Source organism: Lissotriton helveticus, chromosome 9 (genome assembly GCF_964261635.1).
Source record: "Lissotriton helveticus chromosome 9, aLisHel1.1, whole genome shotgun sequence".
NCBI lineage: Eukaryota > Metazoa > Chordata > Amphibia > Caudata > Salamandridae > Lissotriton > Lissotriton helveticus.
Genome location: NC_136070.1, coordinates 1,090,196,174 through 1,090,340,352, shown reverse-complemented (window position 1 = coordinate 1,090,340,352; position 144,179 = coordinate 1,090,196,174).

The following is a 144,179-nucleotide window of genomic DNA, read 5'->3' as shown; positions in this document are numbered from 1 at the left end:
CTCGTATTGATTGAGAAGCATAGATCCGCCATGAGAAAGTGGAGGGCCTCCCGCGACCAGGCAGGCCGCTAAATGTTTCATAGAAAGGTTGCCCAAAGTGGAGAGGCCACACCCGAGGAGGTCAAAGCACAAATGCTGCCGGTGGTTGAATGCAAGCCTGACACACCCCTTTCTGCTGGCTTGCCAAACGCGTTTCAGGCGTCATCCCGCCCTTGGGCAATCTTTCTTTGATATATATATATATATATATATATATTCACTGAAAAAACCATAGGTTAGAGACCATATATAGTTAGCTGGACATTTTATTGACATAAAACCAATGAAATTCCATATATAGTTAGTTGCACTAACTATATATCGCGCACCCGCAATCCACTGCTGATGATGTCACATATTACATCATTCATGACATGGTCAGTGATATCACTGATGACATCACTGATGACATCTCAAATGACATCACTGATGACATCACTGATGACATCTCAAATGACATCACTGATGACATCATCTAGTGTCTGTGTGTTTTTGTAAAGTTTAAATATGTTTTACATATTGAAGAATGAGTGGATGTATGGAAGACTGAGTGTGTGTGTGGCTGGCTGGGAGGTGTGTGACTCTGTGCATATCAATGTGTACTTGTATCAGTGATTGTATAATAGAGTAAGTATGTGTTAGTATATGTGTGAAAAGTATGGTGTTCTGTGTTTAACTGTATAGATGAGGAAATCGAAGTGTGATTGATTCTTCACAGGACTGACTAGGTGTATGAGTGCATATGATAGTGTTGTAATAATGAGTGACTGTATGTATGAGTGATTGTATGGGTGAATGAGTGAATGTGTGTGTAGACGTAGGAATCAGTGAGTGCGTATGTAGTAACTGGTATTGGTGTGTCATGATGTCATCAGTGATGTCATTTGAGATGTCATCAGTGATGTCATTTGAGATGTCATCAGTGATGTCATCAGTGATGTCACTGAAGTATGGTGTTCTGTGTTTAACTGTATAGATGAGGAAATGGAAGTGTGATTGATTCTTTACAGGACTGACTAGGTGTGTGAGTAACTTCATGGATGAGTGGCAGTGTGTGAGTGTCTGCATAGGTGTATGAGTGCATATGATAGTGTTGTAATAATGAGTGACTGTATGTATGAGAGATTGTATGGGTGAATGAGTGAATGTGTGTGTAGACGTAGGAATCAGTGAGTACGTATGTAGTAACTGGTATTGGTGTGTCATGATGTCATCAGTGATGTCATTTGAGATGTCATCAGTGATGTCATCAGTGATGTCATTTGAGATGTCATCAGTGATGTCATCAGTGATGTCACTGACCATGTCATGAATGATGTAATATGTGACATCATCAGCAGTGGATTGCGGGTGCGCGATATATAGTTAGTGCAACTAACTATATATGGAATTTCATTGGTTTTATGTCAATAAAATGTCCAGCTAACTATATATGGTCTCTAACCTATGGTTTTTTCAGTGAATTTTCAAGGTTTTGTAAATGCAAATTCCTAACTATATATGGTCTATAACCTATGGTTTTTTCAGTGAATTTCATTGGTTTTTTAAAAGCTAATATCTATAGCTGTAAAATATATTCTTTATTACGTGACGTATCACGTAGCCACGTGAGACGCCTCATGACGCGTCGCATAACGTGACGTATCGGCTCTGCAGCGCAAACAAAAGCCGTAACGTAAGCGTGCCGGAGCACGCTTACAGATATATATATTTTTTTTAACCTTAATTAGACAAAATCCACACGTGCACATATCTTGAGGCCTTGCAAAGGCACATCAAACAAACAGTCCCTACAATTTTGCCAAGTTTGCTGGAAATCTATTCCCTTAATTTTTTTTTTACTGTTTCTCTTGGTTTTCCCCTTGTTACGCTTACCGGGACGCTACCCGGTACGCGAACCGGACGCTCCAAAAACACAAGATGGCGGACTCCCGTTACGCTGCCGGTTAGCTGCCCGGTTCGCGTACCGGGAAGCGCCTCTACCTCGAAAAATCGCGGGGGACTTTAATATCCCCTTTAATATCCCCCTCATCAATCCTAGGGGGTCAGGAGGGGTTTACCTTGCCCCCTTTCCTTCATTTCCCCCTTCTTTTTTCACCACATCTTGTCTCTCGAACCTACCGAGAGACAAGATGGCGGCCGCTCCGGACTGTTTACAATGTTGACAGCTACGCTGCCGGTTAGCTGCCCGGTTAGCTGCCCGGTGAGCTGCCCGGTGAGCTGCCCGGTTCGCGTACCAAGACGCGCCTCTACGGCGTAAAATCGTAAAAAAACTTTTTTTTTTTTTTTGCCCCGCGGGGCACTTTAATATCCCCCTCGTTTTTCACCACATCTTGTCTCTCGATCGTACCGAGAGACAAGATGGCGGCCGCTCCGGACTGTTTAGAATGTTGACAGACACCGGAGAGCCAATCAGCTTCGCTTCGCGAAGTTCCGTTACGCGTCAGGTACGCGAACCGGGGCGCTAACCGGAGCGCTGTCACAGATATATATATTTTTTTAAACGTTAATTTCTCAAAATCCACTGGAGCACATATATTGAGACATAGCAAAGGCACGTCGGGCAAACCATATCTACAATTTTGCCAAGTTTCATGTAAATCTATTCAGCCGTTCGAGCTAAAAGTGAGTCCAACCGCCCTATGGAAAAATGAATGGGAAAAACGCGTTTTGGGACCCCCCTTTTTTCTCGGCCCCCCCTTGACGAAACCCCCCCAAATTTTCAGGGGCTGCTCAGAAACAAAATGTGCCATTTTCTTGAAAATTTCAGCCAATTCCGTCTACAAACGCCAAAGTTATTAGACATAGAATTTTCAGAAATCCCATAGAGAAAAAATCCTAACTATATATACCCACTGGCTATCGCCAGTAGGTAATATACATATATAAACATATATAATCTGCATATCTATATAAATATAAATGCATGCATACATATACATATATGCATACATATGTATGTTATTTACATGAAAGTTTTAAAAACACTAATAAAAGCAAAGCTAAAAAGCCACCTCATTACAAACAGAATGGCTTTAACTTAAACGAGGGCGAGATCTATTGCATTTTCAATGCTTGTTTACTTTGGTTCTATCAAGAAGGCATTCAGATGTGTCACACATTTGCCATAAATTCTGAATGTTAGCACTCTAGTTGCTCATTAGATCACTGTAGTAAAGCTAGTGCTCACCAGGGAAGTCTGCTGCTAATCATGGTTTGCAGCCATTTTCCCGCATTTTTTATCCCGCAGACTTTCAGTCCGCATACCATTATCCCGCAAGGTCATTGACCTCGCATACCATTATCCCGCATTTTTTCAAAACGCATGTGCATTTATCGCGCATGCCTTTACAAAGAATTACGTTTTAAAGGCATGTATGGTAAATGCATTTGCGTTGTGAAAACCACGATGACGAGAGAGGTAAGTGGGTTTGTGTTAATTTTTTCGTGGGTTAGTGATTGTGTAGTGTAGTGTAGTGTTGTGTAGTGTAGTGTTGTGTTAGTGTAGTGTAGAGTTGTGGTGGTTGTTTAGTGTAGGGTCATGCTGGGGGTAGTGTTTTAGGGTTTAGGGTTGTGTTGTAGTGTTTGCGTAGTGTAGGGTCATGCTGGGGGTAGTGTTTTAGGGTTTAGGGTAGTGTTGTAGTGTTTGCGTAGTGTAGGGTCATGCTGGGGGTAGTGTTTTAGGGTTTAGGGTTGTGTTGTAGTGTTTGCGTAGTGTAGGGTCATGCTGGGGCTAGTGTTTTAGGGTTTAGGGTAGTGTTGTAGTGTTTGCGTAGTGTAGGGTCATGCTGGGCGTAGTGTTTTAGGGTTTAGGATAGTGTTGTAGTGTTTGCGTAGTGTAGGGTCATGCTGGAGGTAGTGTTTTAGGGTTTTGGGTAGTGTTGTAGTGTTTGCGTAGTGTAGGGTCATGCTGGGGTGTAGTATTTTAGGGTTTAGGGTAGTGTTGTAGTGTTTGCGTAGTGTAGGGTCATGCTGGGGGTAGTGTTTTAGGGTTTTGGGTAGTGTTGTAGTGTTTGCGTAGTGTAGGGTCATGCTGGGGGTAGTGTTTTAGGGTTTCGGGTAGTGTTGTAGTGTTTGCGTAGTGTAGGGTCATGCTGGGGTGTAGTGTTTTAGGGTTTTGGGTAGTGTTGTAGTGTTTGCGTAGTGTAGGGTCATGCTGGGGGTAGTGTTTTAGGGTTTTGGGTAGTGTTGTAGTGTTTGCGTAGTGTAGGGTCATGCTGGGGGTAGTGTTTTAGGGTTTTGGGTAGTGTTGTAGTGTTTGCGTAGTGTAGGGTCATGCTGGGGGTAGTGTTTTAGGGTTTTGGGTAGTGTTGTAGTGTTTGCGTAGTGTAGGGTCATGCTGGGGGTAGTGTTTTAGGGTTTTGGGTAGTGTTGTAGTGTTTGCGTAGTGTAGGGTCATGCTGGGGGTAGTGTTTTAGGGTTTTGGGTAGTGTTGTAGTGTTTGCGTAGTGTAGGGTCATGCTGGGGGGTAGTGTTTTAGGGTTTTGGGTAGTGTTGTAGTGTTTGCGTAGTGTAGAGTCATGCTGGGGGATAGTGTTTTAGGGTTTAGGGTAGTGGTGTAGTGTTTGCGTAGTGTAGGGTCATGCTGGGGGTAGTGTTTTAGGGTTTAGGGTAGTGTTGTAGTGTTTGCGTAGTGTAGGGTCATGCTGGGGGTAGTGTTTTAGGGTTTAGGGTAGTGTTGTAGTGTTTGCGTAGTGTAGGGTCATGCTGGGGGTAGTGTTTTAGGGTTTAGGGTAGTGTTGTAGTGTTTGCGTAGTGTAGGGTCATGCTGGGGTGTAGTGTTTTAGGGTTTTGGGTAGTGTTGTAGTGTTTGCGTAGTGTAGGGTCATGCTGGGGGTAGTGTTTTAGGGTTTAGGGTAGTGTTGTAGTGTTTGCGTAGTGTAGGGTCATGCTGGGGTGTAGTGTTTTAGGGTTTTGGGTAGTGTTGTAGTGTTTGCGTAGTGTAGGGTCATGCTGGGGGTAGTGTTTTAGGGTTTAGGGTCGTGTTTGCGTAGTGTAGGGTCATGCTGGGGGTAGTGTTTTAGGGTTTAGGGTTGTGTTGTAGTGTTTGCGTAGTGTAGGGTCATGCTGGGGGTAGTGTTTAGGGTTTAGGGTTGTGTTGTAGTGTTTGTGTAGTGTAGGGTCATGCTGGGGGTAGTGTTTTAGGGTTTAGGGTAGTGTTGTAGTGTTTGCGTAGTGTAGGGTCATGCTGGGGTGTAGTGTTTTAGGGTTTTGGGTAGTGTTGTAGTGTTTGCGTAGTGTAGGGTCATGCTGGGGGTAGTGTTTTAGGGTTTAGGGTAGTGTTGTAGTGTTTGTGTAGTGTAGGGTCATGCTGGGGGTAGTGTTTTAGGGTTTAGGGTAGTGTTGTACTGTTTGTGTAGTGTAGGGTCATGCTGGGGGTAGTGTATTAGGGTTTAGGGTAGTGTTGTAGTGTTTGTGTAGTGTAGGGTCATGCTGGGGGTAGTGTTTTAGGGTTTAGGGTAGTGTTGTACTGTTTGTGTAGTGTAGGGTCATGCTGGGGGTAGTGTATTAGGGTTTAGGGTAGTTTAGTTGTTTAGTGTATGCTAAAGGCATATTCGTTCTAAAAGTTTTCGTTATTTTAATTTGCGGCCTAATAGTACATGCGGGATTTTTTTTGCGGACTGATGGTATGCGGGATTTCGTCATATATTCGCTAATCATACTTTCTATGGCAAAATGAACCCCCTCATTTTGTTCCTTTTTAAATTAAATGTTTTAAGAGTTACCACTTTATTCCAATCAAGATGGCTTCAGGTGTGCCATACCTTTGTAATAAGTAGGACTGTTAGCACTCTAGTTGTTCTTTAGAACACTCTGGGACATTCTGTCATTGGGCTATAGTTGGGCTACATCTGGCTGATATTTGGGCTACATTTGTTTTTTTTTGTCTCTGGTGGCCATCTTTGGGCTACATTGGGCTACATTGGGCTACATTGGGCTACATTTGGGCTCCAACATATATATAGCCCAATGTAGCCCAATATATATTTTTCTTTTTTTTTTTTTTTTTTTTTAAAGTATTTTTATTGAAATTTTTTCGAGCACACACATAACACAAAATACAGATAACTTAATGCATGTCATAAATCAAATACTAAATCAAAAAATACTATCAAGAAAAAACACATATAATACAAACAGAAACCCATTAAAGATAGAACTAATACATCAGACTACAATCGCAGTTGATCTTTCTTTCCAGCGATGTATCGGTTCCCAAATTTTCCTCCCCCACCTTTTTTTCCTTTTACCTTTTTTCTCGAATATACCCTTTTCAAGGTTAAACGTCCCCAATAATAAGGCAATCCACTGTTGCAAGCCCGGGGGGAGGGGATCAAGCCAAACTCTAGCAATCAACAACCTGTAAACTGCCATCGCTACAAATAAAAATTCGCTATGTGCGCCTGCACAGTCCCTGACTCCTAACATAATTACAGTTGGAGTCAGGGTTACATTTACAACCAATGTACGGGCCATAAAATCCTCAATATCCTTTAATAAGGATTTTAATTTGGGGCAGAGCGCAAATATATGAATACTATCTGCAGCCATGGCATTGCATCGCCAACAGCTAATTCCTGAAGTTGCACCCCACTGTGCTATCCGGTCAGGCGTATGATATAGTTGGTATAACGTTTTAAAATGTTGTGATTGTAGTGGGGCAGAATAGAAAACTGAACAACCTAGCTCCAAGGACGACTGAAAGGCCTCCCCTGATATCCCTAATTTCCCCGCCCACTTAATCCCAAATCTCTCAATATCGTCCTTCTTTGAACCAGCCAGCTGGGCGTAGAAATAACGAATGGAGCACACCCCACTTTGCTCAATTGTCTCCATGATATTGCTTATGCCAAATCCACCTGGCCCTCCTTTCTTCTTAAGAAAAAAACTCCTGATCTGCAAATACTTAAAAAAACTATATCTTGCTATACTAAATCTATCTAGCAGATCTGAAAATAAAAGAATGTTTCCATCAGAATCTAGGATATCTCCAAATTTCTTAATACCTTTTCTATCCCAGTCCGCCATAATAGCATCCGAAAAGACTTCAGGGGGTAAGGACTTATTTCTATACAATCTGATATACCTGTTAAATCTCCCTAGACCGCAGTTTTTTGCAACAGCAGACCATACATTATGAGCAGCAGCGACCGTCTTGAAGCGAGTTCGTTTAAAGTAAGATGAATCAATACATTTTAAAAAAGCATTTGCTGTATCCTCGCCCAATACAATTGCATAAATCATGGTTGAAACAGCTCTTACTTTCGGGTTCCCTTCATTAGCGCCAATTAAGCCTTGAATGTATTGCAAGACTGATGCCCAATAATAAAACCTAAAATCAGGAACCCCCCAGCCTCCCCTCTCCCTTGGTAAGGTCATGAACTTATATGCCCGTCTCGTCTTCCCATAAGACCAAATGAATTTATTTAAAATCGACTCCAGTTTATTAAACCACGTTGATTCAAACAATAACGGAATTGTACGAAAAAAATAAAGAAATTTAGGAAGTATAATCATTTTTATGATATTAGTGCGGCCCACTAACGACAATCGGAGGTTATTTATCCTTAGCAAATCCAAGGTGACTTTTGACAGTAAAGGCGAGATGTTACGCTCAACTACTGTCCCTAAATCAGATGAAATTTCAACACCTAGGTATACTGCAGAGGAAATCACCCGAGGATCATTACATTGAGTTGCTTGGTTTTTGATAATCTGTGTTTTAGCTCTATTGAGCTTATAACCGGAAATGTTACCAAAATCTCGGGCCTCGTGTTCTATTACTCCTATTGCCATACAAGGATCGGAGGTAATTATCGCCACATCGTCTGCGTAGGCCAGAACCTTCACTACTAAATCATTTACACACAATGGGGAGATGCTGGGATTAAGTTCGAGCCTACGCAGATATGGATCCATATATAGTGCAAATAAAAGAGGGGAGCTAGGGCAGCCTTGCCTAGTTCCTCTCCTAATCCGCACCGCCGCTGATAGCTCCCGATTAATTTTAATTCTAGCCGTAGGATCTCTATACAGAACCTGGATTGCTTTTATAAAGTTATCCCCAAACCCAAAAATTCTCAATAGCTCCCATAAATATTCCCAAGCTACCCTGTCGAAAGCTTTTTCGGCATCTAGAAATAGAGCCGCGACAGGGCCGCCTGTAACCTCCATAACATCAAAGCAGGTAATCACAGTCCTAATATGTTCAGTAGTCCCTTTCCCCGGGATAAAACCATGTTGGGCAGGGGTAACCAACTTTTCTATTACAGTGGACATCCTTGTAGCCAAAATTTTTGAATATAGCTTTACGTCGGCATTCATTAAAGCAATGGGTCTATATGACCCAGGAGCTGTAGCGGGCTTCCCTTTTTTCAAAATAACAATAACCTCCGTCTCACCCCAAGAATTAGGGATTGAGATACCCCTCTGGGCTTGAATAAGTGTATCCAGAAGTTCTACTCTAAAGTCTGAAATAAAGGTTTTATAAAATTCAATTGGTATCAAGTCTGGTCCTGCAGCCTTCGATGAAGGGAGATCTGCTAAAGCTAACATCATTTCTTCTGGTGTTATGTTGGCATCAAGTAAAGTTTTTTCCTCTGTCTCTAATTTTTTGAGTTGGATATCTCCTAAAAAATTCCTGATATTCTCAACTTCTGGCTCTATCTCCCTATCATATAATTCCGAATAGAATTTCCAAAATTCTTTTCTTATTCCCACAGGGTCCGAGATTAAATTGCCTGAACTGTCAACTATATTTTTAATGTCCCCTGCATTAGCTTTCTGCCTAGCTCTAACAGCAAGAATGTGACCAATCCGTTCACTAAACTCACACGCCTGCTCTTTCTTCATTAAGTAACTAGCTACGGTCTTCTTAGTAATACAGTCCGCTATTTCTGCCTTTAAAATCATGATCTCCAATAACTGATGTTCCAAAGGGAGCCCCCCCAATATTAACCTGCTTAGTTCGGACTCAGCATTCAGAAGGGTGTTAACTTGTTGATCGAACAACTCTCTTTCCTTTTTTCGTTTATAAGTAGAGAAACTTATTGTCTCTCCTCTAACGCCTGCTTTGAACGCATCCCAAATAAAACCACTGCTAGTGCTACCCCTATTGTTTAACCAAAACTCCCTAATCCATTTTTCCATATGCTTACGATAACCCTCGTCTTGTAACAGAGCTCGTTCGAAAGTCCATTTAAATATTTTCCTGCCTACTCCAGATAAGCTCAGTGACAATAATAATGGATTATGATCTGAGACTAATCGAGGGAGTTTTTTGATCTGTGTATTACCTAGCAAAACATTAGATATTAAAAAGTAGTCCAGTCTTACTGTTATATTGTGGGGAGCTGAAAAATATGTATCGCCATTTAGATGCGGGTGCAGGTTGGCCCAGACGTCAGATAAAGCATTGTTCGAGGCCAAATTCGCGATCGCTCTGTGTACCCTTTTCTTCCTCCCTGTATAAGAATGACCTAATTGTAGCTCAATATTCGCCGGTCGACTAATGTTGAAATCACCACAACAGACAATCGGTTCTGCCCACGTTGGGAGTTCATCATCTAGAAATTGAAAAATATCTGGGTCATCGCATGTTGAACCATACACAGAAACCAAAGTGAACCTAACCCCTCTGAAACTGATCTCTATAATCACCCATCTACCCCAAGTGTCTTCTTTACTCCTATGTACAGTACAATCTGCGCTTTTCCCCAGAATCGCCACCCCACGAGTTTTGGAGGCTTGTTTCGTATAAGCTAGAACTTTAAATCCAATTTGATCTAAAAGAAAACCCTTGCCACCCTCCACATGAGTTTCCTGTAAACAGATCAGATCAGGAGATACTGATTTACAAAAAGCTGAGACCCGCAGCCGTTTTTGGAGATCATTAAGACCACAAACATTAAGTGACAAAATTCGACAAGACATCAAAAAACATCAAAAGTTAGCACCAACTTCGAATTCCATCTCTTAATCAAGCCCAGGGCTTCCTTTGTCCTCCATTTAAACCAAACCTGAATCTGCTGCAACCTGTATTTCGTTGTGTATAGTGTGTGCTTTTTCCTCCCACCCCTTAACCCTCCCACCTCCCTGAACCCTCCCATCGTGCCCCTCCCCCCTCCCCCCCTACAGGCAAATAGGTCACGCATGACCTATATGTGGACGCCGGGGACGCAGCAGCCGCCACACCTCCCCACTGCCAGCCGATATTACAAACATATCAAACTGAATCCACTACATTTTCTCCTTATGACCCAAAACTTCTAGCATATAAGCTTTTGCCTTAATCTCTGAAAAGAAAATTTTAAACTGGCCCTTGGTCACAATTTTCAACTTAGCAGGGTAAAGCAAATAGGCTTCAGAACCCAAAGCCTGGATATGCGGAATCAATTGCCTCAGCCTCCATCTGCGTTCCACTGTGGCGTGGCAAAAGTCTGGTCTTGCAAAAAACGTAATGTTGTTATAGGTACGTCTTGACTCTGGCTTTGCTTTGTCCAGTATCAGCTGTCTGAGAAGAAAATTCCCTACATATATTAGCAAAGCCCTTGGTTGCCCCTTCTGACCTCCAGCCTGGCCCCTTTTAACAAAAAAAGGGAAACGGTGGGCTCTTTGAATTTCTATTTCCCACTGCCAACTAGCTAACTCCGGGAAAGCCCCCTTTAGCAAATTCACAACAAACAGCCTGGGGTCCTCCCCTTCCAGTCCTTCCTCCACGCCCAGCAGTCTTATGTTATTCCGACGCTGCCTATTCTCGAAGTCTTCAAGCTTCCAGTTGACGTCCTCTGCCACTTTTTGATGCTCTTCCTTATATGCTTTCAGACCTCTCAGATCATCCTCCACCTTACTAGTCCTTTCCTCCACATGTACCACTCTCTCAACCATCTCATCTTGTCTTTTACTAATACTTCTGAGTTTATTTTGAATCTTCCTAGATTCTTGTCTAGCCCTCCTGCTCTCTCCTCTAGCCTCAGTCTGCATTAATTTCAGGGTGTTAAACAGCAGATCCAGCGTAACAGGAGGCTGGGAGGATTGAGCAGAGCCATGATCCCCAGTCAAAGTTGCTGGACTGTCCTGCTCCATGAAAGAAAAGGTGGTGGTTGAATAGTCCCATGCCAATTTTTTAGTGGGATCCGTGGTACTACTTGCAGTGGAAGGTTTCCTTTTGAACAGACGTTTCTTTTGAGAGGTTTTCCTTGCAGGAGAGCTGCTAAATGAATCAATATCTGTGGACTCATCGGAGCCCACATCTTCAGAGGGCAGAGATTGCGACTGAGTGTCTTCCTCCGCAGAGTAGAACCTTTCTGCCAAGACGGAGCCACTTGCAATACCAATTTCTGCTGAGGTGGAGGAATCCCCACCTGATCTAAACCCCCCACTCTCTGCGTTTAGATCCATAGTCTCTGCCCATGTTAGGGGTTTATCGTGCGGTAGACTAGCTGCATTAATGCCACCTGTAGCAGCGATTTCCTTACCCTCAACTAGCTTTGACTCATGTAGCACCCCCCCCTGCTCTGCACGCTCTAATATCCCAGCAGAAGAAATTGCATCTGTAATATCCCCCGGAAGCTGAGTGTGGAGAGCACGGCAGTCACTCAACGTCGACAGAATTATGCCTTTGCCTAAGCATATACTTGTTTTTTTCCGGCTCCGTTCCTGCGCCTCTGGCCCCTGGTACAGACCGGTCACAGTACCATCCCTTGTCTTGACCTCGATAGTCCTCTCTCCTGCAGCGCTTTTCTCTCCCAAGGAGGACACAGGCATTGCAGTGGCCAGCTTACCTGCTGCTGCTGCTGCTGCCGGTCTTCCTGGTTGCCTAGCAGCACCAATACTGAGCAAGGCGTCTGCATCCACGTTGAGAACGCCAGCCCCACCGGCCCCACCGGCTCTCTCAGCGCTGAAACCAATAGACTCTAGAGCCGCATCTGAAGCCGTGCCTGCTCCGTCTGTTCCGCCCGCGACAAGAGCGCCAGCGAGAGCGCCAGCGTCAGCTCCACCGGCTCTGCCGATTCCACCGGCTCCCCCAGCGCCGATCCCATTGATCGCTGAAGCCGCGTTTGCTCCGCTGCTACTTCCCACGCTGGAGTCCAGGATAATGCCAGGTTTAAGTTGTGAGGGTCCGCTGCTTACAGACGCACTTGCAGGTATGTTTGCAAAACTTTCCGTGACGGTAGGCTGGCGGAATGCAGTCTCTTTAGTCTTTGAACTGACAACTTGACTTACATCTTTTCCAGGCGCTGCGCCTTCTGCTTCGTTTCTTTTCACCGTTTTCTTAACACTTGCCACCCTTTTCTGCGCCGTGGCTAAAACCGGAGCTGGACCAATGTTTTTATGCTCTGTCTTTGTTTTCTCTCTATCCTTTACTGTGGCTTTCAGTCCTTTAGCAGGCGGCATCCTGTAACGGAGTTCTGCTAACAGATGTACAGCCCTCAAAATAACTTTTTTAAGGTAACAGGCTGTGTGTAGGAAGGTGTTCCCTCGTTGTAGCCAGAGAGGGAATAACGCCGAGTTGTCAGACAGAGGCATGCATAAACCCTGCAGTTCTTAGTTTATTCGGCCATTGATAGTAGTCTGGCAGTGGAGAGGGAGAGAGTGCGACTCACTCACTGCACCCCACGACGGCCATCTTGCCCTTACTTGATGATACCCAATATATATTTTTCAAAGTTAATTTTCGTAAAAACCACTGGAGCCTATATCTTGAGACATAGCAAAGGCACATCGGGCTACCAGTCCCTACAATTTTGCCAAGTTTGGTGTAAATCCATTCAGCCGTTCAGGCTAAAAGTGAGGCCAACCGCCCTATGGAAAATTGCATGGGAAAAACACGTTTTGGGACCCCCCTTTTTTCTCGGCCCCCCCTTGACGAAACCCCCCCAAATTTTCAGGGGCTGCTCAGAAACAGAATGTTCCATTTTCCTGAAAATTTCAGCCAATTCTGTCCTCAAACGCCAAAGTTATTCGACATAGAATTTTCAAAAATCCCATAGGAAAAAAATCCTAACTATATATACCTACTGGCTATCGCCAGTAGGTAATATATATATATATATATATATATATATATATATATATATATATAGATAGATATATATATTACCTACTGGCGGTCGCCAGTAGGTATATATAGTTAGGATTTTTTCTCTATGGGTTTTTTGAAAATTCTATGTCTAATAACTTTGGCGTTTGTGGACGGAATCGGCTGAAATTTTCAGGAAAATGGCACATTTTGTTTCTGAGCAGCCCTTGAAAATTTGGGGGGGGTTCGTCCAGTGGGGGCCGAGAAAAAAGGGGGGTCCCAAAACGTGTTTTTAACATTGAGTTTTCCATAGGGCGGTTGGCCTCACTTTTAGCCCGAACGGCTGAATGGATTTGCACGAAACTTGGCAAAATTGTAGGGACTGGTAGCCCGATGTGCCTTTTGTAGGTCTCAATATATGTGCTCCAGTGGATTTTGAGAAATTAACGTTTAAAAAAAGATATATATCTGTAACAGTGGACCGGTTAGCGCTCTGGTTCGCGGACTTTTCGCGCAACGGAGCTTTGTGAAGCGAAGCTGATTGGTTCTCCGGCGTCTGTCAACATTCCAAACAGTCCGTAGCGGCCGCCATCTTGTCTCTCGGTAGGATCGAGAGACAAGAGGAGGTCAAAACAAAGGGGGAAATAACTATAAGGGGGCATAGTAGATCCTCGCTGACCCCCTAGGTTTGATGTGGAGGTTTTAAAAGGGCCCCGCGGGGCAAAAAAAAAACAAAATAATAATAATCGAACGGCTGAATGGATTTGCACGAAACTTGGCAAAATATTAGGGACTGGTAGCCCGATGTGCCTTTGCTAGGTCTCAATATATGTGCTCCAGTGGATTTTGAGAAATTAACGTTGAAAAAAAGATATATATCTGTAACAGCGCTCCGCTTCGCGTACTTTTCGCGTTACGGAGCTTTGCGAAGCTGATTGGTTCTCCGGCGTCTGTCAACATTCCAAACAGTCCGTAGCGGCCGCCATCTTGTCCCTCGGTAGGATTGAGAGACAAGAGGAGGCCAAAGCGAAGGGGGAAATGACCATAAGGGGGCATAGTAGATCCTTCCTGACCTCTTAGGTTTGATGTACCATTTTTCCAAGTTTGGTGTAATTCCGTTCAGCCATTCAGGCTGTAGACGTATGTAAATGTCCTATGGAAAATTGCATGGGGAAAACACATTTGAAAGTGTTGAAATTTAGAACCAATTAAAATGTTACTTTGGTTTTGTATTTGTGTGTGATGAAAGTTAATTGGTTATGTATATATGTCAAATGAGAGGAAACCACAGCCATTTTGTGATACTACTGTCTGAGGTACATTTGTGAGGAATTTTTGGTGGTGAATTTCTGGTGTTTGATTTACACAGTACTAACACTTCTGCTACTTTTAAAAAGGTGAGTTGTTAATTTGTATGGGGAACTATGTTGTACACTTGAAGATAATTTGAAAAATGTTTTCTGTTATTTATTTGCAGTCCTTCTGTTATACTAAATACTTGATAAAGTTAGTTTTATATTATGTATTACTAAAGACGATAAATGAAAGTGATTATTTTTTTCTGCAATTTACAGCAAGCAATTTCAAAATAAAATGGCTCACAATGAAGAGACCGTGGCAATTTCTTTTGAATTGTCCAACACATTGATTGAAATTGAGAGCACCAATAATGAAATATTGTCACAAGGAGGACATGACTTGTATGATTCCATTAGATTGATTGAAATGGACAGCACCAAGAATGAAATATTGTCACAAGGAGATGACTTGAATGATTCCACTACATTGATTGAAATTGAGAGCACCAATAATGAAATATTGTCACAAGGAGGAGATGGCTTGTATGATTCCATTAGATTGATTGAAATGGACAGCACCAATAATGAAATATTGTCACAAGGAGGAGATGACTTGAATGATTCCACTACATTGATTGAAATTGAGAGCACCAATAATGAAATATTGTCACGAGGAGATGACTTGAATGATTCCACTACATTGATTGAAATTGACAGCACCAATAATGAAATATTGTCAGAAGGAGGAGATGACTTGAATGATTTTTTTGATCAATCTCTTGATGGCGAATTTATCGAGTGTTTGGAGACCATAGAGTTACAAGAATCATCATTGCAGACTTTTAATGAGGAGATTCCAGATGAGATGATTGAAGAGGAAATTACTGATGAGGACATGTTACTAGTTCTTTCAAATTTAGAAAATTCTGAAGAATAAATTTATATTTAGAAATCAAAAATTGTTTGAGACATTATTCATTTTTATTTTTAATTTATGAGGTTGTAGCGAAGTGATTGTAGTATAAAATGAGACTTATAGTATAGAGTGCAACATTTTTATGTTACATGGTAAGTTTACTCATATTTACTTCCCTTCTGCCACTATATTATCTCCAATGTGTATTTGACATGTCTTCTTCATCTCCGGCCTCCTTTCTCTCACTGTGTGTCTCCGATGCATCTTATCGCTGGTATTTTGTGTAATTACAGAAGAGAGTAAAATAAAATAGTTTGGAACGTGAAAAGGGGGCAAAGTAGAGTACTCCTCACCCCCTAGGCCTTTTTAGGCGGTCCCAAAAGGATCAGTTTCTGCTTTCCTGAGAGATTATGGTATGAGTTCCATATACCACAATAACTTGCATTACAACATGCAAGATATCTATCTCCTATTACCAACTTTTGGAGATATTCGCGGTAAGCGCGAATATCTCCAAAAAGTAACACCTGCCCTGAGCAGTTCTTAGCCATGTTATCCAATGGGAGGTGGATAACATGGCTAAGAGTATTAGCTCGGTAATGCATGAATATCGCTGAGTTTTTAGCGATATTCATGCATTGCGGCCGTTTATTATCGCATTTGCGATAAACCTTGATAATAGTAAGGTTTATCTTCGATAATTTCTGACGATGCTTAGTGGTAAAAAATTGGTTGGTAAGCATCGTTAGCGATAAATATCGCTTAACTTTGGTAATATGCCCCAACGTCTGTTAACGTTCGATTCGAAGGAAATGAGGAAGTGTTGAAAAACATTGTCTGCGCCATCTTGCCTTTTTTGAAATGCCACACTTTTGTCGTGCACGGCAGCCATTTTAGATGTCTTGACCAGACCCACTCTCTGCACGCTGTCGATTCGTAGCATGGCTCCTCACCCTCGTAAGCATCTCCCCCAGGCACTGGTCACCACCGCTCTCTGTCTTATGCATGGGCAATAAACCTTCCCCCATCTGCGCTGCTCTTCCCTGAGAATCACACTCTGTGCCCGCCCGACACCTCCCTTTCGCCCTATTCACTACCGCACCCTCTGACACTCCTCTTCCTCTGTGTCCGAATGTCCAGGCCGGTCCTAGGCTATCAGCTAGCCCTGCAGATGTAGTTTATGGCCCCAGCTGTAAAGAATCACCCCTCTTCAAAGGAGTTATAGTAGATCAAGGCCCACACCCGATGTGATCCGTCACAGCACACGCGTTCCTACTATCTGAAAACCATCCTGTATTGTGATTGGGGAGGGGACCGAGCCTGAAGCGGAAGATTCCAGGAATGACTCTTTGTACATCAAAGTTTTTACAATTATGTGTCACATTAAAAATATATAGCACTCCAACAAAGTAGTAGGAATATAAAACTTTAATAACATATAAATATATACAACAAAACAAAAACAGTAAAAACATTTAAACAACGAAGAGACCGTGGCAATTTCTTTTTAATTATCCAATAGATTTATTGAAATTGACAGCACCAATAATGAAATATTCTTGTCAGTAGCGGTCTGTTGTGCGAATAGTTCCAAGGCAGCAGAACGCGCTGAAATCTAGATGGCACGAAAGTGATGTCTAGTAAGTTGCCGCCCAGCAAAAAACGGCGTGGGGCGCCGCGGGGGTGAGTGAGTCCAGTAGGCACCACAGCTATTCTTACCGGCATTGCAGAATTACTGCTGGGGACAATGCCTGTGCTGTAGCAGGGTCACAGCAGAAACAAAAAGGATTCTGTTGAAGATGTTGTTGGTTTTCAATTTGAAAACAGTTCTGGTGTCAACTGCTATGCTAATGTAGTGGTTAATGTTTTGTTTTCTCTAGAAAATGTAAAAGAGGGGGAGGCAGTCCAAAGTTCCGTTAAAAGGGCAAAGGAAAGGATCGGTGGTTTGAACTATCAGTCAAAAAGGGGAGGGGGTGCAATAATTTTTCCTACCGGGTCACACTGTGCTTTCACCGGAAGTAAGGTCTGCAGGATTGTAGTAATTCAAAGTGAGGCTGGCGCCAGCATGGGAGCGCCGACGTCCCGCGGATACAGTTTCGTCACTCCACGGGCGATCATGGCAGTCATTCCCCATCGGGGGTCGGAGACTCCCGCGGCTCCTCTAGAATCTTCAAGGTCGTGGAGGACTACGGTGGTGGAGTCAACCAGTGACCGGGCCATTTCTTTATGTTGGGCCCGCTCTTGCCAGGTCGACCGCCATTTTGAGAGTTCGGCAGCTACCGGCGATCGCGGGGTCACATGAGCGGACGGGCTCCACCCTGCCGGGCGAGACGTTGCAGCATGGCCACAGTGGAAGAACCGTTATCTAGGTCGTTCCGAAACTGTGCAGCACTGTAGTTGTTAGGATGCCACCGCCTGGAGCGCTGAGGGTGCAGCTGGGAAGCCTCCACCTGGGGAGGCGGGAGAGGCCTGTTCGCACCGTCTCTCCCTCCCAGTGCACCCCACGGCGTCTCGCTTGAGATTTGTTATGGCCGGACCAGGCGATGAGGACGAGGGGGGGGTCGGAGGCATGTGCAAGACATCCCCCTCCAGTGTTGTCGCAGCCATTATAAAAGAAAGAAGTGTCCCGTCCGTCTTCGGGCCGGGCTTCCGGTGGATGTCGGCCGGACGCCCCTGGCTCTGGCCCCATGAACGGGTTTCTTGGTTTATCGGCTGCAGCCGGATCCCGTCGGCCTCGGCCCCCCGACCGTTGGTGGTCGGACCGGAAGAGCATGTGGCGGGACTACCTGCAACTCTCAAGGGCCACCGCGGCCGGACTGGGAGAGAGAGGGGAGGGTCGAGGAGACATTCCCCCCCCCTGCAACTGTTCAGCGTTGTAAAGGCAATCCCCTGGCCGGGTCCCGCTGGTCTCGGCCTCTCCTCCGGCTACACCCTACGTTAGGATCTCCTGGCCGAGGCGTGGCAGCAGGACCTGCCTTATATGGGCTGCTCCCGGCTGGGCGTAGCCGGAACCCTGCCCCACCTTGGAAGTTTCCAGAGTGGGGGTGGATGTTCTACTGACTTGCATTTTCCCTAGTCTATCGATTTTTTTGGCGTGGCAGGCGGTGGGACAGCGAGGGGTGATTTGGTTTCTCTTACTGTTTTTCTGGTCTCTCACCACTGGCATATTTTAACGTTTTCTTGTTTCTAGGACATTAATAGGTTTTATCATTACGTTATGTTATCGTTTCTTTGTTCGTTGTTTAATAAAAGTTCATGTTCATCAGTGGCCTACTGATTTTCGTTTTCCTATTTTTTTCTTTCCAGGTTGTTTCATGGTAAAGTTTCTGTTAACAGGATACAGTGATCACTTCGTTATTATTGCATATGTCCTTTTCACTAGGGGTGCTCTCTGGTCGGGCCAGATGACGTATCTCTAGTAAATGGTCCGGGTGAAAAAGGTGCATCAATCAGTGGGGAGTAGATAGGCATGACAGATTACAACGGGGGAGAACGGTCCGCATTACGTACCCTTTCACTACTTGCAAAGATTTTCCTACGTTTATTTGCAAACAGGGAATACCTCCAAAAAGAACTAATTCCCAAACAGTCAATGTTCGGACAATCAATCAATCAATGAGGAATGAAATAGGTACGACGTGTTAAAGGCTTGCGTTACCTACCCTTCACTATCTGCAAAGGGAGATAGAATATTCCTATTCTTCCTCGTTTGCAGGTAGAGAAGATCGTTAAGAGAATTAACTTCGAACAATTCAATGCTCGATTGAAACAATCAACAAGGGGTACTGTGAACACAAATGAACGCCGCTTATATACATACGCATTGCTATTTTCAACAGGTTGTTCCTAATGTTTCTATTTTAGCGAGGTCAAAAGAGATCCCATTAGTGGCCTACTGATTTTGCTCGATTCCTTTTGTTTTTTTACACGATTTTTCGCTATCTGCAAAGACTAAACAGAGTATTGCGACTCTGTGCTTGTTTGTAAATAGAGAATGAACCAAAGAGAACAATCAATCAAATGGAGAGAGAAGCAGGCACGACGGATTACAAAGGGGGAAAGGGCTGCGTTAACTACCCTTCACTATCTGCAAAGAGAGAGTACTCCTAATAGAAATGAGGGGTGGGGGGCAGCAATCAAAGCAGATCAGTGTGCATAAACACGAAAAAAAAAATTCTTACCACGTACTTGACATTCGACAGCTTATGATATTTGCTATTAAAAAACCATTGAAATTCACTGAAAAAACCATAGGTTATAGACCATATATAGTTAGGAATTAGCATTTACAAAACCTTGAAAATTCACTGAAAAAACCATAGGTTATAGACCATATATAGTTAGGAATTAGCATTTAAAAAACCTTATTTTATTCACACAAAACCATTGAAATTCCATATATAGTTAGTTGCACTAACTATATATTGCGCACCCGCAATCCACTGCTGATGATGTCACATATTACATCATTCATGACATGGTCAGTGACATCACTGATGACATCACTGATGACATCTCAAATGACATCACTGATAACATCTCAAATGACATCACTGATGACATCTCAAATGACATCACTGATGACATCACTGATGACATCTCATTTGACATCAATGACCACATCACTGATGATATCATTCATGTGACAATACAATGCATCTCCTCACACTTTAATATAACCTCTGTTACACCCAGTGTTAAATACAGAGTATAATTTTTGAAACCATTGACACACCAATACTAGTTACTACATACGCACTCACTGATTCCTACGTCTACACACACATTCACTCATTCACCCATACAATCATTCATACATACAATCACTCATGTTTACAACACAATCATATGCACTCATACACCTATACAGACACTCACACTCTGCCACTCATCCATGGAGTTACTCACACACCTAGTCAGTCCTGTAAAGAATCAATCACACTTCCATTTTCTACTCTATACAGTTAAACATAGAGCACCTTACGTTTTCAACCATATACTAACACATACTTACTCTCTTATACAATCATTGATACAAGTACACATTGATCTGTACAGAGTCACACACCTCCCATCCAGCCACACACACACTCAGTCTCCCATGCAAATACTTGGGCAATCAATCAATAACCCATATAGTTACTCATATAGCTACTGATCAACACATGCAGCAGTTTACAGAACAACAGACATAATGATGCACAAATTAAGACAGTTTAGTCACTAACCCATGCACTCAGTGAGACACATTTAATCACTCACTCATACATTCAGTCATGCACCTACTAAATCCTTCGTCCAGACACTTATACATCCACTCATTCTTCAATATGTAAGACATATTTTAACTTTACAGAAACATAGTCACTGGATGTTGTCATCAGTGATGTCATCAGTGATGTCATTTGAGATGTCATCAGTGATGTCATCAGTGATGTCACTGACCATGTCATGAATGATGTAATATGTGACATCATCAGCAGTGGATTGCGGGTGCGCAATATATAGTTAGTGCAACTAACTATATATGGAATTTCAATGGTTTTGTGTGAGTAAAATAAGGTTTTTTAAATGCTAATTCCTAACTATATATGGTCTATAACCTATGGTTTTTTCAGTGAATATATATATACACACATCCATTCCAAAACCTCCAGGTATGGCGAGAAGGTACAAAGTGAACTCCTCTTTGTGGCAAAGAAAATATTTTATTTCATCTCTCAGCTGCCTGCCATGACGCGTTTCGGCCGGAACGCCAGCCTTGATCACATGTAGTAGGCTTTGCGGAAAGACACATTTTTAAATTGCTGACCCCATGTCACATGATTAATGAATATGGAAAGCAGACCTAAAGTTGTAGTAGTCCAAAAAGATTAGAATACATACCGGTGAACAGGGCACAATGGTAAAGAAGTATACTTCAGTGTTAAAAGAATGATTCATTTAAACCAACTAAAAAACCATAGGCAAGACACACAAATATATACTGGATAAATGAATATTGAAAAAATTAACATATAAATATATCAATAAATAAGTAAATATCTGTATAAATACCACAATAAATACTGGACCATTTATAAAAGCATGAATGCAATATGTCCACTTCGGTATAATTAGTGTCCTGTAATAGTACTTCTATTTTTTATATAATGCAGCACATCTGATCACCATAAAGGACAGTTTAAAAAGTCTGTAACTAATATTTCCATAAAAACATCACTTGACCCCCCTCCTAAATGTGCAAAACATCACAAATGTATAATTCAATTAGAATATACATATCAGTGCAACCATGTAGTAGAATAATACAAATGTGCAAATACGCCAAAATGTAAACATAAATGTATTACAGTACTCAGAACCAGAATGTTCACAAATTGCGAAAATCAGTGGAGGTATCCGTGGATGATATCACCTGACTAAATTCAATTCATGCACAGGAAATATAGGAAAAATGATTAAATAAGTGAGGTTTGAATAAAAATAACGAATGTGTGTGTTGTAAAAACAAGTCCAAACCTTTATACAACCAGAGAAAAGTATTATTCAGATCAGAAGATTCAGTATGATATGCGTTTAGGGGAACAGAAAATACAGAAAAGAAACACTACAAGTAAGTATGCATTTCTTCAGTAGTGTTCAAGCCGAAAGGGACCTTAGTCTCAAGTTCTAATATAAAACGAGTCTCCAATTGTCTTAAAATCCTTTCTCTATTGCCCCCCGATTTGAGCTAGGGGACGGCATCAATCACAAAGTAGGTATGGCATTGGAGATCATTTTTGTGCTTCTCCTTAAAATGACGAGCGACCGGGTAGGCTGCATCATTATTTACAATTGCTCTCAAATGTTGAAGAATGCGGGCATGCGCTTGAAGTTTTGTGCTGCCCACATAGTTGAGGCCACAGGGAAACAACCTTTACGACGCAACTTTTACCACGCAGTGCTTTTACAACGCAGATTTTCAACGCAAGTCATTACAACGAATTGCGCTGGGGGGCGCTCTAGGATAGGTAATAGATTAATTTACTATTCAACACCTTTGCTACTATCCACGGGGACTGGAGTTGGAGTAGTAAATTAAACTATTCACTATCCAGCACCCCCAACGCAAGTCGTTGTAATGACTTGCGTTGAAAAACCTGCGTTGTAAAAGCATGCGTGGTAAAAGCATGCGTTGTAACAACGTACATCCGAGGCCACAGGTACAGGTAAGGATGTAGACGGCAAATTCCGTCCGGCAAGTATACTGCCCTTTAAGTTGTATTTCCTTAGAGATGAAAGGAGTCGTGCAGGACATACGATTAGCGCCAAATTTACAAGCCCTACAGGAAGTGCATTTGTAGAAGCCATTTTTAGGTTGTAGCCATGTGTTGATAGTTGTTATCTCAGGGCTATTTTTCACTAGTTGGCTTCTCATAGAGACAGCACGCCTGTAAGTAATGGAAGGCTTCTCAGGTAGACAGGGAGCTAACACGCCATCTGTTTTCAAGATAGGCCAGTTGTTGTTAATAATGGCCTTCAACTGTTTATGTTGTCTGTTAAATGTGGTGATAAGACATGAAGCATTATCCTCATCTCCATCATGTCCTATCTTAGATGACTTGCTAACTGCACCTAATAGGGATTCTCTCATCCTAAGTGCTACCTTGTCACTGGCTTCCTTAAGGACTGACTCACTGTAACCTCTAGCTTTAAATTTGGGTAATGCAATGTGGGTGCATTTAGCAAGCTCCTCATCCGTGCTACAAATGTGTTTGAGTATTAGAGGTTCCCCATATGGGATGGTTCTAATAAGGTGGCTTGGATGTCTGCTGCTTCTTCCCACTGCCAAACCTGTGCTCAAGGGCGCGTGAGCACCAGAAACATGCTGGGACTTTATGGCGAGAAATCAGCGGCGTCCACCAACTTGCATATTTGTACTGCCTGGCGGATTGAAAATAAACATATGCTCCGTGAGTTCCTCCAATTGTGTGCTTCTTACATTTGGAATATGGTGCGGCTGGGCCAGGTCGCGGAGGAACCCCCCTGCAGATGAGCAGGTCCAGCAACGATACTTTATCAGCGCGAAGGGAACAGCGTGTGAGTTCGTCAGGGCAAGAACAGTAAGGATGCACATTGTGTGTAACAAAGCAACCCACTGTGGTTTTTTAACTTTAGGAGGAGACCAAGCAGAAGCCTCTACGTTATTTTTTACAACGGTCTACAGACACCAGAAGGCAAAGCGCCATCAAGGGGCGGGACTATCTTCCTTAATAAGCCCCATGTCTGCTGCTTCTCCCCACTGCCAAACACATGATCATGGGCGCGTGATCGCCAGAAACATGTTGGGACTTTATGGCGAGGAGGCAGCGGAGTTCACCAACTTGCATAACTGTACTGCCTGGCAGATTGAAAATAAACACACGCTCCGCGAGGTCCTCCAATTGTATGCTTCCTACATTTGGAATATGGTGCGGCCGGGCCAGGTCGTGGAGGAACCCCCCTGCGGATGAGCAGGTCCAGCAATGATACTTTATCAGCGCGAAGGGAGCAGCGTGTGAGTTCCTCAGGGTAAGAACAGTACGGATGCACATTGTGTGTGAAAAAGCAACCCACTGTGTTTTTTTAACTTTAGGAGGAGACCAAGCAGAGCCTCTACGTTCTTTTTTACAATGGACTTCAGACATCAGAAGGCAAAGCGCCATCAAGGGGCGGGACTGTCTTCCTTAATAAGCCCCATGTCTGCTGCTTCTCCCCACTGCCAAACCCGTGATCAAGGGCGCGTGAGTGCCAGAAACATGTTGGGACTTTATAGCGAGAAATCAGCAGCGTTCACCAACTTGCATAACTGTACTGCCTGGCGGATTGAAAATAAACACACGCTCCATTAGATCCTCCAATTGTGTGCTTCTTACATTTGGAATTTAGTGCGGCCGGGCCAGGTCGCGGAGGAACCCCCCTGCAGAGGAGCAGGTCCAGCAACTATACTTTATCAGCGCGAAGGGAGCACTGTGTGAGTTCGTCAGGGCAAGAACAGTACAGATGCACATTGTGTGTGACAAAGCAACCCATTGTGGTTTTTTATCTTGAATTGAAGACCAAGCAGAAGCCTCTATGTTAGTTTTTACAATGGACTACAGACACCAGAAGGCAAAGCGCCATCAAGGGGCGGGACTATCTTCCTGAATAAGCCCCATGTCTGCTGCTTCTCCCCACTGCCAAACTCGTGATCAAGGGCGCCAGAGCCAGAAACATGTTGGGACTTTATGGCGAGAAATCAGCGGCGCTCACCAACTTGCATAACTGTACTGCCTGGCGGATTGAAAATAAACACACGCTCCGTGAAGCCCTCCAATTGTGTGCTTCTTACATTTGGAATATGGTGCGGCTGGGTCAGGTCGCGGAGGAACCCCCCTGCGGATGAGCAGGTCCAGCTGTGGAAAAGTAAATTTTGCCATTTTGTATGTGCCTACGTGTTCCCCATATTTTGTTATATGTGCATGATCGATATGCATGTATTCCTCTCTGATCGATTAAAGACGCAATTACAGTTGTGTCCATCTCTAGTATGCCAGTTTCCAGTCTTCGTGAAAGCAACGAATATTAGGCCTATGTAAACCTACGTTGCTACATTTTACAGTGTGCACGTTAACTCATTGAATTGTCCCCGTTTCTAGGCCTCAAAAGGGCCCGGACTCAGATTCAGCTCCTGTCTCCTGAACACTCTCCGAGGAGCGATACAGCCCCCACCTGTATCCCTGACCCTTAGCTTACTTCTTGCCACGCAGTGCCCGGCCCGGCCTGGCTCTGCCTCCCAGTCTGCCAAGAATATGTTATGTTTCTAGTTATCAGTTCAGCCCTTCCTTCTCTGCATTCCTAAGCTACTGAATCGCATCAATAGTTTCCGTCATGGTCTAGCCTTTATGTCTCCATGAAGAGAAATACTGTATTAATATTCATAGAATATTCCTAGCACACGCACTACATGTAGAATTATGCATGCACCAGTCTTAATGTCTGTTAGCCTTTGCCCTGATAACTTTTGGATTCTATCAACATGTACTCTAAACACCAGATACTAGATATGCCTGGGTACATGTCGCTCTGACACTCCAGACTTTAGTCTCCTCTTCTAGCGCAGAAGTCATAGCCCCCCAGTTCTCCCTGGTAACACGTCATTGCCAGTTTGCGCGCACCACTAGGTTAGAGGTCCCAGCTGCTCAGGTAGCCCCCTCCATGTTTCCGCCCCGTTTATGACATATTCTGTTACGTTTACATCACATGTCTATGTACACGCCTTCTTGTTACATCATTTTGCCCTTATCTTTCGCGACTGCTACGAACCACGCCTACTGCTACGCCTACTGTATTGAATGTAATGTATTTTGTTTAACTATATATATATTGTGCACTGTTATTAAAAAGTTATCCCTTCCTCCCTTATGCTCCCAGATCCTGCCCCCGGCAGCTGCCATCCTATTCCCGTACAGGCTGTCCTGTTCCTGTCCTTTATGCCTGATTAAAGCCTGTAAACTCCAGCTACCTCGAATCTTGGCTCTTATTTATTGAGCTATCTGTTTATTGATTATTCCGAAAAATAGATCCGGTATTAAATTATTTATATACCACACAGCAACGATGCTTTATCAGCGCGAAGGGACCAGCGTGTGAGTTCGTCAGGGCAAGAACAGTACGGATGCACATTGTGTGTGACAAAGCAACCCACTGTGGTTTTTTATCTTTAGGAGGAGACCAAGCAGCAGCCTCTATGTTAGTTTTTACAACGGACTACAGACAACAGAAGGCAAAGTGCCATCAAGGGGCGGGACTATCTTCCTTAATAAGCACCATGTCTGCTGCTTCTTCCCACTGCCAAACCCGTGATCAAGGGCGCGTGAGCGCCAGAAACATGTTGGGACTTTATGGCGAGAAATCAGCGGAGTTCACCAACTTGCATAACTGTACTGCCTGGCGGATTGAAAATAAACACACACCATGAGGTCCTCCAATTGTGTGCTTCTTACATTCGGAATATGGTGCGGCCGGGCCAGGTCGCGGAGGAACCCCCCTGCGGATGAGCAGGTCCAGCAATGATACTTTATCAGCGCGAAGGGAGCAGCGTGTGAGTTCCTCAGGGTAAGAACAGTACGGATGCACATTGTGTGTGAAAAAGCAACCCACTGTGTTTTTTTAACTTTAGGAGGAGACCAAGCAGAGCCTCTACGTTCGTTTTTACAATGGACTTCAGACATCAGAAGGCAAAGCGCCATCAAGGGGCGGGACTATCTTCCTTAATAAGCCCCATGTCTGCTGCTTCTCCCCACTGCCAAACCCATGATCAAGGGCGCGTGAGTGCCAGAAACATGTTGGGACTTTATGGCGAGAAATCAGCAGCGTTCTCCAACTTGCATAACTGTACTGCCTGGCGGATTGAAAATAAACACACGCTCCATTAGGTCCTCCAATTGTGTGCTTCTTACATTTGAAATATAGTGCGGCCGGGCCAGGTCGCGGAGGAACCCCCCTGCAGAGGAGCAGGTCCAGCAACGATACTTTATCAGCGCGAAGGGAGCACTGTGTGAGTTCATCAGGGCAAGAACATTACAGATGCACATTGTGTGTGACAAAGCAACCCATTGTGGTTGTTTATCTTGAATTGGAGACCAAGCAGAAGCCTCTACATTTGGAATATGGTGCGGCTGGGTCAGGTCGCGGAGGAACCCCCCTGCAGATGAGCAGGTCCAGCAACGATACTTTATCAGCGCGAAGGGAGCAGCGTGTGAGTTTGTCAGGGCAAGAACAGTACGGATGCACATTGTGCGTGACAAAGCAACCCACTGTGGTTTTTTAACTTTAGTTGGAGACCAAGCAGCAGCCTCTACGTTAGTTTTTACAACGGACTACAGACACCAGAGGGCAATGCGCCATCAAGGGGCGGGACTATCTTCCTTAATAAGCCCCATGTCTGCTGCTTCTACCCACTGCCAAACCCCTGATCAAGGGCGCGTGAGCGCCAGAAACATGTTGGGACTTTATGGCGAGAAATCAGCGGCGTTCACCAACTTGCATAACTGTACTGCCTGGCGGATTCAAAATAAACACATGCTCCGTCAGTGGAATATATATATATGCTTAAAGACTTTGCTGTATAAATTGCAAAAAACTTTGTCATGTTCTATCTCGGCGTGGATAGCACTGTGCTAATCCTATGCTTAAAAACTTTTGATAGAAAAACAGACATTTGAGGTGAGCAGATCTAGAGTGTCGCTGGTGTTGAGAGTGCTCTTACAGGGGGTGCTTTCCACCTAAACTTGAGAACTACCCAGAGTTCTCCCCTTCTTTTGTGCATATATATATATATATATTCACTGAAAAAACCATAGGTTATAGACCATATATAGTTAGGAATTAGCATTTACAAAACCTTGAAAATTCACTGAAAAAACCATAGGTTATAGACCATATATAGTTAGGAATTAGCATTTAAAAAACCTTATTTTACTCACACAAAACCATTGAAATTCCATATATAGTTAGTTGCACTAACTATATATTGCGCACCCGCAATCCACTGCTGATCATGTCACATATTACATCATTCATGACATGGTCAGTGACATCACTGATGACATCACTGATGACATCTCAAATGACATCACTGATGACATCACTGATGACAACATCCAGTGACTGTATGTTTCTGTAAAGTTAAAATATGTCTTACATATTGAAGAATGAGTGGATGTATAAGTGTCTGGATGAAGGATTTAGTAGGTGCGTGACTGACTGTATGAGTGAGTGATTAAATGTGTCTCACTGAATGCATGGGTTAGTGACTAAACTGTCTTAATTTGTGCATCATTATGTCTGTTGTTCTGTAAACTGCTGCATGTGTTGATCATTAGCTATACGAGAGGCTATATGTGTTATTAATTGGTTGCCCAAGTATTGCTATGGGAGATTGAGTTTGTGTGGGGGTGGCTGGAAGGTGTGTGACTCTATGCATAGATGTGTGAGCAGTTTATTCACTAGGTGTATGAGTTCAAGAGTGCATGTGGAAACAGCTACATAGGCAGTTGACTGTGTGCATGAGTGTATTGATGAGTGAATGGATATCTCAATGCTACATGTCATAGTAAGTACATATGTAAAACACAGTACATGTGAGAGTTGGCATATATAAATAACTGTGCATGAGAGCCACTGAATGAGTGAGTGGTTGTATCGATCATTGTGAACTTGTATCAGGGATTGTATAAGAGAGTAAATATGTGTTAGTATATGTTTCAATAAGTAAGGTGTGTTTAACTGTATAGTTGAAGAAATGGAGGTGAGATTGTTTCTTTGCATGACTGACTGGGTGTGTGAGTAACTCCATGGATGAGTGGCAGTGTGTGAGTGTCTGTATACACTGAGTGTATCTAAGGTTATATTAGAGTCTGAAGAGGTTTATCGTATTAGCACAAGAATGATGTCAAATGAGATGTCATCAGTGATGTCATCAGTGATGTCATTTGAGATGTCATCAGTGATGTCATCAGTGATGTCACTGACCATGTCATGAATGATGTAATATGTGACATGATCAGCAGTGGATTGCGGGTGCGCAATATATAGTTAGTGCAACTAACTATATATGGAATTTCAATGGTTTTGTGTGAGTAAAATAAGGTTTTTTAAATGCTAATTCCTAACTATATATGGTCTATAACCTATGGTTTTTTCAGTGAATTTTCAAGGTTTTGTAAATGCTAATTCCTAACTATATATGGTCTATAACCTATGGTTTTTTCAGTGAATTTCAATGGTTTTTTAATAGCAAATATCATAAGCTGTCGAATGTCAAGTACGTGGTAAGTGAAAACATTTTCGTGTTTATGCACACTGATCTGCTTTGAATGGTGCCCCCCCCTCATTTCTATTAGGAGTACTCTCTCTTTGCAGATAGTGAAAGGTAGTTAACGCAGGCCTTTGCCCCCGTTGTAATCCGTCGTGCCTGCTTCTCTCTCCATTTGATTGATTGTTATCCAAGTATTTACTGTTTTAGAATTAGTTCTCTTTGGTTAATTCTCTATTTACAAACAAACACAGAGTCGCAATACTCTGTTTAGTCTTTGCAGATAACGAAAAATCGTGTAAAAAAAAAGAAAAGGAATCGAGCAAAATCAGTAGGCCACTAATGGGATCTCTTTTTGACCTCGCTAAAATAGAAACATTAGGAACAACCCCTCATGACAAATACAAAACTAGTGAGATGAACTGAACTCCACACAATGATGGCTGCAAAACAGCTCGGCTCCGCCACCCACCCCGCCCAAAATAACGATAAAGAACGGCTGCCATGATTGGTTGCGGAATGACCACGACGGAGCTACGAAATGGTGCTGCTCTCATGCTAACCCCAGCTTCAGTCTGAAACATCCAGAAACACTGTAGACTACCAATTCGATCAGTTCCGGTAGCGCCCCAATGTAACCCGGTAGAGAAGAACTAGCCCTCCCCTCTTTGACTGATGGTTCTTGTTGCCTGTCCCTTCTGTTGTCATTTAACAGAACTATTTAGCCTGGTGAAAGGGGTTGTGTTCCGACCGCTGGTTGGTGGAGACATTTTGACTATATTCTGGACCTGCGTTGTCGCGTAATGCGTCATATGACGCGCCGCGTTAGCGCATCCGAAAGTCATCCGGGGCGCGCAGCGCGTAACGTAAGCATAACAAGTCATGTGACTTGTTAATAAAACTTTTCATTGGTTCATTTTACTTTTCTTATTGTAATGATGAAAGGCTTGGTCATATGACCTAAAAATTACGCTTTTCATTACTTCCGAACATTATTTTTTCTTAAATATATGTTATAATGTTCCAGGCTAATGTACTTTCCCGGAAATTTTACAACTGTCCTGCAAGTAAAATATATTCTTTTTTCGAGAAAAAGAGCGTTTCTTCGTCCCATGACGGAGCCGTTGAGCAAAAGAGGGTCGACCTGCTGTCTTAGTCGCCGATACGCCTGAATATGAGATTCTTATCGATCACTTTATGTTGCAGGAATAGAAAACACAACAGCCCTTGACCATTTATCTTTACTGCGTTCCTTCGTATTATACCTTTTACCCTTCATGTAATTGGTCTGCTTTATTTCACTTGCCTTTTAATGATTCTAAAACAGTCACTATTATTAAAAACTTTACCAATGTATATACTACTACCATGTTTTCTTTTAAAAACCTTTATTGTGAAAATTTCATTATACAAATACGAGCCTATAACCACGTTGGCCTGCCACAGAGCAAACTGTAATCGTATATGATGAATAGACATTTACACTGTAGAGGAACGTAACGGGCGGGCCATTAGGTTGCAAGAACTAAGGTGTCTAACAGTTACGGAATCGGTGGACGTACATTTTATAATTAAAATACGACAGGGCCAGTTACAATAAAATTATCTAGATATACATTTGCGGGCAAGTACCATGGGTGACGTTAATTCGAACTTTCAACAGTACAGTAATCAATAACACATCAGAACTTAATATCAATAGGGATGTCGAAATAGTCAATCAATTCTCGTCCCCGCCCGCCATGTGCTTCAAAACTGCATACGTATCTCGTGATTTCAAGGTTCTGCAACCAGTACACAACAAGGAGTTACGAGTCCCATTTATTCCGGCGCCATTTTGGGCGAGGACGGGCAGGTCCAGGATATAGTCAAAATGTCTCTACCAACCATCGACTATGATGATGTTTATATGCTGTATTTATTAGAGTAACACTCATCTGTCCACATGAAATTAATTTGCCACAATCTAAACATGTCATTTTAATCTTTCCAAAGTTCTTCTAAATATTTGGGACCGTTTCCCTTGCCTCTGAAGCTCTCAGTGCCACTTCTTTGATGAATGTACTAGCAGGTCAGGGGTTCTCCTCCAAATCTCTCTTTTATGCAGCACTATAATTAATTGGTGCCACCTCTCCATATGACGATGCATGGTATAGTTACCACAACTATATTTTTTTTCGGTTCCTCTGGAGAGTTCATCGTGGCAGATGAAGTGTGTAACGTACGGGGCATTTACCTTTTTTTGCATGTACAGGAAAGGAAAAAAAAATCGAGCGTCCGAGTTCTAAGGTGTCCCAGGGCCATTTTAGTGGACCAGGCCCAAATCCAAAGAACAGGCCGCCATTTTGAGAGTCCTCTTGCAGCCGCCTGTCGCTGTAGCATCAAGAGCAGCCGAAACTCAGCTGAATGGCAACTGAAACGGTAAAGGGGCCCCCTACTACAGCAGACGAGCCTCCACCTAGGAAGGCCCATTCACGCCGGCTCCCCCCCCCCTTCGGGCACCCCACGCCGTTATTCGGAGCAGTATTGTAGGATGGCCACACCAGTGCGGCAACTTGCTAGACATCACCTCGGTGGTAACCGAATCTCAACGCCTTGTGGTGTCTTCTATTCAAAAAACATTGTTATGCTGCCTTCGACCTATTCGCCGCAAGTGCGCACACAACTCAACTGCATAGCTTGCTAGACACCACCTCGGTGCCATCCGGATCTTGGAATCTCAGCACCTTTTGGTGTCTTCTCTTCAGAAAATATTGTTGCGCTGCCTTTGGCCCCATTCGCACATCAGTCCGCTACTGACGCCATCTCACAGGCTAATGGGGCGCCCCACGCCGACTTTCAGCATTGTAGAATGACCACACCAGTACAGCAACTTGCTAGACATCACCTCGGTGCCATCCGGATCTCGGCGCCCCACTGCAGATGAAGTGCCTCTCAACTATGAAACCACCACGGTGACATCCGGATCTTGGCGCGTTGTGCTGCCTTCAGCCTATTCGCACATCGGTCCGCTACTGACGCCATCTCACAGGCTAATGGGGCGACCCACGCCGAGTTTCAGCATTGTAGGATGACCACACCAGTACAGCAACTTGCTAGACATCACCTCGGTGCCATCCGAATCTTGGCATCTCAACGCCTAGTGGTATCTTCCATACAAAAAATATTGTTACGCTGCCTTTGGCCCCATTCGCACATCAGTCCGCAACTTAGACATCACCTCGGTGCCATCCGGATCTTGGCATCTCAGCGCCTTGTGGTGTCAGTCAGAAAATATTGTTGCGCTGCCTTTGGCCCCATTCGCACATCGGTCCGCTACTGACGCCATCTCACAGGACAACGGGGCGCCCCACGCCGACTTTCAACATTGTAGGATGGCCACAGAAGTGCGACAACTTACTAGACACCACCTCGGTGCCATCCGGATCTTGGCGCGTTGTGCTGCCTTCGGCCTATTCGCACATCGGTCCGCTACTGACGCCATCTCACAGGCCAACGGGGCGCCCCACGCCGACTTTCAGCATTGTTGGATGGCCACACCAGTGCGGCAACTTACTAGACACCACCTCGGTGCCATCCGGATCTTGGCGCGTTGTGCTGCCTTCGGCCTATTCGCACATCGGTCCGCTACTGACGCAAACTCACAGGCCAACGGGGCGCCCCACGCCGACTTTCAGCATTGTAGGATGGCCACACCAGTGCTGCAACTTGCTGGACACCACCTCGGTGCCATCCGGATCTTGGCGCGTTGTATTGCCTTCGGCCTATTCGCATATCGGTCCGCTACTGACGCCGCCTCACGTGCCAACGTATTTTCTCCGCATTTTATACCCTATGCCGCATAACATGTCATGTGACTTGTTTATAAAACTTTTCATTGGTTCATTTTACTTTTGGTTTCCTAATGATGGAAGGCTTGATCATATGACCTAAAAACAACACTTTTCATTGGATGAAAACTTTTTTTTTTTCCCAAACGATGAAAGCCCCACCTTGTTTCTGGATGTTTCAGACTAAACTGGCGTCAGCATGAGAGCACCACCATCTCGTAGCTCCGTCGTGGTCATTCCGCGAGCAATCATGGCAGCCGCTCCCCACCAGAAGCCTGCAGGAGTCGGGGCCCCCAAAACTTTTGATGAATTCTCAAGGCGGAGGGGACGCTTTCGAGAATGGGGTCCAAGACCTAGCAGACAAGCGTCCGATTTCCAAGGTGTCCCAGGGCCATTTCAGTGGACCAGGCCCAAAAAGGAAAGAGCCTGCCGCCATTTTGAGAGTCCTGTGACAGCCGCCTATCGCTGCACCGCAAGAGTGGGCGCAACTCAGCTGAATTGCGGCTTTTGACACAGTGGACCAAAAACAGACGGAATGGCAACTGAAACGGTAAAGGGGCGCCCCACTACAACAGATGACACTCCACCTGGAGAGGCCCGTTCACGCCGCCTCCCCCGGGGCGCCCCACGCCGTTATTCGGAGCAGCATTGTAGGATACCAAAACCAGTGCGGCAACTTACTGGACATCACCTTGGTGCCATCGTTCTGCTGCCTTGGAACTATTCGCACAACAGTTTGCTACTGATGACCCACCCCCCGCGACGCCCCACGCCGTTATTTGCTGGGTGGCAACTTACTAGACATCACTTTCGTGTCATCTAGATTTCGGCGCGTTCTGCTGCCTTGGAACTATTCGCACAACAGTTTGCTACTGATGACCCACCCCCCGCGACGCCCCACGCCGGAAATCTGGACGTTGTGCTGCATTGGGACTATTCGCACAGCCGACCGCTACTTCGTTGTTTTTCCCTAAAAATGTTTATATGTTATTACTATTTTTGTTTTCTTGTATATATTTATAAATTATTAAAGTTTTATAATCTTACTACTTTGTCGGAGTGCTATATATTTTTAATGTGACACATAATTGTAAAAACTTTGATGTACAAAGAGTCATCCCTGGAATCTTCCGCTTCACGCTCGGTCCCCTCCCCAATCACAATACAGGATGGTTTTCAGATAATAGCAACGCTTCTGCTGTGACGGATCTCATCGAGAGTGGGCCTTGATCTACTATAACTCCTTTGAAGAGGGGTGATTCTTTACAGCTGTGGCCATAAACTACATCTGCAGGGCTAGCTGATAGCCTAGGACCGGCCTGGACAATCGGACACAGAGGAAAAGGAGTGTCAGAGGGTGCGGTAGTGAATAGGGCGAAAGGGAGGTGTCGGGCGGGCACAGGGTGTGATTCTCAGGGAAGAGCAGCGCAGATGGGGGGAGGTTTATTACCCATGCATAAGACAGAGAGCGGGGGTGACCACTGCCTGGGTGAGATGCTTGCGAGGGTGGGGAGCCATGCTAAGGATCGACAGCGTGCACAGAGTGGGTCTGGTCAAGGCATCTAAAATGGCTGCCGTGCACGACAAAAGTGTGGCATTTGAAAAAAGACAAGATGGCGCAGACAATGTTTTTCAACACTTCCTGATTTCCTTCGAATCGAACGTTAACAGACGTTGGGGCATATTACCAAAGTTAAGCGATATTTATCCCTAACGATGCATTGCAAAGATTTTTTTACCGTCAGAAATTATCGCAGATAAACCTTGCTATTATCAAGGTTTATCGCAAATACGATAAAAAACGACCGCAATGCATTAATATCGCTGAAAACTCAGCGATATTCATGCATTACCGAGCTAATGCTCTTAGCCATGTTATCCACCTCCCATTGCATAACATGGCTAAGAACTGCTCAGGGCAGCTGTTACTTTTTGGAGATATTCGCGCTTATCTCGAATATTTCCAAAAGTTGATAATAGGAGATAGCGATGTTAGCGACTGTTTCCAGTCGCTAACATCTTGGCATGCCCACTTTGCATGTCATTAGTGATAAATATCACTCACATGCAAAGTGGGGCCCAAGATGGTCGCTATCTCCTACTAGCCGTCGCTAACTGGTGTTAGCAACAGCTAGGTAATACAGATATAATTTTATCTCCGCGAAGCGGAGCGCTGTTACAGATATATATCTTGTTTTTGAACGTTAATTTCTCAAAATGCACTGAAGCACATATATTGAGACCTAGCAAAGGCACATCGGGCTACCAGTCCCTAATATTTTACCAAGTTTCGTGCAAATCCATTCAGCCGTTCGATTATTATTATTATTTTTTTTTTTGCCCCGCGGGGCCCTTTTTAAACCTCCACATCAAACCTAGGGGGTCAGCGAGGATCTACTATGCCCCCTTATGGTCATTTGCCCCTTCGCTTTGGCCTCCTCTTGTCTCTCGATCCTACCGAGAGACAAGATGGCGGCCGCTACGTACTGTTTGGAATGTTTACAGACACCGGAGAGCCAATCAGCTTCGCTTCGCAAAGCTCCGTAACGCGAAAAGTACGCGAAGCGGTGCGCTGTTACAGATATATATCTTTTTTTGAACGTTAATTTCTCAAAATCCACTGAAGCACATATATTGAGACCTAGCAAAGGCACATCGGGCTACCAGTCCCTACAATTTTGCCAAGTTTCGTGCAAATCCATTCAGCCGTTCGATTATTATTATTATTTTATTTTTTTGCCCCGCGGGGCCCTTTTAAAACCTCCACATCAAACCTAGGGGGTCAGCGAGGATCTACTATTCCCCCTTATGGTCATTTGCCCCTTCGCTTTGGCCTCCTCTTGTCTCTCGATCCTACCGAGAGACAAGATGGCGGCCGCTACGGACTGTTTGGAATGTTGACAGACGCCGGAGAACCAATCAGCTTCGCTTCACAAAGCTCCGTTGCGCGAAAAGTACGCGTCCTGGAGCGCTGCCCGGTCCGCTGTTACAGATATATATCTTTTTTTAAACGTTAATTTCTCAAAATCCACTGTAGCACATATATTGAGACCTACAAAAGGCACATCGGGCTACCAGTCCCTACAATTTTGCCAAGTTTCGTGCAAATCCATTCAGCCGTTCGGGCTAAAAGTGAGGCCAACCGCCCTATGGAAAACTCAATGTTAAAAACACGTTTTGGGACCCCCCTTTTTTCTCGACCCCCCCTGGATGAACCCCCCCCCAATTTTCAGGGGCTGCTCAGAAACAAAATGTGCCATTTTCCTGAAAATTTCAGCCAATTCCGTCCACAAACGCCAAAGTTATTAGACATAGAATTTTCAAAAAACCCATAGAGAAAAAATCCTAACTATATATACCTACTGGCGACCGCCAGTAGGTAATATATGTATATATATATATATCGCCAGTAGGTAGTTACAGTTAGGACCATGTTTCCTTGGAAAAGTGTTTTTGGACTTCCAATATCTTTTGCGCCGTTTGATAAATCTTCACAACATTTTACAAAAAGTGTGCCAGTAATTCTTGTGGTGCACGAAACGTTTTGGGGTGATCCTTCAAGTGGGGGCTGAGAAAAATAGGGGGAGTCAAAATAAGTGTTTTTCCAATGTTAAGTTCCATAAGGAATTTTGAACACGATTACAACCCGAACTGCTTGATGGAATTATTCCAACCTTAGCAGATAGCTAGCTCTTTTTCCAGAAAGAGTGCATTTTTGTTATTTAGTGTACTGTTCAGTGGTTTTGGAAATATTAAGGAGATTTCAACTTTGTATATGTTGAGGCGCTGAGGCTCCATGAACCCTCCCGATCCTGTGCTGAGATCTGATTGGCTGCCAACACTTCAACCAGGCAGTGTTGGCAGCCATCTTGGAACTCGGCTTGAGCCAAGCCCGCCCCAAAATTGTTTTAAAATAAGAAAAGGGGGCAGGGTATTACATTTAGCGGGACACACATACCCCCCCCCTTCAGCCTGGAGACTACTACCTCCATGGGGCTTTCAGTTTTTTTAAAGAAGGAAGGGGGCTGCACGCCCCCCCCTCCTAGGCCATTCAAGAACACCACCTTCCCAGGATGGCCTATCTGTGGAAAGGAGGGGGACCATGTGGCTCCCCCTCCTGGAGCTATAGATGGCCTTGAGGACTGCCTCCCTGCAGATCTCCTTCTATGTCTAGGGTGCCCACCCCCGGGATATAAATGTTTGCTTTGGCTTGGGGGAGCTTTGACAGCTCCTGCCAAGTCACAGCACACACTCCACTTCCAGCAGGCAAGAGCGGAGAAATGCTCTTGCTTGCTGGAAACTGAGCTTTCGTCTGTTTCCCTGCCCGCTGTCAAGCAAGCAGGGAAACAGACGAAGGATTGCCCTGACAGAGATGGAGCAATAAAGCTATAAAAAGAGGTTTAAAAACTCCTTCAGTTCATCTAGCAACCACAACAATCCAATAAAATATGTGGTGTGCTGCATTTTACTTTTAGCCCACATGTAAACAAGCCCTGTTCATTTGTCACTTGCGCTTTTATCTTCCGGTCTGCATTGCATGGATTAAGTCCAAACCTAAATTTCAATACAACATTCCTAAGCTTAGGACTGGGCAGGACGTCAATATAAGGGAACATATAAGCATTGCTCCAGCCTTTTACCAAGAACTGGGTGGACTGTTTACTCCCCAGATAGAGCAAATCCTCCTCTCTAGCATTTGTACTTACAAGAGCGTTTAGCTCCTGCTTGAGGATGCCCAATTCAGTTCACTTTCCTCTATTTCCCTTTTACAAAGTTGTGATATTTTAAGGATCCTTTCTCTACTCAATCTCTGTCAGAAATTCAGTATATCTTGCAGCCCCTGATAACTCCAGGCTGTAAGTGTTCATTCTGCCCTCACAACTAGGATCACAGTCGATGGTGTAAGTGCAAGGAGCTGTTTCACACATTTACCCTCCTCAAAGTTCCAATCCAATTTACCGTCAAAGGATAATACCTCCACCCGGTACTGAAATTGTGGCCAGACAATTCCGTTAAAGGCTCACAAATTGGGGCATAAAGATGGACCTTCATATTTCTGCTTGAACTCTTTTAGACCCCATACTGAGGATAGTGCTGTTGCTTTTAATGATTCTATGTGGTCCCTCTAATGTAATTTGGTATCCAATCACATACCCAATTATTTATATTTGTTCACCACCTGAACTTTGACCTCCCCCAGTTGCCAATCAAAAACTCCCTTTCCTTTCCCCAGCTCATTTATTTTTGTCTTGTTCAAATTGACTGCAAGGCATAATCATGGAAAACGTCCAATTTCTTTTGAATGACCCGATTCCGTCATGTCCCCTATCACCAGATCACCTGAGTATCAGAGACATGGAATATGGGTCCCACCCATCTAAGAGCTTAAAACACCAGCATTATGCAACGTATTTGGTAAGTCTGACAGGAACAATGGGAACGATGGGGGGGCCAGGACACAGCACTGGTGTAGAGCTTTTTATCTGTACTTTCGTTGATAGGGTCCCATGAGTATTTAAGATTACCCAGGCCCAATTCTGCGAATGCAATTCCTGAAATATTGAAAATAACGCCTTGTTCTTACCGAGCTGTCCCAGCATACCCCACAGTAGCTTACAATCAACCTAATCAAAGGCGGCCCGGAAATCAACAAAACAGCAGAACAATGTGCCTCATAATTAACTTGCCATTTTGCCATTGCCTATAGACTCAAGCAATTATCTATTGTTGAGTGGCCCTCTTTACCACAACCATGCTCTATCGGAATCAGGTTGTTTTGCTCTACTCAGGCCTACATTACGCCTAACAGTATTTTTTTAAATACTTTCTCCACCCACATCCAACACACTAATTAGGTGATAATTCTTGGACTGTGTGGCCTCCTCCTTTTTTATATATTGGTCTGACTATTGCCCCAGTGCTAGTATAAAGTATAGTCTCAGAGTGAATCAGTCAGACATGGCCATGGCAAGCCTGCCACAGCACAGTGCGTATACTTCAAAAGTTAGTGGTGTGCTATCATCACTTGAAGTCCAAATTATACCAAGCCAAGTGGGTCAGGACGCTCCCTACCCAGAGTCTTCCTCGTCTCGCATCAAGTGACATGCTGAGAGACGAGGGAGACTCAAATGACGGCAGCACAATTCACCAAATTTTGTGTTATGCTTCTTATACAAAATACTCAAAAATAAGTTATTAGCCATGTTGTACGTAGGTTCCATTCATGTCAACGTTTACCATATGCTTTCGTGAAAAATGCGTACTTCCAGAACATTAGGAGCTGTTGCTTGCAACATTTATGTGTTTTAGCGCAATGTTTTGCAGTGAAATACATACTTATGTTTAAAATTGACAAGGATGCAATTCACGCCAAAATACAGCACTAACGGGCACATGCATCAAAGGAAATTGCATTCGCAAACGTTGCGAATCGCAAAATTCGGCCGTTTGCAAATGCAATTTCCATTTTTGGGATGCATTATGCATTTTGTTGTTCTCGCAATTCAAGAAATCGCAAAATTGCGATTTCTTAAATTGCGATTGGATTTAAGCGGGCACATGCATCAAAGGAAATTGCATTCGCAAACGGTGCGAAACGCAAAATTCGGCCGTTTGCGAATGCAATTTCCATTTTTGGGATGCATTATGCATTTTGTTCTCGCAATTTAAGAAATCGCAAAATTGCGATTTCTTAAATTGCGATTGCATTTAAGCGGCCACATGCATCAAAGGAAATTGCATTTGCAAACGGTGCGAAATGCAAAATTCGGCCATTTGCGAATGCAATTTCCATTTTTGGGATGCATTATGCATTTTGTTGTTCTCGCAATTTAAGAAATCGCAAAATTGCGATTTCTTAAATTGTGATTGCATTTACGGAATCTCAAATTGAGATTCCTTAAATGCAATGCATCAAACTTTTCAAATTTGCGAATTCGCAAATAAGGGGTGCAAATTACCATGAAGTTGACCTTCATGGTAATTTGCGAAAACTTTGAAAAATGCACAAAAGTGCATTTTTCAAAGTGCCATTTTACACACACACATGCCCTTGGGGCATGTGTGTGTGAAAAATGTACTTAATGCCAAATTTTAAGGGTGCAACAGGGTGTCCTTTGGACCCCCCTGCACCCTTGAAATTACATTCTCATTTTGCGATGCCTTAATTGCGATTCGCAAAATGAGAATGTCTTCCCATTCATTCCTATGGGTCTCTAGGCCCATAGGAATGAATGGGAAGGGATTCCTTAACCCCTTCCATGCTCATGACGGAACGGTTCCGTCATGAGCGTCGGTTGAGCTGTGCTCATGACGGAACCGTTCCATCATAAGCCCATAAGAATTTTAAGAAATCGCAATTTATTTAGAGATTTCATGATGCATTGCAGTTTGCGATTCCTTAATTGCGATTCCTTATTTTTCGCAATTAAGGAATCGCAAACTCCAATGTTGATGCATGTTCCAGAAGGAATCTCAATCTCAAATGGAGATTCCTTAAATGCAATGCATCAAACTTTTAACATTTGCGAATTCGCAAACAAGGGGTGCAGATTACCATGAAGTTGACCTTCATGGTAATTTGTGAAAACTTTGAAAAATGCACAAAAGTGCATTTTTCAAAGTGCCATTTTACACACACACCTGCCCTTGGGGCATGTGTGTGTGAACAATTTACTTAATGGCACATTTCAGGGGTGCAACAGGGTGTCCTTTGGACCACCCCTGCACCCTTGAAATTGCATTCTCATTTTGCAATTCCTTAATTGCGATTCGCAAAATGAGAATGTCTTCCCATTCATTCCCGTGGGCCTCTAGGCCCATAGGAATGAATGGGAAGGGATTCCTTAATTGCGATTCTTAAATTGAGAATCGCAATTAAGGAATTTTAAGAAATCGCAATTTATTTAGCGATTTCTTGATGCATTGCAGTTTGCGATTCCTTAATTGCAATTCCTTATTTTTCACAATTAAGGAATCGCAAACTCCAATGTTGATGCATGTGCCAGTAAATGGCAGATTTCCATTTTGCGAAATTATGTGTAATTTTCCAGAAATGTCATGTAACCACAATAAAGCAAATTACGTGAATTTCGAGCACCCATAGTTAATATCTCTTGTGCTCGCAGATATTATGATGCATCCCCTGTAAATATAATTTCACTCCTCATATCTGCCAGGTGCTTCCATTTTAGAAACTGGTAGCAAGAGCGGCAGCTGTTACAGCAGACTTTTATTTTCCTCCCAAGCTGGCAATGGAAGTGTATGCCAGAATAAATTAAAAAGCGGTAACAATCAGCCTTTGCTATTAAATATGATTACATCTAATCTGGAATGATCTTAACTTTAAAACGTCGTTCTGGACTTTCTATTCATCGAATAATTTAAAAAACGACCCTGCTTCTTACAACCACTTAATGGCACCAGGTAGGTACCCAGAGCTTATAAATGCATTATTCACACCATATGATGCCCGACAAAGTATTTTAATATGGTATCGGTTTTTGACAAGCTCTGCTATAAAATAGTAGCGGCTACCTGCCACTTAACTCTTTCCTAAATCATCAACATTATATAGACATGCCCTTGAGAACAAGGGGACAGTGTTTGTGAAAGACGATGTACTCTAAGCTGATTTAAAGAAGAGTTTTAATGTGGTGTTCAGCTGTTGTAGAAGTTCAATAAGCTAACTTATTTTATTTGAGCACAAACTAGGGCAAATCCCTAATAATTGGTTAATATTTCCTGTCAGCTTTATAAAAAAGAAAGGTGAACAGACATTACCGAAATACCCCCTCAGCTTGTTCGCGGCACAGATGTTCATGTACCAGGACAAGGGTGGATGTGGGCAGAAATGAGAAGGCATGGCAGATTCATTGACACAGCTGTTGAAGCAGCATGGAGGCCATAGGTGAACGAATAAGGAGGTTTCATGGGAGTCGATTCACCAAAATTCTATGGAAGTTCTTTGAACTCCAGATTAAATTACAAGATGTGACATCCGATGAACTCTGACCTGGAGGCATAACATAGAGTGCATAATGTTAATGTTAATGTTACTGTGATTTTTAAAGCGCACCTATACCCAGAGGTGTCTTGGCGCGGAGGACAACAGTGGACCTGCTTGGGTGTCTAGTTCTGGAACCGACAGATTTTCAGTCCCGTCCTGTAGGAGGAGAGGGAGCTCGCACTTCTGGGCACACTCGGAAGAGAGATCCAGAGTTTAAATGTGCCTAAGCAAAAGCTGCGGCCCCCCCAAAGTGATGTTCAGATTCTGGGCACTGTCAGGAGTTTAGCTCCTGAAGAGCGAAGATATCTGGTTGGTTCATACCAGATATAAAGGTCCTGCAGAAAGACCGGACCTGTGTGGTGCAGTGCTTCGTATGCCAGGCACAGCACCTTGAATTTAATCTGTTGTACAACAGGAAGCCAATGCAGTCTGCGAAACTCTTTGGAAACAGATTTGTACCTGGGGGTATTAGACAGTAGCCGCGCAGCTGAGTTTTGTACACTCTGAAGCTCTTTTAGGCACTGCTTCTGAATGTTTAAAAACAGCCCGTTAAAGTAATCCAGCTTAGACTGAATCAATGATATAACTACAGTTTTTCTGGTGTCCAAAAGAATTCAAGGAAGACTCTTCCTGACTTTCCTAATGAGAAAGTGGGCAGAGGAAACGGTGGCATTTGTGTGCTGGATGAAAGAAAGTTTGTTGTCAAACCACACACCCAGGTTCTTAGCTTTAACCACAGGTTTTGGTGAATCTCACATCTCTGCCGGCCACCACAGATTACCCCAGTTTGGTTGCATGTTGCCAAAGATCAGAATCTCTGTTTTATCAGAGTTAAGTTTAAGACAGTGTGTGCTCATCCATCGATTGATGGCACACATACAATTCTGAAATTGCTGAGTAGGGGGGACTTCATTTTTGTATGCCGCCACCACAATCTGGGTGATGCCCGCGTAAGATGTAAGATTGAACCCAAAGTCCCGGATCAAAGAGGCCAGTTCGGATACATATATGTTAAACAGAGACGGGCTCAGAGAGGAGCCCTGTGGCACTCTGCATGGAAGGGTATAAGGCTTAGGGTGGTACCCATCAACCAAAACTGTTAACTTCCTATTGTTGAGAAAGGAGAACAGTAGGGCCAGTGCAGTGCCCCTGATCCCCAGACTCTCCAGCCGCTGTTGCAAGAGATAATGATCAACGGTATCGAAAGCGGCTGACGGGTCGAGGAGTACCGTTTTGATCTCCTCTGTGGCTTTAATGAGTGCAGTTTCCATGCTATGTTCTTGGCGAAAACCAAACTGATCCAGTACATTACTTGCATCAATGAATTGAGTAAGTTGGATATTCATACGTTTATCAATAATTTTAGCAGGAAGTGGCAGTCGGGCTATAGGACGGTAGTTATTTGGATCGGTTGCGTCTAGGGTGGGTTTTTTTAACAGCGGAAGTATAGAGGTGTCCTTCCACATGGATGGAAAATTACCAGAAACAAACATTGAATTGAAAATTTCTGTTAAACTAGGACTCAACAGATCTGCAATTTCTTTCAGAAAAGCTGGCGGGCTGGGATCAGCAGGAGATCCTGACTTTGCTTTGCAAATATATTTTGCCACTGTGAAAAAAAGAAAAAAAAAACTTACCTCCTGGTGGCCACCTCTGCACCGTCCTCGTCCTCTTCGGTCGACGAAACAGGAAGCACCTGGGCTCCAACTCCCCTGACCAATCACAGCACTGCCTTACAGCAGCATGGTGATTGGTCTGAACGCCATGGTTTGGCACTCAGAGAGGGACTGGGAGGCTGGGTATGTTCTCCACGAGGCTGTACAACACAGCCCGGTAGAGAACATGCCAAGTGCGCATGATGGTTTAACCGCCCAAGACGGCTGGCAAAACCATCATGCACACTTAGAAGAGTGCAACCACTCCTCTACTGCACTGCAGGATGCACAGCTCCGCCCCACCCGCACCTTTACATAGGCAATTATGAATAACTAAAATGATAATGACTTTGTATTTATCATTTTATTTTTCCTGTCTGGCGATACTCCTCCGCATTTGCAGAGGAGCCGCCCCTGTATGTCACAGAAAGTGATATCACATGAACTTTGACTTGGTAACATTACAGGTAGTGGCTTAATGTGGCAACATAGACTGGAGCCCCAGTAGCTACTGTATTCCAACTTGCTTTTTAAACCAAACTCTGACCACCTAGAGCGAGGCTGACAGCAGAGAGGCCAGACTACAGAAGCTGCAAGATAGTGAGAGCGCAGGCTTGGCTGATGAAGACTCCTTCTCGGGATTGCATCGCACAGGCCTGGCTGAAGACGACCATCAACTACGTTCTCTTCCCATCTGCTTATCCCTCTCCTCTCTACTGCTTCTCCGTCGCCATGTAATCTTCACTCTTCTCCCTTGGGCTGCTCTCTGTTACACTGTGTCCATTTCTGTAGTTCTTCTGCTGCTTTTACTGTGTTCTCTGCTTCTTATATGTTCTGTCACCATGCACCCTCCTCTCTAACAACACTATCCTTGTGTATTGCATCAGCAAAAGCCATGGTGCTTGCTTTTTATGCAGATACTGTGCCCTCACAACATAGAGTACTGTGCACTTCAATTGCCAACCAGTGTTTTACTTTTAAATAGAAAATTACTTTATCACACACCAAACTAAATACTACACAAGTAAGAATGAGAAGTCACACTTTAGTGAACTGGGTTCTGTCTAACTTCCCTCGATCCACCAGCCTATTCCTCTCCGAGTGCTTAATTTGAGCCAGTGGTTTCCAGTACTCGGCACCAGCACTTAATTGTGAATACCGGCACTATGACAGTCTGCCACATGATGGCGATGTCTGTGTAATTTAGAGATGAGCAGAACAACAGCTGTTTATTAATTCAATATACATTAAAAATGACTAATTCCTGACACCCAAGCCATTCAATTAGCTGGGTGCCTTGAATAGCCTGAATAATCACATTTGTAGCAGTTTTATGGTTGGAAATTGATAGGTATTGTCGTTGGCAGTGCTGGCAGGGTAATGGGTGGTTAAAGCCTCAGTGTCCTACTGGCGAGGGCTCTGGCACATATTTTATTACAGATTAAGCACTGTCCTCTCCCCTAGGCCCCTCCTTCTCTAGCTTTAGTTGTTCTCTGCTAATGTAGCAATTGCTAGGGTATGATGAATAAAGGCTCAGATTAACATCCTCTAGTAGGCTTAATGTGCTCAGCTTATCACTGTGTGTGCCAAACATGTGTATTGCTTAGACCAGCAGCCAACTGGCTGCATGCTTTGATTCAGACGGGCTCTCCTCCTGTTGCAGCAAGGTCATGGTCCATTGCCGTGGTGAAAGCCATTACCAGAGGCGGAGTGAGCTAAAGAACGGTGATGGATTAAACCCAGATCAGTTGACTGGGGGTGAGTGTTTGTATTGTCAATGCTCCGTCCATCACCACCTTTGGTTTTTCTTTGTTCGCCCTAAGTTGGCAGGGTATGCTCAGACGTGAGTCCCTTGCTCACTTTGCCACTGGAGTCAAGCAAGCCCGGCTGAAGACGGCTGTAATGCCAGAAACCGGTCCTGGGAAGCTTGATTCCGGTCCAGGGAAGACATGGCTTGGCAGTTCGGGCTGGACTGTTCCCATGAGGCACAGGGTCAGACTGATTTGCATATGGCCATGTCTGAACTGGGGTGGCGGAGTGAGCTAAAGAACGGTGATGGATTAAACCCAGATCAGTTGACTGGGGGTGAGTGTTTGTATTGTCAACGCTCCGTCCATCACCAACTTTGGTTTTTCTTTGTTCGCCCTACGTTGGCAGGGTATGCTCAGACGTGAGTCCCTTGCTCACTTTGCCACTGGAGTCAAGCAAGCCCGGCTGAAGACGGCTGTAATGCCAGAAACCGGTCCTGGGAAGCTTGATTCCGGTCCAGGGAAGACATGGCTTGGCAGTTCGGGCTGGACTGTTCCCATGAGGCACAGGGTCAGACTGATTTGCATATGGCCATGTCTGAACTGGGGTGGCGGAGTGAGCTAAAGAACGGTGATGGATTAAACCCAGATCAGTTGACTGGGGGTGAGTGTTTGTATTGTCAACGCTCCGTCCATCACACCTTTGTTTTTTTTTTGTTCGCCCTAAGTTGGCAGGGTATGCTCAGACGTGAGTCCCTTGCTCACTTTGCCACTGGAGTCAAGCAAGCCTGGCTGAAGACGGCTGTAATGCCAGAAACCGGTCCTGGGAAGCTTGATTCCGGTCCAGGGAAGACATGGCTTGGCAGTTCGGGCTGGACTGTTCCCATGATGCACAGGGTCAGACTGATTTGCATATGGCCATGTCTGAACTGGGGTGGCGGAGTGAGCTAAAGAACGGTGATGGATTAAACCCAGATCAGTTGACTGGGGGTGAGTGTTTGTATTGTCAACGCTCCGTCCATCACCACCTTTGGTTTTTCTTCATTCTCCATACACAGCCTTTAAGCAAAGTGATGCTACTCACAACATGGTATCCTCAAGTCTGGTGCACCCACAACAGGTTAAAAAGAGACTAAGTCCCTATATTAATATCAAGAGGGTGACCCCTCACTGTAGACCAAGTGTCTATGACAATCTTATATTTCACAGTTAGCTTGTGTGAAAGCACATAACCTAACTCAACGTAATGTAAACAACACTGATTTCGTAAAAATATCTCACTAGCAATGTATTAATAATAAACAGTAATAGTTTAAAAACATACAGATGTAGCAAATAATAGCTTAGATATGTTTAATAATCCTTCGGCTAGAGGTTACAATCTAAAAAGACATATTTTAAAAACGTATTCAATGAGACAGTCGACGCAGCGTTTCGGTGATATCTTGATGCCTTCACCTTCTTCAGGACTAACACAGTTTAAAAATCTAAATGGTAAAAAAATACTACATTTAGACAATATACTTATTTACAGACTGGAGTCTTACACAAAACCAGTTGCTGTTGTTACTCATTAAATTTTTCAAAAAATTAAAACATATTAATCTAAACAGTTATGCTGACATAGTCAATGTCCTATTATATAATTATATATTAACAGTCAAATAATGACACCTGGTCCCTACTATTGCATAAATATCCATTGTTGTTTATCATATGTGTACTGCTTAATCATAGTACCACGTCTACCGCAAATTGTAGTGTAACTAAAACATTTCTTTATATACCCTCATAAACAAGTTCATAATCTGTTATTTGCTGAGGATACTCTGCTTAGGCTGACTTATTGTGTTGTACAATCTATTCAAAAGTGTTACCTCCTAAATTTATTTACCGGATATTAATGAGCATTTCATACCTTTAATAATTTTTAGATTATGGATTAATCTCATAATCTGTGGTGTGATATGTCCCACGATATCTTGTAATATCATCACATGCTTCATACCTTTTTACTGCTTGATCATATATCTTTTAGTATTGTCCGACAGAACCACCGTTTTTATGCGGGTTAATCATAGAAAAGGCATTGAAAATAATAAGTTTCAATCCTATTTTGGAAGAAACAAAGACCACATTATTCGGTTTACTCTGTTATTCTCAAAATTTACTATTGATGGTTACATATTTAAAAGAGACCTATTTCTGCTTACCGACAGCAGAACGGGATATTGACCATATTATATGTGTCTCGCACAGTTACTGTGGTAGGCAGTCATGCTTTTTCAAGTGGCAGTTCTGTGATCTCCGTATCAGTCTTTTTATTAAAATTGACCAATAGATAAAAAAATCTGTGAATATACAAATTTCGAAATCACATGTCACATTTCGATAATTTAAGTCCTGATGATTATACCATGCTTTCTCATCATTATATTTTCGTCGCACAGTTGTTTATTATCGATTGCAGGCGCATACTTATTTATTTTTGTCTACATAAGGCGGCCTGTAATTTAGGAGTTAACAACCTCATTCATATAAGAAATGGGTCATTTCAATTCAATCGTTTAACACCTACTACAGTGTAATATCGTCAAACTAACCATATGCGCCTTTTATCAAGCTCTAAATCGCTATAATGACAGTTACGTTTTAACATCATGTCGGCTAAGTACCAGTTTTTGCATCTTAGTACATTGCATACGGCTACACTCGAGAGAGCTATATTCTTAATATCATAGCACGTTAAGCAGCAATATAATAATCTCTATAAGCCGCTTCAGTTAACCTAAAATGCAGCTACTGCCGAGAAAACGAAACGGCGCCCTAAATAAAATACACATGCTTTCTTCTTTTAAACTCACCCTGTTCTGGAATCATGGCCTCCCTGTTCTGATGGACGTCCGGATAGCGTGCATATGAAACTTCTTCCGGGTTGCGGGTCTATTTATATTTATCCAGCCCGCTACTGAATTAGAGTCTCTCATCAATCTTTACTCCCAAAAGAGCTATGTTAAAAATATTATTAATTATTCACTGAACTTTTAAGACTTTTTATGATGTCACAATCGCTACAAGTAACGTAGCATACCGGGCACTGTGTCACGTTCTTTATCTAAAAAATAAATCTTACTATTAAAACATAAATCTTACTTTTAAAATGCGTCGGCCATCTTTAAATGTTCTGTGTATATGGTCTGACCTCCGCTTTTTCTCGATGTAACTCAATTTAAAATACATCAATTTTCATATCGAGCATATGCTTAAATAAACAATATTAAAACGACCTTTTAAACCAGCATTTATAATCCAGTAACTCTTAAATGCATGTGAAATCTTCGTGACTATGTCAGTCCTTGTACCATATACATATATATATATATTTTATTTATATATAGAAGAAGAACGAGGACTTCATTATTTTTAAAGGAACTTTTTTTATTGAAAATTGAACATTTATTCCCAATAGATGCAGTAGGTACTGGATGTTATTGATCATAGAGACAGCCCAAGAAGTATTAATTATTGAAAGGAAGGAAATTGAAAAAATGTAAGTCAAACTAAGGGAGAATACCTCTTTGGAGGATGCCAAAAAGAAACTTGATGAAATCCAAAATGACATATCTGGGTATATATTACCTTCTGAATAAAAAATCGAATACCTTTAGAAAGGATGTAACTAAATACAACTTAGAATATGTTTACCGTTACCTACAGAAGAACTATTACGATAAGCCAAGAGAAGAGAATTACAACAGAAATAATTGGCAGCAAACAAGGAGGATTTTTCGAGAAAAAGAAACATATTTCTAGACACCTCATACACAAGTTCAGAATCCGAGAATGAGACCCCTCACAACACTTGTAAGGAAAGTGAACCAAACCCAGGGACCAGTAGGGAGAGCCTCTCTTTTTTAGAACAGCACCAATTCCACCCCGTTTAGAATTGAGGCAGAGAGAGGGGGAGAGGGAATTTTTACTCCCAGAATCCACCACAGAAACGCCCATACATGAAGATCAGGAGTCAAGTAGGATGGGATTAGAAAAGAAGGTCCCAATCATCAATCTTCTGGTAAAACACTTGACAAAGAAGACATTTCTTTATTAGAGAAGGGACTAGGTTATGCAATAAGTACTCCGGTCGATAAATTCAATCTAGAAATGGACCTACAATGTTTCTTTAGAAAAATTTGTCTTAATGACTTTTTTAAAAATAAGGAATATGATAGTACACAGAGTACCAATAGGTCATATTTAAAAGCAAAATCATCATGAACACCTTCGATAAATCTTGTTAGTAATAATATAGAATTATTTGAAAAAGTCATGGAGAAGAACATTGATGAACTTTTCACAAAAAACATTTGGTGGCAGAATAATTTAACATTACTAAAAAAGACAGCACTAACAAATTTAGAACTGTGTAGTGCATTAACCATCAAGCCAAGCGACAAGGGAGGTAGTATCGTAGTAATGGATACTAAAGATTATAATAAGAGGATGCTTACCCTTTTGAATAATCCTGCTCACTACCAGAAATCTAATAAAGAAGAATGGCAAGCATTAATAAGTAGTCACTAGGTTATTAGACCACGCCAAAGATGATGACATATTATGCCCAGAGGAATACAACTTTTTGAAGAATACAAACCCCAGACTTCCAGCCATTTATGGGCTCCCGAAAGTACATAAAGATCTTTTAAATCCACCCATGAGACCCATTGTCTCTAGTATAGACTCTCTGATGGAACCTCTTAGTAAATATGTAGATATATTTCTCCAACCTTTGGTGGTCCATTAGAGGGCATATATAAAAGAGACTACGGCGATGATAAAGGGAATTGAGAACTTACCGTTTGATGTGAAAACCCAATGGCTAGTGACCATGGACATGGAGGCCCTCTATACAAACATACCACAGGATGACACCATCGGTATGCTAGAGGGTCTCTTAGCCAATGACTTAGGTGATTTATCTGTACATTCCATATTTATATTGGAATGTGTAGAAATCATCCTCAAGAACAATATTTTTTTTTTCAGAGAGGACTATTTTAGACAGATCAAGGGGACCAGCATGGGAGCAACTTGTGCTCCCAGCCTATCCTGACTGTATGTGCCGCTATTGAGGACAAACATGTCTTCAATGAGGCGGCACATTTCTATGAGAACATATCATGTTGGTCCCGCTACATTGATGATGTTTTTTTCTTATGGCAGTGCACCAAAGAATCCCTCATAGATTGTATAGAATGGCTAAATCTAGGAGACTCAAATTTCAAGTTCACATCCACTATTAATAAAGATTTCTGTGACTTTTTAGACATCAGAATAAAACATGAGACTCGGTTTTTACAAGTGGAACTATTTACTAAACCTACAGATCATAATACTATGCTCCACTACCAGAGCAATCATCCAGCTTGCCAGAAGAATAATATTCCCTTTGGACAATATCTAAGGATTAAACGCAACTGTACTAATACCAAAGATTTTATCCAACATGCAGAGATCTTGACCGAGAAACTATCCGAGAGGGGATGTCCCAGAAGATTGATAAAACAAGCATATAAGAGAGCCAAATATTATGAGACAGACTCTCTCTTCAAGCCTAAAGATGATAACAAAAGTACAAAAAATCTCCCACTAATTTTTGTCACCAATTTTAGCAGTGCCAGCAATAAAGTTCAAAACATTATAAATAGGAATTGGCATCTGCTTAATGGTAAAGACACAATGAGACCTCCCAAACCTATGTTCTCTTTTAGATGGAACCGTACCATCCGTAATCATCTGGTACATACATATAAAACGGAGGCAAAAGCTAAACAGCGTGGCATTAGTGATGCCCCATTTCCTGTTGGAAATGTTCTGTGCAATTCCTGTAAAAACTGTAGCAACATCAGCAAAGAAAGCACAATCCATCACAAAGGTAGAACACACAATGTGAAAAATGTTATTAACTGTAGGACGAGTAACATGGTGTATCTAATAGTATGCCCTTGTAATAAGGGTTACGTTGGCGAAACATCACGAGAAATAAGACTTAGAATCGCAGAACACAAATCAGCGATCAGAACAAAGAAAAAAACAGCCCCCCTAGTTGAACATTGGTTCGAACTTAATCACAAAATTGAAGATCTAAAATGGTGCGGTCTGGAAGTCATTCAGATTAATGCACGAGGTGGAGACCATGTAATCAAAAGGAAAAAATGGGAACAATTTTACATGTCCCTTTTTGATACATATAAAAGTGGCCTCAACAATAAAGAGGAGTGGGAAAGACTGATCTAATGTGTGTCCCTGGGATTAAGTTTAACCAGTTTACATTTTTTCCTTAGAGTAAGTTTAACTACTTTATACTATTCCCTAAATTACTTTATTCGGTTTGATAATAATGTATCTGAAATCAGCATAATTAAAAAAAAAGATTAGTTCACTATTGCCTACAATGGAGGAAGATGGGCATTTTTGGATACATATGTTATGCATCTGACATCTTGCCCTATTAATCAGTATTATCTAGTTAAGACACTCGAAAATCCTGTCAAATTAGTTACTATTATTATTTTTGTCTAGTTAAGACATTTGAATTTTCGAGTTCCTTTAAAAATAATGAAGTCCTCGTTCTTCTTCTATATATAAATAAAAAAAATAAAAAAATATATGTATATGCTACAAGGACTGACATAGTCACGAAGATTTCATATGCATTTAGGAGTTACTGGATTATAAATCCCGGTTTAAAAGGTTGTTTTAATATTGTTTATTTAAACATATGCTCGATATGAAAATGTATGTATTTTAACTTGAGTTACATCAAGAAAAAGCGGAGGTCAGACCATATACACAGAACATTTAAAGATGGCCGATGCATTCTAAAAGTGAGATTTACGTTTTAAAAGTAAGATTTATTTTTTAAATAAAGAACGTGACACAGTGCCTGGTATGCTACTTTTACTTGTAGCGATTGTGACATCTTAAAAAGTCTTAAAAGTTCAGTGAATAATTAATAATATCTTTAACATAGCTCTTTCGGGAGGAAAGGTAGATAAGAGACTCTAATTCAATAGCGGGCGGGCTAAATATGAATAGACCCCCAACCCGGAAGAAGTTTCATATACATGCTATCCGGACGTCCGTCAGAACAGGGAGGCCATGATTCCAGAACAGGGTGAGTTTAAAAGAAGAAAGCATGTGTATTTTATTTAGGGCACCGTTTAGTTTTCTCGGCAGTAGCCGCATTTTAGGTTAACTGAAGCTGTTTATAGAAATTAATATATTGCTGCTCAACGTGCTATGATATTAAGAGTATAGCTCTCTCTCGAGTGTAGCCGTATGGTATGCAATGTACTAAGACGCAAAAACTGGTACTTAGCCAACATGATGTTGAAACTTAACTGTCACTATAGCGATCTAGAGCTTTATAAAAGGAGAAGATGGTTAGTCTGACGATATTACACTGTAGTGGGCGTTAAAAGATTGAATTGAGATAACGCATTTCTTATATAAATGAGGTTGTTAACTCCTAAATTACAGGCCGCCTTATGTAGACAAAAATAAATAAGTCTGAGCCTGCAATCGATAATAAATGACTGTGCAACAAAAATATAATAACGAGTAAGCATGCTATAAGCATCAGGACTTAAATTATCGAAATGTGATGTTATTTCAAAAGTTATATATTCACAGATTTTTTATCTATTGGTCAATTTTAATAAAAAGACCGATACGGAGAGCACGGAACTGCCAATTGAAAAAGCATGACTGCCTACCAGAGTAACTGTGTGAGACCCATGTAATATGGTCAATATCCCGTTCTCCTGTCGGTAAGCGGAAATAGGTCTTTTTTAAATATGTAACCATCAATAGTAAATTTTGAGGAATAACAGAGTAAACCGAATAATGTGGTCTTTGTTTCTTCCAAAATAGGATTGAAACGTATTATTCTCAACACCCTTTCTATGATTACCCCGCATATAAATGGTGGTTCTGTCGGACAATACTAAAAGATATATGATCAAGCAGTAAAAAGGTATGAAGCATGTGATGATATTACAAGTTTTAACATATAGAAGTTCAAATTCATGTTGACAACAGGAACAGCAGATATTGATAAACTGTTTCTTAATTACAGGCCCGCATTGAGGTGGCCTTACCGTGGGACATATCACATCAGAGAATATGAGATTAATCCGTAATCTAAAAGCTACTAAAGGTATGCAATGCTCATTAATATCCGGTAAATAAATTCAATAGGTAACACTTTTGAATAGATTGTACAACACAGCAAGTCAGCCTAAGCAGAGTATCCTCAGCAAATATCCAAATATGAACTTTTTTATAAGGATATGTAAAAAATGTTTTTGTTACACTACAGTTTGCGGTAGACGTGGTACTATAATTGACAGTACACATATGATAAACAATAATGGATATTTATGCAATAGTAGGGACCAGGTGTCATTATTTTACTGTTAATGTATAATTATGAAAAAGGACATTGAATATGTCTGCATAAATGTTTAGATTAAAACGTTTTAATTTTTAAAAAAATGTAATGAGTAACAACAGCAGCTGGTTTTGTGTAGGACTCTAGTCTGTGAATAAGTATATTGTCTAAATTTAGTATTTTTTTACCATTTAGATTTTTAAACTGTGTTAGTCCTGAAGAAGGTGAAGGCATCAAGATATCATTGAAACGCTGTGTCAGCTGTCTCTTAGAATATGTTTTTTAGATTGTAACCTCTAGCGGGAGGAGTATTAAACATATCTAAGCTATTAATAGCTACAACTGTATGTTTTTAACCTATAATTGTGTATTATTAATACATTGCTAATGAGATCTTTTTACCAAATCAGTGTTGTTTACAATACATTAAGTTAGGTTATGTGCTTTCCCACAAGCTAATTGTGAAATATACGATTGTCATAGACACTTGGTTCACAGTGAGGGGTCACCCTCTTGATATTAATATATAGGGACTTTGTTTCTTTTTTAATTTGCACTTACCCCGTCCCTTTGCTTTTCAACAGGGTTTGCTCCCTTTTTTACTTTGTAACACCCACAACACAGACACAAAGTGGTGAAGGTTTCTCCAGCTGGCTGTCATTAGCACACTGAAGCATGATCAGGGGCAGTGAAAGGCTGGTCGTATCTAAAGGGCCTCTGCTGTTCACCTTGAACAACAGAGACTACAGTTCAGTTCTTCACCACTGTCACCTAGCAAATTGCAGTATTACAGGAAGACTAATCAGCAGCTCCTCTCAGCTAGCTGAATTTCTAATGCAGTCTTGGCTCCTTTCTCTCCCCTCATTTTGTAGGTCTTCTCTTTCTAGCTGTAGGAATGTGAGAAATACACTTCAATTGTCTGGAAAACAACCTCAATCCATCTTGTGCAGAAGGCCCAGCAAGGGGCATCCAAAATAAATCCCACAGGCCTCATTCGTTCTGGGTCACTCATTCACACAATGCATGTGCAGAACAGACACAAACACATTCATGCACAACTGAAATATTACCACTAGGATCTGGGTGAGCGCTTAGAAGCTAAACTTTACATGAGTGGGCAAGTAGGCCTCCATTCAATCACAACTATGGTTTCAGATAACACAATATCCTGCTGCCACTCAATAAGCTAAACACGTGCCATGGGCAGCAGTCTGCTGTCAGTGATATGAGGACACACTAGGTGCACCCCTCCAAATCTAGTACAAGTCCAGAACCTCACTCATGTGACGGGACAGACCTAACAGGACCAAAATATATTTTTTTAAACTGGATACCAGATACATGCAGTCAGGCTCGCAGCTCAAGGGAACATGACTGTACATGATCTATGGAACATTTCCATCCGAACAATAACATTTCCAGAGTGTTCTCAATCTCTTTCTCTCTCACAAACAGCATACATGTACACACATGATTTCTCTCACATGCAAACACAAGTGCATGGAGATACATACACAATTTCTGCTTTTTGATTTATTATATGCACATCCATTTTTAACTTTAAGTAGTTGAAATTATTATATAGGACCCCTGTATAGCTTTGCAAAGTCAGGCTGACCACGGATATGAGATGTATACGCTGCAGAGCGTCTGAGGCCTCCTTCATGCATCTGGCATGGGAATGTATGGATGTTGCAAGATATTGGGACAGTGTGTTTGATGCGCTAGATGAAATGCTGGGGTGCAGGCTGAAGCGTTCACCACTAATTGCTCTAGTAGGTTATGTTAGGGAACTCCTGGCAGAAGATTGGCAGCGATGATGTTGCTACTGGCTAAAAGGCGTGTGGCTATCTGTTGGGGCAGTAAGTGTAAGCCACGCAGGGATGCATGGCTGAGGGATGCTGCTTTCTGCCACAACCAACTGTCTGAATTTTGGGAACTAATGCCTGCACCAGCGCGTCCCCGCAACTTCTGGGAAACACTGCTAAGTTTCCTACGTACATATCCAGCTGACCGCGCACATGTCGCCGCAGCAGAAGCATAGGTGTCTGTGAGTATGCTCATGACACGGAGGGGGCTGCCCTGTGCAATGGCACGCCCCTTTCTCCAAACTGACCAGAGATACACACCTACCTGCCTCCTTTCTCCCCCCCTCCTCTCTCACCTCATTCTTCCCATGCTGACCACACACCCCTTCTTTCTCTCTTTTCTTTCTTCTCCTTCTCTATTCTTGGATCCTCTCCCCTTTCCATTGACTTATGGCTGCAGCCCTCCAGACTGCCCTACGCACTGGCAGAGACAATGCACATTACAAAGCCGTGTAAGATCTGGCGGCTTATCATTCCTTTGGCCTTTACAACTGTATACTTGACTGTCTATCTGCAACCACCTGCTTTTGTATACATCTTCAGCACAATTTCCGGCTGGTTCAGCATGCTATAGTCTGTATGTTCTAAAATCTATAAATAAAATGTAAACAAAAATAAAAAAAGAAGTTGAAATTCTGAAGATACTAGTGTCTTTTATTCTTGATGCATGTGCTTGTTTGTCATATGAGTAGAGGCATACTTTTTTTTTTATTTTTTATTTCAACACCTTTATTGAACAAATGCAGATATCACATCCATGTGCCTACAACCAACGTAGTGGCCGGCATTTCAATACGTTCATCATCACATTATGTCATTACTCAGCAATTTTCCAGCATCTGTGTACACAGCAAGCCGCCTACAACCGCTGCGGGCCGGCCGCAATCATTCTATCCGCTGTCATACCCTGCAAATCTTCCTTACCTCACCCAGTTATCCCTTGCGTGATGCCTACAGTGTAACATCCGTGGCAGGCGCACCATGCTTGGTGCCATTATATCCCATCACCCTTACTTATGGTAACCCACACATTTGCATGACCTCTTACAGTGGTCCCTGCCCATCACTTCCAAGGGCAATGGTGTATGTATTAGCAGAACTTTAGTAACTCAAAACTATAACTGCACAACAAAAGGGCCAAAGTCTCAGTGTTCAGTGAGGGTGGCTGTTCGACCATTCTCCACACATAACTGAACCAATCGTCCAGTATTGCAACGCCTCATACTAGTGGACAGTCACCACTCCAGTGGTCCTTTACGGCAACATCTCATGATCTCACACCCCCTCCGCCGTAGATGGGGATCTCGTTTCGGATTGAGTCTCGCCGCACATCAGGAGGTATTCCCGCAGTGGGGCCCATATGTCTCTGGGCTTAGATTTAGTGGGTAACTCCTCAGCATAATACTCTAGTTGATCCCTACAGTACACCATGTCTTTGAGCCAGGTCTCCATTTTGGGCCTGCGCGTACTGTCCCAGGTGAATAATGTGCGCCTCTTTGCCAACAACAGCGCGATTTGTATCAGCCGGCCCATCACCCCTGTCACTTGCGGAGCATACCCCAACAAACACAATTCAGGGACATTCAACAAATCTATACTGGTCATTTTCCCGATGCACTTCAGCACCTCTGCCCAATACTCCCGCACCGCTGCGCATTCCCATGCCAAATGTATGAATCCTGCAGCTCCCTTCCCGCACCTTTTGCATGTGTCATCGCCCCTCAACCCTATCCTGCAGAGCCTGAGAGGTGTGTGGTATGTCTGGTGCAAAAACTTCAGGTGTATTATTCTCAGGTTGCTGTTGGGGGTCAGTCTTCCAGTCGTCGCGCATATCTTTTCCCATTCTACCACCGTTATCTAGGTGTCTAGTACCCTGTTCCACTTCTCTAAGCTAGCGTCTGCTGTGCGCGGCGTGTCAGCTTGCGTCGCCCTGTACAATTTAGTAATCATTTTCTTTCTGGTGGGGGCCGTTATAACCGTTTGCAGCGGCAGTGATGTCTCCGGTTCCAATGGGAATGTGGTGTAGTGGGCCTGCATCGCTCTCCTCAGCCTGTAGCAAGTGAATGTGAATAGCATTGTCGGGTTCACTATATATGCCATGTCCTCCCCTGTGATGTATCGCCCACCTACAAACAGGTCCCCCAGGTGTGTCAGGCCTACTTCTCGAAGAGCCCTGATAGATCCCTTATCCTGCACCACCGACAAAACTGCGTGACCCTCTATAGGTAGCATCGGGGCATAGAGCGGTAGTTTGTCCGTCATGCGTCCTATCGCTTGCCAGGCCGCCGTGGTGGCATCGATTGTGCTTATCTCCGCCCTAGGCGTGTGTCTGTCTGTATGTGAAATTATCCCTTTCAGCGGTATAGGGTCCGCATCACCATGTTCCACCGCCACGTGTGGCATGTAGGCGTGTGGCTTGAACCAGTAGTAGGCATATTGTGCCTGGCAGCACAAGTAGTATAGGTACATGTCTGGAGCCTTAAACCCCCCATTTTCAAAGGGGAGTGTAAGCGTGTGCCAACTAATCCTGGGTTGTTTCGCCCCCCACACTAGGCGTAGCAGCTGTGCTTGTACAGTTCGAAAAAAATGTCTAGTCAGAGGGACCGGGACGTTTCAAAATAGGTACAAAAACTTCGGCAATATCACCATTTTTATAACAGCTATTCTGTCTGCAAGCGATAACGGTAGGTTGATCCATTTGTCCACTTGCGCGACTAGCGCCGTATATGCTACCCCATAGTTTTCAGAAATTACTACCGCTGGGTCTCTGTGCACCCATACCCCCAGATACTTAACCGGTTCCTCAGTCCACACCAATGGGTAGTCCAGAGTAGAGGCATACTTCATGCAGCTTGCTTCGACAAATTAACATTTTACGGTAATTAGATTGCCTTGTCTGGTGACATACCTGGATACTAACACAAATGCAAGCAAGTATTATTTAAGCAGAAGAGAGTAGTGACAATGTCATTCCCGAAACAGGAGTGGTTCAATGTTTCAATGAGTGAGCACCAAACATTTTTTAATAAGACTGTGTCAGGACTGGTACATCACATGCATTGGGTGCTTATATTTCATTATACTCATTCCCCTCATCGCCCCCCTTCCCCAGTGAGCATTGGTTTCTTGCAAATAAAGGTGTTCTTAGTTGATATAATTGTGTTGATTTAATGTAGACAAATCCCATGAACAGCTTCTGTAGAAGAAACATTTAATAAAAGCCACAGCCCATCAGCAACCCCAAGCAAATGTTGTCTCCAGAACAGTAAACAAAAACACAAAACCAGGCATTCTAGTGAACAACACTATGTAGATGACAGACCTACACACGTGCAAGATTCTAAGTACAGTACATAGTAACACACGGAGCAGGTACATTATACAAACATGATAATGTAAAACTAAAACAACAACTTACTATTTTGGAATGAAAATGCAGTGGTTTCAGTAAAGATTTGCTGCTGAAAACTAAATGAGAACATGAACTATAATAAGAATTGCAGTGTGTATATACAATGAAGATGCTAAATAAACTAAATAAAATATTAAAAACATTGAGTACAATATATTACTCCATTTAATCTGTTATTACCTTCTGGGTTCCTTGTGTTTGGTACGACTTCTAATATAATCCCTAATACATTTACTTCCTCAGGTTTACTCTTCATATCCAACTTGGGGGCATATTAGCAAGAACCTCGTTATAATTATCGCCCTTAAACAGCGATAATGGGCTTGCTAATAGAATCCCAATAGAAGCCCAGGTTGTTGATATCATCCTTCCTTTTCTTAGCACATTGCACACATTCTACCAACATTCCATTCATGTGACAAGTCTGTTCCTGTGCACATGACAAAGCGCAATCTTTGATGTTGCTTTCTCATAAAAATTATTGTCTTTCCCTTAACACAAAACTATATTCCCTTGTGCGGTCCAGCACAAGCTGCTCTTCCCACACCTTATTATAATATCTCACCCAACTGCATATATTTTATTGCTTTCTAATGCATCAAAGATTCGAGAAAACCTTCAGCAAGTTTCTCCTAGAGTTTACCCGGCAAATTGACTGGCTATAAAGCTGAAGAAATTATGTTGTTTATCACTGCCAGTACAAATAATCAATTTTCCAAAATTCACATTTATGTATTCATCCATGCCAGGTCATCAAAAATTCAGAGCAATCCTACATGTGTTCAAAGTTGTACCAAATAATATTCATGACCCAACTCCAGTATATCTCTTAATTTGTATGGCAAAGCAAAGGTATCTCCATAGTTATCTTATCCTTTCCAATAGCCATTATGGTAAAACAATAGGGGCCTGATTAAGAATTTGGCAGAGAGGGTAATCCATTGCAAAGGTGACAGAGTACGTTGTCAATGAAACTGAAGTTCCCCACCTCATATATAGTCGGGTAGAACTTTAGTCAATGTGAAGACTACTCTGTTTCCACCGCCGGTACACACCTCCGATAGCTTGACAGAGTAAGGGCCTTCATAGGTTTTGCAATTTGTCTGCCTGCCCTATTGCGAGTGAGTGAACAAATGGCAAGTTTTCACTGTCTGTCAGTACCAAGTAAAATGTGGCGTAAGGGGCAGTGAAAACTGCAAAATGCCCCCATGCCATGAGAGAAAACTTCTGTGGCAAGGAGGTCATTGTGCTTTTTTATTTTCAAAAGCAAAATTCCCCTTTGGGATTCTGTTTTTGGAGAAAAAATAAAAGTTAAAAGTTTGATTTTATTCATGGCTCTGATATGTTGATGAAGCCGTCCGTCAAACTTTCAATCCATTTACAGTAACCGCCATGATGTCGTTTCCTGTAAATGTAAAAGAAGTCAGCTTGGCCTGCGGACATTTCCAAATTTGGGTGGCGGTGTTCCCTTGCCATTGCAGGAGTAAAGTAATCTGCCATGGCGACGGTACACACTCCACCTTCCAACCTCTAAATCAGTCTCTAAGTTTTAACAGGTACTGGTCGTTCTCAAGGCCAGATTTCTAGTACATATTGTTTGACTATTTTACAATCTTCATCCAAATCCACAGCCTCATACCTCCAACACCCAGCATAACTCCATAACATCAATACTTGTGATCGAAAGTTCTTCATCTTCAATCCTATATTTTTTCTCAATCATTATGGATGATTTAGATAAATAATCTGATTTCACATTCTTCCAATCCAGAGTGTGTGTAACATTGTCGTTGCATCTCACCCTGAGCAAAAGTACACATAAATACGCGAAATGCATCTTTATGTCTCTTGTGCATCAACACAATATGAAGATATATTTCACTATAAACAAATAGCCCCAAACAGCTTGATGCACAATGCCTGGGCGAGGCCATTTTGGTCAGGAAGTGGTACTCTGACTGTACCCGGCTCCTTTCTAGCGATGCACCCTAGCACATCCAAGCCCATTCAAACCCATTTATACCCATTTCTGCTCATCTCTCCCATGTTCTCGACGTTCTTTTCACTATTTTGTCTCCTTTTCAGATCATTGTGCTTTTATTTTTAATGTTTAGTCCCTGGCTGTCTGTTCTGCTTAATTTTTTCATGTTGCTATGTCCACAGCTATGGCAGAGGAAGTGAGTGTTCCATAGGCGAGGGTAGCAACCATAAGCCCCCAAACATGACCCACCATATACAACATTATTTCAGAGGAGGGGGTGGCTGCGTTTGTGTTTTACTCAAAGCAACACCTCCTATGGCCAGTAGGCTGAAGTCCCGGCAAGATGGATGGCCTTGTGGAGCAGACCCTTAAATGGGGATTGGGTGGTGCTGACAAGCAAGTGGTGGTCAAAATGGTTTCATTTTATATTTATTATTTTGAAGGAGACATTATTGACATCAGGGGTAAGTTGAAGTGATTTTAAAAATTGCACAGTGGCAGTCGCTGAAAAAGGTCAGAACAGAATGACACCACATTTAGCAAAATATTCAAACTTTCTTCGGAAAGCATACACATGAGAACCCTCTTGATGGAATCATAGCTGTAAAAACTGAAAAGAATTTCATACAGAGGACACTGGTAAATTAAGAATTCGGGGGGTTCTTTTTGCCATAGAAATTATTGATCAAGAAAGCTAAAATGAGGACACATTTTCTATGAGCTCTCAAAAATCTCCTTCAACCTTATTGATAAAACATTTTGACATACAAAGTGAAACATGTACTACCATCAGCAGCGGCAGTCAGTACATAAGTTCCCTAATAATCAACTGCGGCGTCACTATAGAGGTTTAATGAACAATTAGAGCATTTACATGTTGTATTCAAGACAAAAGTGAGGAACTCCTGAACACAGTTTTTTTGACATTAGAGCTGTTGAATTTAAAGTTTTTCCTGAGGACCGGCGAACGTTAATGAGCACTGAGATGTCAATGTGGGCATGAAACCAGTGGGTTAAAATGTGAGGAAGGGACAGGTTTTTTGACATTTTAGGCAAAATTAATTTTTAAAAGGACTTACATTTTTAAAGAGATAGACATCTGCATAAGTACAGTTTCTCCTTTCCCTATCTGTTTAACAGCTCCCTAGTTTTAAAAGAGTAAAATTTGATGGTCGCCAGTGGATAGTTATAGTTAGGTCTGGATTTCTAAGGGAAGAGAATTTTTTGGTTGCTAATGACTTTGATGCCGTTTGATGAATCTTCACAAAACTTTCAAAAAAGAAATATTCATCCACCTATGCTCCTTCCTGGAAAGGTTTGGGGTGATCCATGAAGCAGGGCTGAGAAAAAAGAGTGGTCCCAAATTTCCCCATACATTTTCCATAGACTTTTTTTAAAAGGGCTACAGCACAAACGGTGTGCTTGTTTGTGATTTGTCATTCAGTAGTTTTTGAGAAATAAGGTACAAAAATATTTGTATATATGGATGGCTGGGTTCAAGGGATTCTTGTAAGAGTATTGTGAGCTCAAATTAAAAAAAATAGAGCATCATGATGGGCTTCAGGTGCTTTCTTTCGTTGGGCTATCTTGCTCCCACAAGAGTGAAGGTTCTTTGGGGGAAGCGCTCTGGTTGGACGGCCGCAACATGAACAAAAATATTGAGGCAACCATTACAGAACTCCAGGGACTTATTAGTAGAAATATCCTGCTTACAGCCCTTGGGGGGCCCCATAAGGACCCCACCAGGACCAACATTTTTTTTTAGATTGGAATGTTTGCCTCAATCCTGTGTTACTCCTGCAGGACTGTGTCAAAAAACCAAAACAAAATGGTGGCCCCTTTTTTAAAATATGACCTCCAGGGTGGGCCAGGGGGAAATATTACATGCATTTTGGGAGGGGGCAAAGTTGTTCTCCCCCCAGGAGCCTTCTGCAGGCACCCTAGACCACATCCCTTCAAGCAAAAGACCGACAATATAAGAAGTGATCTCCTCAAGGATGTAAGTCGATACTCCTGCTCCATCTCCATAACTAACACTCAACCTAAAAACAACGCTGCATGGACGTCCTTCGACACCTATTCTGAAGAATCAATTTACAAACTGCTAGGCACCTTGAAGCCCGCTAATCACCTCACAGATCCCCTGCCTGCCAATGCTGTCAACGCCCTCACCCCCCTGCTCCTCCCACTCTGGACTAAAATCATCAACGGTTCCCTTCAACAAGGACTCATCCCAGACTCCCTCAAGATAGGGCAAGTCACGCCTATACTCAAGAAATCCACAGCTGACCCGGCCGACCTAAACAATTACCGCCCTATCACCAATATCCCCACTCTGGCCAAATTGCTAGAAAAATGCTTACAACTCCAATTGACAAAACACATTGATCAGTTTGACCTCCTCAACCCTCACCAATCAGGATTCAGAGCAAAACATAGCACGGAAACGGCTATGACACACATAATTGATGACGCCCTCCAAATCCTTGATCACAATGAGTCCTGCCTCCTCATCCTTCTTGATCTCTCCTCAGCATTTGATACGGTCAAACACGAGAATCTACTGGAGCTGTTAAATACCAGATTGGGCATATCCGGGACTGTTCTCAAATGGTTCACGTCCTTTCTACACAACCGATCTCAGAAGTTCAAGATCAACAACGCATTGTCCTCACCTGTGCCCGTAACACTAGGCGTCCCTCAAGGTTCCTCCCTATCCCCCACATTGTTCAACCTCGTCATGGAACCACTCACTACCTTGCTTCAAGCATCAAATGTACACTTCCATATGTACGCCGATGACACTCAACTCTACCTCAAGCTACAATCCCCGGAAGACATCAAACTTCTGGACGCCACACTAAGAAACACCCAAGCATGGCTGGCCGATAATCACCTCAAACTAAATGCTCTGAAAACTGAGTTCCTTCTGATCTCACCTCCTACGAAAAAGGCCATCACCCAAATCTGGCTCAATCATCTAACCGCACTCAATGTCCAGCCCACCATCGTGGACTCTGCAAAATCCCTTGGCATCACACTTGACTCCAATCTCAACATGCAGCAGCATATTAGCAAAGCAACTAAAGGAGCCAACTTCCAAATCAACACTCTGAGAAAACTTAAACCCTTCCTACCACCCAAGGACTTCCAAACTGTTGTACAAGCCCTAGTCATTCCTCGCATAGACTACGGAATTGTGGATCTCAGCGGGCTCCCCCTAACAACAACGGCACCACTAAGAGCCTCTCTGAATGCGGCCGCGAGACTCATCACTGGCTCAAGAAAACACTCGCATATATCCCCTGACTTAAAAGCCCTGAACTGGCTGCCTTTTGAAGCCAGAGTTCAGCTGAAAATTGCCTGTATGACACACTCGGCCGTACACCATAAGTCACCCAACTACCTCACTCACAAGCTGACTATATCAGGAGGCTCAAGATCCAACAGAAGCACAAAAAACCTCCTCCTGAAACCTCGTAGATTCCGGAAGGAAAAAACATACAAACGCTCCTTCTCAGGAATGGCACCTAGGATCTGGAATGCACTCCCGCCAGAAACTAGGCTTATCCCCTCCACTGTACTCTTCAAGAAAGAGGTAAAAGCCATCCTTATGGCTAAGTTCACCTGAACCCTATTGTTACTGGAACAATGACATTACACGGCTACTATATTATCGGCTACCTGAGTGTTTATCTGTGTTATACTCTTGTTTGATTGCTACTGGATCAAAGTAATTGCACGGATTCTATATTACTGGTTTCCAGATTGTTTATTAGGGTTTACACTATGATTTGATTACTCTACTAACTTGCAATCCACTTACTACTGACTACTATACTGTTTTCAACAGTGTGTTTACTCACTCTCTGGGGGGCTATAATCTTATTCGATCGCTACTGGAGCAAAGACATTGCACAGCCTCTTTATTATTGGTTTCCTGATTGTTATTATTGTGTATACTCTTATGCGATTGCTACCCTACCTTGCAACTCACTCACTACCGAATAGTATATTGTTTTCAAGAGTTTGTCTACCTTACCTCCTGTTTCTGTAAAGCGCTCTGATATCTGCAAAGATCTTGTCCGCGCTATATAAAACCTTAAAATAAAATAAATCCCGGGGTCAAATCAGTAAATTTGGGAAGGGGGTGTGCAGCGCCCTCCCTATGCTGTGTTGAGGTCCTGGGTACCCCATTCCTGGGGCTGATATACACATGGAGGGGAGGGACATGTAGCCCCCCTCCCGGAACCTCTACAGGCCATGAGAATCCCATCCCCTGGGACCAAGATATAATTAAAGGGAGGGAGGCACGAAAACCCCCGTGAGCCTACTCGGGATCCCAATACCTAGGGCCTAATTTTTTTATAAGAGAAGACGGCTGAGCACCCACCTCCCGCTGCCAGTATTGGCCCGATGATCATGTCCTTGGGGCCCAATATTGTACAGTGTACCAGGGAGCCCTCCCTTAGGACACTGTGGTTCCGTGCCTGGTAGACTATGAGCATATGATGCTGGCTGGGGAGCTGCCTGGGGCTGCGAGCCTTCAGACTCCCCTCACAGCCAGCAGTGTCTCCAGAATTGTGGGGGATCCATATGGGGACAGGGGCACCTGCCTACAAATTGAGATATTGACAGTTCCTGGAAAGGGAGTCAGCTAGAAAGGCTCAGAAAACTATAACTCCTGAGCCTTGCTACAACGTCTCTGTAACCTTTGGTTTTTTCAGTAAATATCTAAGTTTTTAAAGAAATTCTATTTCCTAACTATAACAATCCTGTAACCTTTGTTTTTCAGTGAATTTCTAACAGTTTTTTAAATGCTAATTCCTAACTATAACTTACCTGTATCGTTTGGGTTATGAGTGAATTTTTATGTTCTTTTAAGTAGCAATGGTGTTTGCAGAATGGTGTGGAAAGGGGGCGGGCCTCTGACCAGCTCTCAGAAATCCTGCTGTGTAGGACTTATAGAAAGTGCCAGGAGGGCTCCTTTATCCCCAGGGTTCATTAGCATCCAAGAGAATGTTATTCCTCAACCAGTAGTGTGCCAGAAAACGAATTTGCAGAGTGGTGCAGAAAGGGGGCATGGACTCCGAACACCTCTAAGCAAACTGACTGTGTGGGACTTGCTGGAGGTAACAGGAGAGGTAGTTGGCCTCCAAATACCATCCGTAGACAAGGAGACTTTATCCCCCAACTAGTACTTTGCGAGGAAGGCGCATTTGCAGAGTGGTGGAGAAAGGACATCCTTGATGATTGCACAGTATCATTCTATTAGTGCCATTGCCAAGGACACACTGTGAATACCGGGTGTTTTTAACAAAGTGTAAAACAGATATATACACATATTTTACAGAACGTTTCAGTGTAGCTATATAGTAAGATTCTAATTTAACTTTCCCCTTTCTATACATATGTTGAAATACCTACATAAAACATGCATTTTTCTTCTTCACAGAAACGCTGAAGTTTGCAATGACATCATTAGTCACAAATACAAATTGCAAACTATAAAACAGAAATTTAAACAAATATCACACAAAGTTTGTGTCTAGCTGTTTAGTAACATATAATTGTTTAACTTTATTTTAGCAACACATTTAACAAAATCAATAATTTCAAAACATAATTTTCAATATCTGAACTCAGGAATAGAACATAACTGCAAAACACTCAACAAAATACCCATTCTTATCCAAACTCAACAGGAATAAAAAAAACAGCTTCAAAGCTCGTACAATGCGCACTCTGTGAAAAGATCCATTCTAGAGAGATGAATACAAAATATTCATGTGGGATAACGTCCATGGTCTATCATCTTAAAACCCAACATAGAAAACATCTCTAACTTGCAATCAAGCAGAAGGAAGATGGAGGACCATCTACATCAGTGGCACCAGCAACAACAATTCCCGGCCAGAAGGTCCCTTCAGAGGTGCAGACTACTGCAACAGATATGGCTCAAGAGTTTTCAAGAATGGTCACTTATTACATGGACTGTAGAGTTATTATAACTGCTGGTGAGCAGTGTGCTACAGCCATTCACAATGCTGCAAAAAAATCATACATGCTAATTGTTTCCCCTTTTATATTTTTTGCACATTTGTCGGTGCACATTTTTTGAATTATTCGTGTCCCAGTTGATGGATTGTGGAGTTGTAGTAAGTGCTGGATTGCAGTCCATAAGGGCCTTTGCAATGCTGCATAGAATCATAAATGGTATGTTTTATTTATTTTTGGACTGTCACATTTTTTCTACATTAGCAGGCATATTATTATCTTACAAAATGGATATCTAATATCTATGTGTTGCACATTTTATTATCTTCTAATTTATTGTAAGGCTACTTACATATATCTTGCCGATTTGTCAAGTCAAAGTGTTTTTCTACAAATAAATATACTGCCAACTTTTTCACTTTTTAAATACAAGTCAACAGTCTGTGTTAAAATCTTCTAGTAAGGGCATCGACAACATATGCAAACATACTCTGGTTTTTTAGACCACACTGTGTTAAATTTTGTAATCTGTTCTTTAAAACTATCAACTGTAATATATTTGTCCTGTTCTGCAACTCCTCCTCTTAACAACATCTTAATTTTCCCTAGAATCCTGCTCAGGACCAAAGAAATTAAACTGCACATCACCACAAACCTTTTTTACGTCTGCCACAGCACCATGCAAAAGTGCTCTATTCATTTCTCCTAAACATAAAGTGAGAGTTTTCACATAGTACAGCCTCCTAACTAAAGTTCGCATTGTGTATAGCTAACATCTTGAAGTGATGAAAGGTGCTTATGCACACTTTGCTTTATAAACACGTTAGTGAGTGTGCCTGCAAATTTGTATGCTGTCTAATCTTGCAAGGAAGCAATACTTCTAAAGTAGTTATTTTCTGTTTTAAACTTCGCCTTGGAAAGATTTTTTTTTTTTCCTTTTTTCAGCTTTATACTTCCGAAATAGGTTTACAGATAATTCTTTGTTCTCTTCTAGTTTTTTTTTTTTTTTTCAAAACCTTTATTGAAACAAACAAAGGCGAATAAGGGTGAACAGGTAGTCTGGTACAAATCATTATGTGCATGTATACAATCGTTTCCTGTGGTTCACAATAAGTTCAGAGAATACAATTTGAGCACCTAAGTAAAAAGGCAAAGTGAAACAAAGCGAGGAAGTCCATTCGCAGAGCCCAGTTGTCATCCAGGTCCAGTGCGACAAGAAGGAAAATAAAACACTGTGATATCAACATTAGTCCAGCGATCCCGGATGACACAACAAAGGTGGAACAGATATAAGGGCAATGTTCCTTCACCCATTCGCCCATAACATCCCCAACACCCTCCCCCCCCCCTCGCTGCCGGGCCGAGCAAAAAGAGCAAGGAGATAAAAAAAATTAAAGAAATAAAAATAAAAATTATTATTATATATATATATATTTTTTTTGTCTTGTGGGCTTTAGTCATGGGATAGGGTTGAAGCTACCCTACCTCTGCGTCAGGTCCTCATGCGCCGGGCTGTTTTGAGCAAGTGAGCCCACCTGATCTGTGCATGTGGAAGTCAGGGTCTTCTGTGATAGCGGGGCGTCTAATCTCATCAGTTCCTGGATCATCACTCCCCAGGCCTGCAGAACCTCAAGTAATTTCCCATCCCTCCTCGTATGCCTCATATGCGCTTCTTCCGCCAAAGCCCATTCCCCCAGATCCACCCTCCACCTCCCTGGCAATGGGCCCTGTGGGGACAGCCAGTGGATTGCAATACGGCGTCGAGCCGTAACTAGGCCCAATATAAGGAAACGTCTGCTCACTTTACGTTTTGGGTCCTTGGGGATCAAGCCCAGGAGGCACGGGCGCAGGTCTAAATCAATTGCCCAACCTGTAATCCCTATCAGGGTCTCCAGAACCGACTTCCAATAAGATTGGAGGGTGGGGCACGTCCATACCATATGGACAAAATCCGCTTGGGCAGTGCGACATTTCGGGCAGTGGGAGTCGCCTTGGAAAGATATGTAGAAATTTCCCATATATATCAATGAATTGCTGTTGAATACTAGAAACACTACTACAATTCCATTTCTATATAGGCGCCTGACTCCGCCTTCCCTTTACCTGTTCTCCAATAACTTGTTCTTCATTTGTAGGTACATCACCTCTTTCACTATATGAGTGCCATTCTTCATTACATACATCGTCACCTGTAATCAATAGCATGAACTAATCTATTGTCCTGGACATTAACGAAAGACTCTGTACTAGATGTATGCATTCCCCACTAAAAACTGTACAAAAGTTTCTTCTATTCACTAATCTTTTTTCTTGTTTTGTCTCCTCAAGTAAAAAACCATTTTGGCAAGAGTCTTCATTCTATTTATAATCAAAATAAAAACCTTCAACTTCAAACCAAAGGCCTTATCAACTGCACTCTTAAATCGTTCTCACTGCATGTCTGCTTTTATACTTCATAATATTTCTCAGTAGATTTATAACTACTCTACTTTGAAACATTCTAGCTCTGATTTACTTAAACTGCTTCTGTCTCCTGGTTAAGGTGTATACATCTTTGTTACATTCTTTCCTGTTCTTGCTAAATAGATTGTGTCCATTGTTATTCTTTCCCATTATTTGGATTTTATTTTCATTATTTCAGAATCTTTGGAAATGTCCACATAGATTTTAAAAAAATGAGTTTGTCTAATTACCAATAGCTTTTTTTCGGTCTCCACTTCTTCATTTTGCCCCTTATGAGTCTCAGTTCTGCATAGATACTGTACTTGCGTCTGTTCCTTTTCCCTCTGAACTTTTATAGGTAATTTGTCTGTAATTATGCAGATATTGTTCTGTAAAAGAATATGATATTTCAATTTATTTCAAGCCAATACACCAGGTACTTTATTACTGGCTCACACATAATACAAAAATAGTTGTTAAATTATGTTGCAGTTTTAAATCTACAAATCAACCTACCAACATAACTACAAGCACTTACTTCAATGTACCAATCCCAAACCAAAACACAAAACGTAATTTATTACTTACCATTCAATATTATAGCTCCCCCTCCTGCAACACAGCTGCGCCATATCTCAGTTGTCACTTATGCATGGTGAAAGACCACTTTTTGCCTTTTGTAGTAAGTTTTAAAATAAACATAAACCAAACTGTGAAAAACATACAGGCTAAATCTGAAAACACAACATAAGAGCTATTTCTGTGCCTCTCTATCACTGTGTCACTGGTAGATTTAGTGTTTCAGTACTTTTCTACTGACATATATCAGATTTATATTTTGAGAAACACTGCATATGAAAATCGGCGCATTAATCTGTATTGGAGCATATAGCTCTCTAATTCTTCTGAGTACATGCAAACAATGTGTGACAGGTTACATATATAATTCACCAGATGGTACGAAAAGAGTACATATTCCTCACTAAAACTTGTAAATACATGTGTTTGTGGTTGGCTACAACAATATGCCATGGATGATTCGATGAGTGCATAGATAGTGTATATGTAATTCCATCAGAATATAAGTAGTGCCTGCATGATTCCCTGAGTATGCACGAACAACATCGGTGGTCCAATTTCTGCATAGTTAGTGCCTGTGTATTCACATAACTATAGTTCTACTATCTGGGTGATTGGATGAACGCATGGGTGTTGCCTGTGTAGTTCAATGAGTACATAATTAGTGCCTGCGTGATTGGAAGAGTGCATGTGTACTGCCTGAGAGATTGAATACGTCTAGATATCACAATTGATATATAATTGCATACATGGCTCTGTAAGAGTATACATTGCTCTGTTACTCAGTGTCTACCAGCATCATTACAGTTCTAAAACTGAAAACAACAATTTTCACCTTTTGGAAGCACAAAACCTTTTTCCTAATGGCATACCTGCATCATTTCGCAAATATTTCCTGGGTCTTTATATATATATTCAGAATTTCTCAAAGAAAAGTTACACGCCATGTGAAGGTAGCACGCAAACTCTCAAAAGACATTCTTCACTATTACCACACCCAATTTTAAACAGGGCATGTTGAAAGAAATGAACCACCCTCACTATATACATGAAATTGTCATCAGCCCTGAAGAACATAGATCACCGTGCAAACATATATGGGATTTCATAAAAGATATACACCTTCAGGCCATCTTTCCAAAAATATGTAGTTCTCTGCATCTTTAAATAAACTCAACACTCTCATTGTACATAGAACTATCTGCAAGCAGAACAAACATATATCACATCTAAAGATATGCAAACCGATAATATAATTTAAAAACCACATTGACAAACACTTCCTAATTCATACCTAATAAGCATTACTACTTTAAAATTTATATACAGGCACAGCACATTTTATTATGTTTTATTCATGACTACAGTCCTCCTATTTAGAAATGTGACTACAACTACCACAACTCCTAGAATGCAAATATTATAGATGCGTCTATTAGATGTGTCTATTCTACACATAATGCTTAGGCATTTAAAACATTGTCATTGTTAATGGCACTGCTCATGGTAATTTTCAACATTACTAACATCTTAAACACATAGGGGTCCATTAGGATGGCGGGCGGATTTCCCCCGCCAGGCTGGCGGTAGCCACCGCCAGCCTGGCGGGGGCAATCCGCCCGCCATCCTTCCCTGTATTCCCCCCGCCATATTAGAATGGCGGGGGGACCAAGGCGGAGCAAAACACCGCCCGCCACTTCTCTGCCCCGGTCGCATTGCGGCCGGGGCGGAAAATGATTCATATGGTGGCGGTGTCAAGCAGACAGCGCCAGACATATTACAATGGGCATGCGGTCTTCACTCTGGGGGCCCTCTGCGGGCCCCCAGAGTGAAGGAGGGGGGGGATTGCACATGGGGAGGTACCTGTGGTACCCCCCCTTCTTTTGCATTAACAAAGCGGCTGGCACCGCGCGGTGCCTGCCGCTTTGTTAATGCAAATGCAGAAATGCATTTCTAGCATTGTGGCGGGCGGTGCTGAGAGCACCGCCCGCCACAATGGTAGAAATGCAGGATGTGCCCGTCACTGTGGCGGGCACATCCTAATGCTGGCGTCGGGACCCCCGCCCTTAAGGCGGGCTGTACCGTTTACCGATAGGGTGGCGGGCGGGCAAAGCCCACCCGCCATCCTAATGGACCCCATAGTCTCTGCCAGATACAGTCGATCTGATATATTTTTTTCACATCACTGTGATACTCTTTGTAGGAGAGTAGGATCTGATTCCTATGGTTACCCCCACTTTTTGCTGTGTTTCACTGGTTTATCGAATTTAGTCTGGCTGTGGCCCTGCTAATCAGGACCCCAGCCTAGCTGTTCTCTCTCTAAATTGATTGCATGTACATTAGGTAGAAACCAGTTTGGTAACTGGGTTACCCTTGTGAGTCCCTAGTATATGGTACCATAGGTACCAAGGGCATAGGTACCCCAGAGGCCTACCAGGGGCTGAAGCATGTATTATGCCACCCCTGGGAAGCCTTCCAAAATGGCACCACAGGTCTGCACTTGCAGCCTGGGTAAGGTGATGGAAGCACCCCTTACTGGGATATAGTATACCTGTATCTACCCTTTAAAACAGACACATATTAATCTATAAGTCACTCCTATGGCAGGCCTTGACAATCCTGAAGGAAGAGTGCTTGGTTTTGTGCGAGAGGGTGCCCTAGCATGAGATGAGCCCCTCTGCAGCTTTCGGAAACCCTTCCTTATAGCTGTTCTGTGATATGGCCATACCATATACTCTTTTTTAAGTTTAAAAAGCTTTATTAAAGTAAATATGCAATGTAAACAACAGTACAGAAGAAATAGGCAGCAGAACTATTAATGAATTGATAAAATATAACATTGAAGAGAATCACCCCAAAGGGGGTACATGAGCATTATTAAGGGAAAAAGCTTTTAAAGAAGATTTTCATTTTAAGAGAGAAAAGAAAAGAAAAGAGGGTGGGGGGGAAGAAGAGAAAAAAAGAAGAAAAAGAGGAAGGAAGAAGAAGAAATATAGAAAGAGGAAGGGAAAAGCCTAAGAAAGCAGCTCATATATTAAATAGAAAAACAATAAGAACAATTCTATGTATATGAAACAAAAGAAAAAGGTGCAACATATGGTATCAAATCTTCAAACATTTCTAGAAAGAAAATCAGTTAACGGCAGCCATATTAGGTCCCTTTTAATTTGTAAGGTAGTTGTGGTGGCAAAGGCACGATCAAGTCTATGATGATGGCATAATAGGTTCCACCAGGCATTATAAGATATTTTGGAAGTGTCTTTCCAGTTGGTGGTGAAGATCTGGAAGGAAATTGCTATAACAAGGTCTATAAATTTATGAAAATTACAATGAACATCCCAAATAGGTGAAAAGCCACCTAAGAAAATATGTACAATTTCAAAAGGAAAAGCAGTATTTAAAATTTTGTTCAGTTGTGACCAAATTCGCAACCAAAGGGATTTGACTAGTGGACAGTAAAAAAACATGTGCATGAGATCAGCATTATCATGAGAACAAGACCAACATTTTGGAGACTCAAATAACTTAAATTTGCATTGGTCATAAGGTGTAAAAAAAGTCTGTTATAAAAAAAGTAACAGGTCTGTGTAGTGCTAGCTGAACGGGAAACTGTGTGTATTTTAGACCAAATATTATCCCATGTCTGAAAGGAAAATTCCTGAGCTAAGTCTTGTTCCCAGAGTAATTCAAGTTTAGTTTTAGTTCTAGTAGCGTTAGAGAAAAAAAGTGTTTTATAAATTACAGAAGCTTTGAGGGGGAGTGAAAAATTTGGCAAGGGGAGGGAAGTTGGGGAAGAGGTAGGTAATAGAGATTGTTGCGAAATAAAGTCAGTTAGAAGATGTTTGAATGTAGGATATTGAGAGGAGTGTGCATTGGAAATATGGAAAATATCACAAATCTGAGAAAAGGTGAGTAGTGCGTTATCCTTGAATATTTGAGTGTAAGTCATAATGGCTTTATCTATCCATTCTTTCCAAAAAAGCGCTTTGTTAGTGAGTTTAAGGGATTTGTTATACCAGATAGGAGTAAGAGAGTGTAAATCAGCTTGCGAGAGAAAAGAGCGAAAAAGAGATAAAGTAAGTGTTTTAGAGTGTTTGAGAGTAGGGGCAAGAAAACGTGTCAGAGGGTGAGTGAGACGAGTAGCATTAAGGAAGGAAAAAGGGGCAATTTGCTCAAGTTCCAAGGAACTCCATGCGGTTGTGGGAGGAGATACAGTATCGTCCAAAAGCGACCATATTTGTTTAAGAGTGAAAGCGGAGTGGAAACGAGAAATGTTGGGGAAATTTACTCCTCCCAAGTGTTTGGGTTGTTGGAGACGAGAAAGAGACAGATGAGCTTTACGATTATTCCATAAGAATTTGGTTAGTAAGCTATTTATGGATTTAAAAAAATAATGCGGGAGTGAGATAGGAAGCATAGAAAGATAAAAATTAATAATAGGAAGTAACATAATTTTGACCGTTGCAAGTCTACCCCACCAGGATAGGAAGAGGGGAGACCAACCATTTATAAGAGAAGAAAGTTTTTTAAGTACATCTTTATGATTAATTTTAATGGTTTCTCTGATGGTGTTGGCATAAAGAATACCAAGACATTTAATATGAGCAGGGTTCCATTCAAAACCAGAGCCATGAAAGAGATGAGAAAGACAAAATTTATTAAGAGGTAAAACTTCGGATTTGTCTATGTTCAATTTATAGCCTGAGACTAAAGAGTAATCCCTTAACAAGGAAAAAAGAGCAGGTAAAGAAGTGGATGGTTTGGATACATATAGCATGATGTCATCTGCATAAGCTGTGTATTTGATCTCAATATTTTTATAAAGAAAGCCGGTATAAGAAGAGGAGCGACAAAATGTTTCTAAAAATGGTTCTAGAGCAAGCACAAAAAGAAGGGGTGAAAGGGGGCAACCTTGCCTAGTGCCTCTACGAAGAGAAAAGTAGTCATATTGTGCACCATTGACCCATATAGAAGTAGAGGGGGCAGAGTAAAGTAAATGAATATAACAAGCAATAGGAGGACTGAATCCATGCCATCTTAAAGCTCCAAACATAAAGTCCCAATTTACACGATCAAAGGCCTTCTCGTCATCCAATGTAATAGCCGCAATAGGGGATTTCATTTTAGAAGCAAGGTTAATAATATTAAGAAGAGTTCTCGAATTGTCTGTAATGGATCTTCCTTTAACAAATCCAGACTGATATATGTTGGTGAGATCAGGAATAATTTGGTCAATCCTTAAAGCTAAGATCTTTGCATATATTTTGCAGTCAATATTTATAAGGGATATAGGCCGATAGTTTTTACATAAGGTGGGGTCTTTGTCTTTTTTGGGAATGAGACAGAGCATGGCTTGAGTAAATGAACCTTGTGATTCACCCTTAGCAAGAAAATAATTAATTAAGGAAAGTCGATGTGGTATTAAAAAAGATTAAAAATGGAGAAAAAAAATGTATTGTAAAGCCGTCTGGACCAGGCGTTTTATCCTTGGGTAAAAGAGTGATGGCATTAAGGATTTCAGTGTCTGATATAGGAGCATCTAAAGAGGAGAGATCGACAACATCTGAAGAGGATTTAGGGATAGATTGAAAGAAAGAATCAATCTGTGCTGAGGAGGGGTTGAATTCTGGAGTGTACAGATTGGAGTAATATTCAACAAAACAGTCAAGAATTTTGGCATCAGAAGACTGTGAGACACCTTGAGAGTCTGTAATAGAAATGATTTTGGTCTTTTGCTTTTTAATTTTAAGATAGTTTGCAAGTGATTTCCCCGCCTTATTGCGTCCGCTGTACATTTTTGCATTGAATTTAAGAAGATTATTAGAAGCAGAGTCCCATAATTGTTTGTTGAACTGCATTTTGGCTTGAATAAGAGAAGACAGTGTATCTGGGGAGTTAGTAGTGAAATATAAATGTTCCAGATGCTTAATTTGTTTAAGAAATTGGGTGGATTGGGCTATGGCTTTTTTCTCCTTACGAGATACAAAATCAAAAATGCAGCCTCTAGCAGCGGCTTTAAAAGCGTCCCATATAAAGTGAAATTCAGAGGTGGAGTGAAGATTAGTATGAAAAAATTCTGTCATGAACAAAGAAAAATGCTCTACAAATGAAGGGTCTAGAAGGAGGGAACTATTAAAGCGCCAGCGTTTGGAAGAGGGAACAGGAGAGGGATAATCCATATCCAAGATAATAGGGGCATGATCGGAAATAAGGATAGATCCTATTTCTGAATTAGTCATGAACTGAAAAACATGTTGGGTGAGAAAAATGCAGTCAATACGGGAGTGTGAGGCATGAACTGGGGAAAAAAAGGAGAACTCAAGAGAGTCAGGCTGGGATATTCTCCAGGAATCGATAAGGCCTCTGGAGGAGATTGCCTTATGAAAAGACTTTTGCATTTTATTAGGAATGTATTTAGTTTTCGATTTCCTGTCTAAAAAGGGATCCATTAGCTGATTACAATCACCCCCCAAAATGAGATCCTCAGTATCGTGAGAGGAAAGGAGGAAAGAAAAATCATTCCAAAATGTATTGTTTACACCAGTCGGACCATAAATATTGCAAAAAGAAAGCTTAACATTATTAACAATACAATCCAAAAACAACCATCTACCATCAGTATCCTGTGATTCATGCAACACTTGAACAGTTAACGATTTGTGAAATAAGATAATAACACCATTTTTGTTATGAACAGCTGGGGAGCAGAAAACTGCTCCAACCCATTGTTTGCGCAATGAGGACAAATCCTGTAAAGATAAATGTGTTTCTTGCAAAAGAGCAATCTGACATTTCAATCTCGCTAGGTGAGAAAGGACACGCTGTTTTTTGATAGGATTCCGAAGTCCTTTAACATTCCAGGAGATTATTCTAAGACCATTCATTTAAAAGGAGATGGAAAGAGTAAGGAGAAATATGAAAAACCTGAGAGAAAAAAAAGTGGAAAGTAGATAAGGAAGAGAAAAAAAATCAGGAAAGAATGAATAAAAAGCTAAAGTAAGCTAAAGAGAAAAGGATAGGGAAAAAGCACTCTGTCTGTAAACGCACCAAAAGAAACAGAAAGTGATTGAACATTAAGAGGGTTCCAAAAAAGGTACAGGAGGAAATAATGTGAAGAGCGTGAGAAGGAATCAAGAATACAGAGAAAACAGAGGAGAGGGAGGAAGAAAAGACTAAAGGGGGGACGTAGAAAGAAGAGAAAAGGAAAGAGAGGGATAATAACCCTCAAAAAATTAGAGCAAAAAAAAGATGACGAAAAGCCACACGGCTTCAGTCACGATAAACATGCAGGAAAAAAAAGCAATAAAGTGAGAGGTGGGTGGCGAAAAACAGACTACCGCACAAGCAGGAGACAAAATTAAGAGAAACAAGAAGTCACAATAGTCATAATGAGAGGAAAAAAACAAAACAAGTAGAAAAAGAAAAACCAATGACTAGTTGCAACTAAGAATAACATACGAAGGCGACTTACCATTGAGAAGGAAGGAAAGGCAGCGGGCTGGGTTGGACAATACAAACATCAAGATAGCACGGAGAAGGGAAGGACGCAGTATAATTTCAGAAGGGGAACCTATAACGTGAAAAAATAGTAGAAGAATATTATCACGGGAAGAGAAGTGAGGAAAACTGACATATTAACAGAAAAGACAAATAATAAACTACACAAGAACGAGGTTTTGCTGAGTTCCATGTGATCTTCTTTGTGGGTATGGATTAATTTGCGAAGTTCAGCCGGATCGTCAAAGCTGAAAGAGCGTTCCTTGTAGGTTACTTTGAAGAAACATGGGTGTATGAGGCCATATCTAGCATTCATTGAGCGAAGCATAGGTCTCAAGTCCAGGAATTCTTTCCGTCGAGCAGCAGTTGCTTTGGAAACATCCTGAGTGAAAAAGACCTGATGGCCAGACCATAATAATTGTTTATGTTGCTTGGCATTTTGAAGGATCGTCATAAGATCTGAATATAATAGAAAATACGCAATGATCCCTCTGGGCTTTGTAGTGGAGGAGGAGTTCTTCGGTACCAGATGATGAGCCCTTTGGATATTTACATCGAAATGCTTAGAAATACCAGTTATATGAAGGACTTGAGTTTTCAAAAATTGGATGATGTCTGTTCCTTCAGAGTTTTCCGGAATTCCATAAACACGGAGATTATTACGTCGATTGCGATTTTCCAAATCTTCTGAGGTTTTCTTAAGTTGGTCGACTTCCTTAATCAGATTGGCAACCTTGGCAGAAACATCCTGAGCGTCACTAACCCTCTGTTCCACATCCGTTAGCCTCATATCCAGACTAGACCATTTATCATCCAACCTTTGGAGAGTCGTGGCTGTGTCTGTCATAAAAGGATGAATAAGACGTAATTCCTCCATAATGTCTTCCAATGTGACAGGAAGCGGAGATTTAGAAGGAGATGGAGGGTCTTTTTCAAGACGCTTGTCAGTTGTGGGATCTTTGTGCAAGTTAGAGGCTGAGAATGATGAGAGGATTCCATGTTGGAAAAAAAAGCTCACTTATTAAGAAGAATTGAGCACCAGGAACCAAAAATTGAAAATGGCACCAAAAATAACACCAATGAGATTAATGCCAAGGGCCCATCATTATGACAGAGAGAATATGAGGAGAAAAGTGACTGAGTAATTCAGACTTGAAAAATTATGAAAGCGAAATCCCAGTCAAGATGTATAGTAGATGCAGGCAGCCAGCAGCATAATGAAAAGATGTTCAGCGAGGATAATGACACATCTTGAGAGCCAAAGAGCAGTAGCAGCTACACGTATTAATTATGGAGCAAAATAAAGATGCAGCGAGTGTCCAACATCAAAAAACAGTAAGAAGGGAAAGAAAAGAAAAAGAAACGCTGCGTTTGAAAAAAACAAAATGGCGGCCGCATCACAAGGGGAGTAAAAAATGCGAAAAAACTCACTTAAACGGCCACTTTGACAAGTGAAAATACACCCAGGGGTAGCATGATCGTTCCGACGCTGGAATCTGCGATTGAAACCAGAAACCACCGTCAAACAATCGCCTTTTGTTTTCCAAGCGTTGCTTGTCACATCGGAGCTCCCTAAGGCGCGGCCATCTAGAATCGCCGGTCGCGCGCCTCCATACCATATACTCTTAAGTGCATTATAATCCTTGCAGCTATTGCTAACTTTGGTTTGGCTTTATCAAAACATGTTGTGTTTGGTGTTAAACACTTTGGAATACTACCCCCCCCCCCCGCCAGTTCTGGCGGCGGGAGTAGCATTCCACCCTTCTAGATGGAGAAGACATGTACACACTTACTTTCCAGGTAATAGTTTAAAAGAGCCTCAGCAACACAAAATGGATGCTGCTGCCACAGACACGAGTCTGATCTCCTGCTGCTGGACGAAACTCCTGCTGGGGAGGCCTGGAAAATAGGTTTCCTGACAGACTTTAGTGTATTGGGGCAGGGTGGGTTGCATTCAGTGAATGCTTTTCAGATACCGCCTGGGGCACAAGGTGCTCCATGCATTTCCAAGTTCAAACCGGTTGCTGGGGCACTCAGCCCTAGCTCTGGCGTGAAACTGGACAAAGGGGAAGGGGTGTATCCACCCCCTCCCAAGGTCCTCCCATAGATGGGGCCCTAGAGTTAGTCCAACCCCTAAACTTAGTATAGGACCCCAGTCACTAGGACTTTAGATTACACTGGACGAAACGTTGAAGAAGAAATCTTGGACCTTCGACATTCCATATCAACTGGAAGACGGAAGAAATCTCCCTTGGGGTCAAGGAGTGACTCCCCTGTTCAAACAGGCACCAAAGAAGCATCTTGCTGGTCTGCATTTTCGAGGCTCCTGCCGGATCCCAAAGAATCTGCGACACAGGACATGGACTTCCAGACATCTCCGAGGCTGACACGAGTCCCCAGCAAAGCTGAGACCTGTAGCAGTCACAAGAGACGTGGGACTGGAACTCCTGGACATCCTGCAAGTTTGCAAGTGCACCTACTTTCCAAAGTTTCCTGAAGTTGTGCATTGGGCTATGTGTTGCCCTTGCCCTGAGCACCTTTTGCACCGAAGCTGAGAGGCCTACACTCCACGAGTGTTCCATGGGCCCGCTTTCTTCACCGCAGCTCGAGGCTCCTTCATGATCCCTAGTCCGTCAACTGGTGGGTCCCGACGAAGGACAATCCTTTATTTCTTGGGCTTTCCTAGTTGCTCCAGATGTGCCCTGGCTCCCCTCCAAAAGGTGAGTCCCTCAGACCTTGCTGATCTGCACCAAAGCCAATCTTTACATTCTGCTTGGGTTGCTGTTGCAAAGGCTTGTTGGGTCCAATCAGGATACCGATACTGCAGCACTCGACATTCAATGTGAGACAGCTCGAATCCAGCTCCTGGTTGTTGTCGAAGCCTCCTGGTCCTCGTGGCTGAAGAGTCAAGCTTCACCTACATCACCTTAAAACACCCAACATCGGCTGGCATCTTCTTGTCGCCATCCTGGTCAATGGCTTGTGATCCAGACTCTGTCCTCTCTGCTTTCAGGTTCTTCACACCTCTGATCCACCCTTGGATCCATCCGCGACGACGAAACCTGACACGAAAAGACACCTATGCACCCGACTTTCCTGGGTGATGTAACACGAGTACTTCGGTGCTCCAGTGGGTCTTGACTCTTGAACTGTCCAGTACTGAAGGGGTTCAACCGTAGTCCACTTCTAAGTGTCCCTAATCTTTAACTTTGTAACTTTAACTTTCACCATAGAAGTCAATGGTGGTTCGCAGCTGTGTTTAGACACTGCACGTGTTCCCTGTGGGTCACCTGCATCCCTACCTTGGGTGGTTCCTGGTGGCCCCAGCGGTTCTACAGGCCCTAGGCCTAACTTCTGTCCCTCACGTGGTTCTAATACCACTTACTTAGTATATGGGTTGTGAGGCCCCTAGGGCAAAACGTATACTGTGCTAATTTACTGTGTGCTATTTAAGTTCTTGTATTGTACTTTTGCCTCTAGCCTCATAAAGAGACTAGAGGGCTGTGTTTTAGAATAAATACATATATTTTATATATATACCTGCTGTGGTGCTCTTTCATTTGATCATTCAAGAGATTATAGAATGGTAGAACAAGCTACTTTACATTCCTTCAAGACGTAGCCTGAAGGCTGCTCTCCACAGCTACCACTAGGATAGCGTTCTCTAAAGGTTGTCTTAAACCTACAATCAATAAGGGTCATTTGGACTGGTGCAAGGTGCCCACTAGAATAGTGTTCATCATATACCAGGCCAACTTCTCACGCTCTTTTTAATCAAACCCCCTTATACATCTTCGATTTTATGTACATGTTTTATATAATTAAAAAGTTATATATATAGATATACCAGTAAATTGAGTGCATAGATTATTTGTTGTTTTAGCTTTCTGGATAGTTTTGAGAATGTTAAGATTTGTAAAAGCTAAGCACAAGAATGGTACACCACTCTCATACAAAGCTACTCTAAAGTGGCAACCTCTTCAACTTTCCATGCTGACAGCTTCCAATGATTTTTTTTTTAACACCTCCATTTTAACTGCTTTTCCTTTGGAAAACTACCTCATTCAGTTCCAGCCTTCTCCTGACTACTATTGCTCATTTCTTCAAAATGCTTGGGGTATGGATTGTGGACCACAATTTTATCTATTGGGCTAAAAATGAGAGGTATTGACAGGGACTTGGGTTTGCAAAATGTTTCATCAGTTGTTAACTTTGGTTAAAACCATTTTGGATTGCTGAGCTCCTCACCTCATGATTGCGCCCTGTGGTTGCAATGACCTAGGCACATTGACTAGGTTAGGGCTGGAAATCCTAATGAAGGAAACCTTTGCAGAACTGATGTCACTTTTCTTCCACACTGTCTTGGTGTACTCCAATATATGCCAAAGACAAATATGGAAGTGGCCAAATCAATTCTGTCCATAGACTGACAAAGCCAGGAAACATGTAATAAAACTGTTTCTGCATTCCTCAGAGACCATTGCATGGGCTCTATCTATAACTACAATCTGCGTTTTAACATGCATGGAATTTATAGAAATGACGGAGTGCACTTTACAGATGAAGGCAACAGTGTGCTACAGGAACGTCATAGCTCGAGAATAGAATATTAAAAAGAACTTAGATATTTACTACAAAAACCAACGGTTACAGGGACTTTATAGTTTGGCTCAGATTTCATTTATACAAAACCAAAGAAATTCAGCAGGTATGGTTACCTGAGCTAATTATAACGTACGCTCCGGCAATACACTGCTTATGACCTCACATATTTCACCACTCATGACATGGTCTGTGACATCACTGATAAAATCAATGATGACATCTCAAATGATATCATTGATACCATCAATGATGACATCATCCAGCGAGTGTTAGTGTTTTATAAACGTTTCTGAGACTTAAAGATACATAACAAGCTATTACAAATTAAATTACTACAATTTGTGTACTACAAATGAGTAATACTTCTTCTAACATAAATTATGTGAGTGGCTGTGTGAATGTGTGTATCCATGTGAGAGTGGCTGTACAGGTGTGTGAATAGTTGTATGGATGTGTGAGTGGGTGTATGAGTGATTGCATGGGTGTGTGAGGTTCTATGGGCCTATAACTGGGTGTGCAAATGGTTGTATTGGTTACTGAATGGCAGTGTGAGTGGCTGTGTGTAGGAGTGTGTGAGTGGCTATATGGATTACTGAGTGGCTGTTAGTGGCTGTTTGAGTGAGTGATTGGTTATTTGGTTTAGTGAGTGGGTGCGTGAGTGTCTTTATTGGAGAGTGAGTGTCTATGTGCGTAATAGAGTGTTGTGTGAAAGGTTGTATGTTTGTGTGAATGGATATATAAGTGTTTTTGTGGGTGTGTGAGTGGGTGTGTGAATGGATGTATGGGTGAGTGAGTGGTTGTGTGAGTAGCTCTATGGATGAGTGAGTCAGTGTGTGCGTGGTTGTGTGGGTATGTGAGTGGGTCTATGAGAGACGGTATGGGGGTGTGAGTGGGTATAAGAGTGGTTCTATGGATGATGTCATCAGCGATGTCATTTGAGATGTCAGCATGATGTTGTCAGTGATGTCACTGATCATGTCATGAGTAGTGTAATATGCAAGGTCATAAGCAGTGCATTGGGGCTCAATTTATAGTTACCTCAGGTAACTATAACTGCTGAATTTCTATGGTTTTGTATGAGTGAAATCTGAGCCAAGCTATTACGTCCCGGTATCCTTTAGATTTTGTAGTGAATTTTTAAGGCTTTTTTAAATTCTAGTACCAAACTATAAGATCACCTTTGATTGTTTTCAGTGAATGTCTATGTTTTTATTAATTTTATTTCATAACAGTAACCTGTCACCTTTGAGAGTGGGTGTGTGAGTGGCTGTATATGTCAATGAGTAGATGTGTGAGTTGCTGTATAGGTCTGTGAGTGCGTTTGTGAGTGTTTTGGTGAGTGTTTGAGTGGGTGTGTGATATGGCTGTATGGGTTGGTGAGTGGGAATGTGAGTGTTTGTATGGGTCTGTGAGTAGGTTTGTGAGTGGCTGTATGGGTCTGTGAGTGGGTATGTGAGTGTCTTAAAGGGTGTGTGAGTGTGTCTGTGAGTGGGTGTGTGAGTGCCTGTGTGAGTCTGTGATTGTCTGTTTGCGTCTGTGAGTAGGTCTGTGAGTACCTGTGTGAGTGGGTGTATGATTTCCTTCGTGGGTCTGTGAGTGTGTCTGTGAGTGCCAATGTGGGTGTATGAGTGGGTGAGTGTGGGCCTGTGTGTGCCTGAGTAGATCTGTGAGTGGGTATGTGAGACCGGTGTGGGTCTGTGAGAGCCTGTATTGGTCTGTGAGTGGGTGTGTAAGTGCCTGTGTGGGTATGTGAGTAGGTGTGTGAGTGGTACTATGGAATGTGGGCATTTGCACACTTAGGGTATATAAAAGGGAGAACCGTGGACTCTGTTTTTTTTCACCAGGATATAACAAGAAAAAAACACTCATCACAATCACTACAGATCAGATTGTGCTTCAATTGATCATTGATGAATAAACCTCCATTAAGGATTTCATATTGTTTTTCAATGTGGAATACAAGAGTAAACACACTTGATTTGCCTTTGTGAAGCTTAAGAAGTTAAGATCATTTGTGCTTTACAGAAGCAGAACTTCAACTAGGGCACCTGCTATGTTCATATTTGTAAGTGCTACCCGATGAGGTTTTCTTTCTGTGAAATGAACATCAGGGCCATAATGGAACCTCATTCTTTTCAAGAAGAGTCCACAATTTTGCCGAACTTGTCTACCCAACTTGAGTAATTTCTAAGGGTGGGCGTAGTTGGCAGTTTACCACTACATGGAATTCTGCAGAGTTGAACAATAACTGTGAACTCCACAACTCCATTACATCTCATCCCAATTAAGAAAACAGAAACCTCACATACCTTCAATAAAACAACAAGTAACTCTGGGGGATATTCTTAAGAACGTGTGATAATCATTGCAAAATTAGCTTAACGCAACTCTTCACATCGCAGTCTATCGCAGGAAAATAACGCTGCGTTAACAATGTATTCTCAACAATGGGGTACAATGCGATAGTCTCATTATAACGCATCAAATGACCGTGTTAAAATTAACACGACACCAAAAAAACGCAAAGCATGAACACGAAAATAGTAGCGATAAGGCCAATCGCGAAACAAAATTCACAGTTAACTAGCGACAGGCCTGCAATTCCCACGCGTCATGTGGAAAAATGCACCATAAAAGCAGAACAAAAAAAAAGGGGAAAAAAAAATAAACTGCGTAGCACCATGGATACACCCAGACAGTGTGCAGAGGTCAACGTGAACCCCACAAGCCCCATAGACCACCAGCAAGGAATCTCGGGGTTGGGGAAGGTCAAGGTATAGAGGAAGAGGAAGACGGGGTTCAGGCCACAAGAAAACCGGATCATCATCACAGAGGTGATAGAACCCTACCAACAACTGTTCGTCACCTCCACTTTGTCATTGGCAACATAAACGGAAACATGGCAGTCCATTGTGAACAAAGCGAATGCAGTCGGACTGTAATGGAGGTTAATGGAGGAGGTCAAGAGGCACTGGCATGATGTGAAAAGCCAAACCAAGCAGAAACCCGCTGCCAACAGGAAGGCAGCAACTGCGACTCGAGGTGGGAGTACTGCAACACAGGAGGAGTTGGAGGAAATGGTGGTCACAGTCTTCAGTGTGGAGTCAGTGCAAAGAGTTGGGAGTCCGGACACAGCTCTATATGACCTGACACAACATCAACAGGGTGAGTAACGACCAGGGACTGGGGGACAGGGGAGATGGGCACAATGGCACACATGCACAATGATGTTTAGCACACTGCATAGCCACAATGACCCTGGATCATGTCCCTGATCCCCGTGGCACACTGTAGCACACATACAAACACTAAATAGGCCCCCGTCCACCATGTGCCCAAAGGGGTCCCACCCCACTCATCACCAATCTCACAACCAACACATGCACATGTGCGAAACCCAGCAAAGATGCGTATTTGTGAGCCACACTGACAATGCAAGTGACACTACATGATGATCAGTATGGCTGCAGTACAATCATCATGACGTTGTGCACGCCAAGACACTGAGGTGGCTGAGTTTGGACCACATTCGGAAAGGAGCAGGTCACACTCTGACACATCCACGTGCACAAACAACCCCTGACGTCAACAATACATCTGCAGACAAACAATGCGCAAGAGTACAAAAACCATCCAAGAGCACAAATGACCCAAGTCGCCAACATCTCAGCACCATAAAAGCACAAAAGTCAAAGGCACACTGCCTCAAAGGGATAAGGGGCCGCAAAATCACAGCTGCAGGGGCGACTCTCCCACAATGCAGCACACACACATAGCAATAACAGCACATCCACATTGATGACAATGTGGTACAAAGTGTAACACTTGCAAAAACAACAGTTGATGGACAGGATGCAAAACCATGTCATACATTCACCCCGGTACAGAGATCTGGGCCTAAATCCATCGTTTTTTTTGCTCACCATGCCATTCCAGCTTGAACCCAGCCATATGCAAATCAGTCTTAACCCTGTGCATCATGGGAACAGTCCAGCCCGAACTGCCAAGCCAGGTCCTCCATGAACAGGAAACAAGCATCCTAGGACCAGTTTCGGGGTGAGCAAAAGAATGATGGATTTAACCCAAATCTCTTGACTGGGGGTGAATGTTTTGATTTGTTCTGCATTCCATCCATCAATTGTGTGTCTTTTGCTTTCTTGCCCTAATTGCGCCAGGTATGCCCAGACATGGGTCCTGGGCTAACTGTGCCACTGGAATCAAGCTATCCTGGCTGAAGACGGGTGAAACCCTGAAACCGGTCCTAGGATGCTTGTTTACGGTCCTGGGAGGACCTGGCTTGGCAGTTTGGGCTGGACTGTTCCCATGAGGCACAGGGTCAAGACTGATTTGCATATGGCCAGGTCTAAACTGGGGTGGCATGGTGAGCAAAAGAATGATGGATTTAACCCAGATCTCTTGCCTGGGGGTGAATGTTTTAATTTGTTCTGCATTCCATCCATCAATTGTGTGTCTTTTACAAAGTGCAACACTTACACTGCAGAACAGAGGACACAACTGGGTCCGTTTGTGCAAAGAAACTGGCCAATCACATCTGACATAGCGGAAACTGTGAGATGAAAATGTACGTGTACAACCTCACATCCGTGATGTAGTCCAAATGTCCACTCTCCCGCATCAAATAGTTCGCTCCTCCCAAACAGTACATGCAGTCTGTACGTAAACTTGAACAGTGCGTCAACATACATGTCAACACAATGTCAAAATGCATCTCTCCTTCACATTGCAGATGGACAAACAACACCTCATTTTCCTGCCGCTAAATCGCGATCATTTTAACGCCGTTCTTGATAATATGCCATCTTGTTTTTAATACTTGTGATATTTTAGTGATGCTTTCAATTTCTGGTGCTGAGGATAGCAGAGTTTGCAAAATTAGAGCCTATGTTTATTTAAATGAGTGAGTACTACTCATGTGAAATTATAAACCTCACAGATTTCTAAGTGATATTTTGTTACATTTAATCCATGATTGGCTGGTGTCCCATTTATAAAGCTAACCCACTCGCCTATAGATATGAAATTCTACGTTAAAAAAATGGTTGGTATTGCTCATTTCATGCAATGAGGTTTACTGCTTTAGAACTGGCGACAAGCCCAACTAGACTAACAAATCTTTTTATCTGAGAGATTCTTTCAAATGTTTGAACTCTTGGTTCTATTATACTGACGCTTAACTTCCAATGAAGGGGCCAACGTACATTCTTTATATGCTAATATCCTTGTCAAAGGAACAAGCAAAGCACCTGATCAAAGTTCATCTCTTCTCTGTGTTCCTGCTTGATGGAGATTTTGCTATTTCATCTCAGGAGCAAAATTACTCATTCATTTCACGTAGTCGGTGTATTTTTTGGCTTCTTTTATTTCTTATGGGTGTTTTAATTTGAATATGTTTTCTTTTTTTAATGGAATAGTTAAATTAGTTGAAGAAGGACAGCAATGTGATGATGAAATTGTCTGCCTATTAAATGAAACTCATTTTACTGGTAGATGGTACCCTGGGCGAAGCTAAAGTAATTGTTGTATTTTTTTTATCGTTGTCTTTTTTCTTGCCTAACTCCTTAGGGCATTTAATGTGTTGCTGGACCTATATAATATGATTTGCAGGCGACGTCCAAATTGTTTTTTTCCTACTATGCCACAGCATTTCTTTCTTTAATGAATAAATAGAACAGTTTCTAATGGAAAATATCAAATTAGTTTTTGCACATCTCTTTACGTATCAATGCCGGTCTACAAAATACTGTCAGTGCACCTCTTATTGTGCGACTCGCATGTGATTTCCAAGTCCTTTGTAATATCTCTGCTGGCAACGCGGTCTTTTCGTGACAACACTTGAAACTAACACATTCAGATAAAAGAGAATAAATTATAAATGTTTCACATTTTCAAAATGGCATTGCCATTCAGTGGCAAAGACCCATCACTGCATTCCTCCCGTGTAGTTAGTGTAAAGGTTTTGATGGAAAGTTGACATTTATCATAAGCGAATTGTCAATACAGGCTTATATTAAGAATGGGCAAAACATCTGCAAGTTTCTTTGCAGAAATGATGCTAAATGGCAAAATATTAAGTGAAAGCACGTGATAGTACGCAATAAAACGTTCTGGCGCCTGGCGACCTATTGGACGGGAGGATGGATTGCATGCTAAATAAGAATTTGCAAAGCAAGAGGTCTCGCATTTACAAAACTCTCGTAAATGCGACGCCTATTGAATTGCAAATGCTTGCTTGTAAAAGCGCCCATGCAGTGCTTTCACTTTAATGTCATCCGCGCCCTTTTCCTTAGATGCGCTGGGGCATATTATCAAGGTCGGCGTTAAAATGATTGCCGGTTTAGCGGCAGAAAATTGCTGCTAAAGCGGCGATAATGGGCTTGATAATATGCCCTGGAGAATTCCAATAGAAGCCCATGTTCACACCAGAACATGGACTTATATTGGAATTCTGCCGCTAAACCGGCGATAATTTTTAATGCCGTTCTTGATAATATGCCCCCCTGTGTCTAAAGACAAGAAGCGCGGCTGCCAATAAAGTGAAAGCGCGGAACGGGGAACTTTTACCAAAAGAAGCATTTGTTAGTGAACTTGACAAACTCGCCAGCAGGTGAGTTAGTCTGCTCATTCCTGCTCTGAAGCCTGTCTGGGATTTCATCTAGATCGATGTGCAAGTTGGAAGTGTAGAACTTGGCTTCTACGTCAATTAAGGTGATTAGTCTCTAGTTAGTGGAATTTGCATCCTCGCCAGATGATTTATATATTGGCTGTAGGATGCTGCCTAGCCAGGAATCCGGGATGTTGTTTGTTGACATGGCATAATTAAATAGCAGGGCTAATTGTATTACCATTGGGGGGGGTGGGAGGGGGGAGTAGGGGGAGTCCTTTTTGAATAATGTGTTTGGAAGGCCATTGTACCCTGGAGCCCCCTCGAACCTAACCTGAGCCTTTTTAGCGTTTGGGTAACCTGTTTGTGGCCTATCATAAGATGGCCCTCCTCTTTGGAGTGAGTGCTTTGTGGGGCATTTTGGCAGGACTCTGCAATTGTTGTCGGGACATCGGCCTAGAAAGATTTAGATTTTTTTTTTGCTTGTTTGCATGGAGCATTTTAGTCCAGAGACCCATCATGAACTTGTGTTTGGCGGACCAAATGGCTTTTTTGTAAGTTTGTTTCCTTTTGCGATCTTAATGATTGAGTCCTGACTGTGTTGACTGCCTCAAAAAAGGGCGAGTCTGAGCTTCCTGTTGAGTTGCTTTTTCCTGAACTGCAGTTGCGGGGTGCACCATTCTGCCCCGATTGAGCCAAAGCCGTATTTGCAGGGGTTTGGTAGATGAGGCCTTCCATAAAGCCCTCCCAGGCCTGGACGGGCAAGATACTGGCATTGGCGCTTAGCAGGTTCGATTTGAGGAGGGTGATGATGAAGTCCATAATTCTCCCTATCATCGTGTCCCTTCATATGAGGCGCCTCATGTTGATCAGGTGGGGGGGCTGAGGGCAGGCCTTTTGCTTCTGGGGTCCGGGGTGGAGTAAGCTCCAATGTAAATGTTTGGACGAGATGATCGCTGTCAGGCCTCACTTTTATGGAAAATGAGTGATTCCTTTGAATAAGTCATGGCTAGTAAATGCTGCTGGTTGGTCCAATGAGCTCCGCACATTAACTATGTAGTAGCCCAGGGCTTGAGGGCAGTTATGCATGGCCTGCCAGGGTGGGCACGTCTGGCCTGGTTTCTGATTATTTTCGGGATTTGGGTGGGGGGTTTGACCTTTGAACCTTGCAAACATTTCATTTTGACGTCGCCTGACAACCTTATGAGAGCTTGTGGATACTGGATTGAAGAGATTTAAGTAGACCTGTCATGGTCTTGATCTTGGTAGGTGTGTTCTTCTGGGCTGGGTGGATATAAAGGTTCAGAATTATTAGTATGGGGTGCCGTTCTAAATGTGGTGCCACTGAGAGCTTGACGCATTGAATCCATGATAAGCCCAGGTCCATCACCTTGTGGGCCAACATGATGTAGGTCGAGATGTAAAGTGACAGCCCCCCTGTTGCCCTGCCCATCTTTGTTTCTTTTCTTTCTATGTTGTGGTACTCTTTGAAGCCCACAATAGGTGTTGGGGAGTTTCCAGGCTTCTTGCAGCAACAGGAGGTCGAATTTACATAGGAAGGATAGGAATTGTCCTCTCCCACATTGTTACCTAGGCTATTCGCATTCCAGGCATACATTTTACAGGGGCTGGCCTGCGGGGGCGTGGATGCATCTTTCATGCAGCTCTAATGTATTTGCTACTGGAGGGCCATGCTTGCTGGTGGCCGTCGAGGTTGGCTGTCTGATGTCTTGGTCTAGGTGGAGATCGTGGTGATGGAGCAAGAACTCGCACGTAAAGCGACTTGCTTGTATTCAAGAACCTCGAATAAAAGTATTAATAAATAACCAACATGTTTGTCCTACTAAACTTTCCTTTTCCCTACATACTGGGTATCCGAGTGATGCTTGCTTATGTGTTTTCTAATCCTAATACGCTTGCAAATAAAATGGCTGCTGCTACGTGGGAATTTCTACTGCGCATGCGTCGGTCATACCCATGTGACGTGACGTACTTGCAGCTTTGGAGGGAATCTGTTGCTTCTGCACACTAGAGCTAAGATGGCTGCTTTGTGTTTTCACATGCCAGAAGCTTGCACTGCTGCTTTCGCTAAGCTGTTCATTCTGCTTAATCCTAATGCTATAGTTTATTATAAAGTAATGGGTATAGAGTAGAGATTCATGGTATACAGTGTATTCATTTATTCTGTATTCTAAAACTGTTTCTTTTCCATTTCATGTTACACTTCGAAACTTAGCCTGTTGCGTTATGCTGAACTCCATCTTGAATGAAACTGCGTCTGCGCGAGATCCGCGAGTCTCCAAAGCAGTGACCTTTGAATCCCAGCCAATGAGCTGACTGACTGAGAAGATGCTCCTGGGAACATCACCTAATGAACATTGCACGAATACAATGTAATATTAAATAGAACACCCATTGTTTTGCGAGTGCAAGACTTCATGGGAGCCTGAATTTAATGGGCGTGAACCTTAATTTGAATAATAGACGGCGAAATTCTAAAATATTAGGTGGTGTGATGACCTGTCCTCTTCCTTTGTCCAATCGAAATTGGGGATCCTTACACTTGCAACATTGGGGGATGGTACACTGACCTGGAAAACAGTATAACTAGCGTAGGTTTAGCTAGAGTAATTGTCAGACTTGTTCGAATAGCTGACCTGTCACTTACCCAACGAACTCAATAGCTGATCGAGAACAGAGGTGCTGCGGAGCACTCTGTCAGAAGACTCGCTGACCCAATCGGGGTTCTGGGACCTGAAGTGCTGGTGAAGCACTTTGCTGGGGAAATCGATAACCCAATCGGGGTTCTGACTGATAGCTGCAGGGAGGGAGTAGCGCAGGCGTTGCAACTAAACTGCGGGTGCTGGTCTCAACTTTCGGTGGTCTGGTTCTGATCCAAATCTGGTCTTTCCTGTTCTGATTCTGACCTGCATTTGCTGGCCTACTGGCGTTTGCAACTTTTGGGGTTTCTGTCCTTCACTGACCCGTGGCCAGGGTTGGTCTTCACACCGTTCCAGGTAAATATAAATCTGTGTGGGAAACAAATAGTACATTTGCGTCCTTTTCTTACCCTTCCTGAATCTTGCTAAAGTCATAATTGCATATGTTCCTTTTCTTTCCCCTCCTTTGGGATAATTAATAAAATCGTGATTCTTGCTATTTTAGCATGACACATTTTTCTCCTATCCGTTAGAATTGAGGATAAAGAACTGTTCATGAAAATATAGATGTTCCTTTCCTTTACCCTCCCTTAGTAAAGCTAAAGCGGTTACTCTAAATTATTATTAGAGTGTTCCATTTTTCTTACCTTCCCTATAGTTAGATGATAAAATCAGATTCGTCATTTGTGTTACCTCTCTTTACCAAACCCCTTGACAACGATTAAACTGTGACTTCTAGTATGTCCCTTATTTTTCCCTCCCTTTAGAAAATATCATTTCAAGTCCGATTTCTATAAGTTCATTTCAGTATGTTCCCTGTTCTTACCTTCCCTTTAGAAATTTAAATGGTTGGCATAATATATCTTTTGCATAGTTATACGCTTTTCATGATTCTGGTTATTGATAGCTTGCTTGCTGTAAACCTTTGGCTTATGACTTTTGATGAAGATTACATAACGGTTTTCAAAACTTCTCGAGTCTGTGGTTATTATATGAGTTCATATTATTGTATTGTTACCATACCCTATTTATGCTAACTCCCTGATCCCACAGGTCCACGGATACCAGTGACCAGGAGTGTAAGCCAAGGGTTTAGGACCTAGGAAGTACAATATCTGATAGTCAGTGCCCAGGTTACCTGTTCTTAATAATTGAGATTAAATTTGTATATGGGCCTAGGTGACTATTTTGGTAAAGTTATAGACGGGTGACCTGCGCGCTCTATCAGTGGCCTTGATATTTCTAGGCCTTCCCTGACTGCTGTTGGGTGCGTTGGGCTGATCTCCCCCTTTAACAGACATGACGTTGATGGTGGCGGGAGCAGATGGCTAGGATAGCAATCTGGAGTGGGTTTCCTCATGTCGATTCCCCATTCTGCAAATATTTCCCTGTGCTGCCAGACTTTGGATGCACTGTTATTGTTTAACAAGATGATGGTAGTAATTTAGTTCCCTGGTTGTTCTGGGTTGGGTCAGAATTCAACAGCTTCTATGTTGTTGGATCTGCTATCATGTAGGCCTGGTGATGCATCGGGCAGCCTTAGAACTGTGCTCCTGTTTAGGATGTCATAGTATCCCTGGATAAGTAATGAGGGATCAACTCAAGCCTCACGTTCGCCTGATTTGTGCTGGTGCTGTTCCTCTGTTGCGGGATTTGTTGTGGCTGGCACGATGAGTGGCAGTGCCCAGGTATGTGAGGCTTGAATGACACGGAGGTCAGTCTGGGGCGCTCTATGGATATATATATATATAGATATATATACTCCTCTGAACTTCCACAGTGAGGATACTAGCACAGCATCAGAGTATCAGCACACTTTTATTAAAAATTATTTAGCACTTCAATTTTAACTTAATTTAGGAGCACATAGTGGGCAGAATAGGTAAACTGCGTACATTGATTCTCACACTTCAGTACTGAACAGTCACAAATTATTATAAAACATGGTGCATGCATGAAAGTATATAATGAGCTAACAATGACTCTGCCCACTTGGGCTTAATTCTACTCCAATAATCTTATTGGTATTGTGAATCAATTATTAGAAGTCAGGTTGATTGACATGGTTGCACTTTGTAAGGTATATACTGATCAAGTACTGAGATGTATTTAAAAGTGTGATTTGACTATTCTGCATTAATATAATTAGTCACAGTTGGTGTTAATTTTCAGCACTTCATAATAGTTATTATTTTTGGCTGTTGGTCGCATAGTTATATGCATTTATACCGGCACATGTATTTGATTAACGAGTCTTAACTTCTGTGTTTTGGACATAGAGCAGTGGGAAGTATGAGATTTGCGATATACTATATCTGAGCAATTTGCATTAATTAATAATTATGTGTAATAATCGCAAAATGCACTTGCAGTAGATGTTATTCTTCAAGTAATGTCCAAGCAAAACGTATTCGTGCGTTAGAATCATGTGTAATAAGATTTCTTCTATGTTTATTAGTCCAGCCAATGTAAACAATGAACGTCATCAGATCGCTCCAACCACCGAGTTGTACAAATGTATATAAACTGTCATGTGAATATGGGAAGTTATTGTGACCAAGGCGGTTTGCCCGCCGAAACGCGTCAAGCCATCCGCATAGGGTAAATAAATTTCCCTTTCGTGAAGCTCACGGAGTCAGCGCCTTTTCTTTTATCTTGATGGTAAAGGTCTGGATCATATATATATATATATATATATATATATATATATCCAAATCAAAAGGTAACCCTCATGTGGAAGAAGCCTCGAGGTAAATGATTTTCTCCGCATTTTATTCAAGCTGCTGCATACAGGGAATAGGCAGGTAACTGTCATCACAAATAACATCAGCCAGACCGGTTTCGGGACTTCAGTCCCTTCTTCAATGGCGTTCTGTTGGTTTAAAGGCAGTTTTTCTTTCGCGCACTTTTATTTCCGAAAGCCTGCCACAGTGGGCGTGGCCATGTGAATGGCCTTCTGGTTCCCGTAGTGCTACGATGTCTATCCCATGTGAGTCTGTCTTTGTTCCATCAGCAAAATAATAAAAAGATTCAAATACCCAAGTGGGTCGATGTTCAGTCCTGCTGCAAACACCTGATGTCTTATTCAGCAGTTCAAGGAAGATTACCTCCCCTCTGTAGATGACACCGGCATGGCGTCATCTAGGGTCTGCATGCTGCGGCGGGCTTCCTCCGCGGCTGGGGCTCAGCCGCTTAACATCCAAATCAAAAGGTAACCCTCATGTGGAAGAAGCCTCGAGGTAAATGATTTTCTCCGCATTTTATTCAAGCTGCTGCATACAGGGAATAGGCAGGTAACTGTCATCACAAATAACATCAGCCAGACCGGTTTCGGGACTTCAGTCCCTTCTTCAATGGCGTTCTGTTGGTTTAAAGGCAGTTTTTCTATCGCGCACTTTGAGGGTTACCTTTTGATTTGAATGTTAAGCGGCTGAGCATCGACCCACTTGGGTATTTGAATCTTTTTATTATTTTGCTGATGGAACAAAGACAGACTCACATGGGATAGACATCGTAGCACTACGGGAACCAGAAGGCCATTCACATGGCCACGCCCACTGTGGCAGGCTTTCGGAAATAAAAGTGCGCGAAAGAAAAACTGCCTTTAAACCAACAGAACGCCATTGAAGAAGGGACTGAAGTCCCGAAACCGGTCTGGCTGATGTTATTTGTGATGACAGTTACCTGCCTATTCCCTGTATGCAGCAGCTTGAATAAAATGTGGAGAAAATCATTTACCTCGAGGCTTCTTCCACATGAGGGTTACCTTTTGATTTGGATGTTAAGCGGCTGAGCCCCAGCCGCGGAGGAAGCCCGCCGCAGCATGCAGACCCTAGATGACGCCATGCCGGTGTCATCTACAGAGGGGAGGTAATCTTCCTTGAACTGCTGAATAAGACATCAGGTGTTTGCAGCAGGACTGAACATCGACCCACTTGGGTATTTGAATCTTTTTATTATTTTGCTGATGGAACAAAGACAGACTCACATGGGATAGACATCGTAGCACTACGGGAACCAGAAGGCCATTCACATGGCCACGCCCACTGTGGCAGGCTTTCGGAAATAAAAGTGCGCGAAAGAAAAACTACCTTTAAACCAACAGAACGCCATTGAAGAAGGGACTGAAGTCCCGAAACCGGTCTGGCTGATGTTATTTGTGATGACAGTTACCTGCCTATTCCCTGTATGCAGCAGCTTGAATAAAATGCGGAGAAAATCATTTACCTCGAGGCTTCTTCCACATGAGGGTTACCTTTTGATTTGGATGTTAAGCGGCTGAGCCCCAGCCGCGGAGGAAGCCCGCCGCAACATGCAGACCCTAGATGACGCCATGCCGGTGTCATCTACAGAGGGGAGGTAATCTTCCTTGAACTGCTGAATAAGACATCAGGTGTTTGCAGCAGGACTGAACATCGACCCACTTGGGTATTTGAATCTTTTTATTATTTTGCTGATGGAACAAAGACAGACTCACATGGGATAGACATCGTAGCACTACGGGAACCAGAAGGCCATTCACATGGCCACGCCCACTGTGGCAGGCTTTCGGAAATAAAAGTGCGCGAAAGAAAAACTGCCTTTAAACCAACAGAACGCCATTGAAGAAGGGACTGAAGTCCCGAAACCGGTCTGGCTGATGTTATTTGTGATGACAGTTACCTGCCTATTCCCTGTATGCAGCAGCTTGAATAAAATGCGGAGAAAATCATTTACCTCGAGGCTTCTTCCACATGAGGGTTACCTTTTGATTTGGATATATATATATATATATATATATATATATAGAGAGAGAGAGAGAGAGAGAGAGAGAGAGAGAAATATAGATAGATAGATAGATAGATAGATAGATAGATAGATAGATAGATAGATAGATAGATAGATAGATAGATAGATAGACAGATATTATCACACAAATGTCACACACACATTATTTTCACAGTAAAATATTTAAATACAAAACAAAACAATGGTATTTACACATAAATGAGAAGATAATTATTTATGTTTTATGTCTATTTGAAATACAAAGGGATGTTGTGAAAGAAGATTTCTTTAAACTGGGTTGATTGAGTGCTTATTGTCCCGAGGGCATAGTGGGTCATCTCTGGGAGAGTTTCAGGAGTGGATGTCAAATAATGCCAGATACTGGGATTTAAAAAAAAAATACTTTTAACAGTGATTGAGGGTCCCCAAGGGTGGCAGAAGGGAGCCAGGTTTACTTAGGCTGATAGATAGGGAGTGACAGAGAAAGAGGGAGAATCTCAAAGGTGGTGGCGCACAGTCACACCTGCTCAATTGCTGCAGTCTTCATATCTGTGAGGCGCAAGCTTTGCAGCTTTCTGGATAGCTTTACTCTGACAATAGCAAAAATGTATGACTGTATGGGAGTTATCTCTATTACAGGGAATTCCTATTAGGGTGGAGATTAAAGTAGGGGCCAGATTTGGTTACTGAAACAGTAGATTTGTTTGTCCATTCATTTTTACATGCTTCAGTTCTTCTTTTACAGATGAATCACTTTCTTTATTATCCAGTTCTTAAAAATTAAGACTTCCAGCGCTGAAAATTGAATGAAAGTAGATAGCCCTTTTTGTACTGTGGATACAGCATATTGCCAAAGTCGTAATCTTCGCAGGAGATGAGCTATTATTGCAGCCTGAGATTTGTATGCGGATGAACGATTAACTTGACTAAATCAGCTGCTTCTTCATTGGCATTTGTATATAGTTATTCCTCTTTTCAAAAATTGGCCTGCAGAAAGTGCACCAATGGGAAGGCTTGACTCATGGTACAATCCTCATTGCTGACTTCCCCACACAGAATCTCAAAAGAGGCTAACATATGGACCAGGCACAGTATTAGGGCCCATTTGGCAACCTCCGTCACAGCTTTTTTAGTTGCATCCTCTCTCCTTTGTAGCACATCTTCCTTTATAGTACAGCACTGCTGAAACATGTGTTGTAGGATATAGAAGGTCCGGTTTTTACTGGGACTCTGTTAGCAAACTGAAAGATCCTCTACTGCTTCCAGACATTCAAAGAATGTGTGCAAATCCTGCAACAGATGACCAGTATCTTGGATGCTAAGCATCAGCTGGCACTTCAATGTAATTTCCATTGAAGTCAATGGAAACTCCATGACGAGTTACCCTTGTCATTAGCACTGAAGGGGTTAACTAGGCCTTCTTTTTAAAGAAGTTCCACAGTGTTAAGTTGATACAATGAACTAAACATAGCATTCTGAAGTATCCTCCGTCTGCCTTGGCTTAGACAATGTTATTACCATTGTCAGTGACAACACGTTCAGTGCTGAGACCTCTAAGTTGAAGCCATTCATACACTTTGGCATAGAGTTCTTCTGTAGGATGTTGGCAGCTGTGCTTTCTCTATGGAGAACATTTCATTTTTTTGCATGCTGATGAATGCCTCAAAAAGAATCAGTAAAGGTAGTGTCAGCGGTTAGCCTTTGCGTAACTCTGGAAAGGACAACCAATATACAGTGATGCACATGCAGCATGTATCTTGAAATCTGGTCCTTATCTGTTATGAGATAGCTGGACGGAACCCACTCTCCTTTATTGCGTCAGCAACCAATTCTAGCTCTTAATAGTACAGCTATGGCATGGCAACAGTTGGAAAATAGGTCTGGCATTGAACCTTCCTTTTTTTGGCAAATGCCCCAGACAAGTTCCAGAAACCCCTCTCCTCTTACCAAAGAATAAGGGAGGAGGGCATGCACAACATATTGACCAGTTTCCCATTGTATAAACGGTAACTAGTCATAATATCGAATTTAAAATATCGAATGGACAAAATATTGAGTTTTTAATATCGAGTGGACAGGATATCGACCTGCAAAAATATAGTGATTAAGAATATTGACATGCAGGTAAGAAATATAGTTTTTTATAATATCGAAGTTAGTAATATCATTTGTAAAATATCGTTGTTAATAATATCATTTTTTTTTAGTGTTTTGTATGTTAGATTATGTATTCTTTTTGTAATGTATGTCTGAATGTTTTTAATGTAATGAATTTTATGTTAATTAAGTTTTGCGTAATTTAATTCCGTAGCGGGTTGTGGGATTATAGGGGAATAGGGTGGGAAGCAATTTAATTATAATACATTTTTTAAGAATTATTTAGAATTAAATAATTATATGTTAATTACTTTTTGCGTAATTTAATTATGTAGCGGGTTGTGGGTTTATAGGGGAATACGGTGGGAAGTAATTTAATTGAAATTATTTAATTAATTATTTAATTAATTCATAATTTAATATTTATTCATTTATATTATTAACTAAGTTAATTAGTGTATTATTAATTAATTATAACTTGAATCATAACAATTAATAATTAATTGGTAATTGTGTTATGTGTGTTAAATTATTTTTATTATTATTAGTAATTGGTTAGACATTAATTATCATTATATGAGGGTTGATAGGGTAGTAGGGTGGGAAGTAATTAATTTTAATCAAATTTTTTATATGTTTTATATAATATTTATTAAAAGTTATGTCATAGTGTTAATTGTATGAATTAATTTAGCTGTAATGGTTATTAATTTTATTGTTAATTGTTATTAGTTAATGAATTAATTGTTAATTAAATATGTTATTTTATTCATATTTTACAATATTGTAGGTGACGTTTATAGGGGAAAATGGGGGAGGTAAATTAATTTTGAAAAAATAATTGCAGGAGTGGGTATACTAAATTATTCCCCTACGCTATCCAACACTTTCCCCACTGTTACACTTGGTGGAGTGGGAATCAGAAATTATTCCCACCCGCTATCAAACACTTTCCCTACTGTTGCATTCGCTGGAGTGGGAATAGTAATTTTTACCCTCCCGCTATCTGCTATCCAACACTTTCCTCACTGTTGGACTCACCGGCGTGGGAATAGTATTTTTTACCCTCCCGCTATCCGCTATCCAACACTTTCCTCACTGTTGCACTTACTGGAGTGGGAATAGTAATTTGTATGCTTCCGCTAGCCAACACTTTCCCTACTTGTGTACTCACTGGATTGGGAATAGTAATTTTTACTCACCCACTATCCGCTATCCATCACTTTCCTCACTGTTGTGGCGGGCTCTCAGCACCGCCCGCCACAATGCTAAAAATGCACTAATGCATTTGCATTAACAAAGCGGCAGGCACCGTGCGGTACCTGCCGCTTTGTTAATGCAAATGCCCCCCGTGTGCACCCACCACCTCTCCTTCACTCCGGGGGCCCGCAGGGGTCCCCCAAGTGAAGACCGAATGCCTTTCCGTGGGGGCATCACTGCCACGGAAAGGCATCTGTTCTGGCCCATCCTAATATGGCTGGCAGTGTCTAATAGACACCGCCACCATGTTAGGCCTTGCGACCGGGGCGGAAAAGCAGCGGACAGTCTATCCATCCGCTGCAGTCCCCCTGCCATACTAATATGGCGGGGGGCATTTAGGTGAGGATGGCGGGCGGATTGCCCCCACCAGGCCGGCGGTGGCTACCGCCAGCCTGGCGGGGGCAATCCACCCGCCATCCTAATGGGCCCCTATACTATTAACAACAAGATTTATTATTCAATATTTTTTTACTTACCTGTTTGTAGATAGAAAGTCGATATTCTGTCACTCGGTATTTTTACCTCGATATTGTGGCAGCTCGATATTCTTCTCCTCGATATTCTGTCAGTGATCCTGTATAAACACACCAGATTTGGGGATTGGTGGTATGGTGACGTTATAAATAACATAGCCTTGATAGTGTGTTGTTCTGGTCGTTTTTTTTGGGTGGCCACAATAACACCTCAGGTGACCCACATGGAGGTAAGCTACTTGGACCCTTTGGGTCTTTTTTGGCAAGAATACATCACCATGATACTTTAATGAGTAGCCAGATGAACTTGGACCCAAATCCATAACCCACTCTAGCATCTCGGAATATTCACTGACAACAAACTCGACATCACCCCACAAGTCAAAGCTGTCACTGTATCCTGCTTCCACATCCTGAAGATACTGAGGAAGATCTTCAAATGGCTCCAAAGCAACATTAGAAAAACTATCACTCACTCCCGAGTCACCAGCAAACTGGACTATGGGAGTACCCTCTATACTGGGATCACCAAGCAACTTACTAGAAGACTACAATCCACTCTGAACTTGGCAGCCAGACTCATCCTCAATATCTGACACATAGCTCACATTACACCACACCTCAGGGAACTACAATGGCTCCCGATACCCAAACACGATCAATTGAAACTTCTAACAAACACATTCAAGGCACTACACAACGTAGGGCCTACCTACCAGAACAGTCACATCTCCTTCCACAAACCACACAGGCAATGCCACAATGCCGGAATCCTACTTGCACACATCCCCCACATACACAGAACTAGGTCAGGAGGATTACATTGCTGCTAAAGCATGGAACCGCCTCCCACTAAACAACAAAGCCTCCTCCTCTCTTCTTGAACTACACAAGAAGCTGAAGACCTGGCTTTTCAATTTATCAACCTACCACAGGCCAGGCTAGGCACGCACACACCTGCTGAATGCCAGGATACTCTTGCAGATGATAGGGCGCTTTACAAATACACATAACATAACATAGCAAAACATAAAATAACATCCCTCTTTAACGTGCCAAGCTGAGGAAGAATATGTTGCTGCTAACAGCAAAAGGACGGCCTCTTGTGACAATATCTTCTTCCAGCACCTCCTTCTATCTCTTTAGGTTCTGCCCTCTCAGCAACATCCATTCTTTTAAGGCACTGTTCTCACAGTATTTATGTTAAAAAAAGTGGAGTTGATAGGCGTCCACCACAAGAAATAAAGCCACAGTTCTGTTTGGTTCAATCAGATGTATCAATAATTTAAACCTGAGCTTAACCCCCTGATGGTAGTGTCTGCCCCAGTCAGAGCAGACACAACCACCAGGTCCCTGTCCAAACAGTGAGAGATAGAGATGTGATGCCATGTATTGGGTTTTAAAATAAAATCTTTTTTAACAGTGAGTGAGGGTCACATAGGGTGGCAGAAGGTAGCATGGGAGCCAGGTATGCTTAGGGCTTAGGTTGATAGGGTGAGAGAGAGAGAGAGAAATATGGAGGATCTCCAAGGAGGTGTGGCCCATCTGAGACTCCTCAATAACTGTACAGGCTTCATATCTGTGAGGTGCAATCTTTGTGGCTTTGCTGATAACGTTAATATATCAATAGCTTTAATACGACAATAGTAAAAATATATGCGTGAATGGGGTTTATTTGTATTACAGGGAGCTCCTATTAGAATGGAAGTTAAAGGAGGTGAGGGAGGCAAGATGGCGGCCGCTGACTCGGCGGTGTGAGTCATCGGCTCCTCTACTCCTGGTCAGAAAAAGAGGAAAGAAGTGCCGCTTACTTGTACCTGTACCTGTACGGATATTCGCGATGTTTGCTGAGTGATCTCCGTGCTCTTCTTTGGCAGAGACATTGAGTTATGCGCCCGAGGAATTTCATTGAGCTGAGCTGAGTTCGGATCGTACCGGAGCCCCAGCCCTCAGTTGTGCTGAGCCGAGCGGGGTGAGCGGGGCATATTCACGGTGTTGGTGTTCCAGTGCCGTGGTTTCGGCGTCTCTCTATGGTGAACCTGCTGTTGTTGCTGTCTCGAACGCTCCGCGGACTGTTGAAGGCACAGACATAGGCTTGGAGTCTTCTCCCCTCCCGGGTCAGAACTCTGCAGAGCAATACAGTGGATAATCGGGTGAACATGCCACCAAAGCCTCCTAAACCACCTGCTACTAGGAGTCTTAAAACGAAGACCTTGGCGATGGCAGAGGGAGATATGGACGCAGATGCTGCGTGCTCCATGCTGGAAACGCGTACGGTTGGTGAGTCAGTCCCGCTGCCACCGCTGCCAAGTTATAAAAAAGGTGGGGAGCGTGTTACCAAAAGCAATATGTTATCACAAACGGTACCAGCGCTATTTGAGAAGCAAACAATTAAAAACGCTCGGACTCAGCTTAATGAAATTGAGGTAGACTCGGACTTAGTAACTAATGGCAACAACAACATTGATCATAGTGCTATGACTACTGCGACCACTGTAGCTCAGGAGGAGACTCCTCGAGGGGTGTTGATTAATGTACCTGAGGTGCTGCAAATACCTGAGCCTGAACCGGAGCTGCAGCCTGCAACTGAAAGTGATCAAAATGTGTCAAAAGGAATTATGGGAGCTGTAGTCTCTGGAGTAACTATTATAAGTTCGGGTAGAATATCTAATGCATCAGGTACAATTTCTATGTCGGAGAGGAATAAGATTCCCTGTCAAGACTTTACTGGCTCACAAGAAATCGTAGATAGATTTTTCTCGATGTCTGATCACACATCGGACAAAAGTATTGATAGAGATTGGGCAGACTATCCTGGCGATAGCAGTATGGATGAAGGATCAAGGCTCAGCGAGATTTCCCCAGGGTCAGCTATCACGGTTAAAAAACATAGTCAGAAGGTCACAGGGTGTCAGAAATAAATTTAGTGATCTTGGTGAAGCAGCTCCTCAACCTAATTCTTTGGTAGAGCATGCACAACAACGTGAAGAGCCCAGTTCGGGAAACATCCTTAACAACGCGGGCATTACCCCGCGCTGCTATTACGACGCTGCCTTTACAACGCAAGTCATTACGACGACTTGCGCTGGAGGGCGCTATTGGATAGGAAATAGTTAATTTTCTATTCCAACACCTTCCCTACTGTAACGTGGGCTGGAGTTGGAATAGAAAATTAAACTATTCCACTATCCAGCCCTTACAGGGCAAGTCGTTGTAACGACTTGCGTTGTAAAAACAGTGTTGTAATGGCACGCGGTGTAAATGCCCGCGTTGTAATGCCGTACATCCGCCCAGTTCTGATCAGGAAGTTACCCTAACTATGATCTATCAAACGATGATGTCGCATAGATCTGAGACGAAGACCGAGATTGCTCGTACTCAAGCCACCTGCCGTAAGGTTCAGAACGCTGTTAGGCGAGTAACGAAAATATGTACTGATATTTCTGTAAGGGTTTCTAAGGCCGAGACAAGAATATCTACTTTGGAGGACGAAGTAGCCGCTCAAAAATTAGAACTTGCTTCTGTTAAAGCACAACGGGATGACATTAGCTACAAGCTCACAGAGTTAGAAAATCAATCACGGAGAAACAATTTACGAGTTTTGGGGATCCCGGAAAATCTAGGGGGGTCAGATATACGAAACTGTGTGTGTGAATTGTTCTTCGAGGCATTCCCAAAACTTACAGCATGGGACTGGGATGTAGTAATTGAGCGAGCGCATCGCTTCCCCTTTACAATCAATAAAGCTAGGCAAAAAGAGGGTGATCATCCAAGAGCAATACTGGTCAGATTTAATAACTTTTTGGCAAGAGAAGCTGTTTTCGGTCTGACAAGGCCAGACAAGAAGAAGGATTGCAAAGGGATGTCATTTTTTTGTCCGGCCAGATTTTTGCCAGGCAACTGTAACAAAACGATGGTATTTCAGGCAGTTAATAGCAGGGTTTCAGGAAAAGGGAGCAGTAGTATATTTGCAAAATCCGGCCAAACTAAAAGTCATCGTGAAGGGTCAAACAAAATGTATTCTCTCTGAAATTGCGGCAAAAGAATATTTAACCTCACTATGAAAAAAAAAGAAGTAATATGGGAAGATGATGATTTTTCTGTTTTCTTTTCTCTTGTTTGTTTACATGCAGGACTCTGTAGTATTACTAGTTAGTCAGTCAGTTTGTTTTGGGGTGGTTAAAATGGTCATTATCGTTGATATTCCTGTTTTTTCTGGCCATGGAAAGGAGGTCGGGAGGAGGGCACTCGGAGCTCCCAGGGACTGACAGTCCTTGTGCCTCATATGGTGGGATGGGAAGGGGGGGAAGGAGTGGGGGTGGGAGGGGTGGTGAAGGGGGGCTGTGGTGGTGGTGGGAAGGGTGTAAATCAGCAGCAGTTGTTACTGAACAGATGTCAGTTGGGGTCTGGCCGAGGAATGTGAAGTCTTCTACTAAATATGTTTTGAAATTGAAAGCCGAAATGTTGTATCTGTTTATTTTTGATTTACGAAATGGGAAGGAAATTGAAGGTGCGTACAATGAATTTTAATGGCCTTATTGATTCCAAGAACAGAAGAATCCTGGTTAAAATGATTCAACTTTTGCAAATAGATATTCTCTGCTTGCAGGAAACACATGTTGCCTGGGAAAAAAGGGAATGGTTAAAAAATATGGGGCTAGACTTGTTAGTATGTTCCAAGCAAACTGGGATTAAGAGGGGAGTTGCTATTTTTATGAGGCGAGGCTTAGGGGGTTGTATTAAAACCTCAGCAGACAAATGGGGGAGGTGGGGATTGGCAGAACTTAAGATTCATCAAAATAAATTTACAGGCCACGGAATCCCCCGTTGCGGTGGCCCTGTTGGATGCTAAAAAAACATTCGACAGGGTCGCCTGGGGGTTCTTGTGGTCTGTGCTAGAATGGAAGGGAATCCCTAGTGAATATATTGATGCAATAAAAGCACTCTATTCTCATCCGAAGGCTGCAATCCGGATAACCGATACATTATCTGAAAATTTTATGATAACAAGGGGGACACGGCAAGGCTGTCCTTGCTCCCCCTTGTTGTTCGCTTTGTATATTGAACCTTACTTTAATAGATTAGAAAACGAGGTTGATATTGCTCCGGTTATTGTCTCACAAACTGCATGCAAAATATTTGCATATGCCGATGATATCGCTATTGCTACCTCAGATATCAGGCAGGCTGTACCTAAAATAATTAACTTAGCTAATGAATTTGGAGGGCTCTCGGGATACAAATTAAACGTCTCAAAGACGCAGCTGATCCATTCAGAAAAGGGCCGGCCTAACAACATAGTCTTCGTTTCAGAGGCACTATATCTTGGGATTATAATATCTCCCAAAGTGGATGATATAGTGCGTCTTAACATAGAACCGGTTTTAAAATCTGCAAATAGAACCTTGGGGAGATTAAATAATTTACACTTCTCATTATATGGTCGTACTAATATATTAAAAATGTTGATTTTTCCAAAATTTTTGTACCTATTTCGTGCAATACCTCTGTTATTTTCATCTTTTTATTTTTCAAAAATTGATAGAATGTCCTCCAGGTTTCTCTGGGGATACCATCGATCTAGAAGGGCTCTAAAATGGTGCACCCTCCCAAGAATGAAGGGTGGCTGGGGGATTCCTAATTTTCGGTTATATTATTGGGCTATTTTACTCAGATATATGGGCGTTTTAGTTTTTCAAGACATTAGCTTGGAAGAATCGATCAGCCCATCGATATATGAAATGTTTTTGGGGGAGGAAGCTCATCAATGTTTAGTAAGAATATTAGAGCCTAGTTATTATAAAAAGACGAAATTTAAAATTATGATAACCGCTTCAATAATCTGGAGGCAGATTAAAAGAAAAATTATTTTTTGTGGTGATCTTCTAAACTATTATTCCCCGGTTTTGAACAATCGTATGTTACCCGAGATTTTTAAGGACCAAGTAATGAATAGATGCCATTTAGCTGGGATTCGGCTGTTAGGAGATTTGTACCAAGGAAATCAGGTTGCTTCTTTTACTTTTTTACAACAGAAATATAATTTGTTTCGAAATGACTTCTTTAAATATCTTCAAATACGCAGTTTCTTGGAATCTAAGGGTCTTTTGGATCACTCATTAATGACAAAAATGGATATTTTGGAAACTAGTAGAAGGGTGAAAAATATCGGTATAGTATATCAAATGATGATAAATAAATTTGAAGATGACTTAGGTTTGGTGGAGAACAAATGGCAGAGGAAATTTAGATTAGACAATATAGATATATCCAAGCAATCGAGTTGTCAACTAAAATGCTTTTCAATGGCTCGTTACAAAGTCCACATTTTATGGCTATCTTTGATGTATATTATTCTCAAGTAAAATTGGCTAAATTGAAAGCCAGAAATGGTGATAAATGTAACCGATGTGGCTGTTATGCTGCTGACTCTATACATATTGTTTTTAATTGTCCAAAACTCTCCCAATTTATTTTGGATGTTCAATTCTTTTTAAATAATTGTTTGGGGATTGATGTACAATTGTCTGCCGAATTGAATATCTTTGGACTTCAAATAAACTTAATTGGAAAAAGGCCAGCAGCGGAAGAAGGATTTTTATGTATTTGTATGTCAATTTATCGTTTTTGTATTACTTCCTGCTGGTTAGATCCAGAGCCACCAGCATTTAACCATTGGCAACTGAAACTATTATCTATATGCCAATTAGAAATGGTGATTTATAGATCAAAAGGGAAAAAAATGAAAATATTTGGTCAAAATGTATGGGCTCTTATCTCAAATTGGATCTGATCATGTAATGTTTTATTTTTCATCCTCTACAAAGCCATGTGGTTTTATTTTATTTTTCTTTATGTTACTGTATATGCTTCTATATACTTACGTATAAGATGTCCTTTTTGTTCTCTTCTCTGAATTCTGCTCGGTATATAACTGATTGCTGAAATAAAATTATAAAAATCTTTTTTTTTTTAAAAGGAAGTTAAAGGAGGTGATAGGTTTGGTTACTGAAACAGTAGATTTGTTTGCCCATTAATATTTACATTATTTAGTTCTTCTTTGCCACTTCAATCACTTTCTTCATGATCCAGTTCTTAAATATTGACACTTCTGAAAGTGGGCTGGTAGCTATGGTACAGAGCAGACAGGATTATCTTAATGAATATATGGAAAGCATTTTGCAGTACCAAAACAGTTCAAGAGTCATTACCACAACACAATAAAAACATAATTGCAATTTATAAAAATTCAGTAAAACTTAAATGACAGATTGACATCATTCAAAATAACCAAAATCCAATAAGGGGAACTGGAGATATGTTTTTTTAAATATGTAAGGGAAAATAGCACCAAAAAGCACAAAGCACCAATAGTAGTCAATAGTTGCAATAGACCAGGACCTAGGTGCAGGTTGAGGTGGACCGTGATGGAGCAGGAGTCAGGTATGAGAAGTGGATGGAACCTGCTATGGCCTGGATGTAGGGAAGCTCAAAAATGTGTGACCACATTAACCCCAGAAATTAACTGGGGGAGTGAACTAGAGGCACAGGGCGATAGGAGCAGGCCAGCCTCCAACACAAAATGTTTAACACAAATGGGGCCGCTCCCAGTAATGTGACCGAAGGTGCTCAAGGTTCAATTGTGAATGTGATCATCTCACAAAAAGTGAAGGACTGGCCTCACACACCACCTGGTGTCATGCTTCATCATCTGCCGTCCTCGCCCTCTAAAAACTTGGTTTGATAGAGGGCAGACATTCACCTGATGACAGGGATGCACTTCTAAACTAAGTGGGGGCCCATAGTGAATGAGTGAAATTTAAAAACCATTACAGTTGCCAAATTAAATTTTTAATGGAGTAGGTAACTGTATGGCATCAAAAACAGTGGAAGGAGATGTCCGGAACTTTATTATCCCCTCACCGTATTCAATCGGGTCAACATGTTTTGCCTAGTGTGCCTAAAAGGTACATGGCATTCATCAGGACCTGTATTAAAATGGGGGCACTGTTCTTACGAAATTTGTGTTGAGAAAACCACTAGGTGGGGTGGCCTTTGCCACTCTCCACTTCCGGGGGCTCTCTGTAACCCTGTGAGAAAGAAAATCTATACAAGAGAACGATCAATATGCTCAGGTCACTTAAAGAAACCCATTCGGAACCTCAACCACATAAATTAGCGTGTGTGTCTATATGTGTACCTCGTGACTCTCATCTGTGCACACACAAAAGAATTATATAGTGGGAGATAAATCTCTCACATCTTACCAAAGAACTTCAACTAACGTACTCCGGAAAGCTCCTGTAGTCAAACTCTAGAGAATTAAAAAGCAAGAGTAGCCACTATAACAATATATACATTATATGCATACACATGTATTAGTAAGGGTTTTGAAGGGCTGTTTTTCATCCAAACATGCTTTCATCACGCATTTCTGTTGCATTCCCTTACTGTATCAAGGTGCTCTTTCCGCGATATCACCTAGTTGTATTCTGCTCTCCTCCCTGGTGATAACTGAGCTGGGGGGTCGAGAGGTTTAAATAGTGTGCTAAATTGGGTGTGTGGTGGGTGAAAAGCCCTAACTAGCGTTAATTGCCAATACTTGCGTTATGTCTGGTGTCCCATTACTCGCCAATGAAAAGATTAGATTCAAATGCCTGACCTGTTTTTGGCGTTAAGCTCTATGTCGCGTTGCCCCTACGCTGATGTCCGGTGTCTGCAGGAGCGTAGGGAGAGATTGATAGGCCGGCGCCTAAATTGGGGCAAGGCCAGCGCTACACCAATCGCATGCATCTCACACGGAAGTGATGCGTGGTGCATTAGTCATGTGTTGTGTGTGCGCGCGAGGGCCAGGCAGAGCCGGTCCTTCGCATGGATGTCAATTACGGATCATAGAGGTCCCATCGGCGCTATTCGCACAAAGTAAACTAATAAGGGAAGTTCTTAGGAATTTGATAAAAATATTCCCTACAAATAAATCACCAGTGTCCTTCCACATCTAAGACTAAAGTTCCGTTTGGATCAGGCACTGTATCCTCAACAAATCCAGAGACAGACGTCTGATAGGGCAGAACCAGGGTCCTGCGGGCAACCAGACAGTGAATACACAAGAATTGTCTTGGCTTCATGTTCTCTCCCTTTCCTGTGTGCCTCGAGTATTACATGTGGCTAAACAGACCTGCCAAGCAGAATTTGACACTGTAGTGTTGAAAAAATGCCAAGAGACCCCACTCTGAATATTTTGTCTTGTTCATAGGAGTCACCTCTGCCCGTACAGGTTAGCCTATCGTTTGCTCCTGGGAGGCAATTCACACATCTTTCCCACCTATATCTGCTCTTAAACACAGGATGGAGCTGGCAGAGGCTTACAGTTCAGGCAGGTAAAGTGTAACATTCTAAAAGCTGTTTTTCCTTCATATTTACTGAAAATGTAACTTCCCCTCGGATTATATTTCTAATAGAGGGTTTATTATGTTTCTAGCTTGTCCCATTCCTGAGATAGCAGTATTACTACTTTAATCTTACTCAGGTTTTTTACATGGGACAGCTAGAATTGCTAAAGGAAAAATAGCTTTTGGGGCCTTTTCACTGTGGGGACAAGGTAACAAATGTTTTTCATGTCCGACTTTTAAATAGCATGTACCTTACCCTGTATGTTACAAGGCCTGCATAGCAGTGCCTTTACTAATATTCAATAGGGAGGTTTTTATCAGTCAAAAATGGTTATTTTGACAGATCACCTTGCAGGTTTTACACTGCAGCAGTCATACTTCAATATTTGGACCAACGCTATGTTTTCCTTCATCACACTAGTGGATGGCACAATAAGTGCTGCAGTCTACAGATGACATTTAAGTTTTCATGTCATAGATGTATTTCTGCACGATGTACTATGGCCTTATAGAAAAGTTAAATAAGCCAGAGTTTAGCCAATTTAAACATGTTTTAGGGATCAGAGTTTACCTTCATCTAAATAGGGGTTTAGAGAAGCTTAGGGAGGAGGCTTTCTTTTACTCAGAGGAGACGGTGAAGGTGATGTGTCTGATGCAAGGGTAGTCACTAGGAGAAGCAATGATGGAAGATTGATGCAGCCTACATAACCTATATAAAAAGGCCATAAAACTGCTACATTGTAATTGTATACTAACTATATTTTAAATGATCTTAATTCTACTAAAGTCTTGTTCCAGGTGATAAATAAACTAGAGGAAAAACTAGACCAGCAGCAAGGAGCAGAATGTTCCCAGAACAAATGGCTTGGCAGGAAATGTCACTTACAAACACATTTTAGTGATAAAAAACATAAACATGCACACAGTTAAGTAGAGAGCACAGCCACTGTAAGCATAGTGTAGATGCCTTATTTGTTTGAAAAAAAGCATGGCTAAAGTCAGCCCATGACATGAGGCCAAACAGCAGCTATGCCCCAGTGAGTTGCAACAGTTTTTTTTTTAATAATTATCATTTAACATACTCTCACTATGACAGGTTGTGCCTAATTTGAAGAACCATTTTTCACATAAATCTGTATGAAGTAACCAAGTTACTATGCCATTTGCCTCTTACAGATATAAACACTTGCATTTCGGCATTAATGTTGCTGAGTACAGATCAAAAGACAATCCATAGTTCATTGTTCAGTTTCCACTGACATGAGACAAATGGAATGCCTGACTCACAAATTATTTTACAGCAGTAAATTACACTTAAGGCTTTAGAACATGTGATTTAGGGATAGTGTCCCCAAATCGAAATTCTCAAAATTTGCATAATTGTTTTCCACCTAGTTAAAAATAGCCTTAAGGTTAGGAATATGAATGTTGCCGTCAAAGACGAAGGAGCGGCCATTGGGCATGCAGTGAACAAAAACACCATCATATCTTTTTATGCAAACACTGGAATGTTGAGAACTCCACTGAACACAATGTGCCAACATTTGCCTTGATTTTTCTCCACTTGAGTTTAGAAGATTCTACCTACATTGGATGGAATGTTGGAATAGCATTGTAGCCATTCTGCCTTGAGATACACCCTTTGTTAAAGGCACTCTCAACAGAGGCTCAGTTTCAGATCCTTTACAACCAGGATAGCCCTTGGCAGTGGACGATAATGCTGCAGTCATAAATTTGCTGGTATTCACAAACATTCCCAATGACAATAAACCAGGAATTTGCACACTTAATTGTAGAGCCACATAAATGCATGAGAAACATATTCAAATTGGGTGTAAATTAGTCTTTACCAACTCAAGGGTTTTAGCTGGAGAAAGGAGAAGATTTTCTTCATTTTAAGAAAAATGCATTCCATGAATTGAATAAAGGGGGAAAAGGTAAAATGTGCAAATGCTTATTTATTTCACACTCCAGCAGATTGTCCAATTGGCATTCCAAAGGATCAAGAGAAGGGGAGGAGGAACCTGTCTACAAATCTATTAACTCTGTAGTGCAAGTGGAATTACTGCTTGGAACAATCAAACAATGCTAAAACCTATGCAGTTTTGGGCAGATTCCTCTAATGCATTGCTTTTTTTTGTAAACCTTGGCCTTCATCATTTAGATAGTAGGGGTCTCAATTACTATATTTTGACACACTGCAACGCAGCAAGCCTTCTTGTGGTGGTGGCTATTGAATTCCTGCTTTTGCTTTCTGCGTTCGCGATGTAACCACAGGGATTGCCATTACTGATGTCGTGTCAATCTCTGGCCTCACAGCGAAAATGGAAAAAAGGTTTTAGAGATGGTCGTTCTAGAACTACAATTGCGAGCGTTGTAGGCGATGTGCCAGGCTCGCTGCAATCCCCCTCCCGAGACCCATGGTGCAAGTAGCGCCCTGTTTTAAAGTGCTGAGATACTCCACATTTTGGAGCATTTTTTAGAATGAGCAATTCGCTCTTCTATTTTTAGCACTTTTTCACCTTTTTTATATTTTCACTTTCACGTCCCAGGGTAGGGTGGACGATTAGAGAGTCCATACCGCCGGGGTTTAGTCCTGATGAATGCCTTGGTAAACTTGAACCACTAGTATGGCAGAAACATGTTGACTGATATACGTATTTCTGAATTTAACCAATCCTAAAACCTTGGCATCTAAATTCAGACACATAATACTTCCCACATGTGCCTTAGGGATCACACATTAAACTTTTTGTATCGATACCCTTTTTTGGCACTCTTAATTTAATTGAATTTTTCCTCACAATACGCCCTCCTCACACAACCAGCTCCGCAGTCTTTCTGGCGTCGTAGCACACCGAAGAGGCACTCGGCCTCTTTGGTGGGGCCCGATAATGAAGCATGACACTGACTAGGTCGGTGTGTGAGGGCTTTCCTTTCCACCCAAAGTGGGTGTGTGATTCTTACCTTACTCCGTCTCTGTGGCATTTTTGAGTCTGATTTGACCTCTCTTTTTTTGTTTATGTGGATTTAACCGGGGACTGAGAGAGTGTCCTTGAATCTCCCTACCTCTCCCATTGTTGTTTTATATATTAGAGTACACCATGATAGTGTGAGGGAAAAGCAACATCAGTTCTGCAAAGGTTTCTTTTGTTAGGATTTCCAGCCAAACTCCAGTCAATGTGTCTAGGTCATTGCAACCACAGTGCACAATCATGAGTAAGGTTACAGGGATGTTATAGTTAGGAATTAGCATTTAAAAAAAACTTAGAAATTCACTTAAAAAAACATTGGTTAAAAAACCTTTTTAGCTATTAAATAGAATTAAAAAACCCATAGAAATTACCTGAAAAAAACAAAGGTTACAGGTATGTTATATTTATGCTCAGATTTCACATGCACAAAACCAGAGAAATTCAGCAGTTATAGTTAGCTGAGCTAACTATAACTCATTCACCTGCAATGCCCTGGTTATTACCTCACATAATACATCACTCATGACATGGTCAGTGATATCACTGATTACATCTCAAATAACATCACTGATGACATCATCCACACAATCTCTAACACACCCACTCAAATTCAAATTCCCTCCTTTTTTAGGCTCCCTACCGCCAGCTGAGTTGAGGACTCACTGCCCCCTGCGCTATATGCTACCTCTTTTTGGGTTTGTGTAGTATCCGACAGACTTCTGTATATGTTTGAGCTATTGCATTTTTCGTGTGCTAGAGATCCTTCCTCTGATACACCCAGGGCTAAATGTACTGGTGTTTGCTGTTCTGGGAGCAATAATAATTCCCAACCTGGGGGGTCGGGTGTATTCACTAATGGCTGGATATTAGTACTATAAGTCTGGGGATCATCATATTGGGTCTCGACTATTTGATCTAGAACCTGGTAAACGTGGCTTAACGTTGCAGGCTGGTGAGCCCCTTGTTCCCCTTTTGTTAACATTGTTGGTCAATCGACCATATCTAAACAGTCATACCTGTTCCTTGTGGGGACACCCCTCCAAAAATCTGAATTTGACTCTTCTCTTCTAGGTAGCCAGGGGCGAACATCCCAACCTCTGGACCAGTGATTGTTTCTAATCCTATTTCTGTTTCTATTATAGTGCCCCACCTGTGTCCAAGGCCAGTCCTGGGCTTCCTCCCACCCAGTAGAATCACCATAGTTAATAATGTTTAAAGGTGGATAAAAGAAGGAGAGACGCTGTGCGTCAATCCCCCCCCTTTTCTCTAGAGCTGGCCAAGAGGAAATATAGTCAGCTGTCGAAGGATCGTCACAGGTGACTATGACACAGTCACCCTGTAGACTTTTTTTGGTATCGCCAATCCAAAACACTCTTCTAACTGAGTTGATTCTGTTATGGTTTGAAGGTTGTAAGGGTCTATTTTGACTCAGCCACTGCAATACCTTGTTGCGCAGTGACCATGGGGGTTCGTCTACGCTATCTGCCAGCTCGGGGACCCCAGTAAGGATGACGGTGTATGGGGTCGCCTCAGGAGGCAGATGTATCGGACGCCTATGCCTAGCGCCTTTCCTCTCGTTGGTATGAGAAGGAAAGGACTGAGCTTTGTGTGCTATATGGGGAGCCTCCTTCAGCCTGGCTGGCTGAGAGTTTAATTCCAGAGGGGCCGGAGTTGATTGGGAGTTATCTGTGATGCCATTTGGCTTTGCATTCCCTTCTGGTATAGTGGGTTTCGGGGTATTTTGTAGATTTTGTGTAGCCCTCTTGATAGGTTGAGTGTTTGCAGCTCTTTCGCGCGAAAGGGGCTGTGGTCGATTGACTGGTAAAGAGGGTTGGGCCAATTTAATTGGCTCTTTGGATTTCCCCTCCCCCATGGTGAGTGTACCTAATGTTTTCTGTGTGAAAACTGGGGTATTTAATTTCGCTAATTGCTTTTCTATGATCATGAGGCTCTTTTCCATAGGTTGTAAATGGCGTTTTAACAACTCCCCCAAGCTGTTTATAAGGGTATCATGAAGTCTTGCACATACCGTGCATGGTTCCTGTATGCCACCCACAGCCCCCCTGACCTCTACTATCTCTCGCGTATCAGTGTTTTGCGAGGTCAAGATATATTCTACGTTATTAGTAATAGGGGTTGGCTGATCTAGCACAATTGTGTCACTATTTGGGATGAGCGAAGTCCTGGTGTTATATGAATCAAGAGTGATCCCGTGTGAGTTTGTCTCTATGTTTTGCCTCTTGGCTATCGCTCCCTCCCGCCTACCCGTGGAATTCAGTTCTACTATGTCCACATGATTATGGGAAAGTTGCAAATCTGGTGTTTTTTCCAAATCCTCGCTATAGTTTGACCCTAATGACAATTGGGTAGCAGATAAGTCCACGGTGTTTGGGACCGTGTGTATTAAGACGTCGGTGTTTTCTGCTTGGTTAATCAGCGGGATAATCGGACCCTGATGGATAGGAGTTTGGGCAGTAGCTAGAGGCCCCATAGATGATCTTCTCGCGACCTCCAGTTCGTGTGATACCCTACGTTCTAGCAAATGTATGCTTTTCTCAATCACTTCGTTGGTTTTGGTAATGAATAGGTCTATAGGACCTGTTATCTCAGTGACTTTAGTGGTCTTTTTTCTTCTAGTACCCCTATTCATTACTACACAGCAATGGGCAAATTCAATAGAAAATGAATAGATTAGGCTAACCACAATACACAAACCACCGCGTGGGTCAACACGGTGTCTGGCAGGAGGTGAAGAATACAAATAGGAAGTGAACAATAAAATAAAATAAAATACCGTGGCCCAGTCCAGTCTCTCACAGTCTTGAACTGGCTTAAACGGGCCCGCCCTTGGCCCGGGCTTTGCCCGGCGTCCCGCGAGACGGGGGAGACGCTGATTTTAAGCGCCTCCTGGCGCGCAAATGTCGCGGCGAGTACCGCTATGGATGGTGGGTAATGTAGTTTTTTGGTCACCACACCGCGCTCCACTCGGCGGCCAAACCCCAGGGTGTAGCAGGAGTCGGCAGCGGGAGGCGGGTGGTTGCTGGCACAGGTTTCCACAAGCCCAAATGGCCTCAAGATCGGCACAGGTCCGTGAGATCCACAGGTGAGATTGGCAAAAGGTTCCCCCCCTCGACCGGGGAGACGCTGATTTTAAGCGCCTCCTGGCGCGCAAATGTCGCGGCGAGTGCCGCTATGGATGGTGGGTAATGTAGTTTTTTGGTCACCACACCGCGCTCCACTCGGCGGCCAAACCCCGGGGTGTAGCAGGAGTCGGCAGCGGGAGGCGGGTGGTTGCTGGCACAGGTTTCCACAAGCCCAAATGGCCTCAAGATCGGCACAGGTCCGTGAGATCCACAGGTGAGATTGGCAAAAGGTTCCCCCCCTCGACCGGGGAGACGCTGATTTTAAGCGCCTCCTGGCGCGCAAATGTCGCGGCGAGTGCCGCTATGGATGGTGGGTAATGTAGTTTTTTGGTCACCACACCGCGCTCCACTCGGCGGCCAAACCCCAGGGTGTAGCAGGAGTCGGCAGCGGGAGGTGGGTGGTTGCTGGCACAGGTTTCCACAAGCCCAAATGGCCTCAAGATCGGCACAGGTCCGTGAGATCCACAGGTGAGATTGGCAAAAGGTTCCCCCCCTCGACCGGGGAGACGCTGATTTTAAGCGCCTCCTGGCGCGCAAATGTCGCGGCGAGTGCCGCTATGGATGGTGGGTAATGTAGTTTTTTGGTCACCACACCGCGCTCCACTCGGCGGCCAAACCCCAGGGTGTAGCAGGAGTCGGCAGCGGGAGGCGGGTGGTTGCTGGCACAGGTTTCCACAAGCCCAAATGGCCTCAAGATCTGCACAGGTCCGTGAGATCCACAGGTGAGATTGGCAAAAGGTTCCCCCCCCTCGACCGGGGAGACACTGATTTTAAGCGCCTCCTGGCGCGCAAATGTCGCGGCGAGTGCCGCTATGGATGGTGGGTAATGTAGTTTTTTGGTCACCACACCGCGCTCCACTCGGCGGCCAAACCCCAGGGTGTAGCAGGAGTCGGCAGCGGGAGGTGGGTGGTTGCTGGCACAGGTTTCCACAAGCCCAAATGGCCTCAAGATCGGCACAGGTCCGTGAGATCCACAGGTGAGATTGGCAAAAGGTTCCGCCCCTCGACCGGGGAGACGCTGATTTTAAGCGCCTCCTGGCGCGCAAATGTCGCGGCGAGTGCCGCTATGGATGGTGGGTAATGTAGTTTTTTGGTCACCACACCGCGCTCCACTCGGCGGCCAAACCCCAGGGTGTAGCAGGAGTCGGCAGCGGGAGGCGGGTGGTTGCTGGCACAGGTTTCCACAAGCCCAAATGGCCTCAAGATCGGCACAGGTCCGTGAGATCCACAGGTGAGATTGGCAAAAGGTTCCCCCCCTCGACCGGGGAGACGCTGATTTTAAGCGCCTCCTGGCGCGCAAATGTCGCGGCGAGTGCCGCTATGGATGGTGGGTAATGTAGTTTTTTGGTCACCACACCGCGCTCCACTCGGCGGCCAAACCCCAGGGTGTAGCAGGAGTCGGCAGCGGGAGGCGGGTGGTTGCTGGCACAGGTTTCCACAAGCCCAAATGGCCTCAAGATCGGCACAGGTCCGTGAGATCCACAGGTGAGATTGGCAAAAGGTTCCCCCCCTCGACCGGGGAGACGCTGATTTTAAGCGCCTCCTGGCGCGCAAATGTCGCGGCGAGTGCCGCTATGGATGGTGGGTAATGTAGTTTTTTGGTCACCACACCGCGCTCCACTCGGCGGCCAAACCCCAGGGTGTAGCAGGAGTCGGCAGCGGGAGGCGGGTGGTTGCTGGCACAGGTTTCCACAAGCCCAAATGGCCTCAAGATCGGCACAGGTCCGTGAGATCCACAGGTGAGATTGGCAAAAGGTTCCCGGCAGGGCTTGGTCCACACCCACTCATACCCCAATATAACCTTTCATACACCCTCTCCAACTTCTACACTACCACTCTCAAAACCATGGGTGCATCCATACAGGTATTTACACACCCACTCACTGATTCATAGATCTACACACACATCCACTCAGTTACCCATACAGCCACTCATACCCCAACTTACTCACTAAGTGGGGGTATGAGTGATATATCCACTCATACACCCATATAGTCACTCACACACAGTCAGTCATTCACATAGGTACTCACACACCTACTCACTCACCTTTAGAGACAATCACAAAGCTATTTAATCAAATATACAGTTATACACACACACTCATATATTCATGTAGATACTAACACATACTCACTCACCTATACAGTCATTGACACAATCACACACTCACTTATATAGCAACTCTCACAAAAATTAAGTCACACTTACAGTCAGTCACATAGTCCAACACTCACCTATACTGTCTTCCACATATTCAGTTACTCGCCCATGTACCACTGACATACCCATTCACTCACAGCCATACACACACTGAGTCACTCATACAACCCTTCTCTTACACTAACTCATACTCCCACTGACTCATCCACTCACTCCTCCTTGCAGACTCACACACCCTCTAATCCTCCCACACAGACACTCATATAGCCATACAGGCACTCAGACAACCAAACACTCACCCATACAGAAACTCATGTGCCCACACACACACCCATACAGCTACTTAGACACCAACTTACAGACTGATACAGATATTCACACAACCAGTCACTCACCCATCCATTCACTGAGACATCTAATCACTCACTTATACAGTCATTCATGCACCTACTGAATCATCCATACAGGGATTTATACACCCACTGATTCACCAATACACCTTGGTATATTTATTTAACACTCATACACTTTTTAAAAGACTTAGAGTCACTGAATGATGTAATTAGTGATGCCATTTGAGATGCCATCACCTTTCTCATCAGTGATGTCACTGACCATATCATGAGTGATGTAATATGTGAGGTCATAAGCAGTGCATTGGGGTGCATAAGTTATAGTTCACTCAAGTAACTATAACTGCTTAATTTCACTGGTTTTATACAAGTGAAATTTGAGCCTAACTATAACGTCCCTGTAAATGTCGTTTTTTCCATGAATTTTAACGTTTTAGAAAATTCAATTTCTTAACTATAACGTCTCTGTAACCTTTGTTTTTTTAGTGAAGATATATATATCTATCTTCGAGGTACATGGATGTAGAATAAAGAAAAATGAATTTATCACAACCGATAAACACTTACTGTCATGCTATTATGCAAAATATTAGGTAACCTGGATTTAAATACATTGCCAGCCCTTTAATACCCTTTGGGTTTTGTGGTACAGGACCTCATTGCCTTACTGGTAGACAATACACAATAAATCATAGTAAAGCACATCGGGCTATTCAAATAGACCAATGTGCCATTATTTAATTTGAATAATATGCATATTTGGTTTTAAGGTAACTGTGCCTTTTTAATTTGATATTAAAGCTAGTGTGAACATTAACATCTCCAATGGGCAGATTGATTGGTTTTGGTGCTAAACTAAAGTTCCAATGCTGCCTTTTACAAAGAGAAAAAAGTAGCACAAAGTCATATACACTGCCCCTGTGCTAGGGCACAAACAGGCTGCCTAGCACCATGCACAACCTTTGCATCAAGGTACAGAGCACACATCTAGCTTAGCATTTGTACTCAAATCATGTCTTTCCAGTACAAAATTGTACTCCTGGACAACTTATTAACCATGCTACACATTCTATGTTGCTTTACATTGCCATCACTACCCATGCAATGTGTGGAGTATTTGAAAAAATAAATAAACATTTCTCCTGTTTGGCTCTAAAGAACCGGTTAAACCCACTTACTGGGTCTCGGTGGTGGGGGAACCGCCCAAGTCTTCCATACCTTCCATACTTAGTAAAAGGAGACACAGGAGCCTTCATCTGCAGGAGGAACCCAGATTTATTCAATAGCCCGGGCTATGGAACAGAGTCCCAAGCTAGTCAGAGACAAGACAGAGGAGGCTGCTGCTTCACTCTGCAGCTTACAAGCCTTTTATACTTTTTCATCCCAGTCTTTTGGCTGTTAGTTCATTGTTTAATCAGGGCAGTGTTTGCAGTTGATAACCAGATCTAGACAATGTTTGTAGATGGTGACCTGGTCAAGCCTTGGTACACAAATCATTGTTCACTAGGCTTTGATCAAGGCTCAGTCTTTCAGGTCATTGTTTAATTGCCTTGATCAAAGCCTGGTCTTTCAAGTCATTGTTTAATCACCCTGATCAAGGGTCAGCAGTCAGACCATTGTCCAGATAACCTGATCACGGTGTCAAGGATGTTTACCAGGCTGGGAGCAAGAGATGGAAAATAAATCATCTACTCAGGGCGTGAGTGCCTCGTGGCTTTCAGTTGAACTGCAAAGAACAGGGGGGGTTGGGTGTGCCACAGTTCCTGGGCAGAAATGCAGGCTGCAAGATGGTTTTTGTCGTGTCAGTTAGAATTTCCTCAGGCATCAACAGAAATGACCAGGTGGGTCGTGTGGAAGTGTTTGACACGAGATCGCAATGAAAAAGCAATGGAGTCCTGGTACAAATGATGCCAATCTGTAGAACACTTTTCCTCAGCTCCTTCTTCAAGGAGGCATTATATTTTTTTACACAAAGCCTGGTTTCGCTATTTTAGTATGTAATTATTTGTGACAAAAGCTAATGCTCCCTTGATGCAAAAGCAGGGCAAAATTCTATTTCCAGCGAGAAAAGGGCACATTTTCAGTGCAAAGTACCTTTTGCACTAGAAAAGTAAATCCTCTTGCTAGAGTTTGCACCCCTTTGTGTAAATTTGAGTCAATCAATTTAACCCACTACAAAATGAGGTTGGCAAAAAAGTCAGGACTGAATTAACGTGTCCATACATGTCAGCTGCCCTGTTATGGAGAAGCATCTCGAAATCAAAAACTGCCCACTATCCTCTCACACCTTCTTTTTTTCCCCCATCGCTGAACTGGCCAACTTACAAGCCATTAGGACAGAATTCAAACTCCATACCGTCAATGCTGGATTAATTAACGCTAGATTCTTAGTTAAACATAACATCCATACGGCGGAGCTAATTGAGAGCCAAAACTTAGATCTGCTGTTTATTACCGAAACCTGGGCTGATGAGGCCTCGGATATTGACTTAGCTGTGGCTATTCCAGAGGGATTTTCTATCTGCAGAGTAGATAAGAAAGTGAAACGAGGAGGTGGTTTGGCAATCATCTCTAAAGACAGATTTAAGGTTAAAAGCTCGGAGAAAGGTCGTAATCAGAAATGTGAGACATTATCTTTTCAGATCAAAATCACTAACAACTATACTTTTAACAGCCTTTTAATCTACAGGCCTCCTAGAGCCAAAACACCTCTGATCGATTTACTTAGTCCCTTCCTAGAGTCAAGTGTGAAAGGCCCGACTACACCATTTTGGGGGATTTTAATTTACATTTAGAGAAAAGTTTGGACTCTGCGGTATTGGCACTTAAAGACTCGCTGGCCAATTTTGCTTTGGAACAAAGAGTCTTTCAAGACACGCACCGTGCAGGACACTCCCTCGATGGAATTTTCACTTCCTGTCAGGGTCTAAATAATGTGGCCACGCTTCAAGTTCCTTGGTCCGATCATAAGGTGATCACGTTCTCTTTGGAAGTAAAAGAAGATACAGGTAGGCCCACTGATTCCCTTAGGAAGTTTTCCTATCGGGACTGGTCAAAAACCGACTCACAGGGGCTGGTAGACAAGCTACAATCATCCTGCCCAGTCCTCACCCCAGACAGCAATGTAGCTTACGATCAAATCAGGGAGTGGATTAATGCCGCAGTCCATGTCGCCGTTCCACTAAGACAGGTTATTTTTAAGCGGAAATCCCCTTCTCAGCCATGGTTCTCAGAGTCCCTTAGGGCGCAGAAGCAGAAATGCAGAAGAGCCGAGAAAAAGTGGAGAACCAACTACGACACATGGCTACAAGAAGACTACAAAGCTGCACTGGCCATGTATAAAAATCTGATTATGGCGGAAAAAAAATCAATGAGACAAAAAATTCTAGCAAAGCTCTTTTTGCCACAGTGAAAAAATTAACAAAATTGGAGAACAAGAGCACAGCAGCAATTACCTCAGAGTTCTGCAATTTTCTCAGCGAATTCTTCATTAACAAAGTCTCATTAGTATATAACTCTTTTAAAAGCATCCATTCAGGCACACCTAAGCAGACATCTTCAGAACCCACTAAAGAAGTGGAGGGGCTGCTACGGAGTCCAGGTTTCATATTTGTACCACCAACTGTAGACCAGATTCTGCAAGAGGTGAAGTCCACTAGATCAGGCAGCCCAACAGACCCCTGTCTGCCTAAAGTGATGCAGCTCTTTCCGGAATTGCTAAGTTCTCAATTGGAGAAACTGTTCTCCCAAATATTAAAATCTGAGATGTTCCCAGACACCTGGAAAACCACCTCGGTGATGCCTCTCCTGAAAAAAATCTAACCTAGATTGTGAGGAGCCGGGCAATTACAGGCCCATTGCCAGGATACCCTTCGCTGCAAAAATTTTGGAAAAACTGCTGAATAAACAGTTGGCACTTTTCCTCGCGGAGGGAAACATACTCGATCACTCACAATTCGGTTTCCGAGAGGGACATGGAACAGAAACGGCTCTGTTAACGGGGGTGGAAGAACTCAGGAGTGTCTTGGATGGAGGAGGGAAGGCCGCCTTGGTACTACTGGACCTGTAGGCCTTCGATACGGTCAACCATGAGACCCTCCTGACCCGTCAGGCCAAGGTCAGAGTTCATAGCTCGGCATGTGCCCTTCTGGCCTCGTATCTGTTGAACAGAACGTTTTCAGTGGAATTGGGGGATGCAAAATCCAAAATTTTCAGTTCCCCGTGTGGAGTGCCCCAGGGGTCCTCTTTAAGCCCGACCCTTTTTAATTTGTATGTAGCCCCACTAGCTGAAATCATAAGAGAAAGAGGCTTCACCCCGATATCTTACGCCGACGACACCCAGATAGTGGTGTCTATTAGCAAGAGCGTGAAAGAGACGGCGGAGAAATTCAGATCCTGTATGTCTCGGGTCAGACAATGGATGCTTACTAACTGTCTGAAATTAAATGGGGAAAAAAGTGAAGTACTGGTGCTGGGGGGTGATCCAAACATCTGGTCCCCAGAGTGGTGGCCTGACCGCCTGGGCAATTGTCCGGCCCCAGCAGAAAAGGTGAAAAATGTAGGTATGACTCTTGATAATAACCTCTCATTCGACGCCCAGGCCAGCAAATTGGCTTCATCAGTCTGGTTCATATTGAAAATGATTAAAAAACTATTGCCCTTCATTCCAATGGATGCTAGGAAAACAGTTGTAACCGCCCTTGCCTTGTCTAGATTAGACTACGGGAATGCCCTGTATGCCGGAGCTAAGGTACAAATTCTATCAAAACGACAGCGTTTGCAGAACGCGTCAGCAAGACTGGTGCTTGACATTCCTAAATATGAGCCAATCACCTACAAACTAAAAACCCTGCACTGGCTCCCTATCGCCAAAAGAATTCAGTTTACATCATTGTGTCTGGCCACAAGGCACTTCATGGGTCAGGCGCTCAGTTCTTAAAAAATCGTCTGAAACAGTACGAACCCACTAGGCTTCTTAGATCTAATCAAGCCAAACTGATCCTGGTGCCGAAATTCAAAAGAGCCAGATGGGGAGGCAGAAGTTTCCTACTACATACAGCAAAAGTATGGAACCTGCTCTCAACCTCTATAAAAAACAGTCCATCCCTACTTTCATTTAGAAAAGCAGTGAAAACCTGGCTCTTTACTGCCACCTGCTAGACGGTTCGGTCAGTCCTGAACACCATCTCTTGTCATAGCGCCAAGACGCCCTTGGGCATTCGCGCGCTCTATAAAATAATAAATCAAATCAAATCAAATCCTCACAATTCAAACGGGATACTACCGATTTCAAGGCGAGTCTCCAGCCTCCAGTCATCCGATTCAGACTATGCAGGGACTGGTCTTGTGTGACTCGAATTATGCACTGCCACTGACTTGCTCATGCAGGCAAGTGTACATCATATCTGTCACATTCTCACTGCCTGCCTTAGCGATTTCTGTGTGCTCTTGACAGGTAAGGAAATAAGCAGTGGCATAGCCAATAAGTCCTGCTTTTGGGGCATTATAAGTGTTTAGCAAGAGATACTAGCTGTGCTAATGTTTTTTAGGTATATTGTAGGGCAGAATGGGTACTGTGCAGCATGTTGTTTGTATTAGTCCACTGGCATATTGTTGCCCTATCAATGTACCACTATTAGTTGTAGAATTAGGGCCAGAGTTCAAGAGCAGATGATCGGGTGTGCCCAGTGGAAATTGGCCTTTAATTCCCCACTGCAACATAAGAAATAAATATGGCCACTACATCAAGCATTCAGTGCTGTATATGCCCAATGCATAAGTGTCAATTGGCGCAAACCATTTTCATACCCACATTCAAAATATGCAGCTAGATTTAAACGGAAAATGTTTAGTTTTTAATTACCATACCTAGAAAAAACAAGATGTATTAGCACAGATGCTCAATTGACAAGAAATTAAATTCAGTTCTGCATCTGCGCAGTTGCTGTCTAGTGCCCACCAGTGACACCCGTCCTATTTCCACATGCACAAATATGCATGTAAAGTAAACGTGAATATTAAGTACCAACCCAGAAATTGATTTGCCTCTGTGCCGTTTACAAGACAAATAAATACTAGTAGTTCGCCCTATATATAAAAACAAACACAACGTTTAATCACCTCCGTATGAAACATTATCCAGTTTCTACTTTGTACTTGTGTGATGCGGACGTTCTGGGATCTGCTCTCAATAGGAAATGTCTCATCTTGCTTTCCCACGAATACAATGATCTAAAAGTATTGAGTAACCAATGAGGACTTAGTAAATACACAAGCAGAAAATGTCAGTTTTTTTTACAAAATGCCCGCAGTTTAAAAAGGTACTTGAGGTCAGACTACAAATCCCATGATGCCCAAAGTCAGTTTCCATGCAGGCACCCTCACCATCCCTCACCCCAGTTTCAAACACCATAGCCCCTCACCATATCACACTCTACCGGTATGCGACCATACGAATAATCATATTCATTTGCGAGAACGGAAGGGCAGAATTATTTGGCACAGAGGGGTACTCGTCTCTGGCCCAGGCATCAACAGCCTAACCCGACCTAGGACCCGAACCTCGCCTCTGGTTTGTGAAAATAAAAGTACAGGTGGCAGCATAATATGTCCCGTATCATACCCGGGAGGTCAGGCGGCTTAACGAGCTAGCCTATTGAATAGATGGAGCCAGAAACACTCACCTCTGCGGCTGATTGTGGCGCCTGGAACAAAGCCATATGGAGAACGGGAGGGGCATAGCTGCCAAGGTTTCAGAATACTATGTGTGACATTTTCAAATTTAAGTGTAATTATGACTGACATGTCAACGACTATGAGTGACACTTTTTCGCGAGCAAAATCAAGCAATAAAGACAAGGGAAATATAAATATCAGAAATGACACCCATTTGAGCAACGAGAAACTCTAAGAAAGTCACTGAACTAAAGTGCACCAACAGCAGACTACTGAAAACTAAGCAGAGTCAGATTGCATGAATGTCACTCATAATTAAAGTGAAATTATGAAAACACCACTGTTAGCAATCTGAAACCTTGGCAGCTATGGTGAATCAGTGTAGAAATGTGCTCAAATTGAGGTGTGTTCCTTCGCACCCTCAAGCTGACCAGCCTGCTGGATGTCTTTGCACACTCACAAGCACCAAGAAACTTTCAGTTACAAATTATTCAAGTTTGCCTGGCTGATGAAGGGTGACATACCCCAAAACCAGTCCCAGTATGCTTTTTTCTGGTCAATGGAGGACCTGGCTTGGCAGTTCAGTCGGGACTGTTCCCATGAGGCACAGGGTCAAGACTGATTTGCATATGGCTGGGTCCAAAATGAAGTGGCATAGTGGGCAACAGCACAATGTATTTAACCCAGATTTCTTGACTGGAGGAGAATGTTTAAAGCATTAAGCATTCCATCCATAATTTCTTACAGTTACACATTTCGCCCTAACTGGGATGGGTATGCCCATACGTGGGTCCCTTGCTCACTGTGCCAATGGATTCAAGCTAGCCTGGCTGACGAAGGGTGACATACCCCAAAACTGGTCCCAGGATGCTTGTTTCGGGTCTAGGGAGGACCTGGCTTAGCAGTTCGGTCTGGACTGTTCCCATGAGGCACAGGGTCAAGTCTGATTTGCATGTGGCTGGGTCCAAACTGGGGTGGCATAGTGGCCAATGGATCGATGGATTTAACCCAGGTCTCTTGGTTGGGGGAGAATGTTTAAATCATTCAGCATTCATCCATCATTTATTGCAGTTACACTTTTAGCCCTAAGTGAGATGGGTATACCCAGATGTGGGTCCCTTGCTCACTGTGCCACTGGATTCAAGCTAGCCTGGCTGATGAAGGGTGATATACCCCAAAACCGGTCCCAGGATCCTTGTTCCAGGTCCAGGGAGGACCTCGCATGGCAGTTCAGTCAGGACTGTTCCCATGAGGCACAGGGTCAAGACTGATTTGCATATGGCTGGGCCCATACATGGGTGGCATAGTGGGCAAAAGAACGATGGACTTGATCCAGATCTCCTGACTGAGGAGAATGTTTGAATAATTCAGCATTCCGTCCATCATTTGTTGCAGTTACACTTTTCACCCTAATTGGGATGTGTATGGCCAGATGTGGGTCCCTTGCTCACTATACCAATGGATTCAAGCTAGCCTGGCTGATGAAGCGTGACATACCCCCAAACTGGTCCCAGGATGCTTGTTTCCGGTCCAGGGAGGACCTGGCTTGTCAGTTCGGTCTGGACTTTTCCCATAAGGCACAGAGTCAAGACTGATTTGCATATGGCTGGGTCCAAACTGGGGTGGCATAGTAGGCAAAAGAACAATGGTATTAACCCAGAGCTCTTGACTGGGGAGAATAGTTTAATCAATCAGGGTTCCGTCCATCACTTGTTGCAGTTACACTTTTCACCCTAAGTGGGATGGGTATGCCCAGTCATGGGTCACTTGCTCACTGTGCCTTTGGATTCAAGCTAGCCTGGCTGATGAAGGGTGACATACTCCGAAACCGGTCCCAGGATGCTTGCTTCCGGTCAAGGGAGGATCTGGCTTGGCAGTTCAGTTTGGACTGTTCCCATGAGGCACAGGGTCAAGACTGATTTGCATATGGCTGGGTCTTAAATGAAGTGGCATAGTGGGCAACAGAACAATGGATTTAACCCAAATCTCTTGACTGGGGGAGAATGTTTGAATCATTCAGTATTCCGTCCATCATTTGTTGCAGTTACACGTTTCGCCCTCAGTGGGATGGGTATGCCCAGACATGGGTCCCTTGCTCATTGTGCCACTGGATTCAAGCGAGCCTGGCTGATGAAGTGTGAAATACTGTAAAACCAGTCCAGGATGTTTGTTTCCGGTCCAGGGAGAACCTGGCTTGGCAGTTCGCTCTGGACTGTTCCCATGAGGCACAGGGTCAAGACTGATTTGCATATGGCTGGTTCCAAACTGTGTGGAATAGTTGGCAAAAGAACAATGGATTTAAGCCAGATCTCTTGACTGGGGGAGAATGTTTGAATCATTCAGCATTCCGTCCATCATTTGTTGCAGTTACACTTTACTTCCTAAGTGGGATGGGTATGCCCATACCTGGCTCCCTTGCTCACTGTGCCACTGGTTTCAAGCTAGCCTGGCTGATGAAGGGTGACATACCCCGAAACCAGTCCCAGGATGCTTGTTTCCAGTCCAGGTAGGACCTGGCTAGGCAGTTCAGTCTGGACTTTTCCCATGAGGCACAGGGTCAAGACTGATTTGCATATGGCTGGGCCCATACGGGGGTGGCATAGTGAGCAAAAGAACTATGGGTTTAACCCAGATCTCTTGACTGGGGAAGAATGTTTGAATCATTCAGCATTCCGTCCATCATTTGTTGCAGTTACACTTTTCACCCTAATTGGGATGGGTATGGCCAGATGTGGGTCCCTTGCTCACTATACCAATGGATTCAAGCTAGCCTGGCTGATGAAGGGGGACATACCCCGAAACTGGTCCTAGGATGCTTGTTTCCGGTCCAGGGAGGACCTAGCTTGTCAGTTCGGTCTGGACTGTTCCCATAAGGCACAGAGGCAAGACTGATTTGCATATGGCTGGGTCCAAACTGGGGTGGCATAGTGGGCAAAAGAGCAATGGATTCAACCCAGATCTCTTGACTGGGGAGACTGTTTGAATCATTCAGCGTTCCGTCCATCGCTTGTTGCAGTTACACTTTTCGCCCTAAGTTGGATGGGTATGGCCAGTCGTGGGTCTCTTGCTCACTGTGCCTCTGGATTCAAGCTAGTCTAGCTGATGAAGGGTGACATACCCTGAAACCGGTCCCAGGATGTTTGTTTCCAGTCAAGGGAGGACCTGGCTTGGCAGTTCAGTCTGGACTGTTCCCATGAGGCTCAGGGTCAAGACTGATTTGCATATTGCTGGGTCTTAAATTAAGTGGCATAGTGGGCAACAGAACAATGGATTTAACCCAGATCTCTTGACTGGGGGAGAATGTTTGAATCATTCGACAATCCGTCCATCATTTGTTGCAGTTACACTTTGCACCCTAAGTAAGATGGGTAAACCCAGACAAGCGAGCCTGGCTGATGAAGTGGGACATACCCCAAAACCAGTCCCAGGATGTTTGCTTTTCCGGTCCAGGGAGGACCTGGCTTGGCAGTTCGCTCTGGACTATTCCCATGAGACACAGGGCCAAGACTGATTTGCATATGGCTGGGTCCAAACTGGGGTGGCATAGTGGGCAAAAGAACAATGGATTTAACCCAGATCTCTTGACTGGGGGAGAATGTTTGAATCATTCGACAATCCGTCCATCATTTGTTGCAGTTACACTTTGCACCCTAAGTAAGATGGGTAAACCCAGACAAGCGAGCCTGGCTGCTGAAGTGGGACATACCCCAAAACCAGTCCCAGGATGTTTGCTTTTCCGGTCCAGGGAGGACCTGGCTTGGCAGTTCGCTCTGGACTATTCCCATGAGACACAGGGCCAAGACTGATTTGCATATGGCTGGGTCCAAACTGGGGTGGCATAGTGGGCAAAAGAACAATGGACTTAACCCAGATCTCTTGACTGGGGGAGAATGTTTGAATCATTCAGCATTCCATCCATCATTTGTTGCAGTTACACTTTTCTTCCTAAGTGGAATGGGTATTCCCAGACCTGGCTCCCTTGCCTACTGTGCCACTGGTTTTAAGCCAACCTGGCTGATGAAGGGTGACATACCCCAAAACCGGTCCCTGGATGCTTGTTTCCAGTCCAGGGAGGACCTGGCTTGGCAGTTTGGTGTGGACTGTTCCCATGAGGCACAGGGTCAAGACTGATTTGCATATGGCTGGATCCAAACTGGGGTGGCATAGTGGGCAAAAGAACGATGGATTTAACCCAGATCTCTTGACTGGGGGAGAATGTTTAAATCATTCAGCATTCGTCCATTATTTGTTGCAGTTACACTTTTCGCCCTAAGTGGGATGGGTATGCTCAGATGTGGGTCCCTTGCTCACAGTGCCACTGGATTCAAGCTAGCCTGGCTGATGAAGTGTGACATACCCTGAAACCGGTCCCAGGTTCCTTGTTTACGGTCCAAGTAGGACCTGGCTTGGCAGTTTGGTCTGGACTGCTCTCATGAGGCACAGGATCAAGACTGATTTGCAAATGGCAGGGCCCATACTGGGGTGGCATAGTGGGCAAAAGAACAAAAGATATAACCCAGATCTCTTGACTGGGGGAGAATGTTTGAATAATTCGGCATTCTATCCATCATTTGTTGAAGTTACACAAACAAGTAGTATGGCACGAAAGAGAGGACTTGCTCGGAGTAGGGTGCGTCAGTACGAAGAGCCTGAAATGAGGTGGCAGGGAGGAGGCTTGGTATGTGTTGCACTGGGAGGGTGTGGTGAGACTGGTGAAGGGTAGGCTGAATCCCAGTAAAACACAGATAGTCGGACAGGCACACTGCAGCGTACTGGCGCTAATATTATTTAAAGGAACACGATTTTGTAGAGTAATACCTCACGAGGCACTGCTTACCAATTTGGGATGTGACTCTTCTTATGGGCCGTACCACGTCACAAGGACTCCAGCTGCTAGGGAGGGAAGAAGGTTAACACGGACAACGGGAGGTGGCGGTAAGAAGGTGAATATGGAGAATGGGAGGGAGCAGAAACAAACTCAACACAGACAACGGGAGGGGGTGGGAAGAAAGTGAACATGAAGAATGGGATTGAGCGCGTTGTAGTTTGCATATCTATTTACCCATGGGAGGATACAAATGACGACATGGCCGTACTAAGGAGGGAGTAACAAGCCTATTAAGGAATCAGACGCTAGCATTTATGAAGGGCAAAGACACAAGCCAATAAAAAATGTGGGAGGGTCTACTCCTCCGTACTCTACCTTCAACAGATCACCAGAGAAGCGCTTGCGTGTTGGCTCAGGCTCGCCCTAAAAACTTACATTTGCATTTCTGATATCGGATTCTACAGCACAACACTTGCAAGTCCAATACATGCCAATAGACTCGATGCAAGCCGCAATAGAAGTTAATGAGAGCATACTTTCTCCCGATTATTTTTTAAACATCTCCCACTTCCCTCTCCCAAAATGTTGGCAGGTATGGGTCTACTTAACATGTTTTAATTCGGATATCAAACTCTACCAATGTCAATGTGACGACGTTATTTTACACAAAAGCAAAGGAAACAAGCAGCACTCGCATAGGCATGAACGTAACTTTGCAGAAAAGCAACACTTGTGTTATTGTGCTAGTAGGGCTTGGCCCAAATGCGTACGTTTGCGTGAGCAGCTCTATCGACGACGCACACGCTGATGCGTTTCCTTGTTCTACCTCCTCGGATCTTCTTTTTACTAGAAAAAATGCTTGGCCTGGCTCTCGTTTTAAAGATCAGGGCGACGTTTAATCTTGAAAGAATATGTTCGTTTACCTGCGTTTTTGTTAAAGGTCACCTCTCGGAGCCAGTGAAATGGTCAGTCATGGGGTGTGTTGTCGGAGTATTATTCTTATCAACACTAGATGGCAGGAGCGCACTTTCAACAAGAGGAACACTGCAAAGAAACCACATGTATATGACCCAGAGGGAATTTCTTTTTTTCAATGTTAATGACCTAGCTGTTTTCCGTCGACCTATCCATCATTTCTCTTATTTTTGTAATAGAACTAAGCATGTAATTCATATTTTCTGCTCCAAACATTATTAAATGGTATGCAATAAAAAGCTTCATTACCCTTTGAAGGGAAGGGCACCACGTATCTGCAATGTTAATGCAACAGTTTTATTGCCTGGAAAGGGTTTGGTGGCTAATGTCCTCTGCCTGAAATTTCAGCATTTTCATACTATTGCTATAGAATGATAATAAAAAGGTAGCCATTTTTCCTGACTCTAAAGACATCACAGCTCAGTAAACACTCACTGATAAGAATGGAATTGTAGCAATATTTTTTACGCACAGCTCGTTTCACCTTGAATGTAATGCAGACGTGTCTAAAACTTGTTTCACGATTTTGGGACTTCTTAAGTAGAACAACAAATATAACTTACTGTGCACAGACTGACAGAAGAGTAGATAATCTTTGCATGCCGAGGAGGCGTTCAAGTAGGGGTGGACATCACAGGAAGTGACATCACATATAACCATAGTGCATTGTATATTTCATTGCGTGGAAGGCATGTGACGCACAGAAGTAGAATTGAGGTCAAAGGCTTACTTACCACTTTATGTTGGAATTAATAGACCTCCGTGACCCGTGGCTGGTGCTGGTGCTGTAGCACCGAAGGTAGGACAAGGGCGCTAGTACTTGAAGATTTAGCAACACGTTGAAACCAGTACTGAGTGGGTGAGGATGGTAATTTTTAAATTACTTACCAGTTGTTCCATTACTCTAAGTCCATTCTTCCTCGTTACAGTCCTAACTAGTGAGGCATGTCCACCTCCAGCAGAAAGACTATCCCGTATATGCCAAGCAATTAGGTAAACCTAATAGCTTATTAACCATCAGAGGGAGGGCATTACATAATGGATGAAACAAGGAAAAACTGAATTTATGGTAAGTAATTTAAACTTTACCTCTTTGACCACATCCTCGTTTCAATTCTTGCTAGTGAGGCATGCCCAAGTCAACAGCCAGACCAATGACACATAAGCCAGAAATAACATGTTAAAAATCAAGAAAGTTTAATGAAAAATTATTCTTACTCATCGAAAAACTACTTCAAAACAACAAATACCATCATGGTTAACATACAGACGACTACACTGCTTGATACAAGGAGAGAGAGGACCAAGTATCTGCCCTGTATATCTCTAGCAAAGATGCACCCTGAGATTCTGGCCAGGAAGCCGCCATGCACCTAGTAAACAGGAAACCTTCTGAAAATGTAATTCATCACAACTCCAAGATGAAACCACAACCATGGAACCACCATCACTGTAGATGCCATGTCCCCTTACTGCTGCCGGCATGTCGGTATTTTTAGCAACATTTCCATCATCAAGGATAGAATTTGCTGCGTTATCTTCTGAATTATTTTCTGTAGAAGAATTACATAACCCATCTCTGTCCTGAATCAAGCACCCGACTTTTCTTTGTCTAAAGTGGTCTGGGACCTTCAAGAGGAGTGAATCAGCAAGTCCTTCATCTAAAGACACACCAATATTTTCCCCTTCTGTTTGAGACCCACTAAGGGAGCCATTAATTAGTAAACTTCGTTGACACCGATTTGAGCTCAAAGGGCAGGGGAAGGACATCAAACTAATAATGAAGCCCCTAAAGGATTAACAGTGTAGATAGGAATCTTGTAGATCCAGTATCACCATGAACTACCCCGACATAAGACAAGGAATCACCTTCTGTATTCAATCCATTTTGAAGTGAATTGTCCTGTCACATTAGTTGACCTTTTCAGATCTAGCATCACACAAAATCATTGCAATGACTTTCTACCAAAAACAGGATAGAATATACTCCTAACTTTGTTCATTTGCTGGTACAATGATAATTGCCCTTAACAACGCAAATATGTATTCTCAAAGAGCTGATGTTTTGCCCTTGTTTATTGATAGTTGAGTACAGATGGTACCCAAACTTGAAGGAATACAGATGAAGTCTACTGCATATCCTTGACGTACGTTAGTCACATCCCACTGATCTGAAATGTTTTGTTCCGACCCAGTAATAGTTCTTGCCTACTTTCTCCCACTGGATACCTCTGCAAAAAAGTGGATTATTAAGTGGGAGTGATGTGAGTCCATCTTAAGGAATGAGGCCACAAACTTGTCAGGGTGAAACACAGTTTCAATAAATTAATCTGGGCCTCACCCCCTGGTAGACATGGCATAGAGAAGATAGCCGTAACTTTTTTGTAAAGCATTTACAGTAATAAAACAGTTAAAAAGTCAACACATGACACAATAATAATCCCACAACTAATTTATAAAAATAGAGAAAACTTTAATGAGCAAAATGACACAAATACAACAAAAATCTAATATGTCAAAATGGAACTATGACTTATTAAAGATTTACGTCAAAAAATACCTAGAAAAAGTAAAGCAACAATTAGTAGTCAATGCTCATTGGCGAAAGACTTGGGATAATTTCAAGCTGACAAAGATTTATCTCTCTGAAAAGGAAGTAAAAATCCTCCATTAGGACAAGTTTGCAAGCTTTATCAACACAGTCCACTTGAATATGAATAGCCATTTGACAGGTTCTGCTGAAGCCATACGTTGTGGTGGGAAATGCTTTGAGCATGAGAAATTCAGATTTCGCACTCACCAAAGTCCACATGTCAGGCAGATACTTTCTTTGTGCCATACCCTGGACAAAATTTCTACCTTCGGACATACTGCTTATTATGGAGCTCAAAATCCTACAGGAGGGCAAGTCTGAAGCTGCATTGGATGACGTCCCTTAGAAATGGGACATCTTTGCTGCACGGATTCGCTGACGCTCCAAAGGTCTTGGAAGTCCTAACTTTTATGAGTTTCTGCAGCAGCCCGTCTTGGGCATTTCCAAAGCTCCCAGGACCTCAGGGACAGCACTTAGGGGCCAGGACTCACTCTAGCAGAGGCCACTAGTCCAGTCCATGTATAGTTACTCCTTGTCAGCTGGGCACCTTAGGAAAAAGGCTTCTTGAAGCGTTTTATATCCCTGTAGCCACAAAGAAGTTAAGCCAACTGACCCTTGGAGCCTACTTATTAGTCTTGGGCAGTAGTAGGAATAACTCAAGCCCTTCAGATCTCACATAGGTCTCAAACATTAAGTGTGGTTTTCGTCTGTTCATCCAGAGAGTGTTTTGTTAGCTGTAGGCCATTTGCCACTTTTGAAGGATTTACTAGCCAATGGTGGACACTCTCTAACCAATGAGGAAAAAGTTCCTAGGGCAAACTTTCTCACCTTTGCAGCAAATCCAATTTTGCCATACTGCAAAATAACTCACACTGCATTATTCTAAGTAAATAACAAGACAGTACATCTTTTCTGCTCTTGAAGGTGCCTTGCATGCTGGTCAGTGGTGTATTTGGGGGAAAGAGCTGATATGTGTCCACATACCTCACACCCAGCTTTTAGGCCTAAACCATTGTTTCTGCTTTGGTAGAAGGTTTCGCACCTCATTAATGGAAGCACTGACAGGTCAGCAGCTGGCAGGCTAATTTTAATTATTTAGCCTTTCAGAGGCTCAAGCAGACAAAGGGACTGATTACGAGTTTGGCGGATTGGATACTCTGTCTCAAACATGACGGACATCCCATCAGCCATCTTAGAAGTTCCATAGGATATAATGGAATTGCAATACGGGGGACGGAATATCCGTCATGTGTGTGATGGAATAAACCTGTCCCTAAACTCGTAATCAGGGCCAAAGTCTAACTTTTAAAGAGTAATTTTTCCTAAATATTTATTAAAAATCCAACTTTATCAGTGGATTGGATTATTAAACATTACAATTAGTTTTTTGATTATTACGGTAGGTTGTCCAAGCAAAAGGTAGCAGAATTATGATTTTTGTCAGAACTTTACCGTTTTTTACAGGATGGCTACCACCCTTCACAGTCAAAATACTTCTTGGGGGTTAGTCACTATAAGTATGTGCCAACAATAAATAGTTCAATGTACCACTTAATAATACTAAGCACTCTACATTGTGGGCTACAAGGCCTACTTAAGGGCATTTTAATTAATATTTAAAAGTAGGGTTCTTTCTTTTCAGGTTTGCCTGTAGATTAAAATAATTGCAGGAGCGAGGCTACACAGGTAGGCCTGAAGCCATGTTTTCATTGTCACTCTAGGAGATGGCTCAATACATGCTGCAGCATACAGGTAACATTTACCTTTCCATTCTATTGTTATTTTTTACTGCACCATATGATATGGATTTGCTGTAAATTTAACGATGTAATATGTCAATTGGGCATTTTCCAGTTTTACAATTATTTAGAGTTAGAGCACATAAAATGGGGCGTGGAAAGAAAGTAGTGTCCGAGAGTGCACAAATCACCAATACCAATCAGCAACAAGCATTGATAAAGCCAATAGGTCTGCGTTGGCCACCAGCTTTCGATTAATTCTTGTTTTGTCATGATGTTTGCAAACCTTTATTGTTTGGAAAGCTGCTGAGTCCTCATTAGATCTAAAATAAAATGATGGTTAAAGGCAAAACAAATGTGGGTGGCTCAAAAAAGTACATATTACCATGGTACACCCAGCACTGAAGTAAACTATCTTGCATGTAAATGTGCTTCTTGTGAAAGGGCAGCATGCTGTAACTTATAGTGAAGTCAGTCAATGGCTGAAGTGGGCTAATATTGACCCCCATGCTGGAGTGGGCGGAAAAAAAATGTGAATTACATAATCAAAGATTAATGGATACAGTTGGGCTGAAAATCACTATAAGTAACTTGGGTATACACATTTTTAATAAAATCAAAAGTTCTTGGATAGCACAGACCTAAAAAAGGCATCATTCTGCCTTTGGGAGCTATCCTCACCTTCGAACAAGAAGGCAAGAAAAAAAGGAAGGAAGGAAGGAAAAAGGGGAAGGAAGGCAGACAAAAAAGGGAGGAAGGCATACAAAAAAAGAAGGAAGAAGGGCAAAAATTGAAGAAACAATGGCCAAAAGGAAAGAAGGTATGGAGGGAAGGAGGGAGGCAAAAAGGGAAGGAGGGAAGGCAAAAAGTAAGAAAGGAAGGAAAAAGGGAAGGAGAAAAAAAGATGGAAATAGGAAAGAAAAAGAAAAAAGGAAAGAAAGAAAGAAGGAAAGAAAGAAAGGTATCAAAAAAGAAAGAAGGAAAGAAAGATGGAAAAAGGCAGACATAAAGTGATAAGGAAAGAAAAAAGAAAAGAAGCCAAAAGAAAGAAGGTAAAGAAAAAAAGAAAAAAGGAAGAAAGAAAGAGAAAGGGAAACAATAAACAAGGAAAGAATACAGAAACAGGTAAAATAGAAACAAAGAAGGTATGAAATTAGGAAAGAACAAAGTATGGAAGGCAAAAGAAAAAGAAGGAAAAAAGAAAAGGCAAGATAGAAAGAAGGGAAGAAAGAAAGCAGAAAGAAGGATTGAAAGAAGGCAATACAACAAATTAAGATGTAAAGAATTTATAAAAGAAAGAAGAAGGAAATAAAAAGTAATGAAGGTAAAAAAAGATGGGACAGAAGGAAAGAAATAGGAAAAAATTAAGAAAAAAGCAAAGAAAAAGGAAATTGACAAAAAGATGGGGAAAAAGGCTGTAAGAAGGCAAAAGAGAAAGAAGGAAGGAACAAATAATCAAAAAAGAAGGAAAGGAGGAAAGAGAGAAAGAAGATGGAAAGAAGGAAGAAGCACAAGAAAAAAAGAAGGGAAGAAAAAGGAAAGAAGGCATACGAAAAGAAAAAAGGTGAAATTATGAAAGAAGGAAAGAAGGTAAAAAAGAACTAAAAGGAGGAAGGAAAGAAAAGAAGAAGAAGGCTAAAAAGAATAAATGAAAGATGAAAGAAAAATAGAAGGAAAGAGCAAACAAAAAAAGCAAAAAAGGAAAAAAGTGAAGTAAGGAGGAAAGAAAAAAGAAAGATGGAAGGAAAGAGGGTTCACAGTATACATTATTAAATACTAAAACACAAATTACACCGCACCTATACTTGTATTACACTTTTACAGGTGTGCTGCATATTAAACACCATTAAGTGTGTTTTTATCCTGGGCAAAGTTTGTCAAAAATCCATTGGTGAAATCAAGTCTAGGGACACATTATAGTATGCTGTGAAATGGCAGTAGTCCACCTCAAAAAGAATTTACAATAGCATTGGATGGAGACAAGAACTGATATAGCGGAGCATAGGACTGCAAAAATGAAAATGACTCACAAAGTATTGTATCCCCAGATTAGTGAGTTACTAGGTGAAGCCAAACGAGTGGATAGGAAATTGCCTACGACCGTAACCTGGTACAACAACGCGTGTAGTGTAGCCAAAAGCAAACTTTTAGCTGCACAAAAAGCTAACTCTATGCAGAACTGGTAAGAAGTAGGACCCAGTATAGGTCAGAATTGACCCAACAAAAAGGAACTGGGGAAGCTCCCAGTGGACCTGCTTTGATAGATAAAGACACAAAGAGCTTGATTACGAGTCAGCCTCACTGGGCGTGATAGTGGCGATCTCCCAACCGCCCTGTTACAATAAAGGCGGTTGGACCCGCATTGACATGCCACAGCCGCTAGGGTACCGCCATTCACTGGCAGCGTTGTGGTGGTCAGGAGGTCTGGTTATGACTTAGGTGGAAAAACAACAGTTGATGGACAGAATGCAGAACAATGTCATACATTCACCCCAGTACAGAGATCTGGACCTAAATCCATCATTATTTTGCACTCCACACCACCCCAGTTCAGACATGGCCATATGCAAATCAGCCTTGACCCTGTGCCTCATGGGAACAGTCCAGCCCGAACTGCCAAGCCATGTCTTTCCTGGACCGGAATCAAGCATCCTAGGACCGGTTTATGGCTATCAGCCGTCTTCAGCCAGGATAGCTTGACTCCAGTGGTGTGGAGAGCATGGGGCTCACGTCTGAGCATACCCATCCCACTCGGGGTGACAAATGCAAAAACAACAGTTGATGGACAGAATGCAGAACAATGTCATACATTCATCCCAGTACAGAGATCTGGGCCTAAATCCATCGTTTTTTGCACTCCACACCATCCCAGTTCAGACATGGCCATATGCAAATCAGCCTAGATCTGTTGACTGGGTGTGAGTGTTTGATTGGTTCAGATGCTCCGTCCATCACCACCCCCTTTTGTACCACTTTGTTGGCCATAAGTTGGCAGGGTATGCGCCAGACGTGAGTCCCTTGCTCACTTTGCCACTGGATTCAAGTAAGCCGGGCTGAAGACGGCTGAAATGCCAGAAACCGGTCCTCGGAAGCTTGTTTCCGGTCCAGGGAAGGCATGGCTTGGCAGTTCGGGATGGACTGTTCCCATGAGGCACAGGGTCAGACTGATTTGCATATGGCCATGTCTAAACTGGGGTGGCAGAGTGGGCTAAAGAACGGGGATGGATTAAACCCAGATCTGTTGACTACGTGTGAGTGTTTGATTGGTTTAGATGCTCCGTCCATCACCACCCCCTTTTGTATGACTTAGGTGGTGCAGCCCCAGGTCCGCCCTGCTGCTGCCCCGCCAAAGCCGTGATCAGATCGCTCACCAGATTAGGAGTTTCCTCCTGTTTGGCAGGCTTTGTTTTGATGCTCCCACTGCGGTGCCCTGAAAATGGGCACCGCCATGGGAATGCCAAAAACTGTTCCTGCACAGAATGGACTGTGCAGTTCATGCCATGCAGGAGCTGGTGTGCATGCACACAATGGTGCACATGTGTGCACCCACAGGGTATGAGGCACTAGGGGGCCCTGTAGTGCCCTCTTTGTTTTCTCTCCCGCGTGGCAAAGAGGAAACTTGAAACTTGTCAGTCAAGATGGCCGCCGGAGCAGGAGCTTGCTAAGAGCTCCTAATGCTTGGGATCCCACATCTGGACTTATCCCTGTCAGCACCCTCCGCGCCGTGGAACCATATACATGAAAGTAAAAGGATTGTAACCAGCATCTTTTTCATCTCTTCCTACCTTGTCCGGCGGGTGCTTGGAACCTACTAGCCACTCGTCTTAGTCCGGGTCGCCTGGAGATATCACCACCCTCGACGGACGATTGCTGACCATCGGTGCGGAGGTCTCGAGCCTACGGAGGGTCGGTGAACGATCTGTAGCTCACCCCCTCCCCACCCTGCACCGGATTATGGACACATTGAAGGACTGCTGCTCCCGACGAGTCTCGTGCCTGCGGAGGGTCGGCGGACGATATGTAGCTCACCCCCTCCCCCCACCCTGCACCGGATTGTGTTCACATTGAAGGACTGCTGCTCCTGACGAGTCTTGTGCCTGCGGAGGGTCGGCGGACGATCTGTAGCTCCCCCCTCCCCCCCTGCACCGGATTCTGGATACCTGGAAGGGCTTCTGCTCCCGAAGCCTACACCGTCGCCCTAGCCCCACCGGCTGCCGGATTCTGGACGATGACATCACCTTCGTCACGGCCCCATCGGCTGCCCGCCACCAACATCTAGCCTCTCTCAGTACCGGTTTATCAGTGCCTGGGTATCCGAAGGTATTGAGAAGCGCCTGGGGATACGATTAAGAAAGAAATACAGCACCCTCGACGTGCGTTCCACCGATCTTCGGAAATTCTAAATATGGCTGCCACAGTGGAACGCAAACCATTGGAGCTCGGATATATTCCTTATTGACCCCGAGAGAAGTTCTTTCATCATGTGCCTCTCGGTGCTGCAAACCCTCTGCTGAAGACGACCATTCGGCGCACTGTTGTCTAGATTACCGTCTTGGTCTTCGCCTCGCAGGCCCTCGCAACGCCCCACAGCCCCCAGCTGCCCGCTGCTACACTGCTGAGTTTGGTGGCTTTCAGGGCTTCTCCGGTATGCCCTGCATGCACGACCGGGCAACTACAGTCCAGGCTTTGAAAAGCCTGTACTGCGGCATGGGGGTGCCCGCCTGCTACTCAGACCTACAGCCTGGCTCTTCACCTTGGTACCGTCGCATCGTGTTTGTTGTCTACCCCGAGGTCTGGAACTATTAAGAACATAAGGTATTTAAATTCTGCCGGTAAACTGTAAATCTCATTTTATTTTTGGTCTCTCCACGGCCCAAAATGGCCGGGGTCATAAACGTCGAGCAATAAATCGCCTCCATGTCCCCCAGATGCCCACGTGGCTGCCCAGCATCTTGGCCAGGATTCACCAAACACAGATAAGACTTTCTCCTCCCCTCCTAGCATCTGGACTAACTCGACCTGCCTCTGATTAGAAAGGGAAACTAAACTGTAACTACAACAGACAGAGGACTTCTATTCTTGTCTCCCCTTCCCCTTTTTGGAGGCCATCTTAGACTAGTCTCCCACCCTGGATATAATATTATTTTTATCTTAGGCTAGTCTTCCACCCTGATTATATCATTATCTTAGCTTACTCCCACAGCACGCTTCTATACCTACCCGCTCATACCCCCCCTCACCTACCTACACCTCCCTCCCCAGTATGTTCTGGTAGTTTGATATTTTCGTTTAGCGTTATCCCAATACCTGTATTGTTCCCTTCTGCAATTTGCACTCATCACTTTCAGTGCAACACAGTGTCTACTACCTCACACATTTTACCTGCTATAGATATTTGCATAAATGCCACCAGTACCTACGTAACGTTCGCTCTTGTGCCGGATTGGCTGCCGATCTTTGCAGTATTTTACCCCCATTTGTATTTTATACGCTTTTCTTTGTAACCTGCACACGTATCACTTTTCTGCTGTAATGCACCGACTGCTACCTCATGTATTTTGGTCGCGCACTAGTGTCACTTTTATCCTTGTAACCTAATGTCTTCTAATCGTTCCTGGTGGTAAACGCGCTGAAACCTTCGGGTAAAGTCCGCACCACATAAAATTACATAAATATCTACACCACCTCTCCCAACATGGAACCCACGGGCAAACACACCTATAAAATTACCTACACTCCCGAGCTCACCAAAAAAAACGCCAAACGCTTCAAACAAAACTTCCTGAAGGCCCACCCGGAAATCCCCTTCATGGACACCTACTACTCACTGATCAATGGAGCCACGAGCACCAACATCATCTTCTACACCACACGTAGAGCACAATGGAGGAAAACGTTCCTCGCCTCTCTCACTGTCTCCACCACTAGAAAATCCGCCCATGGTCTAACACTTTCTATCACACCATCCCAGCTCTTCCCAGGCAAAGTTACCATCACTATCTACAACAACGGGATCATCCTTTGTCAATCCACAGATAGGAACCTTGAACTACTTGACAATGTGTTCCCCACCCTCAAAGATCATATCTCCAACCGTCGGATCGCCTATCCGAGCCCCTCAGACTACACAACACCCCCCACCTCTAATCGCCTATCTGACTCTCATAACCCAGCACAGCATCAGAATGACATGCAACTCTCCCCCCCCAACGCTCTTGTCATTCACCCACCCACTGTAACCACTACACACCCCTCAACCACAGGCATCGAGCACTCCTCTTCCTCCTCTTACATTCTCCACACCCACACTCCCCACCCCCCACCTCACACCTCCTACTAGTCCCGCAGAACCCCTCACCTCCCTTAACTCATCTCCCCTTCCCCGCAGCAGTATTATCTCCCACCCTATCTCACTATCCACGCTCAGTCCCCACTTCCCCACCCTCCCAACCGGTCTCTCAGAACACACCACCTCCTCTACCCTATCCCCTCCTCCTCTCTCCCCCCCCATTCTCAGCCCCCACTTCCCTCCATGCACCTCCACCATCTCAAGCCTATACTCATCCCCCAACTCGCCTTCACTGCCTCCCGCCAATGCCCTCACCTTTACCACCAACGTCCCCCCTATCTCACCCACACTTTTCACCCCCAAACTCCCTCACCTACCGAATTTCATAACACGCACTGATCCCGCAGAACCCTGCACTAACACTAGCGCAACCCTCCCCCCCCTCGCCAATTCCCTATCCAATCATTCACCCTCGGCTCTCTTCCTCAACACCATCCCTAATCCCACACTGGACATGATTATCTCTACCCTCTTACAAGTCAAAGAAGATCTTCACACCATCAAAGAACTCCTCTTCATACACCCCAGACATCCCCGACCCACCTCTACTTCCGCGCTCAACAAGCACCCCACCCGCCCCGCGCTCAAAAAGCACCCCACCCGCCCCACTGACCTGCTCACTCAACACTCCCCACATTGGCTATCTATCCCTGCTCGCAATAACACCAACCGCCCCCAACGCGCCCTCAATCCCTTCTCAGACCACGACATACACACCCTCCTCCGTTCATATGCCCCAGCTCCCCTAAACAACACAACCACCACACACCTTTCCATACCCACGATTCTCTCAAATCCCCTTAGGTCCCCCACACAAAACAATAGAAGCTCAGTCCCCAAGAACCTCAGAAAAATCCCTCTCTCACTAGAACCCCCCACCACCCTCTTCACCCCCAGACTCAAATGCATCCTACTCAACTGCAGATCGGCCCCCAGACACTCCTCCGCCATCGCGGATCTCATCATCTCAATGGACCTTGACCTAGCTATTCTGACCGAAACCTGGCTATCCGAATCTTCTACACCTATATTGGACATTCTAGTTCCCCCCAACTACCACATCATTAGACTCGACAGGAACAGCAAGACGGGCGGGGGAATCGCATGCATTTCTAGGAACAATCTCTCTGTGACTAAAGTCACCGTCCCCTCACTCACCTCCTGTGAACTCATCAGCCTCGAGATCACCAGCGGGGGCAAACGTGTATGCTCCTTACATGTCATCTACCACCCACCCGGGGACAACCTCACCTTCTCCCAACAACTCATGGATATGATTTCAACCAACTCCGGACGGCAGAACACCCAAATCTACTTGGGTGACTTCAACCTCCACTGGAATGATCAGAAAGATGCAGTGGTGAATAGTCTCAAATCTTTCCTTAATGCGCTTGATCTCACCCAAATCTGCAACAGCCCGACACATGACAAAGGCTCTATCCTCGACCTTATCATCGCCAAAGAGGACTCTACCCAACTAGGGGCAATCCAACCCTGTGACTGGTCAGATCACCACATTATCACATTCTACATAAAGGAAAAGGTTAACCTCAACCCGGTTCAACCCTACAAACCCAAGATCTGGAAAAGGGACATGAAGAAGCTTAACCCCAACTCTCTGCCTTCCCACAGCACCAGCCTCCTCCTTCCCCCCACCTGTGCCTCTGACGTGCAATCTCTGACCGACCAATACCTCAACTCTATGACCTCAATAATCAATGAAGTCGGCCCACTGCAACTAAAGAGAGCCTCCACCAAGATCTCAAACCCATGGTATGACGGCAGACTCAATGAAGACAGGTGTGCCATGCGAACGGCTGAGCGCACCTGGAGATCAGAACCCTCGGCTTTGCACCTTAGAACGCTCAAGAAAAAGAGGAACGCCTACTTCAGGAAAATCAAGCGCTCGAAAACAGACTTCTTCAGCCTCCAGCTCGACCAAGCAAAAAATCGACCAAGAAAACTGTTTGAACTAGTCAAAACTCAAACCAAGGAACAACCTCTACTATCTAATAGCACAACAAGTAATATACCATCCTGTGAAGACTTTTCTGCCTTCTTCAAGCAAAAAACTGATAATATAAAAAGCGAACTTCTCGATGATGTAAACCGATACTCCAGCCCCATCAGCAGAACTACCACTCAACCTAAAAATAACGCGGCATGGTTGTCCTTCAACACCTACTCAGAAGAATCAATTAACAAACTGCTCGGCACTTTGAAACCCTCTAATCACCTCACAGACCCCTTACCTGCTAATGCTGTAAAAGACTTCACCCCCCTGCTCCTGCCACTCTGGACTAAAATCGTTAACAGTTCCCTACAACAAGGACTCATCCCCGACTCCCTCAAGGTAGGACAAGTCTCGCCTATACTCAAGAAACCTACAGCTGATCCGGTCGACCTAAACAATTACCGCCCTATCACCAATATTCCCACCTTGGCCAAACTGCTGGAAAAATGCGTACAACTCCAACTGACGAAACACATTGATCAGTTTGACCTCCTCAATCCTCATCAATCAGGCTTCAGAGCAAGACATAGTACGGAAACGGCTATGACGCACATAATTGATGACGCCCTCCAAATCCTTGATCACAATGACTCCTGCCTTCTCATCCTACTTGATCTCTCCTCGGCATTTGACACCGTCAAACACGAGAATCTACTTGAACTGTTAAACACCAGAATGGGTCTATCTGGGACTGTTCTCAAATGGTTCACTTCCTTCTTACATAACCGGTCTCAGAAGTTGAAGATCAACAACGTGTTGTCCTCATCTGTACCCGTAACACTAGGCGTCCCACAAGGATCCTCCCTATCCCCCACTTTGTTCAATCTAATCATGGAACCACTCACCACCTTGCTTCAAGCATCGAATGTGCACTTTCACATGTACGCTGATGACACTCAACACTACCTCAAACTAGAATCCCCGGAAGACATCA